At 33.1% G+C, this 144179-nt stretch overlaps 7 protein-coding genes and 2 long non-coding RNA genes across 22 annotated transcripts in view; 1 reads left to right on the forward strand and 8 right to left on the reverse strand.

Moving 5' to 3' along the window:
• Nucleotides 1–17626: 17626 nt before the first annotated feature.
• LOC148607790 (N-acetyllactosaminide beta-1,6-N-acetylglucosaminyl-transferase-like) lies at nt 17627–43591 on the reverse strand. Of its 3 annotated transcripts, none has more exons than XM_088543423.1 (2): nt 43436–43591; nt 17627–19525 (listed from the first exon to the last, which is right to left on the reverse strand). In XM_088543423.1, the coding sequence occupies exon 2, from the start codon at nt 19356–19358 to the stop codon at nt 17829–17831; it is 1530 nt and encodes a 509-aa protein (XP_088399549.1). In that variant the 5' UTR covers nt 19359–19525; nt 43436–43591; the 3' UTR covers nt 17627–17828. The 3 variants fall into 3 exon arrangements, with proteins under 3 accessions (XP_088399549.1, XP_088399547.1, XP_088399548.1); XM_088543421.1 differs by lacking the exon at nt 43436–43591 and adding an exon at nt 34105–34149; XM_088543422.1 differs by lacking the exon at nt 43436–43591 and adding an exon at nt 25769–26238.
• Nucleotides 43592–49121: 5530 nt separating this feature from the next.
• LOC148607791 (uncharacterized) lies at nt 49122–51499 on the reverse strand. The gene is made up of 3 exons (XR_015914858.1): nt 51437–51499; nt 49917–50080; nt 49122–49557 (listed from the first exon to the last, which is right to left on the reverse strand). It is a non-coding gene; the product is annotated as an uncharacterized LOC148607791 (long non-coding RNA).
• Nucleotides 51500–59708: 8209 nt separating this feature from the next.
• On the forward strand, nt 59709–62362 carry LOC148607792 (neuronal acetylcholine receptor subunit alpha-7-like). The gene has a single exon (XM_088546822.1). The coding sequence runs from the start codon at nt 59819–59821 to the stop codon at nt 61010–61012; it is 1194 nt and encodes a 397-aa protein (XP_088402948.1). The 5' UTR covers nt 59709–59818; the 3' UTR covers nt 61013–62362.
• Nucleotides 62363–67396: 5034 nt separating this feature from the next.
• LOC148607793 (uncharacterized) lies at nt 67397–70640 on the reverse strand. 2 transcript variants are annotated; one of them, XR_015915412.1, is made up of 3 exons: nt 70482–70640; nt 68030–68252; nt 67397–67595 (listed from the first exon to the last, which is right to left on the reverse strand). It is a non-coding gene; the product is annotated as an uncharacterized LOC148607793 (long non-coding RNA). The 2 variants fall into 2 exon arrangements; XR_015915411.1 differs by having other exon boundaries at nt 68026–68252.
• Nucleotides 70641–80851: 10211 nt separating this feature from the next.
• Nucleotides 80852–88337, reverse strand: LOC148607794 (uncharacterized). Of its 6 annotated transcripts, none has more exons than XM_088544920.1 (6): nt 88235–88337; nt 87828–87883; nt 86776–86887; nt 85886–86032; nt 84932–85019; nt 80852–83590 (listed from the first exon to the last, which is right to left on the reverse strand). In XM_088544920.1, the coding sequence occupies exons 2-6, from the start codon at nt 87879–87881 to the stop codon at nt 83536–83538; spliced, it is 456 nt and encodes a 151-aa protein (XP_088401046.1). In that variant the 5' UTR covers nt 87882–87883; nt 88235–88337; the 3' UTR covers nt 80852–83535. The 6 variants fall into 6 exon arrangements, with proteins under 6 accessions (XP_088401046.1, XP_088401044.1, XP_088401045.1 ...); XM_088544918.1 differs by having other exon boundaries at nt 87828–88096; nt 88235–88330; XM_088544919.1 differs by having other exon boundaries at nt 87828–88096; nt 88231–88300.
• A 2945-nt stretch (nt 88338–91282) lies between these two features.
• LOC148607795 (uncharacterized) lies at nt 91283–94539 on the reverse strand. The gene is made up of 2 exons (XM_088544915.1): nt 94004–94539; nt 91283–92170 (listed from the first exon to the last, which is right to left on the reverse strand). The coding sequence occupies exons 1-2, from the start codon at nt 94506–94508 to the stop codon at nt 91740–91742; spliced, it is 936 nt and encodes a 311-aa protein (XP_088401041.1). The 5' UTR covers nt 94509–94539; the 3' UTR covers nt 91283–91739.
• Nucleotides 94540–101098: 6559 nt separating this feature from the next.
• LOC148607796 (uncharacterized) lies at nt 101099–107526 on the reverse strand. Of its 2 annotated transcripts, none has more exons than XM_088546334.1 (4): nt 106813–107526; nt 103324–103464; nt 102931–103030; nt 101099–102357 (listed from the first exon to the last, which is right to left on the reverse strand). In XM_088546334.1, exons 2-4 carry the CDS (start codon nt 103379–103381, stop codon nt 102186–102188), a joined length of 330 nt encoding a protein of 109 aa, XP_088402460.1. In that variant the 5' UTR covers nt 103382–103464; nt 106813–107526; the 3' UTR covers nt 101099–102185. The 2 variants fall into 2 exon arrangements, with proteins under 2 accessions (XP_088402460.1, XP_088402459.1); XM_088546333.1 differs by having other exon boundaries at nt 103956–107526.
• Nucleotides 107527–121045: 13519 nt separating this feature from the next.
• Nucleotides 121046–144179, reverse strand: part of LOC148607797 (uncharacterized) — a 25020-nt gene continuing 1886 nt past the window's right edge. For 3 of the 5 annotated variants that reach the window (XM_088545718.1, XM_088545716.1, XM_088545717.1), the window contains exons 3-6: nt 140623–140740; nt 140186–140302; nt 139293–139374; nt 129914–135416 (exon numbers count right to left, since the gene is read on the reverse strand). In XM_088545718.1, the coding sequence (XP_088401844.1) occupies nt 135326–135416; nt 139293–139374; nt 140186–140302; nt 140623–140740 (408 nt within the window). In that variant the 3' untranslated portion in view covers nt 129914–135325. Of the gene's footprint in view, nt 121161–129913; nt 135417–139288; nt 139375–140185; nt 140303–140622; nt 140741–144179 lie in introns of those variants that run through there. The other 2 variants (XR_015915268.1, XM_088545719.1) reach the window with 2 other exon arrangements.
• Nucleotides 122724–124275, reverse strand: LOC148607798 (neuronal acetylcholine receptor subunit alpha-3-like). Its single transcript, XM_088544969.1, has one exon. The coding sequence runs from the start codon at nt 124247–124249 to the stop codon at nt 123056–123058; it is 1194 nt and encodes a 397-aa protein (XP_088401095.1). The 5' UTR covers nt 124250–124275; the 3' UTR covers nt 122724–123055.

A 144179-nucleotide genomic window follows, 5' to 3' on the forward strand; every position in this document is an offset into this window, starting at 1 on the left:
TGCACGTGGTTTGGTATAATTTAGTGAACTGTTGTTTTTTTCATCCAGTATGTGTTCATTTGAATGAGTAGTACAGAAGAATAATCAAGGCTGCGAGGAACTTTGGATCACTATGGTCTGCGGTAATATTTTTCCGTATAATGGCCTGAGGACACCAGCACATACACGTAGCATACCATAGGTACCCCATTCCACCACATACAATCCTAGCTCCTGAGCACTATTTAGTCGCCTTTTACGACAAGATTAGCGTGCTGCTACGGGCCTATTCTTTTGACACGCAGACCCGCACAGGACTACACTTATGCAAATACATGTAATATGACATACATCTATTGCGATAGACAGCCTTTTCACAAAGTTTCTCGTTTCAGAGGATTTTGATTTTGGGTAATGGTCCATTTTAAAATCGGACGAATACATTTTTTGCGTTTTTCGATCTTTCTTGTATTTGTTTCTACATATAAACATAATTTAAGTAAAAGCTCACATCACTATGATTTTGTTCTAACACATATTCTACAAGAGTCGAAGATGCTGTTTCTATTTTCATATTTTGTATGCTACAGTTTCGATTTTTAGCATGACCTATGGAACAGAACATTAGAATCTTTTCTCATGAGAAAGTTGAAGTCGGAGAATTCACGTAATAGATTGGAATAGACATTATCGTTTTCATTGCTCCCACAGAACCAAATTTTCTTAAATTTCTCATATTTATCAATAATTCATTCAAAAACACTTGACACATTATACACCTATTCCGATTAAGTTCGACTCTACTACTCTTAGGACTAGAGGGCGAAAGGATAATTTGACATGATAATCCGGATCTGAATTGCAACTTTTCCTGCAGCATTGTTCCGGATATTAGAAACCACTCTTTAAGTTACAATTTAAGCTGTATGTTACAAATTAAAAACATAAGTAATAATTGCACAAAGTATTGCATTAACAAAACAATACAAACAAGACTTAGTTCAAGTTTTATCTAAGCGTGCTAGTTATTGACTTCTACACGAAACGTTTTGTTCCCTGAACTTGAACTCATTATTCACGAATCAAAAATACTTCCAATGGTTACACAATACTGAAAGTTCCCTGGAAAGGTACTTTAGTGTGATGTCTACACATGCCGATTAACAGGCGCGAATTCATTCAATTTATGAAAATTGACCTATATTTAGCACCAAACTATTGGTCTTCTAAAATGTACATACGTATTCTGTTCGACATTACTTGGGGCTTATTTTTACCTCTCAGCAATCTGTAAGACAACTTGATATTTGATATACATGTTTTTACTATGAAGATGTACAAACCGTACATTTCAATGGCAAGTATTTATTAAGGGAAACAGGGTACCCTAACAAAACGCATTATTTGAAAGAATGTGATCGCAACAAGTTCGTACCGCAATTCAAATTGGAAAGAAGAAGAATTTTCCTGAAAAAAATGATACTAAATTTAGCCGTATTATATTTCCGTGCATTAAACTCCGTTATTTTCAACTCTGCGCTCCTACTTTATAGTAAACATGCAAAAGAGCACTAGTATGACCCACTGTACTATTTGATCGATCCTACATTTACTATTAAATTAGTAATGCCCCTTCACATACATGAATTTTTTTATGAATCCTTACAATTCTCATAAATTAATAAGATTCGTAAAACCAACATCGATCCCTGCGAATAAGTCATTTTTTTCATGTGATTTTCGAGTGGTTACCATTAGTTACGAGTATGAACGGTCACATCACAATTTACTTAGAGTGAGTTTTGTTTGTTTGTTGGGGTTTAACGCCCGAGCAGCAATATTTCAGCTATATTCAGGTGATGAACATGAAGTAGATGATAAAATGAACATGAAATGATGATGAAATGAAAAATTGGATGGGACACAAGGATAATGGGGTCGAGAAATTTTGATTGCCACTGGAAATAGGAAGAGGTGGATTGGGTCGGTCAATTTAGCCGCCTGTGGCGGAGCCCTGTGGTTCCTACTATTGGAGAATACCACAGTAGGTTTTTTAACGTGCGAGGAACTGCAATGCGTTAATCTTTACGATAAAAATATTCAGGATTCATTGTTTTTAAAAATACGAGCAATTTATGAAGATACGATCCGATAATGTTAAAAATAATTGCGAGTACATGCGAATTGTAAAGATTGGGTCCAAGCTTTAACTGCCAATTAACGAGTGGTTTACGAAATCCGAATGTTTGCGGTTTAGTTACGAGTTCTTTACGAAAGGTAAGAATTTTACAATCGGGTTGCATTTACTCATATAAATTTAAGTCATGCATTCTTAAACTGAACACTCCGGGAGATTTGGGATGTTTTACGAGAGAGCAATAAATTTAACATTATACCAACACTTCTTTCGACTTACCCCTCCTTCATTGTTACGACAATCTAAGCCCTCTTTGTCCTAGGCGAAGTATTTATATACAATATATATCAAAAACTATCGTAATTCATAAATAAATTGGAAACAGCCATTTAAAATTGCATACGTAAGAAAGATTCGTGTAAGAGAAGGGGGTTTAAACCATAATTAGAGGCAGATTGCCGTCTTTTACGAAATTTTATATCAAGTAGCATTGTTTGTAAGAATCATGCGAATTCTGTAAAATGTGATACACCTAAAAACACATGTAGATATATTTTGTTATTAAATTGCTTTAAAGGTATATATGATGAAATGTATAATTTTTCATTCTACTCTGACTGCTCTTAGGAGATGACCCACATTGAAAATCGAACAGAGTCTATTGTATTTTAGTGTCATTTACAGTTATCTCCCTTAATTTTGAATTCTACAGTGCATTCGATATTTTCTCTCCTATCAACAAGGTTATATGTAAAGCCACATGTTACTTTCGGTTTACTATAACATTTTAAACAAAATATCAAAAATAAAAATAAGTAGGCTTTCCAACTATGAATCACATTTTGCATGATTCTTAGCAGGAGTACTACTTGTAATTGGCAGCTTATAAGTAGTATAGATGTGGGATACGATTAGTATTTTTCAGGTAGTGCAAGATGGTGCACGACAATGCGCATGCGCGTGACGTTATATCCGGTGGTCAAGGACCGGAAGTGACCACTGACCATTCTGGACAATGACCACTGACCAATGACCATTCTGACCCTTTTGACCCCTGACCCTTCTGACCCTTATCACCCCACGCTTAAGTCCGACGCGGTTCAAAACGGGACCCGCCTCCTCATTAGCGTCGTCCTATGAGTGGGAATCCTCAATTACATAAAACCACTCCTTCATTAGCGTCGTCCTATAGATTTAAATGTGATAATTGCGACCAATGAAATTCAAACGCGTGAGATCCAATCGCGTGCGGTCGCGGGGAGGATAAACACTCCGAACATGTTCGAAATCGTCATTCTCTAGCGGACTTCCAGAGGAGAACCTACCTTTCAAAGGTAAGTCTTAATTATTTACAAGGCAAGTGCTTTGTTTTTTAAACGTAACGTCTGCCGAAATCTGTTTAGAAAATAAGTTCTATTTTGTTTTCCATTTTAATCCGCTTCATGTTTCTGTAATATTGAATCGGTTTTTTTTTTTTTTTTTGTTCTCTGTTGTAGAATGAATTCCCAAAACAGACTCAGCCTGACTAAAAACTACGCGAAGCTGGTGAAAGAAACGTGATACCGTATCGCATAGAAAGTGGCATCTTATCGGAAGAAATGAGCGAATACATCGTGAATCAACCGACCAGAGCGGCGAGGGCGAGAACCTTACAGGAACTCCTGCTCAGAAGAGGACCCAAGGCTTTTGACGTATTTTGCCAGACCTTAATGGAACAGAAAAGGGACGATCTGGTGAGCATCTTGTCCCACCCAGAGGAAGAAGACATGGAAATGTGTTATCCGCAGTATTCCCAATTCAATTTAGGTGGAGGCGTTGACCTCGAGGCGGACGGTGGAATCTTTCAACTAATCCAAAATCCGGTGACAATGAACTTTCCCGTCGGTCGGTGGAAGGTGTTGGAAAATAAAGTAGATGAAATTTCCAGTGTAGTGGAAAGTATAAAGAACAATCTTTTGGTTACATGAGCGAACATTTAGGGGCAAACGTCTACGTCACGACCGAAAACGATAGTGTGTGGATATCAGACGTTACTGGATATCACCCAACGACAACCTGAGACACCCCAGTGAGCTTGGAATCAGTTTAACATTCAAACAATACGATACATTGTTGGACGTGATGAAAGTCATTCCGGACCTAGTTCCGGGTTTAAAGGAGACACTTCCTTGTTATATGACACATCAAACCGTAGAAGATGCCGTGTGTTGTTTTGAATGTAATCCGGATGGATTATTGTAATGTTATGAATAAATGTATTATTTTCGTCTCGGGTTTTATGAATAACAACGCCATGATACATTTTCGATATTTTATTGACTAAATCGAAAACTATATCTGTAGATTCTTCGGGGTCACGTGTGTCATGGGTCGTCCTGCACATCTATGAATGAGGTAAAATATACAATGTTGTCCACACACGATGGAATCTTCTTGTACTCGTACTGCGTTGTACGTCCAACTACTGCAATGTTTGTTCAAAAAATTCAGGTAGGCCTGTTGAAAGGGTAGTCTTCCCGTCTGGTCGTAGTATTCTCTCGAATTGGCGTCTACGTATACGGCTACGGCTACCCAGTGTGTGCCGGGGAGATTATCCGAATCCGTGTTTCCCACTAAAGCAAAGGGAACGTTTATGTTTCTGGGTAATCTGTTCCTCACACACACCCCTTCAAATACGTGTCTGGTGACCGGGTGCCTTTTCAGTATGGCGTCAATCGTGCCTTTCTGGTGCAGGGTTTCGCTTTCTGTAAATAGGCGATATCTGTCGCGTGTTTTTGCGGGCGGGGTGACACCATGTTACTCCTTCCGTATCCGGTCGGAGAATGAAGTCCGGTCGCGGTAAAGTCGTCTTATATAATAGTAAATACGTCCTGATTCTCAGCCTGTTTCATGTCGATTAATAAATATCCGTGGGTTTGGCGGTGGCATACTCGTACGATTTCATAAAGTAATTTATCTTTTTGGGGAACATTTGTTGGGCCATGGTCATGGCCTGTGATATGTCTCTGAGATTTTTAAACAGAACCAAGTAATGGGCATTCTGATGGTTCTGTGATACTTGTTTTTGTTGAACAGATTCTGGACCAACAACATGACACTTATATTTTATGGTGAGAATATTTCTTGAAAAGATGCGAGATAGATTCGGTGACCGAATTCATCATATCATCTAGAATAAGCAAGTGTTTCTCTTTGGGATCCAAGATGTCAAGTTCGGGGAGTCCTTGTACAAAGTTGACATCTTCCATGGTTCCATAAATGGTCTGGTACACGTCGTAGCACCACGTTATTCGATCGGGTCTAGGCATCATCATGTGTTTCACGTTTTGTACGAATCGGCGTACAAACATCGTTTTTCCACTTCTGGTGTGTCCTGCTATGACGCTGGTAAAGAGATGGGCCCACGGCATGAAATGATCGTCCAAGTATCCTTTGGGTACGTTGAAAGCAAGGGGGTCGTCTGTTGGATGTATGAAATGTATTTCTATCTGCTGCTCGCGTGTTGGGGTATTCCAGCTGCTGGTCGCATTCGGGTCATTTTTCCTGCTGCTTCTATCCGCTGCTGCTCGCGTAAGGGAGTATTCCAGCTGCTGCTGGCCGCATTCGGGGTCAGTTTTCCTGCTGCTTCTATCTGTGTGGCTGTTGCTTCAAGTACGGAGGGGGAGGACGGAACGGTTGTTGTGTTGGTGCGACGGTTGGATTTTGGCGAGCGGCTGTTTGTTTTGTTCGACTTCTGATTTCCGACGGGCGACGAACGGGACTTCTGGATCTATCTCTAGCAGTTAGTTCTCCCATACGTCGCTCATGGTTGGTCATGTGTTGTTGAAAGTTGTCCTTTCGATTAAAAGTGTGCCCATAGAGCCGACATTCGTAGGAGGGTTTCTTGGTGGCGTTTGCTGACACCCGCCCGGTTGAATTCCTTTCCACACACATCGCAGGAATATGTTTGTCCTCTCCCGTGGATTTTCATGTGTCGGTTCAGACCTCTTTTCACCAAAACTCTTCCCACACACTTCGCAGACGAAAGTCATATCTAAAAAAAGAAAATTGGAGTGGTCTGCCTTTTGTTTACAAACACGAGTGTGCTTGGCAGGCGTCATCGTCGACCGATAATACTAAACGTAACTGTCTGAGATTTAAATCTAGTCACAACAATAGAAATTTAATAGCAGGTGTCAAATGTATCAATCGACGGACGGTTTAAAAGAAAGTGAATGTTAATGAAGTGATTATAATAATGGCTTTAAAGAAGAAACCATTATCTACTGAAATTAATAATATATAAATGCTCCTTTTTATTGTAAATGATTTTATGTAATAAACTAGTTTACAGAATGTTATTCGAAAGGATTTCGACAATTACAGAATAATGAACATATTTAAACTTACTTTTTGTATATATATAATTGGAATCTTTTGGTGGTCTGAAAAATAAAGTAAGAAAGGCGGAGAAAAACCGTTTAATTGGAAAAATGTTTAAAAAAAAGCCGGTGTTTTCTCCCGTAATGACTCATTAAAAATCATTTGGAAAACTCTGCGTAGAACAAAAACAATTTTGCCAGTATGAATAGCGGCTAACGTTCTCTTTTTGTAACTGTTTAAAATTGTGATAACAACTCTTGGAATATTTCTGATACTCTAGATACCTAAAAATATAGCGATTTTAAAATGATAACAAACAAATGTTGGGCTTGTTACTCATTCGAAAATCAATAATCGTAAAACAGATGTTTATGAACGTAGTGAAATATTCTTTTGAAAAATAGAGCTTACCTTCTTTGGAATAATATCCGATTCAACTTTGTGATAGCTGAAAAAGAAAATGAAGCGGTTTAGACACTTACTTTCTGAAAAATGAACGTTGAAAACATTGGACAGACGTTAACGATTAAAAATATTATAGATAGCTAAAAAAAATGAAGCGGTTTAGAATGGAAAACAAAATAGAACTTACTTCTAAACAAATTTCGGCAGACGTCAACGTTTAAAAAACAAAGCACTTGCCTTTTATATAATTAAGACTTACCTTTGTAAGGTAGGTTCTCCTCTGGAAGTCCGCAAGAGAATGACGATTTCGAACATGTCCGGAGTGTTTATTCTCCCCGCGACCGCACGCGATTGGATCTCACACGTTTGAATTCATTGGTCACAATTAACACATTTAAATCTATAGGGCGACGCTAATGAAGGAGTGGTTTTATGTAATTAACGATTCCCATCCATAGGACGACGCTAATGAGGAGGTGGGTCCCGTTTTGAACTCGTCCGCGTCGGACTAATACACTATAACGTCAGTAAGGTCAGAAGGGTCCGAATGGTCATTGGTCAGTTGTTATTGTCCAGAATGGTCGGTGGTCAGTGGTCAGAATGGTCAATGGTCACTTCTGGTCACACCCATGTGTCACTTCCGGTCCTTGACCAACGGATGTGACGTCATGCGCATGCGCATTGGGGTGCACCACCTGAAAAATACTAATGGTATCCCACATCTATATCTTTTATAACTTACATGCCCATTATGAATAATTATTCATGTAATTCATCCTAATATTCCATGCCACTGAGTTAATATTTAATGGTGTGTTTGATATGTATTAAAATATTTATCGTGCTTCTGGTTCGTCAGTTGTACCCATCATATGACTGGTTGATCGCCCAGAGCAGTTTTTTTTTACTTCAGCATGTACCACGAAGTAAAGTAAAATTTTACTTTCCCAGGAAACTTGTGCAAATCGACCATATCATCTATTTAGGTGGTCAATATAATATTCCTTTCGGTACATATACATGTACCACGATTGTAAACCTGCTGCATATTTAATAGAAATAAAATCTTAAAAAGATTGAATAAATTTGTATGTATGCTCATTGACAACATCTGCTGTCGCAGTAATATAAGATGAGGTGGTCTTAAAGAAAAATAGTCTTTTTTATTTCTACAATATTTATTCCAATCTCTCATACAGAGTTGTTGCAATGAGAAGGATTGTATTTATTCTTGTCTAAACTAAATCAAACTTGAAATTATATATGAATCTATTGTTTTATTACTAAACAAAGTTTTCGGTGTAGATTTATGTACACTACTACATTGTCATAAACCAAAATGAGAAGTTTCTAGCATTTTACCCAATATGGAGTCTACATATACAGTGAAAGATCCAATATGGGGCTTGGGCTACTGGGGGAACCCTTTATATTGGAAATTCTTGTTAATTTGGCACAAAATTTGAGCTGAGATAAGCAAATTATAGCCTGGAACCCCCTTTCCAAAATCTTTGGATCCGCCACTGGTTAATCCTAGTACACAGATAATAGAGGTAGAAGTGCATACTGGGCATATTTGTTTGATAGGGAAAATATTAATCAGTTTCTGTGATGTTAGATTTTACGAGTTTAAGATAGGACGGGGCCAGACATTTATTTTAAATGTGGGCAATCCAGAAAAGTTTATAAAGTGGGGTTTTAAGGCTACAGTTTGCTCATTTTGCTAAATATTTGAACACAAAATTAACAAAATTTTCAAACAAAAGTGTGGGTGGGTCCCCACTTAAAATGATTTCTGAAGTCAAAACATTTATATACATGTACTGTCATACCGTCCAGTGATATAAATGATCGTGAAAAAGTCGATAATGGGTATCTAGTTCGACAGCGAAAGTATATTTTTGCAGCTTGAATGTTAAAACACATTGTTTAACTTTGCAACTGTTTCAGGAAAACAGAAGATTTTGCCAACAAATCAAAAATGTTCGCCAAAAAGATTGCCATCTATAACAGATAAGGGGTAGTGCGTCTTTTATCCTGAAACCACCCCCCTATTTTTCAGAAAGTTTAACAAGCAATATTTTGTCTATACATGTTTACTTTAGCATGTAATTGAAAAAAAAATTACAGCCCGTAATGTTGACAAGCGAGAAAAATGAACATGAACAGATCTATAACAAACATTGTAAATCAATTACTACAACTGATCGTGAATGGTGAAGGTGCGTTAAGGATCGTGAACCACTAATTAGGATCTTTTCAGTTTTATTTTTTTTTATTTTTTCAACAACTACAGCAGAATTGCACTTTTTTCCAAAAAAGCAAGGGTAACTGTAGAAATGATCACCATTTACAAAAGAAATGAACTAATGATACATTGACTTTGATAAACAGTTTGTCAGAAAATGCAAAAAGCAACACTTCGGCCTAAGCATTTTATAATGGAATTGAACACACTTATTAAGATTTCTACAATTTCAATTTTGCAGGCAATTGAAAATAACACTGGGGCAAAATGTTGCATCTATATTATCAATTCACTTTTCGTTTTGTATTTTAATAAACTATAAAAGTGACCGAATGATACCTACAATGAACGAAAGGTGGGCGCGGGGGGGGGGTTAAGATTTTCTAAAAGTGAATCATTTACAACAATGGATGCATAACCTGCTGTGTAATTTAGTTTAACATATTTCATTCACGATAACAGCGCATATCGGTTCAAGCACAAGAAACGACACATTGCAAGTCCAGTCATGTCTGTAAATAAATTCAAACAAGAGAGTTGTTTAACAATTCTACTTTCATTTTTTTTCCTTTTAGGATTCCAAAGAACCAGTACGCAAAATGATTGAATTTGAAATCAATTGCTAATCTTTATTAGCCTAAACCTCTATACATGACTGTGTCAAAATTATTTAATTCTTCTCCTTCTTCTTTTTTTTCTTTTTTTCTTTTTTTTTCTTCTTTTTCTTTTTCTGTTTCTTCTTCTTCTTCTTCTTCTTCTTCTTCTTCTTCTTCTTCTTTTTCTTTCCTTTTTTCTTTTTCTTTTTCTTCCAATCTTGGCATTGAAATGGCACGTGTATAGATTCAAATTAAAGTATTTATATTTACAACTCATGGCAATTTGTAGATCATTTATACTGCTGATGGTTCAATGGTGTTTAGCGCCAAAGTGGTTATGATAGTCTGACCCGAATTAAATTTACCAAACTTTGTTGTACATTTTATCACGAAATTCAAAACCTCCTATATAAAACACTGATAAGCCTTCATACTCTGTGTTGCATAAGCTATAACCTCACTGGGCTAGATGTTGGCTTCTTATTTCGATTTTTTTTTTATAATATAAGCATTTTTTATTAAGATCTTTTGTTAAAATCTTATTAAGATTACTTGGTTTAAATTATGCTGACATGAGGTTAGTCGTTGAAACACGTGTGCATCATACCAAACTTTGCAATAATTGATGTAGTGAAGCACACAATCCTATGCTAAATCTCCACCACTAAACTACTGTGAGTCTCACAAAATATTGACACTTTATTCTATTCAAAAATAATGTGCGACTTCCTAATCATTGTCTCTACACTCCAGTTTATACATCTCACCTTTTGAAATGCATGTTACAAAATAATATTACTCATTCATTTCATTATACAAATATAAAATAAATACATATTTTACAACATGGATTATGTTTTCTTGTGATTACCTTCAAGTCTCTAGACAATGTTATCAGACTTCCCCCCATACAGCATGCGATCAAGCTTACACTTTTTGAAGAAAGACGAGCTTTACCGAAATAAGAAAGACACCATAAAACTCATTTTTTTGTCATTTCGTTATCATCATGTTCGGTGTCGAGGGTTTCACAAACCCGGAAGTCAGACTAATTTGACCACTCACTAAATCAATTAAATATAATTATTTGATACTGTTTTCTGAAATTTGCCGTGGCGCTGATTCGAAACCCCTTAAACACTGAGGGGTCATTACTTGTATTTAACATATGGCTACAATAATATTGCTCCTTTGACGTTCTATCGGCGTTGTAGCATCCTATTTCGATATTTTTTGTTTTGAGTATTTCTTGTATACAAATTAATTTTGAATAGAAATAATAAACTTCCTTAATACAACGATATGTTCTAATGCTGCTGACAAAATGTGGCTCTCTTAAACACGATTACAGCTTACCGAAACTTACCAATATATGTAGCTCGTATTGTTCCATTTTGTGAGCAAAAAAATGCAAAAAATATCGTTTTAACATAGAAAATAATGTGCAATTATACATGTATATAGAATTATTATGCAAGAAATTTAAATGAATTTTCCATACATTCTGCAGGGAGAAATCGTGCATCCCTTCATGGGATGGATGTTAATATTTATAATTTTTCAAAGGATCATAGGAGGCTTTTGATAAAAATTAGCATTCAATTTGGATATATTATTTATCAAATGACTGCATATAACAGAGATTTTCAATGTTCAATAAACAGAAATGTCGTTTTTTTTCTGTCATGGCATGAAATATAAGTTAGGACTACCAAACCTTCAATGTATAAATTGGACCTATAAGGACCAAATGTATAACAAAAAAATACAAGAGGAAAATAACAAATAGACTATCATCTCGGAACGACATATTCTCTTGAGGTATGGAATATATGCAAGGATTAACTTTAGCAAGTTTTGCTGGACATGGGAATACAGGTTAGTGTTTAGAAATGACTTGAAAGCCAATAGCCATACATTGAATAACATCACATTTATATTTGTCCCAGTTTAAAGCTAAGATATAATAGCTATGCCATATTACTCTGTTCAGTGGCGGATTTACCAGAGGGGCTAAGGGAACTTTAACTCCAACCCTGCGTGTCTTCGAAATAATAATCATCACCATAAAATAAATTACATGTTTAAGTGTCATATAACTTGCACAGTCAAATGTGCCACATACGATAATCATACGGTGCTCGATTCTTATGATAATCATTTTGGCTTGAAAACATATGACAATCATAGTAAAGCGAATTATATAATTGTCATATGGTACAAACCATATGATTCTCATTTGCCTGTGTATAGTCTTAATATTTCGTACAACTTTGGGTGAAACCAATTAACACCAAGTGTGTGTCAGCCCATCCCCTGGAATGTTTACGACTACTTAAGTGCGTGTTTCTATAAAAGTACATGTACCTCACAAACAGATAAATGTCCAATGTTAATGTACAATACTATGTATAAAAAATGACAATGGCCTAGAACAATATGTGAATTGGGAAATAAAGCCTCTTAATTTTTGTAACTTGGAAGCTTGCTTTGCGAGACCCAAGACTTGGGGATCTGCAAGACATTTTGAGTTTTGAGTCGACGTCGGGCACTTGATTTATAAATTTTAATTCACAACATTCAGTCAATCTCCTTTACTCTTGGACTTCCCCTCGCCAAAGCAGACACGAATATCAATCCGCCGTTCACATAATTTTAAAATTTATATTGAAAATTGCAACTAACAATGGAGTAAATCTTACTATATAGTAAATAGAATAATCAACTGGTTATCGTTAATAACCAAAAATATGATCACTCGTGCCAAAAACGCATTAGATTTAACTCGTGCGTGGAACAATTTTCGCACACTCGTTAAATCTAGGCGTTCTTCATCACTCGTGGTCATCTTTTGGTTATTCACTCCTTCACAGACAGTGCCGTGCTCGACTTCTTCTGAAACACGGTTATGATGATCATCATTATACCAAAGTTTTATGGTCGTCATCATGAACTCGTGGATCGTTATACTTATTATGTGCACCAAGAGAACCGATTTATTTACTGTGCCATAGTTTCCCGCTTTCGTCCACCCCGGACGTGCCATTGTTGCATGTTATGAACAAAATCGGTGAAAATTTATTGAAAAGCAGAAGACGCATGTTTTTTTAGCTTTCCCTAGAATCGGATAATTAAATTAAAACTGAGTGTCATACATGTAGCTTATCAAAAATAATTACTATTTGAATTGAATCTAAAAATTTTTTTTCTTCTTTCCTCCATGTGTGTGTGTGTGTGTGTGTGACATTACAAATGACGAGGGATTTAATGGGGATGAAAACCATATGAGATTATACATAATCAACAATCCTAGAAAGCATGAAGAGGAATACTTGGGATCAATTGGGAGAGCTATCCCTACATACTTCATGTAGATCAGGGGTGGTTCCAACCAAGAAATGTATTTTAAGAAAGGAGATTCCAGGCTATTTTGCACGAACTGTGAAATTATCAAAATGTTCCTATAAAAAGGGCTTGGCGCCCTAATACCAATAAGAAAAGATTGAATAGCAGTAAACAAAGTTGAAATATAAATAAAAAGACTGCATAATAAGAAAAAAAACTTGCATAATAAAAAAATCGGTTTAATCCTGGTTTGCATACATTTAATTACATGTTTAATTAAACAAAGATGAAATTGTTGTTTTAATCATTATAGTCTGTTCTTTATTGGTCACCTTAATTGCACCTGTATTTTATCTGAAGAATTGTACTTAAAATCTTAAGATATTGTTATGAGAATATCAAAATAAACTTGATGATGTTTTAAATGAAATATTTCATTATTTAATATTTTATTTTAGTACATGTTGTCAATATTGGGATTATAGTACAAAAATACAATTATTTACATAATAAATTATGAACTTAATGAAATAAAAATATTAAAACTGTAAAGTTAGTTTTATAGTTTATCCTTAATTAATGTCTGTTGAAATTTATTACATTCCTTAATGTTAAGCTTTCAAGCCAACTGTATTCCCATATGCAAACTAAACATGCTGAACAAGTATTCAGCATCATAGCTAATTATAATCATAATTATAATTAATTACAACCTTTAAACAATCAAAAGCTAGATTGTCATTAAGCCATGAGATGTACTCACAAGCTTCAAGCATTATAAATATTGAAGTTGTTTTAATTTCAATCATTCAAAAGTAAAAATGGCATTCGCACAACTACGAGCACTTGAATTTGTTAAAAACAAGTTTGGCAAAGACAGCTTAGTCTTAGATGGGTATCGCTACAGCATCAGAAGTCAACGCAACACACGCATATGTTGGCGATGTGTCATCAACACATGTCCTGCTACAGTCAACACGCATGATGGCCATCTGGTCAAACGTGGATACCAACACAACCACCCAAGCAACCAATCCAAAATTGATGTCATAATGGTAATACAGACAATGAAAGACCGATGTAAATCCGAGGTCACACCAGTACCAACAATCTACGAGGAGGAAGTAGTGAAACTACGCACACCAAAGTGGAACGACGGTACCAGGCAGATGGTAGAGCAGCTACCTACATATTACTCAATTAAAACTTCACTTTACCACCAGAGATCACTGACCAGACCCGCGTTACCAAAAACTACCATAGACATCAACCTCCAAAACAAATGGTGTACAACTACTGCTGGGGAACAATTTCTACTGCCTGATGACAACATTCACCCACGCATGCTTATATTTTCAACTACCAATAACCTGAGACACCTGGCTGCTGCTGATACTATATTCTGCGATGGCACCTTTTACACATGCCCTTCACTGTTTCATCAACTATACAATATCCATGCTATGATCGACGGTTCCATGTTTCCACTAGAATTTGGCTTACTACCAGGCAAAGACCAGACAACCTACATCAGATTCTACAGCCACATCAAAGAGATATCTCGCCAACTCAACATTGTACTTCAACCTCAGACTGTATTCATCGACTACAAGATTGCCACCAATAACGCCGCCACTACTGTATTTCCAGGTGTGACCATCAAAGGATGTTTCTTCCACTACACGCAATGCATCTGGCGCAAGACTCAAAAGTGTGAACTCCAGACCTACTATAAAGACAACGCCGACATCACTAAACTGGTAAGACGGGCTGCAGTACTACCACTCGTCCCCCAGCATGAAGTAGAAAACGTCTGGTTCAACGCACTACAAGACATCGACAACGCAGACAGATACTACTACATTTACCGACTACGTTACCGAACACTGGGTTGAGAACAACAGATTTTTATGGAACCACTACCAGACAGAAGGACCTCGCACTACAAACCATTTAGAGGGCTGGCACAACAAAATCAAGAAAAAAGTCCGACATGCTCACCCAAACATCTACGAGATAATTGACTTACTACAGACTACCCAGGCCATGACAGAAATTACAGTGATCCAGTACTCAGCAGGAGGAGCTCGTCCACCCAAAAGACCAGTTTACCGACGCATCAACACACAACTACAGCAACTAAAAGACAGATATCAGCAGCGGATTATGACTGTGACAGACTACGCAGATGCCGCTTCTCACTTACTGCATCTTAATTAGTGAACTTTTATACGATACAAACATTGTAATATATTTCATGCTTTGTCATTTCTGATAATTTAACCTGATTTTATATTTATTTTAATGCTGCAACTGATACAATGGGTCTTAAATGTTGTATATGTATTCTTAGTATATGCAAATTATTTATTTTATTTGTTGTGATTCAAGCTATCTGAAAATGAATTATCTTGTCCCTTATCTTGTGTTGTTGATTTTGTTATTAAAATATTTATTAAAAAATAATGTTTTACTTATTTTTTATAGGATTATTAGAAATGAAAGACAAATGTACACATTAAATAAAACACGCAATCAATACAAATCAAAACTCAACAGAATGCCAACATATATTTTCTGCAGGTAACAAAAAAATGTTATGCATTTCATTGTACATATTTAAAACAAACTATAGGTCTTCAAGGTGTTTGAACCCATTGTCTTTTTTGTTTATTTAACTATTTAATTAGTATGGTAATTAAATGTATGCAAACCAGGATGACACCAAAAAATCTTACACATACATGAGGGATTCTTGTTTTTCAATAATCAAATGTCGAAAAATTGTAACGTGATACTTTTGAAAGTATGCAACATGTTGAAATATCCATTTTTTTAATTTGCTCAACCTATTATTAAATTCAAGGCGCACTAAGATAATACATTGTATGCTCAAATCTTATACAGTACGGTGACATATCTCTTTCTATCTTAACAATTGTAATAAAATTATTTGAAAAAAGTTGGTGCATTTTCATGTAATGTTCCCGTTTTTCGTAAGATAGACTTGGTAGCAAAAACTTGAGTAGCATTCCAGATAAGAATAATGCAAAATGTGAATTATGGTTGGATAGCCTACATATTTTTATTTTTGATCTTTTGTTAGTAACCAGAAATTATTAAACGTGTGTAATTTATATAACCCTTGTTCATAGGAAATAAAAAATATATATAGAATGTTGTGTAGAATTCAACATTAAGGGAAATAACTAGGTAAATAACATTAAAATACATTAGAAACTTGGATTTTCAGTGTAGAATATCTCCAAAGACAAATAGATTGGAAAGAATAATTAAACATTTCATCATATAGACCTATAACTCAACTTAATGGCAAAAGTAAAAATGTGCAAGCTTTTTTCAAGTGTATCACATATTACCGAATTGCATGATTCTTACTAAGATTACCACTTAAAACTGTTGGGAAACAAAAAAGACAGTCATGCTTGATTTAATCATATATTTTTTTGTAGAGAAAATTATATATCGAATGACTGGGACTACGAATTCCGGCCAAGTGTCAAGCTTTTAAGAAAAAATGCCAATGCACAATTTAGATAAGAAAAAAAACAAAATTGAATTCTCTTATTACTTCTTTACAACCACCGGATAGTTGTATATTATTTGTAAAAGATATACAAATGTTTTTATTTTCTTTATTTGAAAGTGTCCGTCTCTATAAAAAATGGGCAGTGGTTGAAACATGGTATGACAAAACCCACTATTTTGATTTGACTATTTGTACTATCAGAATCAATGGTAAAGGTTAAGATTTGTCATATCATTTTGGTAATAGAGTTGTAGCAGTGCATTGCAGAGAAAATGAACATTTCAAGGGCAGATACATGTAACTCTCCCAAATCTCTTTTTTTTCAAATATTCTATTGTCAAAATTTCTGAACAAAGCCAGTGATGCAGAGGTCAAATAGTGGCATTTTCAAATTCTTTGCTAAAATGCATGTCCGAAATGTCTTTTGGTCATTATATCCGGCATTCATTGCCATGATACTATTTTAAACCTGAATGAAGATGTAAACCGGACATTGATACTTTTTTCCGGACATAGGTATAGTGAACTCTGATGATTTCATATCTGTATATTGTATTCTTCGCTTGTGATACATACTTTAGCTATTAAAAGTTTCTAAGATTCGTATTATTAGTGTTGGAACATTTATGAATATGGGGACAAGAGTAACTCATCTCTTGTTCTTTACTCCTCCTACATCACTGAATGGAATTTACTCTCACAGAATCTTTATCACATGTTCCCACTGTGCACCACCAAATTTAGATTTCGTTAAAAATTGATATGGAGGTCAAAAGGTGAATGTTATCATATGAGGGAGTGATGTATCAAATTAGTGAGCATTGCTCAGTTTTTTTGCTAGTTTCACTTTGATTTTGTTCTTTTACATGTTAGGTGTACATATATTCAAATTCAATAATTTATATTCAAACAATTATACTTTTTGTTAGGCTCTTAAAAAAGTCTTACTCATATTATGGAAAAGAATGCCTTCAAAAGAAGGTAAATATGATAAATAAAATACTTATATTATTCTGAAAATTTTATGATAATAGATAACGAAATTAGATATAAACATTTGTCATGAAAATGTTATTAGAAATTACGCAAATCTTTGGCACAGTATTTTACAAGGCAAATAAATAATAGGCGTTTAAGATGTTCGTTTCGTCAGTTCATTTCTGACAAATTTAAGTGTAATTTTTGCATTGATTCCGCTTTACTGATTCAGGTATTATCATACACTTGATACACATTCACAGAACTGCCAGCTAAGTCCATGCCGTCTGTCTTCTCTTTCTCTCTTTCAATCAGAGTAAAATTTTTCTGGTTTTGTTGATTTTGGAGCCAGACCTTTTTCTGTCTTGACAAATAATCTGGATCATTTTGCATTTCAGATATTGCCGAATAAAATTTGCTATGTGGCAAATGGCGGTAAAAATACCAGTCTTGAAGGTGAACAGCTGGGTGAGCAGTTTTGTTCCGGACCCAAGATTCTAAACAATCTAGCACTAATTTATCTTGATATTCGTCAAATTTGTTTGCAAATAATTGCTTCTGTCCAGCAAGCCACGGCAAGTCGTAGCGACTTAACACACAAACACCTCGAACATATTTGCCCTTGCATTGAATTCTGTCATTTTCCCAAATGATTGCTCTCGATAGAAATGTTCCATATCGGTGGCGCACCTCTGACATGTACCCTCCTGGTGCCCATGGCAGCGTATTTATAGTTGCCCAAATGTTTTCCTCTGGTGAATAAGTATCATTTAGCCAGCCAATGTAATCGTGAACAACATTATCATTTAGAATAAAATCAACAAAACCTCGGGTAAATGCACCGTAAGCACTCCCCTTACTCATTTGAAGATTAAATTTAAATTGTGGTTTCTTCTCTTTTGTGTCTACAAGTTTGTTTGATAAAATTCGATGAATTGTTTGATGACGCCATTGCAAAAATACTGGAAGTGAATACGATTCAATGTCGTTTGCACCATTTAAAGCTTGCAAAATCTTGACAATTTCTTGATTCGATTTCAATGGATATTCTTGTCCAGTTAAGTTAATATAATACTTCCACTTGACCTTAGATTTGGAGACGACCTTCATGCACTGTAGTTCGCTATGTATGTGAGCCGCACTAGCATATACAACATTTATTGGATTTCGGATTACGTGGACATTGTCAAGACATTTACTTATTTTTATCATGATTTCCAACAGAATCTTTGGTGCTTTTCCATCAACGTAAATGCAATACACATTATGCGATCTGTATATTGTCCTGAGTAATCTTTCTGCTTGTTCTGGGAGTCTATGAAACTTAATTGCGAATGCTAATGGAAACTGCTTCTCCTCTTCGGAAACTTTAAACGTTTCATATCCATGAACTTGTTTCAACAACGGACAATTGTTAGCTAAATTATGCAAGCGGCATTTTTTGGGTATCTTCTGTACAACTTTGAAGTTGTTCCTGCTTTCTCCCATAAATAACGAGGAACATGTATCTCCGATACCGTAGATTGGTAGACAACTGTCAGTCAATGGGTTAGGTTTATTTTCTGGGATATTTGAACACAATGGAGGTCTTTTCAGAGACAATTCTTTCACCGGAGATTCCGTGTATTGCTGTTTTGAAACCGGTTTGTCATTCACCGGATTGACGGGTTTTCCGGTATTTGTCCATAAACCAAGAAAGGTTACGAATGAAAATATTTGAATACAGCAAGTCGTGATGCACCAGTTTCGGAGCGGCATTGTTGCTATTCCGTATTCCCATCACAAACTTCTTCGTCAAACACAAATGTGGAAGTCCAACTAAATCCGTTATTTCGTTTACTCTTCGAAATATGTTTTGGTGTTTCCCAAACTACTCGCTTCATTTAGACTGTAGTAAAACGATCAGTTCATTTGCTTTTATGCCTCTAGAAAAGATTAAAATCACATGAAAATATTTACATTTTACGGGCTATAAAACATACAATTCAATTTTAACAACATAAAACTATCGTTTACTTTATTTTCCATTATGATTTTGTTTACTATATGATTTCATCCCGAGGGCGTTGTCAAAACAACAAAATAAGGGGGAAACTTGTTGATAAATCGAAACATCAAATGTGTATCGATTAGGTGTAACCAAGTACGGGAAAGCTATTATGTATAACATGAATGAAATCATTTTACGAACTGCTGAGAGTAAAATGAAATCATCAATGAAAAGTGTAACCAGTGCGATAGAAATTCGGTCAATGAAAATACGTACTGTAATCAATGTTCTTACAGCGCTTGGCTTTAATTTTATACCATTCAAAACTTTTTAAAAAATATTTTTTGAAATGATTGGAAAATTGGTACCAAAATAACGTTTATTTACTATGTGTATTCCAAAATGTTATTTTAATTGACTGTATACATGTAATATTATTAATGTTTGTTTTCTCTGTAACTGTTATAAAATAGTTTATGAGAATAAGTAAAGTCAAATCATTTTAATGTATTAATGCGCACGAGCTGTCATTACTGTCATTACGTCACAAAACATAACAAACAAAATGTTTTCACAAAAAACACAGTTGTCAACATGGATATGTCTGAAAACCAGAATTTATTGTCTGGGACTGTAATGTATACTTTACCTGCATGGTGGAAATGAAATGACAACGAGTTGAAATGCGAGACATTTTTTATAAGTTAGAAATTCACTGAGTAATGCAGTTAACCATTAAAAAATACTTAACGATGCTTCAATGTTATTTGTAAATAAATAAAAACTACCTATCACTCGCAGTATACTCGCCCTTTTCGTTGTTTTATAATTCCATAATTCTGAAACCGAAATCTGATGACAATAATTATTCTTAAGAATTAGTTCCAATCCATAAAGCGTTTTTTTTTTTTTTTTTGCGACGCATGAACGGGAACACCGATTGTCCAACGAACAACTGTTTAATTATTACATATTGGAATGTCTCAGTATTTCTGTTTTTAATTTTAAAAAATATGCGAATCTACGAGAATGCTGAAGCTGGCCAAATCAAAACTAAAGCACTAGTTCGCAGAAAACGTCCGCAAAAAGAAATCGATATGCATACATTTTTTTTTAAATTCACATGCTTGGAAAAGTATCGTACGTACCTATTTTAACCAAAGAAACCAACTAAATTGATAAGAAAAGCTATGACGTCTTAAATTACTAAACTAAAAGCAATTAAACTTGTCGTTGTGGAAAATTACAATAATTAAAAGTAAAGTTTCGTGTTCGTGAGACGGAAAAACACATCCGTTACAAGATATTGCTTCTCGTTTCTTTCATCAAAAACACGAACATCACTTGTAAACGTTCTATATAATTTTCCCTGTTTAAATCAGTCCATGTAAAACACAAGTTAATGTACGAAAGAATTTATTTGTACCTAGTTTGTCCTTCCACAGTGCATTTAATAAACACGTTTCTGGCAATCTACTGTTTTGTTTTGTTTTGTTTTTTTCTTTTTGGCTGTTGTTGCCATAATTGTTATATTTCCAAATCAAGCTTTTTCAATAACGTAATTTTAGGTCAACTAAAATACACGACATGCTTTGTTTGAAATCGCCCCTTCCCCCTGAACAAGTCCCCGAGACAGGCAGTTTAGCTTGAATCATGGGGCCACCAAAAGACCAACCTTAAGAATAAGAAGGATTTAATTACTTAATTCATATTGCCGGCTATTCAAGACAAACTATTTTAATTTCTGCAAATGAATAGGAATATTAACGTCAAATTGACATATCTATCTAAAAAGACAAGTAACTACAGCTATTTATCCCTAGTTTATGTGCAAAATATGTATTTATCATTAGATTAAATCAAATGTGTTGGTACGTTGTCATCTCTTTCATCTTAAATTCGCATTCGATTATAATGAAGTTCAAATCTGGGTCAAGGATACTTCCTTTTATTTCAGGCCTAGGGTTACATTTTGATTTGTTCGTATGATTAAGTTTTAAGTGTAGTCTTTTTGACAACGAAAATTAATTAGTATATTCTTATTTCCTATGTAGATCTTGTCAATACAATGTTTGATTTTATCTTCGATTTTACTAGCAATCAAAAGGGGGGATATTCCAAGGGAAATAATCTTGCGATCAGTATTCAAAGGATAGAAAAAAGAACGGATATGGTGAATAAAACAAATGCACCAGGGTATTACCTAGACGCAAAATTATAAATACTTTCACAGAACACCAATCAGCAACTTCAGCAAGTGTAACACACCTTTAAAGGAAGCTCTGAACTGAATGACCCCGACAACAAAAGTAATAAAATCCATGGTAACAGAACGATGACAATTCTTTAAAATCAAACTAAAATGTAATATGACGACACAAAGGCATGTGAATTACTAAGTTCTCCTAACTGTCAACAGGCAAATGAAATCTGCGGTGGAGTTAGCCATCAACCATCACCATTTTAATATTAATGTAAGGTCATTACAAATCTGTGGACTGGATTTTGAGTAGTATGCTTCAAGCACTAAAAAGACAGGATTTGAATAATTGCATTATTCAAAAATGACTTAATTAGTTTTAACATACAGGTGCAACTAGGGATCGAATATATGCATATCTATATAATACTACAAGGTGGCGCTTCAGGAATATCATGCAGTTTTGTTATGCTTATTTCATCTTTAAATGCCTAAAATCATGTCAATGCGAATAAACACTTTTTAGAACAGTCTCCTTATCTAAGCTATCAATTAAAGATGTACTCAGTGATGAGTTAATGTTAAAAAGACGTATTACTTTCAACAACCGAAACATAAATTCATCCCCATTACAAATGGAGCCGATGCTAAAGGTCACCAAATTATCGAAAAGGAAATAACGCATCTTCGGTCCAGTAAAGGCACAAAATGGTCCTGGTTACATTTTTGGGTTGTTTTGTTTTTACTTTTGTGTGCTTTTAACATGATCTGTAATGCTTGTAAATAGAGCCCCCATACATTGTGAAATAATAACATAGTCGCCAGCTCAGTCCCCCTATTACAATAACATACTAATAAATCAATGGTGGTTATAGTTGAAATAACGTTATCTTAAATCAAATCATGTCTAGAGGCAGTTCTTATAAACAGACCATCCTTAAATCTCCGTTCAATCCAATGATGACTCCTAAAATAGATGGAAAGATAGAGGAATACCCTTTGTTTTATGTCCAGTATCTGACGTATGACCTATCCGCCTCGCTAGTGGAGTGGAAATACATTCCCTATGGGTGCTGGGATTTAGGGTGAGATCCCAGGAAAGGTCATAACAACGACTTTATTAACAATGAAGCATGAAGTCACTGAAGTGTACATAAAGATGCCCCACTAAGAGCGCAGAGAGACATATGGGATGGGAAAGTTCATTATTATTTAACACGAGTCACGTTAAAGATTTAACAAATCGAATACATACATGTACATTTATAATACATTGTAGTTGGTCCACTAAACTGGAACCTTCTTGTCCTCTAAGGGATGAAATATCTGTAAATGAACGTTATGGGTGTGTATTGAAAGATGTTAAGTAGCTGTCTTTTTAAGAATCATGCAAAATCTGAAAAATGTGATACACTCCAAAAAAGACTCCATCTTTTTATTTTTGTAATTAAGTTGTTTTGTGGGTCTATATTACGAAATGTGTAATTATTCATTCAAATCTGCCTGCTCTTAGGAGATAATCAACATTGAAAATCCAATAGATTCTATTGTATTTGAGTGTCATTTACAGAGTTATCTCCCTTACTTTTGAATTCTAGAGTGCATTCTATATAATTTTTATCTCCTATGAGCACGGGTTATATGAAAAACCAAACGTTGATTTCCGTTTACTGAAGTATTTTAAACAAATATCAAAAATAAAAATACGTAGGCTTTCCAACCATGTATCACATTTTGCATGATCCTTAGCTGGAGTGCTACTTAATTTTATATAACATCGAGACCTCATGCAAATCCTATATTACGTTGTATATCCACGATTTGGTATCGGTCATCAATGTTATGATATTTTTATCAGGCCCAACCGCAGTTTATTAGTCAGGGACGAGTGAAACACGACTGAATTACGTTCGTAATTTCATTTACGCCCTTGTCAAATTCTTTTAAGTTTGTATCTTTATCTGTATATTTGTACTTTTCAGTCATAATCGTAGCTTAATCTCGACCACCCTATTGCGTTAGCAACATTCTTGTGAAATTACTCGGGTTATACTTCACACGTAGATGTACTCGATAAAAATGTTGTTGACCAAATGTGGGTCCAACTTAATTGGTAGTTTGAAATAAAAGGTCGGCGCAAATAGTGCCAATGAATTTGGTCTAGGTGAACTATTTAATGGGTTTTTGTCCAATCCATACACGTAGAGCCTTATAGGAACATGTACACAATGTTTTTTTGTTTTTTTTTATCACACAAAATATTTATGGTGTTACCATGTACAACATATATTATTTTGTCAGCACATCAAACATTGTATATTGTGGACACAGAAACAATCCCCTTCTTTCTGGCATCATAATGAATTGAAGTTTTATTAAAAACAAAACTATTGGTTGATTATTTTATTCTGAACGTATACCGTAAGATCCACCTGGTTTCTTCATATACAGTCCCTTAAATTTCGTGTTTGTTTCTACCAAAACTTAGAGGATACTCCCATACCCCTATCAGAGCACCTTATACGTAGACATTGTCATGTCCCTGATTGAGCTTTGTAGATTCTGTCTGCCTTGAAATACAATTGAGATCTGTTCAAACCTCTGAGGGGAACTGTCAGAAGAGCCGGCCCTAGGACAGTGGTTACAGTATCATAGAACAGTTCTAGAGCCAGCTCTTCTAACAGTTCTGCTACTTGAGCCAGCTCTTTTGACAGTTCTAGCAGAGCCGGCTCTACGAGAACAATTCTACTTGTAAATCCTGCTTTGCTGGAACTGTCAAGAGAACTGCCTCTAGAACTGTCCGAGAACTGATATAAATCTGTCATAGATATGTTTTTCTGACAGTTCTAGGACAGGTTTTTGAGAGGTAAGAAGTGGTCTCATCTCTATGGTGATATTCGGTTTGTATTCACATTATAATGTCTGTATGGAAGATATAAATGTATGTAAAGTATATTAATCATTTCAAGTCCGTTTCATTTCTTAAATATACAGTAAAACCTGCACAAACCGAGACACTTTCTGTTGAATGATTTGTTCGGCTTACACAGGTTTCAAACGTATTGAATATGACACGAAAGAAATCAGCCGATGTCTGGTTTACTGTTCAGTTCAGACAGGTTTCGCTGTGTAATTAAGAATATGTAATTAAATACTCAGTACTGTACTCTTGTCATAAATGCAAAATTGTAAGCATATGTTTAACTACATATAGTTTTGCTTGAGTCGAATAAAGTTTTTTTTATTTTCTTAATACAAACTGCAAAAACCAAACCTTTTTTTACTTTAAAATTGGTTTGATTTAAGAAGATAGACCTAGGATAAGGGGCACAATTCTTACAAATCATTGGAACGTTTGTATTCAGCATTTTACACCAATCTCATGTAAGCCCCAAAGTAACTTGAATTGATTTCATTCTGTTTCAAATGGAAGCTTGATAGGCTTTGGTGAAATGAATATGATATTGATTTCAAGAGTTAGGTCCCTTATCCTTGGTCTACCTCCTTAAACAGGAGTTCGATTTACCCAGGTTCAATATGATTTAAAGTGAAATAGAGAAACTTGAAAAAATGTCTTGGTTAAGATTTTCGGATTATTCAGGTTCGATTTAGACTGGTTTTACTGTAGTTTTCACGGTTGTTTGTTGCGATATACATGTACATGTATGAATTTCGTAAATAAATAAGAAAATAAATAACGAGTGCGAAAAAGGAGTTGTTCACACACGACTTCAATCACGACTTTTCTGGGAGGGACAAGCTAAACAAATGAACAAATTTGATTTGTCCAAAGGTTGGTGTAATAAGCACGACCTTGTACACGGTTCATTTAGAACTTAACATTACATCACTGCTGAGGGCACATAAAGAAAAAAATACATTAATTGACACATATCATGAAAATGAATGAGATTTGTTTTCTTGTTTTCGGGCTGTTTTTGGTCGACTTCATAAAAATATGAATAAGCATAAACATACCCTAACGAATGTAAATGATAACATCTTCAGATATTAAGAATCACAGGACAGATGTAAACGATTCTTTACCCAAATCGACTTGTATATAGATGTCTGTGGACACGGATTTTTAGCATATTCCCGGCTGGCAATTAGCTTCAATCACAAGACAGTGAGGGTCTCTTTCATGTTCCTTGGTGATGGAACCACACAGACATCAATATGGCTTACCAGCACATTACTGACACTAATCTATTCGAAGTAAAATATATCTTCTTGTTGTAAAATTAACAAATTCAAATTAAGCCACAAATGTATTTCTTATTTGATGTATTTCTACTAATCTTTTACTACTAGATGTCACAAGGCTAACTTTTACGTGCATCACAATGTTCAGCAAGGATGATTGTCATTGAACTTTGATATATCAATATTTAATTCGTACGTAAACTTCAATTTAGGCTATAGCCACAATGATTATCGTTTCTCCAAACACATCTCCTTAGTAACAAAATATGTGACTTGTGAAGAGCTGCAACACTTCGTTTACTTCATGGTGTGCAACTGAGAACACTTAAATTGAACTTTGATTCCATACATAAACTTAAATTTTAGCAAAATGTGCTTTGTTAATTACTGTTTATAAAAAATACTGTTTCATTGTTTCCGAGACACACAATTAACGCGTGTGTCAATGATGTTTTAAGTCACGCCTTTGAAAACTATTGTCTCTCAGCAACAGATAAATTTAAGACTCACTCGAAGATGGTTGTTATTGCTTGTGTCAAAGCGATTCCGATAGGGAGAGATGTCAAACCATACGTATTTTTTTATCATAAGCTTCAAAACCTGGGGCGATATAGAAATTGAAAAAAAAAAACAAAAACAAAAACATAAAAAAACATAAAAACAAAAACAAAAACAAAAAAACAAAAAAACAAAAAAACGGGAGGGTGTGTTGAACACTCCAACGATTTTCTTTCCATTCAACCATTTTTTCCATGAAAAACGATAGAGCGCTTGTGTCCGTCGCGCCATACCTAGATCCTCCTTTGAAAACTACACATATTCGGCTTTATTGTTTACGTAACAGTCAGCATTGAAGAGGCAAACAAATTACAAATGTACCTTTCAGTACATTCACATATTCACGGCAGTTGCATAACTTTTTTGGAAAGTGTATTTAAGAAAAAGTTTAGTGACTGTGGAAACTATTGTCAATGCAAAAACACGGAACTGCTTTGCGTTCTGGTGGTTTATTCCCAGTACTAGTTCTATCCTGTCCGTTTTAGATGTGATATTTCGTGACACACCGAAGGTCTGTGCAAGTCATAATTCATCTTCCTCAGTGTGTTTTCGTTTAAAACCAAAAACTGTTAACAATCTAGCTGAACATTGATAATGGTGGTTTTAAACAAAATTAAATACAATGTAATGTAAATCGTCATGCAATCATTTCATGTCATGTATAATGTTATTTTTCAGAATTCTGTTTAACTGATTGTAATTGCTTGTTTTGTGCGATTTTTGTTGATACAAAATTTCCTCCGTCCCCATTAACATCGAGTTACAACAAACTCCCATTAAACCTCTACATAAAAGATTCTCCGATGAAGTAAAGATTGATCACTTCAACAAGTGATGACGAGGGCTTGACCTATTTTAATCTTTCACTCTGTTGGATATAATAAACACACTGTCGAATCCGAACGAGACAAACTACTAGTAAATAAAAGGCCTTGTTGCAAAATGTTAAAGTTTGATTGCTAACAGTATCACAGTAGTTCGCTACGTACCAAATGAGGTACATGTACATAAGTGGCGATTCCAGAAATCCGAGAAGGGGTGGCAGATTGGCCTTAGTGGAGTCAGCTTCAGTACTCTTCAGTGATTTTCTATATAATTAACCAATAGTTCGTGTATAATCCTTTTGGATCCACCCAAAGCTGTCTTATAAAATGGGGCGTTTCCTAGATTACCATCATTAAATGGATCTGTCTTTCACTACTTGTAGAAATGAATTGATTTGAATTGATTTCTGAATTCCAAACTTTCCTTGTGCAAAAAGGTTGCAAGAGTAATAAAGGGAACCGAGGTTATAGCGGTAATCAAAAGAATGTAATCCAGGGACAAAGACCAGACATGGAAAACAGACATTCACAACAAAGAACATAAAGTAACTAAAATCATACATACAAAGTAACAAAAGTAAATGAGCAACTCGGACTCCACTAAAAACTGGGAGCATGGACCAGGTGCACCGGTAGGGTAAGCGCCCTCTGCTTTTCTAGAAACACCCGCCGAGTTGCTCGTAAAAAGTCAAGTCCGGGGTAGACAAACGAGGAAAGGAAAACTATGACCCGTTGAATAAATCAGTTTTCATGGTGCAGATGGATACACCATAACGATCCACGAGTTCATGATGACGACCATAAAACTTATGTAGTGATGACTTCAATATTGTAGCAACATAACCCTGTTCCAGAAGCCTATTTGTTAGAGTTCTAGCGCGATACAAAAAGTCCGCGTAGTTTCGGCAAGCTCTGGCATAACGTATGAGTTGTGATATGAATACTCCATACGCAGGAGCCGAAGGGATTTGCCACAGATGAAAGGAAAGTTACCAATTCTGAATGAAGTCATCACGTCTGTCGTATGGTCAATAGTTTTCCTTTACCATCGATTTCTAAGTGTAGGTCAAGATATGAGGCTGACTTCACAGTGTCTGTAGTGTCCTTTATCTCAAGGTCTTTTGGGTAGATGCGATGTATCAAATCCCCGAAATTAGGATTGTTTAAAGATAATACGTCATCTATATAGCGGAAACTGAGATTGAAGGATCTAGCCAAACGATATTCTTTCTTTCTGATCAGATCAGCTATAAAGTCAGCCTCATAAGAGTGAAGGAATAGGTCAGCAAGTAAAGGAGCACAATTTGTTCCCATTGGAATTCCGACCGATTGCTGAAAAACACGTCCACCACACTGGACAAATATGTTGTCGATTAAAAATTCCACCATTTTGTAAACATCTTCCTCTGTATATTTGGAAGATGATTTGGAATTATTTCTTACAAAGTATGAGGAATCTCTACCAAGAACTATATATTTGTATCTAGGTGTACCATCATTTTTGGAAAAACAACGATGTATAATGTTTTTAAGTCGGGATTTTAACTGAGTATGGGGAATAGAAGTATACAGTGTTGAAAAATCATAGGTTTTAATGCTATTATATTCAGATAATAGTCTAGAACTGATTGTCTCCAAAAAATCTTTCGAATTTTTCAGGATCCATATTGAATTAATACCACTACGGGAGTAACAAGTGTTGTGGTAGGACTGAAGACCCTCTTTGACCATTGTGAGTATAGAAGTTAAAAGTTTTGAAAGAGGTTTGGTGGTACATTTTGCAGATCCAGCTATGAAACGTTGTTTGTATTGATTCTTGTGAACTTAAGGAATCCAGTACATAGACGGTAAATCACAATCATCGTCCTTGGTAGAGAGACCAAAAGACAATAGCACAGATTTATGGTTTTCCACAATCTCTTCTTTGGAGAGAGTGGTAGCAGTGTAGGTCCTATCACTGCTATTATTTTCTACGTCTACCTCTGATAATAAACATTGGATATAAAACGTTTTGCAGACAAAAAACAATGTTGTTTTGGGCTTTGTCTGCTGGTACGACAACATACTTGTCATGTATAGTAGACAATGTTTTTGCTACATCGGGATCTTTGAAAACTGATGTAGCCTTGGCACTCATTGACCTACTTAAAACCATCATTCGTTTCAAAATTAAAGATCTCACGGCCTTTAACCACTCTGACAGAGAATCAATGTCTTCTTGTTCTCGTTTTATCCATTTTTCTGCTCGACGCCATCCACAAGAACTTTAAAGTTATAATTCCAATTTATGGAGCGTGGTTCACGGTACTTGGGACCTTTAGAAAGGATATTACGCAGAGATTCGTTTTCGATAATGGTTAAATCTCCCGTAACTACGTGACCAGAAGGACCATATTTGAATGGAGAGGTTTTACAAGAACAGTCAGGTGGTTTAGCCTTGAAGTCCCCAATCTCGAGGTTCTGCAATAGCCTTTTATAATTGAAAATTTTGGATGCGATGGGTGAAGTATAGGAATATGAAATAATTGGTATGGATTTGTCTTTGAAATATGGGGGAATTTTGTTGGTAACGTGTTTGTGATGGAGGATGTTAGCCAAATCAATTGCATCTATACCTTTGTTGACAAACGGTAGTGGAAGAAATGATCGTTTTTCTTCATCTTGACTTTTCACACAAACTGGTTTAAAGAGTCTGTGGAAACCAATATCCAAAATGATGGCAACAAGTCTGTATAATGATGACGTGGGGTCAGAAACAGGAGTGTCAAGACTTGTTTTGTAAAGGGAGTGTAGTAGAGTGAGAGGTATAGAATAAAGTTTGGTTCTAATGTGATGAAGTCCAAGAGGTTTTTGTATGAAAGGAAGGAGACCATCTATGGAGACATCATGTAACTTAGGTGACGTATAGTGGCGATGGCCATGACTCCTTTCCCGTCTTGGATTTTTGTCAAACAAATTTATGTTATTGTTATATTGGCTTGAAAGGTTTCCTATACTTTTGATGTTGTCATTGCGTCCATAAGGTATTGCGTATCCAGTACTCCTCTCTTTCCCTACGATAGTTTTTACTTAGAACGGGACTGTTCATAGGATGGTAATTTTTTTCTAAAATACGAACTTTTATGGAGAGGATTGAATGATCTTGTTGATTAAAGTGTTGATAAATTGTCGGGAATTTGGTGGTGTTAATTCGCGAACGATGACCGCACATTCTTTTATTTAATCGTTCTTGCGTTTCTCCGACATATATATTAAACCACATACGTTGCATTCTAATCCATATATTAAGTTGATTTGCAACTTAAGTCATCGTGACTTCTTGTATGGAAGGTTTTGTTGGTAAGGGAACTGGACAAGTAAGGGTCGGTTATAAGAATGTTGCATGTTTTGCAATTCTTAATACCACATTTTGATATGGTACAATGTGGTTCGTCATCGTTGTAGTCAAATATATCGTTTAAAGTGATGGAACATGGTTTGATAATTTTAAAATAATCAGAATTTTTGTACTGGAATAGATGGTCTGCAGACTGAACGTGTGATTGGGTACTTTTAGTGGAATCGGTCGGGGCACTTTCCATACCAGATGTCAGTGTGCTAAGATTCCCATCTGGGGACACCACATACTTACAAGACAACAGAGTGTCCGATCTGCTGTCAGGTTCGGACTTTTTTATACTGGGCGACGTCCGAGCCAGTTTTTCTTTCATTCCTCTTGTTAAAACCATTAATTTAAAAAAAAAAATGTGACATCATTTAGTGGACGCTATCATTTCATTTTTGGACAGATCTTCCAATCATAGGGATTCGCCGTTTAACCTTGACGGCGACGTAGTTCAAACAATAAAGCAGAATTAAGTATATATATTTTGCCAAGTCAGCGAATTTACATTGTCAAAATAACAGTGTTATTTTAATCTGGGGCGATGCGGGAACTAGGAAATGGCATAATGTTAGTCCGACCATTTGAATGTTTCGTTGAACCTCAAATATATCTCTTTGGCAGAAAAAAAAACGTATAATGCCAGCTTAGAAAGATATTGAACTTCAATTAGGTACGAGCCTTTAAGTTATACATATATACATATATATATATATACACACACAACGTCTCAGAATGTGACGACTCTATTCGCTACACTGCTCCATCGGATCAAATTGATACAGGCAAGATATGTAAACGTATAGAAAGGTCTGAAAAATTCCCAACGATGTTAGAACTGTCAAATTTGCGAAGCAAATATTTGGTCGTTCCTTCTGCGGGACTCTAACTTGTACCGCTGTGACATCTATGGCAACACCGCCTGCACAAAGTCCAGCGCCCTAGACCACTCGGCCAGTTAGGCTAGGATATATATATATATATATATATATATATATATATATATATATATATATATATATATATATATATATATATATATATATATATATATATATATATATATATATATACAACGTCTAGGACATAGCCAAGCTGGTATGCAGTACGTTGGCGAAACAGAACAACCTTTCAACAGGCGTATGAATGGTCATCGCAGTGACTACAAATGCAAACCAGACCTCCCTCTAAGTCGCCGTCTTAGATCTGCCGGACACACCCAGGAGGATCTCCATAGCATTGTTGTGACGATCATAGAACATAACAAAAACTGGTCAAAATGTAAAAGAGTATCTCGATAAAGCTTTTGGATGAAGAAATTGCAAACAACTTCCCCAGATGGAATTAACGAGAAAAAATAATTCATTTTAGGTCTTGGTCTAAGGCTGGTACAGCACTACTTGCTATACATCAATACGCCGTACTACTATATTTGGACTTTTTATTTTTTTAAATTGTTTTCCACAGTTAATTGTAACTTTGATAAAAATAAACCCTCTTTGTTATTTTCATTCAGGCTCCTCATCAGTTGCTTATGTGAGCCTTTGATAAAGGTACAATCATCCACAGCGTAGCGATTCAGCTTCTGAATCTGTTTTGATCTTGAACTTTGTGAGTTTTATGCTCGTTAAGTTTTGTGAGTTTTATGCTCATATAGTTTTATGAGTTTTATGCTGAGGAAGGATATCAGTTATCCGAAATATTCAATTTAAAATTTTACCATCTTCTGGTGTTGTTAAACATATTTAGACGTTCATTTAATTTATTGTTATGTTTCGCATCGTTTTTAACGATCCATCCCCCCGTAAGATTGTTGACTACTACTTAGACGATTATATATATATATATATATATATATATATATATATATATATATATATATATATATATATATATATATATATATATATATCCGTCTTGGACCGTCATAAAAAAGGACAGTACATGTTACCGACCAAATTTACGAGCTATGTAGTAAGGGGTAGTATTACATGTACATGTTGTCCATTGATGTATGCTGGTCATATGATAATAAAACATACACAGATACAAATGACTGTCAGTTGATGTGGTGTTGCCAGTCATTTTACCTATACTACATAATGTGTGAGGTCAAGGGGTAACACATTGCTAGTTAGTCTGTACAAAAAAAATCCAAAGGAGCCAAACCCATCCAAAATGCTGGACTGCTACAACATTATCTGCGAATTCCAGTAGATATATATGTATATATATAATGGTTGGTTAATACATCATAAATTTTGTTCAAATTCCAACAAGCGTTGTAAAAGAGATTTCGATTAAATTCATCAAAACAGACGTACGGACACATAATAGAGCCATGCCTATTTCTCGTGTTGTAGTCAAAGCAAAGTAGAGAACAAACAGTAATAAATAGATTAAACCCTAAATCGTATTCTTTTATCTTATCTTCTTCTCAAAATAATTCGTTTAAAAGGTTTTCCGTGTTGTCTGATGTTATTCAAACAATCAAGGAGATGGTAGATTTTTATATAAAAAAAAACATGCTCCAGTTAGATAAGCAAAGGTGGGAGAAGAGACCATGATAAATGTTTGTAACTTTGGTACTATATTTTTGTAAACAAAAACAGCTACCCAGAAATTCTATCTTTTTTATAATTTACGAAGCCTTTAAAGTCCGCTGAATTATGACTATTCATAAGCTGACATAGTTTATTAATATTCAGTCAGATATTGACGGCAGGTATTTATCAAGTTGATTATTCAAAGCCATAATCGGAGGCAAGCGTTTTTTGCATATTTTAATGAATTTAATTGTTATTATTTTTTTCAAAGTCTGTAATAAACCTCAAACCGCCCACGTAGAAGATTGAAAGATGGAAACTTATTTATGCGCAAAATCAATAATTTCTAATCTCGATTTGAACAACTGTACACCGTAATTTAGCTGCGAAACGTAGCTCTAACTATTTTTTTGTATTTTCTTAACGTCTAGATCGCAAAATCAAAAAAAATCAAAAAAAAAAAAAAGATCAAGAACTACCATTTCGCAGCTAACCGTAATTAAAACAAAAACGAAACTATTCAAGCTATAAATAGAAGATTTGCGCACCTTTATAAACTGATATTTGTTCATTAGAATATAAATGAAAAAAAAATAAGTGAGTTGTGTATTTATCAACCCAAGACGAATTCAACTTCATTTATAATTCAGATTGAAAAATGGGTCGTACTGCGAAAATATACATGTACTACTTTTTTAAATGAGAAAAGTAAGAAATTCTAACTTTAAATTATCAGGAGCACATGACTGACTAAATTCATGTTTCTATTTCCTTATAAAGGGAGAAAAAATAACATACCTTGACGTGAACGCTATAGCAATATTTTGCGTATATTGGTCAAATACTACAAATAAATATATATAAGTATGAGATGATTTATATATGCATATAAATAAACAAGTCACACCTGAATGCTCTCCAAATATAGATGGGATGAAAATGGCCGGCGGACAAGAGAAAAAATCATTCTTAAATTTTATACGACAAATGGGACAGAACAAATGTCATTTCACATCGTTAGGTAAACATGGCTCGTTGTCGAGGGCTGGGCTCCTATGAAATATTTATTACCACATCACAGTGTTAGTCAAGATTGTAGTATTAAGTAGCAATCTTTTTTTTTTAAATCGGACAGGGTGATTCATGCATTTAAAAACCTACAAAATTCCTTTTTATTTCCAATTCAGAAACAGTTACAAGCCATATAACCAGTCTTAGTTTGACATTTGGATGTTGAACTTTGCAAGAGTTATCGTTCTTGGTTTTGTTTGATTTGGTTGATTTAAGTGGGATGTAAATGCATGGTTTCTCAAAACACAGACCTAAATACAAAAAGGAATATAATTACCTTAAAATATAGCATGTGTAGACCGGAACGCATTGTTCGCTTATTTGGTGTTTTTCCCTATAGCATGAAGGCAGTGTCTAAATTTTATATGGACTGTAACTTAAGTCGTTATTGAAAATGTTGTAGAACACGTATTTTTCTAACCATTTATACTGGAAACATCATTACTTTTTACACCAATGTAAAGCTAAAGACTTTATATAATCGTTATAAAATTTAAATAAGAAATGACAAGGAATTTCAATTTCACAAGATTATCGATAAAAATATAACAAGACTTTTTTTTCTAAATCTCCTTTTACACATTGTCTAGTTTCTCGCAAATTAACGTGAGAATCTGGCAAATCGAAATTATTTCTGTTGACTATTTCATTTCTCTCTTTTGTATTATTTTGTTTTTGGACCAATTCATACATTTGACTCCTCAACACTAGATAGTCCTGCCTTTTTTACAAACTTGTAGATTGGTATCTGGTGCATGTACGACCTAACCACTATGAGGAACAGTTATAGATACATGTAATCTATGTAGTACATATCCACCCCACGTGTCGACATCGACCGTTTGACTTATGGCCATATATTAACCCTACGGCCCAGGCTATTAGTCCTAGATAAGTATCTGTCCGTATATGTTAATATTTTGTTTTGAAGAGAAATGTACTTTTTGATTGCCCAGCGACCTTCTTTAATCAAAGGTCAAGCCTGTGGTAGGTAAAAGGTAGATTTTTGTATCGATGTACTTTTTATACAAGGACACATCTAGAGTTATTTTACTTTGAAAATTCGACGATCGCGATTTGGAATATCGTATATTAATTTGCATACATATTTATTAAATGTAATATAGATATGTTATTCGTTCTTAAATTTTTTCAAAGAACTCATTAGCAAAGTTACTGCAACAATAATATAATAACAGTTTTAATGGAAACATACTTAAAAACCATCTACGATCCCGGATACTCCTGGGACTCTGGTGAAATAAACGCTTTGAAGGGCAACGTCAAATTGAATGCACAAAACATTCCATCTGTAAGCCATCATCCATGTTCTGCACTTGTTGTACCTTTAGGTATGACGATACTACTTTGCAGTATGTTCGTCACGAAAATTGCACAATAAATATTAAAGAGGAGTACAAAACCATTAATTTAGTTAAATTTGTTACATCATTATGTGATTAAGTGTCGGACTTATACTTTAATGACAGATCTTGTGCTCTTACGTCTGCGCGACCAAGCTCAATATTTGAAGTATTCAAAGTTCAAGGTCGGATAGGTTTTGATCACTATTTATTACACTAGGCGTAACGAATTTCGCGTTTAAAGTTTGCAACGGAATGCACCCCATTAATATGTGGCTTTATAGAAATTTGAATATAAAAGGAAGAATTAATTCCTCTGGTGATGCTTCTGTTTTCTTAACACCTGGACATAACATTTGCAACGCTATAAACAAAAGTTTTCATATACTTAGTATTAGAAAATGGGTTTTGTATTGAAATATATCACATATATATGAATAAAAACAAAAATAATACAAAACCGAGCCCAAGTCAGTTTTCAACTTTTAACTTAGAAAATGTCCAATAGAAGAACTTTAAGAGGAAGCATTTGAAATGAGGTATCAAAGCAGTGTTTTTGGGTGGAACTTTCTTTACAGAATAAGATTTATCACCAGTAGTCGCCAACTAAGTGGATTCATTCTACTGTGACGTAATGGATTTTTACATCCTCAAGAGGACCACATGACGTTTCCGACACGCCCTATATTTAGTCTGTTTCATTCCCCAGATCATTTATCAAAATGAAACAACAGCTCTAACTACTTACGTAAAGTACGTATCAAAATTGAATAAAAATAAAAATAATCCTCAGGCTAATGATACATTAACAATAAACAGCATTCACTACCGTATGGTTTCATTCACGATAGTACTAAAATCATTTCATGTGCGAAAACAAATTAATTTACGGTAATTGGTTGCATGACATATACCTAAAGATACACACGACGGCTTTAAAAAAGTGAGAAAAAAAACTTAAAAGCAAACACAGACGGTAGGGCACAGATGGAACTTATAACAGGACTGGTTAACGATATCCTTTTGGGTCAGTTTTCCGTGTATAGTACTCTCAAGATTGTGCTTACATGAGGTGATTTCAGCAAGCTCTGCTACGAACACCATGACACTGCTATATTAAGGAGGTAGACCTAGGGTAAGGAATATAACTCTTTAAATCAGTGATATGTTTATATCATATTCAATTTCATCAAAGCCTTTCATGCTTTCTTTAAAACAGAATGAAATCAGTCCAAGTTATTTTGATGTTTACATGAGATTGAAGTTATTTAAATATTTTGTTCGTGTGTGTATGTTTTTTTCACAAAAAAAAGTTTCATTTCGCCAAGACGCCAACGTTCTTGCACTATCTGAGCGTTTGCTTTTATTTAATCACAAATTGTAGTGATGAAATGTTGCTTCTAGGGAAATGAACTTCAGAAAATGGTAAAAACTCGTCAACAAATATTTGCTTGGTTTTGATCTTTTCCTGACTTTGATTTTTCAAAAATTACCATTTCTGAGTAAATATAATTATCTTGTTTTTTTTTCAAAACTTGAAAATGCATCTAGTGCTTATATCAATTCTTTAAACATTGGTATTAGGACAATAAGTTGGAATTAAAACATTGCATGAATAAAATATGTTAACAAATTACAAAAAAATGTGGTTATATCAATTTAAACCTTTGAACAAACATTGATATCAAAAGCCATATATTAGAAGATACTTAAAACAGAGTCATTACAAAAGACAGAAGTACTGTAAGAAGATTGAATGCAATTCTCTGTAGGAATCGGTGAATAAATCATGGTGGAAGTTTTTCCAAATCTTTTTCAAAAAGTTATATGAAATGCAGCACTGACATTTATTTATTTTTAAGTGTCAGTAATTCGAGGTATAAATTATATATTGCACTTTTATCATCAAAGGGATATAACTCACTTTCCCCCCAATCGTTTCATTGTAAATTTAAACTCGCTTTTTTCTTCCTCTGGCACTTCTAAGACAAACGAACTGTCGATTCATCTTCAGTAGACCATACACTATTTGCCCACATTGTCCTGTCGTGTATTTTCTGAGCATGATTCTTTTTTTTTTATTTTAGTTGATTCTGACAGATTCAAGCGCTCAAGCTTTCAGGATTCATCTGGCATAGTGTTTATCTCATCTTCTCAGCCAAAAGTTCCACAAATGAGAATTATATGACTATCACACGAATCGAGCATGATATAGTAACAAACGAGAATCATAGGACTTCTATGTGACAATTATCACATTGTCATATGATAATCATCTTTCAAGCGCCATACTGTAACTATATGTGGTACATTCGGTTGTCATTATCTAAGCAGAATGATACTATTGTGACTTTGAAATGGTAAAGTTTGAGAAGAAGAACAAACTGTATTAAACATACTATCGTGGATGTGCAGAATGACAACCAAACACATGCACAATGGTAATACCCTGGGTTACTCGTAGCGCGGACTAAAGCAACCCTGGAAATATACGATACCAATGAAATATTTTTTACAAGTCAACTGATCCGTACAAATATGAAACATAAGCAAATGGCTCTACTCTAAATAAACTAACTACTGAAGACAATGACATTATTGTATATTCAAGAAATGTTTGATCTTAAGTTAGTACAAACGAATTTTATCTTAGTATAAATGGCTACCATGTCTTCTGAAAGTTAGAGAGTAATCAAGGGAACCAAGGTTATAGCGGTAATCAAAAGAATGTAATCCAGGGACAAAGATCAGACATGGAAAACAAGACATACACAACAAAGAACATAAAGTAACTAAAATCATACATACAAAGTAACAAAAGCAAATGAGCAACCCTGACTCCACTAAAAACTGGGAGCATGGACCAGGTGCACCGATAGGGTTAGGAAATCAACACATCTTATCCGCATACAACGCTAAATAAAAATAACCATTTATAGAATTCGAAACAAAATTATAATATAATCAAGAATTTATCAAAGACAGACTTCAGTGAATATTACTTGTAGACCCGCTGTGCTACTCTGAATTGCAAAATAAAGTTGTATAGTAGTGCTACATGTATATGTGTGTTTATATGAGAAGAGGAGCTTTTGGTTATAGACCACCAATTCAACCAATGAGCATTCGGAACGTACGCAAAAATAGTCCTACGCAAAAATTACCCCTGTTCCTCATAGTGCTGTGAAAAAAGTTCTCATCTTATTTAAAAAATTTAAACAGTTTCTGAAAGGAAAAACATTTCTGTACATTTTATAGGTGCATTTTGCTTCTTGTGATGTGAAGCCTAATCTCCATAATGATTTTTAAATATACCCCTATCTTGTGAAAACACTGGGATTTCCCATGCTATTTATAGACCCTTCACTTCCGGTGACCAGTACTGCACTGCAAGTCTGCTAACCCCACATGCCATTCTGAGGATTGTGAGCTGACATATGTAGAATCGTGCTGATATATAGTCCTCTGCAGGTTAAAGTTAAGGTAAAGTCCAGAGAAGCCATTGAATATTGTGAAATTAGCATAGAAGCCTATGGAAAGTGGAATTAGTGGTTTTTAGCCTTAAGATGAAGCCATGGCAAAATGAAAAGTTTCTTGAAATAGCTTTAAACTACTTGAAGATCTTGTTAACTTTGCCATGAGAGGAATACACTACAAAAATCCTTCAAAATATGCATTTTTTTAAGTTATAGGTCCAAATTATGGAAAATTGGTCTTTTTGGCTGATTTTTATGTCCTATCTTGTAAAAAGTGTAGAAAATTTAGTAAAAATATCAAATATTAAACTTTGAGGGCTATATTGACCTAAATATGGTGGTAATAAGCACTTGAAATCAAGTTTTGTGTAGATTTGAGCAAAAATTAGGTTAGAAATGAGGAAAAACTCACTTTCATTACTGCGGTTAAGGTCATATCAGCATTCCCCTATGGCAACATGGAAAATCCATTATTGAGTACTTTTTTTGCTTTAGGTGCCCTTTACTGGTCATGTTTTAATGTGAAAACACTGTATTTACAAATTTAAAGCCAAATATATCACCTTTTGTGAAAATTTAAAGATTTAGGATTTTTGACATGTGATCAAGAAAAAGGGGGAGGCATGTCAGAAATAATTTTTTAAAAATAGACCAATTTCTCAGAAAATGATTACTTTTAAAACTATTTCTTCATTAGTATTGTTAAAAAACAAGTTGTGATTGATATTTTTTATTTGAAAAGTCAGAAAAAGTTCTTTGCAAATATTTAATGCATTTAAGTATGGTAGAATATTGTCACTTTTTTGCTCGCACAACTTGATTACCCTATATTTAAAAATCAAATATTTAAAAAAGTGCTTGTCACATTTCACTGAAACTTTGCAAATGCATTCAGTATGTGTGTAGGAAGATACCTGTATAGTTATTTATTTTTTCTAAGACAAAAAGTGACTCTTTAGGTTATAGACCACCAATTCAACCAATGAGCATTCGGAACGTACGCAAAAATAGTCCTACGCAAAAATTACCCCTGTTCCTCATAGTGCTGTGAAAAAAGTTCTCATCTTATTTAAAAAATTTAAACAGTTTCTGAAAGGAAAAACATTTCTGTACATTTTATAGGTGCATTTTGCTTCTTGTGATGTGAAGCCTAATCTCCATAATGATTTTTAAATATACCCCTATCTTGTGAAAACACTGGGATTTCCCATGCTATTTATAGACCCTTCACTTCCGGTGACCAGTACTGCACTGCAAGTCTGCTAACCCCACATGCCATTCTGAGGATTGTGAGCTGACATATGTAGAATCGTGCTGATATATAGTCCTCTGCAGGTTAAAGTTAAGGTAAAGTCCAGCGAAGCCATTGAATATTGTGAAATTAGCATAGAAGCCTATGGAAAGTGGAATTAGTGGTTTTTAGCCTTTTCGACTATTGAATCTTGATGTGTGTTAATGCAATTAGTATGACTTACATATTCAAAACCTCTAACCTCGGTTGAAGTATTTGTATATACTAGTAGATTTTCAAATACTTTTGTCGAACATATTTCAGTAAAAGTCGAAATTCAGAAAAAAAATAATTCAAGCTATTTAGGTGTAGCTTTAAATTATTTTTGTGACTCAATATCATCTCCAAACAATCGCGGTTATAAGTCTGCTGAGGAGATTGATCTGGAAAACCTGTGGTATGAGAATGACTGAAATGAGGTTTTGGCTAATACACTAGAACCAAATGTAAAATGTGAAAAGGTCCGATCCTTCAAATACGGCATACAATAGACTTTAATGGGATTGAAGTTGTATGACAACCCACTTACAAAGCCATTGCAATTAAAAGGCTAAATATAATAAATTTCAGGTATTCTTGAATATCATAAATGATATAAAGAAACTTCAGATGATTGAATAATCCTTGTTATAAAGCTGACCAATAGTTACAATTGGGCTAAGTTGTACGACAGCACATTTTAAGAGGATGTTTGTCATTGCAAGATAAAAACGATTATCTTGAAGGCTTTAGCATAACAACATGACAACTAGAACATACCTTAGTATATATAAACACATTTCTTTTTCAAGGATTAACTTTGGAGGCATGATGTTAAGAAATGTCTATTTTTGACCTGTTTGCTCAAGTAATATTATCACCAGATTTGTAATTTCTCTGGGGGAGCGATTCAGGCTCTTTATTGTGTCTCTTGTTTTTCTTTCTTTCAAATATATGTACTGCAATAAATATCCAAGATCCATATTTATCATATTTAGAAAATCCAATCAGTAAACACAGGATCGAGAATTTGAATTAACGTATTTAGCTCATTATCGGTAGTAAACGTTGAGTAAACATTTTTAGTATGCTCTGCTTTGATTATGTTGTTACATTTCTAATATCATTATGAAAATCAATGGTCATCAATTTCAATCTTTTGAAATGGTACTTAGAAAGAAGACACGTTAAAATTAGTTTCGTAATGGTGTCAATATCGTTAAACCTATCTCGATTAAGTTTTAATATTAGTAAATTTGAGTATATTTGTAAGGAACTCGAATAATATCACTTGTTTCAAAATTAAAAATCCTCTTGATTATTTGAGATGGACATAAATCGGGGTATTTTGATCTATATGTTTCATTATAGGAGCCCCGTGCAGGTCCGGGTGTAAAAAGAATAGACCCCCAGCAGCGTTAAGCTTGGCGTAAAAGGCGACTCAGTAGTGCTCAGAACCTTGCCGGCGGCTAGGGCGCTTTGCCCCACAGAGCAACTGGATTGTGTGCCCCAGGTGGTGGAATGGGGTACCCCTGGGGTATTTTATGCCGGGGTTGTCAGACTATAACACGAAAAACCTGACCACAAACCATAGTGGTGCACCATGTTGAGAAAGATGCCACATTCCTCGCACCTTATAAAACCTTCTGTGGTAGTCTCCCAGAGTAGAAACCATAGGGCTCCGCCACAGGAGGCTAAATTGCCCGCCTCTACCCACCTATCTCTATTTCCAGTGGCAATCGAAATGTGTCGACCCCTTGGCCTTGTGTCCCATCCCATTTTTTATTACATCATCATTTCTGTTCATCGCCTGAATATAGCTGAAATATTGCTGCTCAGGCGTTAAACCCAAATAATCAATCACTATAGGAAATGAAAAATAGAATAAAAATACAATTTTTGATCAAAGTACGACTAATTACAAATATACGTACTCTTCAAACGTGGAAAATTAATCGGCACCTATGGACAAAATTTTTTTTTGTTTCATATAATGCAAATTGTATTTTGTGAATTAGAGAGAGGAAATTAAACACGTCTTTTCAACCATTACACTACATGTGGTTTGCGCATTTTGTGGTTTCAGAAAATATACATATTCTATCCATAAATATGATTGATAAGGACATTAATGGCCAAATTTAACTTTTTAGCTCAATAAAACACATCAATAGTAAACTGTTACAATATGCGAGAGTAATTAACTCTCTGCGGGACAAATTTGCCATTCCAGAAACGGCAAATTTGACATGCTGAGAGAAAAGTGTAGTAGGATTTTTTTTGGCTGATCTTGTAGTACTTGCAAAGAGATGAAAAAACTATTACCATAAAAGTTATTGAAGATTTAAGTCAGATTTCCCATGGGAAAATTACTTTTCCCCTAGAAAATTCTGAAGTTCCTATTGGAAAATCACACATTTCATATGGGAGCATTCACTTTTTCCATAGGAACTTTTGTTCCCATGGGAAGTGTGGACTCTTCCCATGGGAAATCTGATAAGCTATATTAATCATTCTAAAAACCCATTTTTTCTATAATTTCAAAATTACAAATAACATTTGATTTCTTTAGATAAATTTGTTTTGACCAAGTGAGGCAATATTTTGTTGCATCAAGCAAAGGGGAGATAATTTCAATGAAATATTATACATCTTTTTTTTTTTAAATATCACAGCTTCATTGTATCTTTAATACTTGTACTGTTTTAAAAAAAAATCCATTAAACCATATCATAAGTTTTGAAATAAAATTAACTTGCTGTAATAGTTTTGCCTGACTTTTATGCGTTTATCATCCATACAAATTGTACATGTGAAATTCAGTATGCTTACAGTGAAAAAGCAATACTTCAGACAACAAAATATCAAATCATTAAATAGAACAACTATTTAGACAAACAAGTCGGAGATGAATGGAAAGTACTGAGTTTTACAGTTAAATTTCTTACCCATGTTGAACATACCGGTACTACTATTATGGCAAACCTGGCTGCATATTCTCGGGCATCAGCTTAATAATACATCAGATTTCAAGCTGATTTTCAAGTCTTTTTCATTTCAGTTTTTATTATGTGGAAAACATAGGGAACTACTTTAAATCCATGTTATACACCTAAATAAGAAAAAAAGGAGAAAAATGGAAAATTACCAATACATGTGTAACATTACAGTAAATATAAAGCATACCTTTAAAAGGAAGAAAAATATATAAATACAAAAAACACATCTACATTATATACTGAATATGTCAAAATCTGTATCACATATGGTACCAATCCTCAGCAAATGTCACTCCTTTGGCTGGTGGTACTTGGGGTGATACAGGAGTCTCTGGTTGATACTGCATGCCATACATATTTTGACATGTCATTTTCATTATAATCAGCATATATATTTTTTTTTTAATTTGGGGGCTATCAACTAGTTCGTATATGGCTCTCAGCATCATATCATGAACAATTTGCTAAACTGTATACATGTTTAAACGTAACAATATTAGCCATAGATCAAATGACAGGCATGTCTCGCATATACCTCCTGCCATGGGGGTGGAATTGGTCAAATAGAAAAACTTTAAGAGGAAGCATTTGAAATGAGGTATCAAAGCACTGTTTTTGGGTGGAACTTACTTTACAGAATAAGATTTATCACCAGTAGTCGCCAACTAAGTGGATTCATTCTACTGTGACGTAATGGATTTTTACATCCTCAAGAGGACCACATGACGTTTCCGACACGCCCTATATTTAGTCTGTTTCATTCCCCAGATCATTTATCAAAATGAAACAACAGCTCAAACTACTTACGTAAAGTACATATCAAAATTGAATAAAAATAAAAATAATCCTCAGGCTGATGATACATTAACAATAAACAGCATTCACTACCGTATGGTTTCATTCACGATAGTACTAAAATCATTTCATGTGCGAAAACAAATTAATTTACGGTAATTGGTTGCATGACATATATCTAAAGATACACACGACGGCTTTAAAAAAGTGAGAAAAAAACTTAAAAGCAAACACAGACGGTAGGGCACAGATGGAACTTATAACAGGACTGGTTAACGATATCCTTTTGGGTCAGTTTTCCGTGTATAGTACTCTCAAGATGGTGCTTACATGAGGTGATTTCGATACACGGGGACTCGATTTCAACAAGGTCTGCTACGGACACCATGATGCTGCTATATTAAGGAGGTAGACCTAGGGTAAGGAATATAACTCTTTAAATCAGTGATATGTTTATATCATATTCAATTTCACCAAAGCCTTTCATGCTTTCTTTAAAACAGAATGAAATCAGTCCAAGTTATTTTGATGCATACATGAGATTTATGTAAAATGGTGAATATAAACGTCCCAATGATTTGTAATAGTTGTGTCCCTTACCCTAGGTCTTCCTCCTTAAGTTATTTAAATATTTTGTTCGTGTGGTTTTTTTGTTCACAAAAAAAGTTACATTTCGCCAAGACGCCAACGTTCTTGCACTATCTGAGCATTTGCTTTTATTTAATCACAAATTGTAGTGATGAAATGTTGCTTCTAGGGAAATGAACTTCAGAAAATGGTAAAAACTCGTCAACAAATATTTGCTTGGTTTTGATCTTTTACTTACTTTGATTTTTCAAAAATTACCATGTTTTAGTAAATATAATTATCTTGTTTTTTTTTCAAAACTTGAAAATGCATCTAGTGCTTATATCAATTCTTTAAACATTGGTATTAGGACAATAAGTTGGAATTAAAACATTGCATGAATAAAAGATGTTAACAAATTACAAAAAAAATGTGGTTATATCAATTTAAACCTTTGAACAAACATTGATATCAAAAGCCATATATTAGAAGATACTTAAAACAGAGTCATTACAAAAGACAGAAGTACTGTAAGAAGATTGAATGCAATTCTCTGTAGGAATCGGTGAATAAATCATGGTGGAAGTTTTTCCAAATCAATTTCAAAAAGTTATATGAAATGCAGCAATGACATTTATTTATTTTTAAGTGTCAGTAATTCGAGGTATAAATTATATATTGCACTTTTATCATCAAAGAGATATAAGTCACTTTCCCCCCAATCGTTTCATTGTAAATTTAAACTCGCTTTTTTCTTCCTCTGGCACTTCTAAGACAAACGAACTGTCGATTCATCTTCAATAGACCATAAACTATTTGCCCACATTGTCCTGTCGTGTGTTTTCTGAGCATGATTCTTTTTTTTTTTTTAATTTAGTTGATTCTGACAGATTCAAGCGCTCAAGCTTTCAGGATTCATCTGGTGTAGTGTTTATCTCATCTTCACAGCCAAAAGTTCCACAAATGAGAATTATATGACTATAAAGTTTGAGAAGAAGAAAAAACTGTATTAAACATACTATCATGGATGTGCAGAATGACAACCAAACACATGCACAATGTTAATACCCTGGGTTACTCGTAGCGCGGACTAAAGCAACCCTGGAACTATACGATACCAATGAAATATTTTTTACAAGTCAACTGATCCGTACAAATATGAAACATAAGCAAATGGCTCTACTCTAAATAAACTAACTACTGAAGACAATGACATTATTGTATATTCAAGAAATGTTTGATCTTAAGTTAGTACAAACGAATTTTATCTTAGTATAAATGGCTACCATGTCTTTTGAAAGTTAGAGAGTAATCAAGGGAACCAAGGTTATAGCGGTAATCAAAAGAATGTAATCCAGGGACAAAGATCAGACATGGAAAACAAGACATACACAACAAAGAACATAAAGTAACTAAAATCATACATACAAAGTAACAAAAGCAAATGAGCAACCCTGACTCCACTAAAAACTGGGAGCATGGACCAGGTGCACCGATAGGGTTAGGAAATCAACACATCTTATCCGCTTACAACGCTAAATAAAAATAACCATTTATAGAATTCGAAGCTGCAGGATAGCTTCTTATTACAGTTATTGCACAAGAAAAGCAAAACAAAATTATAATATAATCAAGAATTTATCAAAGACAGACTTCAGTGAATATTACTTGTAGACCCGCTGTGCTACTCTGACTTGCAAAATAAAGTTGTATAGTAGTGCTACATGTATATGTGTTTTTATGCTTTCCCAATGAGAAGCGGAGCTTTTCGACTATTGAATCTTGATGTGTGTTAATGCAATTAGTATGATTTGCATATTCAAAACCTCTAACCTCGGTTGAAGTATTTGTATATACTAGTAGATTTTCAAATACTTTTGTCGAACATATTTCAGTAAAAGTCGAAATTCAGAAAAAAAAAATTCAAGCTATTTAGGTGTAGCTTTAAATTATTTTTGTGACTCAATATCATCCCCAAACAATCGCGGTTATAAGTCTGCTGAGGGGATTGATCTGGAAAAGCTGCGGTATGAGAATGACTGAAATGAGGTTTTGGCTAATACACTAGAACCAAATGTAAAATGTGAAAAAGGTCCGATCCTTCAAATACGGCATACGATAGACTTTAATGGGATTGAAGTTGTATGACAACCCACTTTCAAAGCCATTGCAATTAAAAGGCTAAATATAATAAATTTCAGGTATTCTTGAATATCATAAATGATATAAAGAAACTTCAGATGATTGAATAATCCTTGTTATAAAGCTGACCAATAGTTACAATTGGGCTAAGTTGTACGACAGCACATTTTAAGAGGATGTTTGTCATTGCAAGATAAAAACGATTATCTTGAAGGCTTCAGCATAACAACATGACAACTAGAACATACCTTATAAATATAAAATATAAATATATAAAACACATTTCTTTTTCAAGGATTAACTTTGGAGGCATGGTGTTAGAAAATGGCTATTTTTGACCTGTTTGCTCAAGTAATATTATCACCAGATTTGTAATTTCTCTGGGGGAGCGATTCAGGCTCTTTATTGTGTCTCTTGTTTTTTTTTCTTTCAAATATCTGTACTGCAATAAATACCCAAGATCCATATTTATCATATTCAGAAAATCCAATCAGTAAACACAGGATCGAGAATTTGAATTAACATATTTAGCTCATTATCGGTAGTAAACGTTGAGTAAACATTTTTAGTATGCTCTGCTTTGATTATGTTGTTACATTTCTAATATCATTATGAAAATCAATGGTTATCCATTTCAATCTTTTGAAATGGTACTTAGAAAGAAGAAACTTTAAAATTAGTTTCGTAATGATGTCAATATCGTTAAACCTATCTCGATTAAGTTTTAATATTAGTAAATTTGAGTATATTTGTAAGGAACTCGAATAATATCACTTGTTTCAAAATTAAAAATCCTCTTGATTATTTGAGATGGACATAAATCGGGGTATTTTGATCTATGTGTTTCACTATAGGAGCCCCGTGCAGGTCCGGGTGTAAAAAGAATAGACCCCCAGCAGCGCTAAGCTTGGCGTAAAAGGCGACTCAATAGTGCTCAGAACCCTTGCCGGGGGCTAGGGCGCTTTGCCCCACAGAGCAACTGGATTGTGTGCCCCAGGTGGTGGAATGGGGTACGCCTGGGGTATTTTATGCCGGGGTTGTCAGACTATAACACGGAAAACCTGACCACAAACCATAGTGGTGCACCATGTTGGGAAAGATGCCACATTCCTCGCACCTTATAGAAACCTTCTGCGGTAGTCTCCCAGAGTAGAAACCATAGGGCTCCGCTACAGGAGGCTAAATTGCCCGCCTTTACCCACCTATCTCTATTTCCAGTGGCAATCGAAATGTGTCGACCCCTTAGCCTTGTGTCCCATCCCATTTTTTATTACATCATCATTTCATGTTCATCGCCTGAATATAGCTGAAATATTGCTGCTCAGGCGTTAAACCCAAATAATCAATCACTTTAGGAAATGAGAAATAGAAAAAAAATACAATTTTTGATCAAAGTACGACTAATTACAAATATACGTACTGTTCAAACGTGGAAAATTAATCGGCGCCTATGGACAAAAATTTTTTTTTGTTTCATATAATGCAAATTGTATTTTGTGAATTAGATAGAGGAAATTAAACACGTCTTTTCAACCATTACACTACATGTGGTTTGCGCATTTTGTGGTTTCAGAAAATATACATATTCTTTCCATAAATATGATTGATAAGGACATTCATGGCAAAATTTAACTTTTTAGCTCAATAAAACACATCAATAGTAAACTGTTTGTTACAATATACGAGAGTAATTAACTCTCTGCGGGACAAATTTGCCATTCCAGAAACGGCAAATTTGACATGCTTAGAGAAAAGTGTAGTAGGATTTTTTTTTGGCTGATCTTGTAGTACTTGCAAAGAGATGAAAAAACTATTACCATAAAAGTTATTGAAGATTTATGTCAGATTTCCCATGGGAAAATAACTTTTCCCCTAGAAAATTCTGGAGTTCCCATGGGAAAATCACACATTTCATATGGGAAATCTACATTTTCCAATGGGAGCATTCACTTTTCCCATAGGAACTTTTGTTTCCATGGGAAGTGTGGACTCTTCCCATGGGAAATCTGATAAGCTATATTAATCTCTTTTTTAAATATCACAGCTTCATTGTATCTTTAATACTTGTACTGTTTTAAAAAAAAATCCATTAAACCATATCATAAGTTTTGAAATAAAATTAACAATTAAAAGAACATTTTACAAGAAATTGAAACAAAATTTGTTTTATGTGTATTATTTTTTCGAACAGAAGTATTACTGTTTATGTAAAACCTACAACAAAACAATTTGAATAGCATATCAAAAGGTATAACAATCACCACACTTACAAGTCTTTTTTTTTCTCTCTCTTTTACAAAGTGTATGAACCACCAATAACAACTGAAATTTACTAGTGTATCTTTAAACAAGTCATGTCTTGTAACATAATCTGGTCGGAAAAGATCACCAAAAGCTGCATAGCATATTCTTTGCATCTAGATCTCCATGTAATTTATAGGAGGTGTTTACTGCATATTCTTTTCCTGCCAAAAATTTTTTCTCCTTTATCACACATGTAAGTATAGTATAAGATAGTATGTTGACTAAATAACAAAGAAATAGGGAATCCACACTAATACAGCTCTCTGTACAAATAATAATAAAATCACAAGGCTAATTATCATTCGATTAAAAACAGAGAAATAACATGACACACTGTATTATATATTACATTTACAAGGCTAATCTATAACATTCCAACAAACATATTTTCTAGTATCAACACTAAGACTGGTTACGAAACAAAAAAGCTTGCTGTAATAGTTTTGCCTCACTTTTATGCATTTATCATCCATACAAATTGTACATGTGAAATTCAGTATGCTTACAGTGAAAAAGCAATACTTCAGACAACAAAATATCAAATCATTAAATAGAACAACTATTTAGGCAAACAAGTCAGAGATGAATGGAAAGTACTGAGTTTTACAGTTAATTATCTTACCCATGTTGAACATACCGGTACTACTATTATGGCAAAACTGGCTGCATATTCTCGGGCATCAGCTTAATAATACATCAGATTTCAAGCTGATTTTCAAGTCTTTTTCATTTCAGTTTTTATTATGTGGAAAACATAGGGAACTACTTTAAATCCATGTTATACACCTAAATAAGAAAAAAAGGAGAAAAATGGAAAATTACCAATACATGTGTAACATTACAGTAAATATAAAGCATACTTTTAAAAGGAAGAAAAATATATAAAAACAAAAAACACATATACATTATATACTGAATATGTCAAAATCTGTATCACGTATGGTACCAATCCTCAGCATATGTCACTCCTTTGGCTGGTGGCACAGGAGTCTCTGGTTGATACTGCATGCCATACATATTTTGACATGTCATTTTCATTATAATCAGCATATATATTTTTTTAATTTGGGGCTATTAACTAGTTTGTATATGGCTCTCAGCATCATGAACAATTTGCTAAACTGTATACATGTTTAAACGTAACAATATCAGGCATAGATCAAATGACAGGCATGTCTCGCATTTACCTCCTGCCATGGGGGTGGAATTGTGAAAGAAATCATAATTTTTCACAAATTGTACCACACTTTAATCTGCATTTAGTTCTATAAACACCCCCATCCCTTCTCCCCTTCTAAAATCCTAGATCTACCCCTGAATATATAACTATTTTCTTACAAGTATACCGTAAATTAAAAAATTATCATGATGTTTTATCATTTAAAAAAATATGACCGACATAAAATGGAAATAATAAAGACTTGCATTATGTTTGTTATCTAGGTCAGCATAATTAGCACAATTTTCAATGGAGATTTATTCCATATTGGATGAAATCAGGGTTTCAATTCTACCATATATACTCAAAAGCTACTGTTCAAGTGCTTCCATACACAAATGATCATGTGCAGATTTTTTATAGAAATAAATTATTTCAGAGACATGCTTTTTTATCATTCAGTACACATAAAATAACCTCACTTTTGTTACAGTGCATAAAAAAAATAAGATGAAAACAACAAAAAGCCTAGATCAATGTTCTATTAACATCAGACATAATGGAAAAACATTTTCCTGGGAAAAGTGCAAAAAATCCAAGGTTGAGTCAAGTTAATGATGGATTTTTATGCAATTTGGGATTGTTTTTCCAAACCTGAGAGTTAATCTAATGCTTGAACATACACCTTTCCTTGGGCATGTTTTCTTTCAAGGCTAGAAATAATCAGGGATACACCAGCAAAGGCAGATGCAAAGGTGGACCCCAGGTGTGCCCCACCTCCTATTCGCAATTTCTGAATCTCACACTTCCCAGTAATACACAGAAAGAAAGTAAGTTCAAACATGCAATGAAATGGCTGGTGACATAACTTTGTCCAATATAGAAAGCATAGGCTGGGATCAAGCTTATAAAAAAATAGTTCCATGACAGTTCATGCCAACAGATGACCGAAAGTTACTTTATACCGCTATTAGCTAACTCACTTGATGATTATGTTCACCATTAATTGCATGCCTGGAGCGGGAGCGGGGATAACGGTTGCAAGGGAGTGAAACGGATAAACAAATTATCACAAATCCATTAGTCGGACCAAGCGTGCAATGTATATAAATTGCAAGGCTGATCGAGAAATTTTGAAAATGATGAGGTTCTGGCTATTATTTGACCATTTAGCACAAAATCAAAAATCACAACAGGAGTTTTCAGCCCAGAACCCTTTTTTGAGTTGTGCCACTGAATTGTCTGGATTTAATTCATTACAGGCCTAATAAGACCAAGTTGGTAACTATATCATTGGGATTTTAATAGCATTCACACAAGGTAGCTTTCATTTTTATTATACTTTTAGAATATCTAAAATTTAATGCAACTTTTGTGCAGATTTCAGCAGGCGCCTTGTAGAAAATCAGAGAATGTGACGAACGAGTGAATTATCCGGCATATGTGGTGTGGCACCCATAAAAATTGAAACTGACAGATACGAAGGTTTATCAATCGAAGATAGAATATGTTTTTATGATGAATGTGTTATGATCAATTTTATAGAAAACGAAAACACGTTTTACTTGTATGCCCTTTATATACCAAATTACGCAATGAGTTATTTAATAGAGCTTGTGATATTTGTCTGACATTACACAAGACATTACCTTCATACATTTTGTACCTTCTTTGATAAACTAATTACAATGTATAAGTATAAATTAAAAGGTGATTTGAAGGGTTGCAATTTTCTCAATCGGCACCTGCGAAAACAAACAAGTGCACACAAGTGATGATTAGGATGTATGGCGTAAGGAAAAGAACGTAGGACAGAAAGACACAGTCTTGGTTTAAGTGAAAATTGGGACAAAAAGTCTTACATAATTATATTTTTGGGAATTATCCACAAAATTAGGTTATTTTATTGAATTTTATTCAATATTTTTTTCTGTCTTGAATGCTTATAAACAGATGGTCGAAACAAATGATTATATTCATTTAACGGGGAAAGTTCTGTTAAAAAGGTTACGTGTTTAGCATGATTTTTAATAGATCTGGGTAATGATCCCGGGGACACCCTCTGGTTCGGCCACTGTGTTATTAAAATTAATCAAAGGTATGGTATTACAGTACACGATCGAATGACACGTCCGTTAATTAGAATTTAATAAACAGGAAATATGTACCGACCTGTACCCGAGACTCTAATTAACAAATTTAAACACGTGTGCACGTATTACAATGAAAATTCTAGCATTCATGTGAAAAGGGTGTTTTTAAAATCATGATATATAAGAGTGATAAAAAAAATTAGTATATGCATATATGAGATTGGACATGGTCAGCTTCTTGCACATGGTTTTCAGATTAATTAATTACAAATACCATATCAACATATTCGGATATCAAACATATAATACATCCCATCGGAGTATAGTTTATTTACCAGGCCAGATCCATAGAATTTGGAAATAGGTTCCAAAATATATGCCATTATCCACTCACTTTTGCCAAACTTTTGCATGGTTTATTAAAATTTTCGAACCAGAACGGAATTTTGAAAAGACAAGCAGTCAAAATTTACATGCATTTTTGCTTTATTCATAAACTTTGGGCATGGAACCAAACTTTTCATACTTTTTTCTATACCTATAAATTTGAATTTCGCTTTGCTTGTGATATACCATAATATAAAATACTCCCATTTAACTCCCATCCACACCTATACACATTTTGACTATCTAACTTACTTCCAATTCTGAGTCCTTGATACTACTATCTCACATATAGCATTTGTCTCCTGACTTCTCCAAATATTCCTCCTTGCTCATACTCACATTTTCATCATTCTATCAATTTATAAATGAATTGTATTCATTTATAAATTAATAAAACTAATTACAGGTTTATGATACATTGTAGTCGCTGTTTTATTTTATAAAATGTTAAAATAGTTCAAAAACTAAAAAAAAAAACCAAACAAACAAAAAAGGAACTGACCAAAAACTATCAACGTAAAATCAAGATTCATGATTCGGGTATGTACAGCCTCTTTGAAAACTTGTCAAACGGTCGATACTCGCGAGTCGCGGAAGGGCCTTCACTATTCATAAAGAATAATTTATTTTTTCGCGATGCTCCATTCCCCTTTCTTACATCCCGTTCTCGTTTCTTGCATGATAACTAGAGGAAAAAGGCAATTTATTTGGTAAGGATATTGACAATTGAGAAAAGCTTTTTGCGTAAATGGTTTATGTAACCTTGCAACCATATTAATCTAGACAAAAATGTATTAATTTGGAGGTCAAAAGAAAATAAGCACTCTCATTACTGATTATAATAGCCAATGGCAATGCATTTTCTCGCTTCCAAGTCGGTCTAAATGTTGAAATACCAAATACGATTTAGATTTTATTTGAAGTAAAATGCTCAAGGGTTTTGGTAATTATTTTACGAGGAGTAGGCATTACATCTAAATGTGATTATTCTGGTTGGTGAACTCCAGAGGGAGATAATTGGATTGACAGACATTTTGACCTTACAGTCTATAGGCCGATATTTTATAGGTAACTTTAGTTTTATTTGCTATTCTTTGCAGATAAAATTTATTCAGTATTTGGTTTTTAATTTAGATTTCAAATAATGCAAACTTATTACTCACTTTAAAACGGCACACAATTTTACTTTAGAGCATACTTACATTAGAAATTTAAAACAATATGACTGGTAGATGAAGGATTCGTAACACTCTAAGTGTCTCAAAACTTGATTGAAGATATAAATTGTGTTTTTTTTTAAGTTTAAAAAAGAAATGATTTATTTCAATTCTTTCGTGGAAAATTACTAGATAATGAGTAATAAATGGTTTCAGTTATTGAGTAGTTACAGTGCATATCTACTGTCATGTTTGGACTGTACTTATTATTACACTTCATTGTCAGTTTAATCAAACAATACCTCAACCCTGGCCATTATTTTATTTTAAATAATAAAAAAACACGTCTACTCTATATCATCAAAAGAGAGAAATAAATATACTTTGGCTGAAACATCCACCTTTTCATAATTTCCTGTTCAAAACATCTAAGGCCTAAATTTCCTAGGCCGAAAAATCCACTGGCCGAAATGTCCTACATTCAATAATAGAACTGAACGGTTTTTAAAAAAATAATTTAGTACCATTAGACGTGAAGTTCATGGTTCTTGAATGTAAGCTGACATTCTAGTTTTTACTTGATAAATCATATTTTGTTGAAATTTCTGCTAATTTTCATGCGATAGAAATCAGCAAACATAATCTAGGTAGCTTTCTTTAAAGTTTTGTACTGCACGGGCTTTTTGCATTTCTGGTGACAGTTTTATGGGTAAATATAAGATAATTATTTCTATTCATAATTATAAATCTCTGTTAGCCAGTTATAAACATGTATCATGCATATGATTTCTCAATGAAGTAGATTTATATAAGGTTAAAATTCACTTGAATATTTTAATGTTTTGTGAATTCTAATAATTCAGCATTATGGAGCAATATTGTCCATTTCATATAATCTAACTTGGTATTTTAGCCAGCCCCCTTAACTATGAAACTACATCAATGAGGTATCCCAATACACTTAAAGCATGCATGTAAATTACAAATGGTGCAATTCATTGACAGTTGACAGTTGACAGCACTTATTGACCCCCGTATAAAGAAAAATATGGATTTTATATCATACAAACAATATACAGTGATTTTTTCTTGTTTTCTGGTGCTTTTGATTTAAAATATAAGATCTAATTTCAATTGTCAGTTAAATTAAGGGATATAATCAACTTTGGGTCGGTTTACACTGCAACATAAACCGCTTCATGGTTTGTTTAGAGTAAACCAACCCGAAGTCTTGTATGACCCATAATCTAACCAGCAATTGAAAACAGTCCGTAAGTAAAGATTTTACAATTTTTGATGGCATGCTAAATACACATTTCGGTCATGATCTAACTTATATTAAATATATTCGACTAGGTAGAAGTGCTTCAACAACAACAACAATCAAGTCATATGATCAATATCTTTAGGGACTTGTCTTTACATAAAGTTAAATCGTTAGGCTATGTTACATAGTTGCAAAATATTGCCTTTCCCATATGTATGAATTGATAATCAAAGACTGTTTAGACTTTCAGATACCTGTTATCCTGAATTTTAGCTCTGTTGTACATAGAGCAGTTACAAAAACCTGTCTATTCAATTCTATTTTTCCATCCTTGCTCTTCTATACATGTTCTTCTTGTAATTATCACTTTCTAGAAATTTGGTAGCTAAATGCATAACCTGTCAAATCCCATTATACAGGAATATTTACCTGTAATGGTTTACCTGTGTAATTGCAAGTAATTACCACACCTAGCATACCAGAAGGTGAAAGTTAACCAGATGCATTTGAAATTTTAAGTTTGTGGAAGTAGTTTTACCATCAACAAATGGGTGGTATTATATAGGAGAGTTCTCCGTGATGTCAAATTGGTTGGCAAAAAATCCATTGAATGGCATGTTTAAATAAGTTACCAAACATAAGCAAGTAAAACCCTTTTGTAAGATTTTCTCCCACACACTGCAAGTGCCATTGACATTCACACAGATTGCCTACAATTTGAGGTATTTTAAATAAAAATGCATGTAAGGCTTCTGAAACAAGTATATTATATGCTGTAAATCTGTAAGTCATATTTTAGCTGGTATTACAATTTATGATGATTTTGTTCTTCTTATGTCTACGAGAATATTTACCAATACCTGTAAAATATCTCTCTTCTCTAAACAGGGTCTCATAGATTCACAGGTTTTTGTGACTATAGCCTTTTCTTTTCATGCTCCATCTGTCTAGGGAAAGTAGAAACCTGTACCATATAGGTATGTCGTTCGGAAATATTACCATATTTCTAAACTTTCAGATGGAAATAATTTAAAAATATAGCTATGAATGTTTTTTTTTTCGTTTTCACTCTATCATTTTTATATTAATGAGAAGCATAGCCAATTTGTACAAGGAGGACAATTGTAAGGACCCAATGGGACCTTTTTTTTTTAGTTTTTTTATTAGAACATACCATTTTTTTTAAGGTAAATGAAAGTTGGTGATATTTTTAAAAAAAAGATGTGTATTATTTCATCAAAATTATCTCCCCTTTGCTGAATGCAGCAAAATTACTTCCCTTGGTTAAAGCTAGTTTATCTGAAGAAATGAAATGTTGTTTGTAATTATGAAATTATCGAAAAAGTGGATTTTTAGAATGATTAATATAGCTTATCAGATTTCCGATGGGAAGAGTGGACTCTTCCCATGGGAACAAAAGTTCCTATGGGAAAATTAAATAGGAACTTTACACTTCGCATGGGGAAAATATTTGATTTTCCCATAGGAACTCCAGATTTTTCTATGGGAAAAATAATTTCCTATAGGAAATCTTACTTAAATCCTCCATAACCTTTTCTTGATACTGTTTTCATCTCTTTGCATGTCAGGTATGCTTAAGCTACTATAATACTACATGAACAGCAAACAAAATCTTCCTACACATTTCTTTAAGCATGTCAAATTTGCCGTTTCCGGAATTATCATGATGAATTGTATACATGTACATGTATGTAATTTAGGGAAGATTGTAACTACATATATTGTCATATTTTCCATTAAGGTTTAAACAAATGGATGAGTTTGGATTTGACGTCACACAGATACAGGATGTGAAGTGGCACGCTGGTCAATAACATTTTTGGATTATTGAAATAAATTGCTATAACTTCTACTATAAAGGATAGCAAACTTGAATGCAAGTGAGACTAAATATCCATATATAACTGAATTTTTAAAAAGATAACAAAGCACAGAAGTATTTATATGCCGTCTTTTAATTAAAATACTCAGTCGTGTACCAATGTCTACTATATATATTAATATTACACAATAAATTTATTCTTAAATATCAAAACATTCAAAAAATATATAGCTGTATGCAAAATGCCAGGAAGATACATACCAGTAGAAATGGGATAACTTGTCAAGGTGTTGTTGATTGTTCCAAGCATTCATTTTTTACATTCAGTTTATGAAGATTTTTAATGGATATTACCACTGTGATTCATGAATGAAAAATGTAAACTTTAATATTTAGAAGTCATATCTCAATTAATATAACTGATACTCTGATTAGACCAGAGAAAGGGTTAAATTGAAATTCACTAAAACAACATAGATATATCAGTAATGAACTTATATTGGGTTGCTTGTTCTTAAAAATGTCTTGTTTTTGAAGCTTGACAAAGCATCGAACAATCTTCAACTGTTACTATGTTAAAAGTACATATACACTATAACTATGGTAAAAGTACATACAAACTTCTGAACAGTTTTGAATAAATCCATGATATACCTCAATAAACTCCAATTATCGACATAATTATGTAATTTGTTTTCAGGGTTACCGAACGCAAGCCTTAGCTACATGAAGATCAAGATACCAATCATATACAAGATTATTTATTCAAAGATTTGATTGTTTTTTTGGACTACTTATGTAAAAGAAGGCCAGGCCAGATACCAAGTGATATGCTTTAGTTCAAGACCTTGTGTGAGATTCATCAGTGGATAGTTATTCTACCTAATCACGGATATTTCTAAAACTTTTATGTAGAGTCTAGTATATCTTTTGATAGTACTAGTACTAACAGGACAGATTTATTTCATTGTGAAAATTGTTTATTCTTTAATACAAGAAAAGGCCTGTTTGAAGACACACCAATAGAATGCAGTTGTGACTTATCACTGAGAAAGAAAATGCTTTAATGTGTGGTGATTGTTATACCTTTTGATATCATTCTATTCAAAGTATTTTGTTGTAGATATTACATAGACAGTAATACTACTGTTCGAAGAAATAATACATATTAAACAAAAATTGTTTGTTTAAATTTCTTTCAAAATGTTCTTGTAATTGTTAATTTTTCAAAACCCGTAATAAGGTTTATTGGATTTCTTATTAAAACAGTATAAGAATTGAAGATAATATCAAGTGGTGATATTTTTAAAAAAAGATGTGTATTATTTCATCAAAATTATCTCCCCTTTGCTGAATGCAGCAAAATTACCTCCCTTGGTTAAAGCTAGTTTATCTGAAGAAATGAAATGTTGTTTGTAATTATGAAATTATCGAAAAAGTGGATTTTTAGAATGATTAATATAGCTTATCAGATTTCCGATGGACTCTTCCCATGGGAACAAAAGTTCCGATGGGAAAATTAAATAGGAACTTTACACTTCGCATGGGGAAAATATTTGATTTTCCCATAGGAACTCCAGATTTTTCTATGGGAAAATAATTTCCTATAGGAAATCTTACTTAAATCCTCCATAACCTTTTCTTGATACTGTTTTCATCTCTTTGCATGTCAGGTATGCTTAAGCTACTATAATACTACATGAACAGCAAACAAAATCTTCCTACACTTTTCTTTAAGCATGTCAAATTTGCCGTTTCCGGAATGGCAAATTTGTCCCGCAGAGAGTTAATTGCTTTTCAAATATAATTGTTTTATTGTTAGAATGTTAACAAATAGTTGTCAATATGATATTTGCATGTAAATTATTTCTAAACAATTAGATGGAGAAGACCCAGTGACGTTTTTGATAACACCTGACACCAGTGATTCCACATTTGTAAGAAATCAAATAAAAATGTTTAATACACAAAGTTGTTCAATAATTATAAGCAAGGTCTCAAAATACGGAGTAGCTATCATTTTTCATAATAACGTTTTTGTTTTGTTTTGTCTTTTCTTCACTTGTTTGTTTTTGCTGCACCCGTTACAAGTATAACATACATTTGTGTGAAATTTAGCAAGCAGGTCAATATACGATATCAAAGTTGATCTTTCTGTTTAAAGCACTCGCACTTCTCTTCAGCAAATTGCATTTCCCTTTTTGGACTTAAATGTAAATAACACATTGCTAGTTATTTATTCTTGCAAAACAATCAGTTTTAACTATCTTCCTTGGTTGTAAAATTAAAAAGATAAACTAAATTTTACTATTTTTGCCTGTTAAATTACACACAGGCATTTCCCAATCAAATTAATACATGGATAGTAAATATTCAAGATTACAAAACATCGGACTTCAATTGAAACAAATTAGAATTACTTTTAATTGGATACTAAACAAACAAACGCTTTTTACTTTTATTCTATGTAGAATCAGCTATGATGCAAAGAGTCACGTGATGTATAACCAGCGATCATTTGAATGTGGTAAACGAAGCTGAAAGGATTGCAGAAAGAAATCTCTACAGAAGAACGAAATCAAATTGTCAATATTTGGAAAATCTTTTCTGAGGAGAAAATGAAAAGTTCCTCTTTACCTGGTTTTTCTTTTTTAACATTTATGTTCGTCATACAGTCATGTTGTGCAATGAACTATCAGTTCTCAAGAAAACTTTACGACACAGTACTGGGGAATTACTCAAGGCATGTGAAGCCGAGATACTCAAGTGTAGACCAAGTGAATGTAACAGTGACTCTCTGCATTAAAGCGGTGTTAGATTTTGATGAAAAATCCGGAGCATTTACGTTTCAGGGATTTTTTAATTTGAAATGGTGGGACGAATTGATCATGTGGAATAAAACCACTCATGGAAACATTGATATGGTACAGCTATCTATTCACGATGTTTGGGTCCCAAAGGTCGTTTTAGGCAACAGCATTTCATACAAGTCGGTGTACAAATTTGATAATTACTTTGATAGTAAAATGACTTCTGTCACTTACGATGATCATGGATCAGCCAGTATAACAAGTTCCGGTATATGGGAGACAAGTTGCAATGCCGATGTTTCTAAATTTCCGTTTGATGTACACGCTTGCAAAATTGAGATCTTTGCCATGGAACCTCTCCGCGATTTGCTACTCATTCCGCCTACATCAAGAGTAGACATTCAGGACACCGAAATGCATTCAGAATTCAAGGTTCAAGAAGCGTCTGTTGCGGATGCACTTAATGGCGACACGATAAAGTGGTCGACTCTGGAATACACTATCAAACTTGCACGTAAGCCACTTTTCATGATGATGAACCTTGTAGTCCCTGTATACATTATAAGTTTGACAAACCTTTTGGTATTCCTTCTTCCTCTCGATTCATCAGACAGAGTTGCTTTTTCTGTAACGATGCTACTGACCTTCACTGTATTCATGACCATGGTTACCGATAAACTTCCGGCGACTGATTCCTTGTCACATTTTAACACATTCCTATTGCTACAAATGGTTTTCAGTACACTGATTACCATTTGTGTGTTAATATTGCATTATGTCTTTGCCAAGAAATCGCAAGAACCTCCAAAGTGGGTTGATTGGATTACCACGTGGAAGAACAAGACAAACAACTCAGTAGAGTCAATCGAAAAGAAATTTAACATAGAAGAGACTGAAAAATGGAAGAAATTTGCGAGACAACTTAACAAATGCCTCTTCTGGCTATTCACCATTGTAATTCTCATTGAGTTTGCTTATTTTTACCGTGTGACGGGTTCATAATGTATTTCCTGCAAAATTAAGAAAGATGTGTTTTTAATTAGCACTTTTGGTTTAATATATATGTAAATCTATTAAAGTTTAATTTCATTTTTGTTTTCGTTATTCTCAGTTAGATGTATTGTTGTATATATATATAAGGAGGGTTCACTTTTCCCATATGAACTTTGTTTCCATGGGAAGAGTGGACTCTTCCCATCGGAAATCTGATGAGCTATATTCATCATTCTAAAAATCCATTTTTTCTAAAATTTCAAAATTACAAATAACATTTGATTTCTTTAGATAAATTTGTTTTAACCAAGGGAGGTAATTTTGTTGTATTCAGCAAAGGGGAGATAATTTTGATAAAATATTATACAACTTTTTTTTAAATATCACAACTAGATATTATCTTCAATTCTTATACTGTTTTAATAAGAAATCCAATAAACCTTATCACGAGTTTTGAAAAATTAACAATTACAAGAACATTTTGAAAGAAATTTAAACAAACAATTTTTGTTTAATGTGTATTATTTCTTCGAACAGTAGTATTACTGTCTATGTAATATCTACAACAAAATACTTTGAATAGAATGATATCAAAAGGTATAACAATCACCACACATAAAAGCATTTTCTTTCTCAGTGATACGTTACAACTGCATTCCATTGGTGTGTCTTCAAACAGGCCTTTTCTTGTATTAAAGAATGAACAATTTTCACAATGAAATAAATCTGTCCTGTTAGTACTAGTACAATTAAAATATATACAAGACTCCACATAAAAGTTTTAGAAATATCTGTGATTAGGTAGAATAACTGATGAATCTCACACAAGGTCTTGAACTAAAGTATATCACATGGTATCAGGTCTGCACAATTCTTTTGCATAATTAGTTAAAAAAAACAATCAAATCTTTGAATAAATAATCTTGTATATGACTGGTATCTTGATCTTCATGTAACAAAGGCTTGGTTTACATTTTTTTTTCATTCCATGATGTCTTAAATCAGAACGCTATATTTCTATATGAATATATTAGAAAAGCACATGAATAAGTTAAATATAATATTGTCAGTTTTTATTTATCATTGCTCATCTATGTTGACAATGAATGATATAAGACGTCTTAATATCCTTGTTAAAGACTCCGAATACAAACTCAATATTATGTCTTTATAATAATGCACCAATTACTTACAAAACACATTATGTGCAGGTTTTTGTAGTGTGGAATGTAAAGTTATAAGTAATTTTTTTTTGGTTGAAAAGAGAAACAATCTTTATGTATTTCATTGAATAAATATTGTATGCTTACGTCAATAAATGAAAATTCTTTCATAAAATTTATCGCAACTTACATGACTAACGTGTACTAACATTCCATCACCATTTCACTCCGATTCTTTGTCATTTGAAATAAAAATTAAGTTGTAGTTTCGTTTTTTTTAATCCTAGATCAGTGAGAACCCAAGTCGAATTGTGTGTCTATTAATATTTCAAATGTGATAGGAATGTCAAATTTGGTATCACGTGGGAGTTGCCGATTTTCGTCAATCTAGAAATCCCGGAAATCTTCGTTGGTTCCATTGTTCCTTCGCAAATGACTGCGATAAATACGTGTATACGCCTTCTTTTATATTTTTGTTTTATTCTTTATTCTTGTTTCATGGAAACATACACGAATCTATAATGTATGAATATCAGTTATTATCTACTTCATCAACTTACAACTGGTCAATGGCCTTCTACCATGAAAACTGATTTGTTCAACGTCTCATATTTTTCCTTTCCTTTTTTGTCTACCCCGGACTTAACTTATTTTTATCAACTCAGCGGGTGTTCCTAGAAAGGCAAAGGACGCTTACCATATCGTTGAACTTGATCCATATTCCTAGTTCTTAGTGGAATACGGGTTGCTCATTTACTTTTGTTACTTTGTATGTATTATGTTAGTTACTTTATGTTCTTTGTTGTGTTTGTCTGTTTTCCATTCTGTCTGGATTACATTCGTTTGATTTCCGCTAGAATCATACTTCCCTTGATTACTCTTTGAAATAGAAGCAGGAGAATACACCGTAAACTAATTACATACTTTTTTATTTACCCAATGTACTTTTAATTTGTTTAAAAATATGACATTTCAAACTATAATAATAATTTATTTATATACGATGTTAGAAGCGACATACTATAAACAAGTGATACCTTCAGTTGTAATACTGCCTTGTGATTAAGGGAAACGCTGAAAGGGATCTCATTTTTCAGCATTCTGAACAGATAGACGAAAAACAATTTAATACATTAATCAAAATATTTCCTCTCATTCACGACCAATACATAGGATTTTCATATTGACGAGTGTCTTACGTCAGTCCTCTTGGCCATGATAGCTATTATTATACTACTGATTTAATTACTGTGTGCGACACTTTTGAAATTATCTGCTCCTAAATCTATGTCATGAATTTTAACCCTCTATTGTTTATAAAATATTATATGGTCATTTAGATATAGTATACAAAATGTAATTGTAGGAGTAAGTCTTCATGGTAACAAAATTGTATAGTTTTTCCGTCCAGTTTCGTCTTCATCGGACTTGTCTTTTCATGAACAATTCTTCGGATATTAAAAAAACACAGTACGTTTACTTAAGTGGTACACCTGGTCCATTCTCCCATTTTTTTATTGGAGTCCGAGTTGCACATTTTTTTATTGCTTTGTACGTATCATTTTGGTTATTTTTTGTCCTTTATTGTGTGTGTCTGTTTCCCCTCTCTTGTTTTTGTCTCGTGGATTGTATTCTTTTGACTTCCGCTAGAATCTTGGTTCTCTTGATTATTCGTTGAAAAGAGTGATGGATTGATTAATGTATTTGCCTTACCATTTAGCAAACTCTATTTCCTAAATTGGTATTTTTTTTATTTGAGATGGATAATAAAAGAACAGTTGCGTTAATTTTTTACTACGTAAAATGTTTTGTATATAATTGATCTGTTTTTATGTTTTACTTACGAAATTATACCGTTAAATAGATACGAAATATATTAATTTCATTTTGACAGACTATCTAATTGCACTCATAATATGATTCCATTTACACTATTTAATTCTAATTTTTGATAACTTTACTTACATGTTTCGAGTTTGGAGTTGATCCATGTCACATACAAACGTATCTGGTAACTAGGTGCCAAAGTTGATACAATATCCTCCATTCCTCGAACAGTCTGCATCGACACATCCACCTAATTCAATCCCTACACATTGTCCCTCTGTAACATGGCCACCCATGACTAAGCAGCAGTAGTCCAAAATAAAAACTATCAGAAGGAACCTAACATTTGCCATCCATTTCAAATAACCAAACATTCTTTAGTTTTTTTTATTACATTTTCAATTCAATGCGATCTGATTGGTCGAAATTTTGAGTTCAGAAGGATTTGAGGGAAATCTAAATTTGATCTCTTTTTTTAATGAAAAAATCAACAACTTTGGCAAGACGGTTATACAAAATAAAAATTACTTGAGAAGCAGTTATAGATAAGGAAAGCTGTAATTCCTTTTTATCATTCTTAGCTATAAAAGCCACCATTTCTGTATCAGGGATAATATTGGTACTGGCGTATATATGGTCGCAATGTATTGCTTAGTAATTCAGAAGAGTCTTTAAAAACAAATCAGACAGGGGGTGATTCATGTCTGTCAAAACTCCATCGAACTAACTAATATTTCTCAGAAACATTTGTAGACCATGTAATCAGTCTTCGTTTGTCGCTCGGTTGTACACTTCCGAGATAAAAATTATATAGATTGAGTAGCAATGTAGCTCTTTACAAGGGTTATCGTTCTTGATTTGGATTGATTTAATTGATTTTAGAGGGAGATAAAATATATTATTCCTATAAAAAACAGATATGAATACATGAAAAAGACTCTTGTGAAGTGAAAATTCAGCATATGTAGACCGAGAAAGCATGATTTGTTCAATTGGTTTTTCTTCACCAAGAATCGCGTCTGTCAAAGGCATTGTCAGAATTTTGTATTGACCGGTACTTAAAATAACATCATTGCTACACTACACCTTAACTAGTGATCCATTACAGTTGTGATTTCATTATCTCTTAAATAATTTACTTTGGTTGGAACCTAATTGTATTTACTCTCCATATTTTTGACAATGGAATTAAAACAACACATTTTTAGATCTACGTTTGATGTAATATGATATGTAAATAAATAAATTGTATTTTTAATTGAAATTGAAAGGCTTTTTAATTTTGTTTTTAGTCTAATTAAATTTACAAAAACATAGTATAAGAATTAAAAGGAATTTCAATATGTAAATACCAACCTTAAACCTTGTCTAGAAGTTAATGTTACAGATACTAATGATGATTTCTGTTGTGGTTTTGTTAACATTGCTTCATTTATACCGTGGGTACTTTATTACTTATTAAAATAGATTTCCGAGTCAAAATTGTAACAATAAGATAATTAAGGAAATGGAAACGTTTTGTTTGCAGACATAGGGAAAGCATTTTAAAGAGATATCCAATCATTGTGTTATAATTCACTTAAAGGAAGGATGGTGCTACTGTGTAACTAATTATCTATTTTTGACTTGAAAATAAGTGCAAGAAGCACAAGAATTTAAAGGACAGAAAATACTTTCATATGTATCTCATTTACATCGAGACTTCAGCTAACCGATTTTATAGTTTTTTTTCTGAATCAGGAGTGAGTTGAGAGAGTGTAAATACTGTTGTGAAGCAGATAGTCTTTAAATAATAAATCAAATACTTAGCAAATTATATCAAAATATACTCAAATAGGAATTTATCACTACAAACTGTACTCCGATTATCTGTATTGTCAACTAAAATGACAATGTGCCAAGGCAGAATGGAATATTGCTTGTTTTTACTTGGAGAAAACATGTTGAAGATTCCCTTAAGGTTTATGTAATTGAATTTATTTTAAAATTTGATAAAAAGGGATAAAAATTATTAACAATTCAGGTTTCAAAGGGTCATCTCATATCATCAGTATTAGAACCAAATACATAGGAAGATTTAAATCCAAATATTATGTATAGACAAGTAGTACTCAAAATTAGGAAGCCAAATACAGCATCGAGATATTTTACTGACTTTAATAAAGGGAGAAAATCCCTAGTGTTTGTATGATAAATAAGTTTTCGGTAAATATCATATAATATTAGTTGGGTCACACAAAATATTAACTATAACTCGGTCCCATCGAGATATCACAATTCCAAATAGAGAAGTGAATAAGCATTTGATATCTCGAGTATCATACCATTTGTCTATATAATTGAAAACCAAATTTACCTTGACTTTGATGTAATTATTTACGTTACTGTCATACATTTCAGTTGTGTATACCGACAAAATCAAGGGTTACACACAAAATCAAAATGGTGTCGACACTTGCAAAACATATTCATAAAATTCATTTTGTTCATTAAATGTTGCAAAACGAATATAAATTGTGAAATATATATTCCATATGTTATATATAATATTGCTCATTGACGTTTTTCACCCTACCGGTGCACCTGGTCCATGCTCCCAGTTTTTAGTGGAGTCCGAGTTGCTCATTACTTTTGTTACTTTGTATGTATGATTTTAGTTACTTTATGTTCTTTGTTGTGTATGTCTGTTTTCCATGTCTGGTCTTTGTCCCTGGATTACATTCTTTTGATTACCGCTATAACTTCGGTAACCTTGATTACTCTTCCAGCATTAACATAAGCATTCATGTGTATTGTTTTCATGATGTTTTTTTATAATTACTTAAATTATAAAATTAAACTTTATAATTACATTTATTATATGTGTGTTTTTTACGAACGAAGTTAGATTTCAGTAGGGAAACTATTTACATGTGTATTAAACACAAGCATATTGAAATACCATGTTTCTTTCGCAGTTTGATTTGAATTCAAAACTCAATTTCAAGAAGAAGAAATGGTTACATGCATGAGTGGTACTAAACAAGTTACGTTTAACTCAGTTAAAACACTTCGTCATCCTAACATGCTCATGTCATGAAAGGGAGATGCTATTGACAACTGAACACAATATTATGTGTTTGTGTTGTGATCTTATTGGGTATTGACAATATTGTAGCAATTTCCTCGTCAACTTAGTTTCAATTCATGTTGAAAATCTGTCCCCCTTTTCTGATCAATAGAAAAACCGTCAAACGTAGTTCTGATGAGTGTGTGTTAATCCTCTCTTCTATATAGTTTTGTTTCCGGTTTCTGACGTTTCATGAAGGCAAACATGATTATCAGCTGTGGGATCAACTAAATGAACATACAACTCCTGGATGTTCGCCTCTTTCTTGCTTGAAACAGGAGAACACAAAGTAAATTAATTTGATACACTTTATTCATATGATGCACTGTTAATGGGCTTAAAATATAGATTTATATGAATCAACAATTATAGACATAAACAAATAATTGTCATATATACGCTGAAGGAAGCAACACATTATAAACAATACATCAGTCGCAGTTATGCTTTATGCTTGATGGAAACGTTGAAGGTGGTCATACTTTTCAGTAGTCTGAAAGATAATACGATAAAACAATTCATTTATTAATATATCATCTCTCATTAAACATGTTATAAAATGTTTGAGATAATTGTGTTGATCTTTTCTGTACCTTATGTCAGTCCTCTTATGCGCACTTATGCGTCATTGTTCAATATACTTCAATCCTGGTCTATTTTATCAAATAAAGCCCTTTGTTCTTAGACAAAATAAAGAGTATTAATGTATGCATTGCTTACTTGTAAGAATCAGTCTTCATAGTAATGTTGACTTTTGTAAACATTTATAAAGGTCATTTAAAAAATATTGGCAAATAAATGTTTTTGAAAGATTAGTAGTTATTGTTGAAACTAATCAAGTTTTAAAAATTATGCAAAGATTAAATGAACAATATTCCTTTAAATGTCGTTTTCCAGTTGAGACTAGGTGCTCTTGTTTTTACCTACAGTTCTTTTTAAATTATCCACGCCCTATACAACGGCATCGGTTCCTAGGTCGTCTGCCAAAATTAACACAGTACCCTCCATTCCTGGAACAGCCAGCATCGGCACATCCCCCCCATCCGATACTCATGCATTGGGCTTCTGTAACATGGTTCCCCATTTGACCGAGGAACATTATTCCCAGAAACAGCACCACTACAGCCTTCATCGTATTTATTGGTAACACCTGGAAAACAAATTTAAGTCGACCTAAAACTTGCCATCAATTTCGTATATCATACAGAATTCGAATTTTTTGTAGCAGTTATAGGTAAGGAAAGCCGCAATGTTTCCCTTTTAAGTCTTATAATAGTCATCTTTACCTTTCTGTAGGAACAGATTGTATATCTGTATTAGTACGTGGGGTGGGATAACCCCCCGTGCACCCCCAACTCATCAACCAATATATGATTTTCAGGTACCATTATATCTCCCATTTACGAATCGTTTTGTCATCAAAAAAATAAACTGAAGAATTTTTGTATTTTTTGGTTAATTTTTATACCTCTTTGAGGCAAAATTTTATTTTTATAGTTTTTTTATTCTACGAACTTCTTCTTTCTACAGAACGAAGTAAACTGACAAATGTATATATCAACATGTAACCAAATGTCTCAGCTTTACAATAGTACCAAGAAAGTTGCTGTAACACTTAGAGTTTTGCGGAAAAATGAAAAAAATATACCCCTACCCCGCCGAAAAATCGCTTAAATTGACATATTTCTCAATGTCAAAACCCCTAGAGTATTTAAGCTCCAGTAAAAATGTCTTATTTGGTATTTTATTATTATCCCATTTTTACTTCTGGGATTCTTTTGATGAATTTTGGGCGATTTACGTAATAAGAATTTACCGAATAATGCAAAAAAATGTGATTTTCGATTTTTCGGTCAAAAATCACAAAAATTCGACTCTACAAGTTATTACTCGAATAAAACGTCTCAAACTTGGTATCATTCGATAGATAATTCAATTTCCTACATAGATAAATCACGAAAAACTAATTTTCCTTGAATGAAGTTTTAAAAAATGTTAAAATTACTACCCCTACCCCTAGAAAACTGGTCTCGGTAACAAACAGAATTCTTATTCACAGCATACTGACACCGTAGAACTCATATTTTAGGCATTCATAATTAAGTTAATGATGTACCTAAAATATCTGGTCAATTCAGATGCTTAGAGTTTCTTTTTGGGGTGACAATTACTATAATTCGGAAAAAGAGGAATTTTCAGAATTTCAGAATTTCGTCTATATCACCCGTTATTTCGCATTTTTCCAGAATACCGTTCAATCAAGCTTTTGGGTGATTTAGTACAATAATATGATGTCTTAGTTTCAAAAGGAGCCCAAGTATTAAATATTTGAACTTTTCCAAGTCTAGTTACGTGAAAAATTGCCAACCCTACCCATGATAAAAAATGCATCAACATGAACCAAAATGTTAATAAGTAATATATAAACAGTGTACAATAGACATGTTGGGTACTATTGTTTTATTTCGGGTACAATTGTTTTATTCATCGATTTATCCAACATATTTTCTCATTTCAGGGGCGTATTTTTCAGTTTCAGTGTGACAATACTGAGTTTTTCATAAAAAGATGAATTTCAGAATTTAATATTTCCTTCCATTTCACCTATGATTGTCATTTTTTCAAATACCGTACTTCAAATAAGCTTTTGTATATTCATATACAATTATATAATGTCTTAATGTCTTAGCTTCGTAATGAGCACAAGCAATAAATATTTGAACTTTTCCAAGTCCAATTAGGGGAAAGATTGCCACCCCTACCCATGATAAAAATGCCTAAAAAATTTGACAATTTATGCGATTTTTCAGCGGGGTAGTGGTACATTATTTCACCACAAAACCCTAAGTGTTACGGCAACTTTCTTGGTACATTGTAAAGCTTAGATATTGGGCTTTACGATGATACCTCAGTTTATGTAGTTGTTGCACACGTTATCCCAGGAAGGCTAAGACGCTCAAACAATTAAGTCACAAAAGTTTTGGCTTTTAGACCCAGTAAGGTACAACAAATATAGGCTTATAAAGGCAAAAAAAGAATCCGAGAATATTCTTTGGCGACAAATTGATTCCGTAATGGGAGGTATAAAGGTATCTAAAATCACCATGGAGTTGATGAGTGGGGTTGCACGGTGGATCCTCCCAACCCATGGACTATATCTCTGACTGTAACTATTGATTTTATCTTTACTTCAACCAATCTTCATGGCACAGCTTTTGAAAGGATATGTATACATGTTTTCTGAATATGCCTTGCAAAATAGTAAAATAATAGTTAAATTTAAATCATATTTGTTTGCGGATATTTTTTCATAGTGTTATTTAGTAGAATATTTATAGCACACAAAACAATTCAATATAAATCAAATATATATACTAACCTTATACCTTACTAAGCCCTATGTACTACAAAAAACAATGGTATTTAGTATGATGTATCCTTGCTAGCACGACTTTATTTATACTACGGGTCAATACCTCGATCCGTTAATACGACGTAAGTAGTTTTCCGAAAGTCAAAATTTCAACTATCAACACACTAAGGAAGTGGAGATTTGTTGAGGGACAAAAGAAAGGGAAGCACTTAAAAGAGACATCCAATCATCGCTTTATTGTGCACTTAAAATGAAGGATGGTGTTATTGTGATACTAAGAACTTACCTTAATGTGAAATAGCATGCAGTAAGAGAAAAATAACGATCTTTTCATTCTTACGTATCTTATTTAGAGCGAGACGCCAGGTAATTAACTTTTTTTTTAGGAATGGCTCAAGATAATGTTAATACTATTGTCCGCCAGTAAGTTCTTCCTACGAGAAAACAATATACTGGATCAAAATACACCCCAATGGGGATTTATTACCAACAAAAACCAGTTATGAGCAGCAAAAATATATTTGTTTGTATATATTTGTGTTATGTAAAAATTTGTATTTTTTTATCGAATACTTTTAATTTCTACTTTCCTACAAATAATTGGTATTGAATAAACAGATTCATTAAAAAAGAACGATATAAAACTATATTAATTGCAACGAATGCGCTACTTCTACATATCTTTTGAAGTTGTAAACGCAGGAAAATACAACACACAACTGTAAAAACATATTTATTGTAATATCATTGTTATCCATCGCGTTCATTTTAACTCTTACGACATACATTTTTTTCTACTCAGGCAACTGTATCTCGTTTTTTTTTCAATTGTATTTGACAATTTGCCAATTCGGAATAGAAACAATTCAAAGAAAGATTCACTGTTCATTTGCAATTGTGCAAATTTGTGAAAATATAATATATAATATTTCACGACATTATCCACGTTTGATTTGAATACCGAAAGGCCTGTTTGTAGAAGTTAGTTAGAGAAGAAACTAATTTTGAATGGAACAAACAGTGTATTTTTCCCTGATTACGAAGTTTTCGAATCTGGTCTTTGTATAAGTACTGGTACAATATACACAAAATGATAATTTATTCAAAAACTTAATTTTAGAAAGTTATTTTTCAATTTGATACAAATTATTGCTTTAGCTATTGACAAAAACTGATTTCGTCAGAAAAAATACAAAAATCAAGAGGAAAAAAATCAAAGATAGATCATTCAAAAATTAGTTTATTCACTTTTAAGCCAAAAAAAATACTGAAACAGCCAAAATGCTCTGAACATACACTGAATTTACCGGACAAACATATGTTCAGTATTATTCAGTGATTCAGTACAAATTCACTGCGTTTTACTCAAGTCGTGTTTATTGTTTTCCGTAAAGCGTTCAGTTTATTCAGTAGACCATTTAAAAGTCAGTTCAGTGTGTTCAGCAGCCGTTCAGAAATTTTCAGTAAATGAAAATTACTTGTGTTAAGTAGCAAACAAGAGATTGTTAAGTATCTTTCAGTATAAAGATATATTAATTTAGTTATCTCCATTTTACCTCCAATTGAATTTTACATACATGTATGAATACAAGGAATCGTACACTTTGTAAAAGTCTTTCATGATGAATATGATAATATTCACCTTGCAGTTTTAAATATTATTCATGTGTTAATTATATTACTTTATCTTATTAATATTGTATTCTAGTTTTTTTTCTTCTTTTTTTCTCTTCTTTTTTATTATGGTTGTTTTTTTTTCGGCAGGGTGTCAAAAGCCGTGTAATTTTAATTTGACGTGTATTCATAGGACCGTGTTATAAAATACAGGTGCATACTTACGTTCTACAATGATAAGAAAATAGGAAATTGGAGTTTGCCATCTCATTTTTCGGTATCCTGAAAAATTTTGAAAAACAAAACATAATGTTATGGTCTTGCAATGAAAGTTTTTTTTTATAGGTTTTCTCTGCTAAATTATTTCAGGGTCAGATCAAGACACTACGAAAATAAGGGTTGCCAGCCGAGGTTGCTCAGAAAAAAGGGGTGCAAGGACACATTACATGTATTTTTTTGTCAATTTAACACATGAAAATGTCAAATTTTTCAACAAAAAGGGAGTTGCTACCCCCTCCCCCTTCATTAATAGCTGATCTGATCCGAAAGAAAGAACATCGTTTCGCTAGATCCTTTCATCTCAGTTTCCGCTATATAGATGACGTACTATCGCTAAACAATCCTAGTTTCGGGGACCTGATACATCGTATCTACTCCAAAGAACTTGAGATAAAGGATACTACAGACGCTGTGAAGTAAGCCACATATCTTGACCTACACTTAGATATTGGTAAAGGAAAACTATTTACCAATCTTTACGACACACCTGATGACTTTTCATTCAGAATTTTAAAGTTTCCTTTCATCTCTCAGCACCTGCGTATGGAGAGTTCATATCACAACTCATACTTTGTGCTAGAGCTTGCCCTAAGTACGCAGCCTTTTTGTATCGCGCTAGGTCTTTTACATTTAGACTTCTGGAACAGGGTTATGTTGCTACAAGATATTAAAGTCATCACTACAGAAGTTTTATGGTCGTCATCATGAACTCGTGGATCGTTATGATGTATCCATCAGCATCATGAAAACTGATTTATTCAACGGGTCATAGTTTTCCTTTCCTCGTTTGTCTACCCCGGACTTGACTTTTTATGAGCAACTCGGCGGGTGTTTTGAGAAAAGCAGAGGACGATTACCCTACCGATGCACCTGGTCCATGCTCCCATGATTTAATGGAGTCCGAGTTGCTCTTGTTACTTTGTATGTATTATTTTACTTACTTAATGTTCTTTGTTGTGTGTGTCGGTTTTCCATGTTTGGTCTTTGTCTCTGGATTAAATTCATTTTATTTCCACTAGTACCTCGGTTCCCTTGATTACCCCTTCCCGTCTAGATCCGTCTCTGATTTTTACCGAATATCCCGGAAAGATTCTTCCTTCGTACAATCAACATCTCCTGTTGACATTCGCCAATTTGTACTTAAGGCACGTGCACATGTATTTATGCAAGGTCCTGTCATATATTTTTTTTTTTGTGCATTTTTTTGTTTTAATTTCAATAACATAAAATATATATTCATGTTGCACATTATGAAGTCCTACTTGTATACCTGTTTATCAATCGCAAGGTGTAATCTCACTTGTCCTGCATTTAATTACAGGTAAAACGTAGATGAAAATTTGTATGACAACTGGGGTAGATCAAAGGAGAAAATCTGCACTCTGTTTTTATTTGTGTTAAAGGTAGCTATATTCAAAATGTAAAGGCCACATAATTAAATTCATATAAAAAAAAACAGAAAAATATTTAACTTTTACTTATGAATTGTATGCTTTTCCTTTACTGTTTTTATTTACAAGAACCATACATTTTATTTATTTTAAGTTGTACACACTTTAAGTTGTCACGAATATATTTTTATTGATTTGTTGCTGTTGTGCTGCTGTATGTGTAATGTTTTCCCATATCCATTTTTCTATGAAACATTTTTAGCTTGTGTACATGCATCAAGATAACCACATTCAAAATGTAAATTGTACAAAATCTATTAATAAAAGTGAAAAATGAATTAACTTTTACTTATTTATGTTGTACTTTTCTTTCACATTTTGCTTGTAGTAACCAGATGCTTTTTTTCGTGTAATCTTTAATTTATTTCATACATAAATATAAGGATTGAATGTAACAAAAGGTATTGATATTGAATTATTGTGTGATGGAAGACCTCCAGCAGCGATCTGTATGATAATAACTTTATTCACGGCTTGAATCTGCTTTATGTGGTTGATGAAGGTGAACATGTTTGGGTGAGCCTTTCGAATCTGTTTCTTTATCTTTGGATGCCAGCCCTCAAGGTGATTTGTTGTTCTCGGCCCCTCATGGTCAAAGTGATTCCAGAGATGACGATCTCACTACCCATTGTGTTGTCACGTGATCGGTAAACGGCACTGTATTGGTGTTCACGTCAGCATTCTCAAATTAAAGCGTCAAACCACACATCTTCTACTTTATTTTTGGGTATTAACGGTAATGCTAGTGCTCTTCTTAATAATAATGTAATAATAATGTAATAATAATGTAACGGCTTCAATCTCTTTATACGCAATCTGCAGACCTGTCTTTTGAATTGAGATTTCCTTTAGATGCATTGTGTAAAGTGGAAAAAACATCCTTACAGTCTGGCACCAGAAATACTGTCTTAGCGGCATTGATGGTTGCTGTCTCAAAATCGACCATTACTGTTGCTGGTTGAAGCTCAGAATCAATACATTTTGCATTGATACGGTTGAAAAATCTAGTGTAGATCTGTTCACTTTTCCCTGGTTACAAACAATATACGAGCGGATACATCTGACTATTTATTGTACCATGGATGGAATAGACAGTGTGTAAATAGTGTCGGGCATGTGTAGAAATTTCCATCTCCATATGCATTACATTTGTAGTGTTGTTGGTTAGGTGCTTTAAGTTCTTATGAGTGGCGAAGATTAGAGTCCTTGGTCCATTAATGTCATCGTAGAGTAGAAATTACTCCCCAGTTGCTGTCTATACACATTTATCTTGCAAATCGAGTTAATTGGTTGTTGCTGACAAGTTTGGTAGGAGTTTATCTATATAAAATACTTCTAGCGGATTGAAATGTAGGAAGCGTCTCAACCATCTACTCAGTGTTGTCATCCCATTCTGGTGTTCTTAACTTGGCTATTTCTTTCATGATATATCTTTTCGAGATAGTATTCATAACTTTGCTTGCTTGTAGCTTGATCAGATGCATGGTTATGCTGAAGATTGAAACCAATTGGAATTTTATCAAGAGTTATCATAGTTGCTGGGCAGGTTCTAACGGCATTAATATACTCTCTCATGTCGACGTAATTTTATCTGGAAGTCATTGTAGACAAAACCGTGTCAATATTGTCTCTTCTCTATGAATTCGAAGTGAATCTGATAAGCTAATAATCAGTTTTCATTTTTATTTTTATTTAATTTATTTAATTTATTTAAAAATAATATGAAATATAAAATAAAAGATAATTTAATGCCCATAATATTCTGCCGTCCGTGCGAGAACCGAAAAAGATAGTCAAGGGCGTTAATAAAACCATTTATTACTATACTTTAAACTATACTTATAAATAATTTTAATTTAAGGGATGTAAATCTGATTTAATGTCAAATTCTAGTATAAATAAATTGTAAGACTGTTAAAAATTTGTCTACTTAACAATACTGGACTTATTCTTGTTTTCCCTGGACTGAAATTATTGAACACTCTTAACGCATTCTTAACACTCATGAATTGATGTTGAGTGAAGCTACTGATTTTACTGAAATTCCTCTTGACAACTCTTGATGACGGGTACTGAATTTGCACTGAATCGCCACTGAAAAGCACTGAAACTTAAATAAAATTACTGAAAATAAATATGTTAAGAGTTTTCAGTAGATGTTTAGTAGAAAATGGCCAATTCAGTAAAAAAAAAATCGACTACTAGTGATTGTTTTGAGCCTGATATCTTGCTTTTAAATTGGGTTAAATCTGAAGATTAGTTCATTACCGCCACTCACCATGAACGTAGGTTTACATAAATCATGAGTACATATCTTATTGCAGTTACCCATGTCCGTGTTACACCGTACATGACGTGAATAACTCGTTGGGGGGGGGGGGGGGCACGTGTGAACTGAACAATGCATACCAGTAACTGTAAGATAATATTATAAGTTATCTACGTTAGTATCCGTAGATATGGAGATTTAAATCCCTGAAGTACGTTCGTACATCCTGAGGCGTAGCCGAAGGATGTAAGGTAGTACTGAAGAGTTTCAAATCTCCATATCTACGGATACAAACGTAGATGACGATATTATCCCCTGTTTCAAGCTTAAACTGGCGTTTTGCTAGGGATTTTCAACACAACATGTAACCAAATGTCATGTTTTTGCAAATATATTTTAAAAATATAGTAAAATATGCAAATTTCGAGTGTTTTTTTTCATCGGATGTAGGGTACTACTTTTGGTAGAACCCTACAGGTACCCAAATATAAGGTGTTTTTATTGAAATAACAATGGAAATCGACGATGTTGTTTTTGCCGGTCAACATCTCGAACGTTACAGCACAGACGTAAAAGGTTCATGAGTCATAGATGTGACGTCGAAACTAAACTAGGTCAGAAATTCCATTGTTGATGATGACGACGAGGCAAAGTCATGTGCGTAAAAAATCTGAAAATTGGACAAATTAATGGCATCAAAGGAATAATTCGTTTAAAAGAGGAATTTCAAGTAATTCTACAAAAAACTTAATTCAATCACTATAATTTTGCGCTAAAATCGGAGTTCATGTTCATTTGTTTAAGTTGATGTTGATAGATCCAATGTAACATCCATAAAATACCGGCATTTACGGAACAGAATCAAAATGGCTGAGCAAGTCATTTAAGTTAACTTCGGATTTCTTAATTCAGTCATTTGTGTATTCATTGAGGACGGAAATACTGTCAGCAGTGCGCGTGACGGTCCCCGGTGAAATGTCTAGCAACACCCGAGGACATGGCTTAGCAACGTCCGGGGATATGGGATTTTGAGCGACGTGTAGCTAACCAATCAAATTTCAGTACTGATGCCCAGCCGGGAATAACACGTTTTGAAGTTATAAATAACACACCTGCGACTTTAATAACTACCAACAAAAAATTGAATATAAAAGAAAATAACAGCACGGACAAAATATCACAAAATGATGTAAGTCATGTCAATAGAGTGCATTATTTTACTAGACTCAAACTAATTGCAACAGAAAATGATTTTAATGTAATTGTCTAGAATACATCAAATAAAATTCACAAAAAATCGGAATCAATATAAACAGTCTTTGAAAAAAAAAAAACATTTTAACAGTGGAAATTGAAAGATATTAACACAATTTAAAACATTTTATATGACGATACAGACAGGCCTGAAATATTTGCAAGCAGTCAACTTTAACATGATATAATTAAACGAACACAGGAATGTGTATAAATGTGTCAAATAAAGGTTTGAATACTTGAAAAGTCAAATGGAATCAAAAGATGAAAAAACTAAAAAACTCATCTTTTTTGTAAAAAATTGGAATTGATTCTCAGTGAAACTCATTAAAAGAATCTTGTATAATCCATAGGTATAAATGTTATTTTTTATTTAGCATGTGAAAGTTGTTTACTTCCCCTATTATTTACTTTACCAAAGGTTGATCTTTATATAGAAAATGCTCGTCAATTAATTTGTATACTTTTTCAGAGTAATAAACAATTGATGACCTTGCCACATAAACGAAACATGCATAATATAATAGTGGAGAAAATATAAAGCCGACAATTGTACAATTGACCTGCAAATTTCTTCTATCTTCATTTCTCCTCTTGTCAGGCGGTTATACTGATTTTACGGCCTAGTTTTTCCACAATCTAGTCAATCCATTTCGGAGCATTTTGTGTTTTCGTGACAAAGTGATAGTGTAGAAGTAATGCTCGGATGGTAATCAGAATGCTGAACACCATTTGAAGCAATAGAAAGGAGTGTAATGTGACAAGTGGTCAGTCGCCGGAAGTGTATCGGTAACTATGGTCATGTATACGGTGAAGTCAGTAGCATCGTCACAGAAAACGCAACTCGACCGGACGAATCGAGTGGAAGAATGAAGGGTAAAAGGTTTGCCACATAGATAATGTATACTGGGACTACAGTGTTCATTATCATGAATAGTGGAATACGGGTCAGTTTTATAGTGTACACTAGATTGACTTCTTCATGTCGTCACAGATAATTTGTTCCTACACTAAACCTTCCTTGATCTTGAATTCTGAATGCATTTCCGTGTCTTGGATAACTATTCCTGTTTTTGATAAGTTACAATAAACGTAATGGTTCCAATGCGACGATTTCAATTTTACACCCGGGGGTATCAAACGGAGATTTGGACACATCGTCATAGTAACTTGTCTTTCAGATGCCGAAGCTAGACATCTTACAAATCATTTGTTACTAGTGACATACATAAGTCATTTCACATTTTAAAATGGTTATCAAACTTGTACACTTAGAGATAAATAACACTATTGCCCAAAATACCTTTTTGAACCAGACATTGTGAATAAATAGTACTGTGTCGTAAAGCCTCCAAGAGAACTCATTGTACAACATAATCGTATTGTCAACATCATGGTTATTAAAGAAAAGCCCTTAAAGAATGGAACTGCATGTTTGTCACTGTGAATTATTAAAGGTTCTCCCTTAATTTTTCTGTGCCTTGGTCGATTGAATATATAATACAGAGATGGCTATTATTACTTCATTAAAAATAACATTCAAAACTGTAGCTTGTTTAGATGGTGATTAGGTTTAATTGCAATTTACGTTAATTGAATGTCTTTAATTGCTTAATTGTCATGTTTGCAAAGGGAAATGGCTGGACATTATTGAACACCTCATTTAGTTGTATTCCCATTGTTTGTATAAGGAACTCAATGTGGTAGTAATTATATTTTTTCATTAAAACACGAGAGAGAAAAAAATAATTCAGGTAATTCCGCTGAGTACTTGATATAAACTTTTTATATTCAATTGTATGAAAAGAGACAAATTATTGAGATTGGATATTTTCCTGATAGTCTGCTTTACTCACTCGAATTGATCATCTGGAGATCGTGTATATGTATAAGTTGTATATAAAACTGATCGCATGAACACAATTTTATTTCGCCACTGCTAGCACTGTATAATAAATTATAACGCAAATATTACGTTAAACTATAATTACTATTATGATCATTGTTATCGATACTTGAGTGTCGTAATTTGGGTGTCCCAATTTTTTATTATACCCTCACTAATAGGAGTGAGGGCTATATTGCAATAACGTTTTCCATCCGTCAGTTACACATTTAGGAACAGATTTCTCTGCTTCTACCGGAAGCTTATAAATGCTTATATATTTGGTATATTGCTTTCTTGACCTGCACTAAGAGATCTATGGTAAAGAAAACTATTGACCAAATTTAACGAAAATCGCGATGACTTTTAATTCCGTATTGCCAACTTTCCTTTCATCTGTGGCAACATCCCTTCAGCACCTGCGTATGGAGTTTTCATATCACAAGTCATACATTATGCTATAGCTTGCCGTAACTATGCAGACTTTTTGTATCGCGTTGGACTTACAATTAGTCTTGTGGAACAGGGTTTTGTTGCTATACTTTGAAGTCATCATTGCAGAAGTGGTGCACCTGGTCCATGCTCCTAGTTTTTAGTGGAATCGGAGTTGCCTTCATTACTTTGTATGTATGCTTTTTGTTACTTTATGTTCTTTGTTATGTATGTCTGTTTTCCATGTCTGGTCTTTGTCCCTGGATTACATTTTGTTTTATTACCGCTATCACCTTGGTTCTCTTGATTACTCTTTTATGGTCGTCATCATGAACTCGTGGACCGTTACGGTGTATCAATCTGCACCATGAAAACTGATTTGTTCAACATGTCATAGTTTTCCTTTCCTCTTACATCTACCATGTACTTTTTGTGAGAAAATCGGCGGGTGTTTTAAGAAAAGCAGGTGACACTTACCCTACCGGTGCACTTGGTCCTTGCACCCAGTTTTTAGTGGAGTCTAACATGCTCATTGACTTTTGTTACTTTACATGTATTATATTAGTTATTTTATGCTCGTTTTTGTGTGTGTTTGTTTTCAATATCTGGTCTATGTCCATGGATTACAGTCTTTTCATTTCCGCTAGAATCTTGGTTCTTTTGATTACTCTTTCTCGTGATAACTTGTATTTTGTATCCCTTGTTCAGGTTCGTGGCACTTCCTGTCTACCGATTGATTCTCAGCTTCTTATGCAGGGAATGATTAGGTACTTAGTGTATTGCTTTTTCATGATGGCCTGTACTGTATCTCCCCCTTTCAGGTTTGTCTCTCATCAACTTCCTGTTTACCGATCGTCTTTGTAGGTTTTTAAGTTTTAATGAAAATTGTCGTAATAGATTTCTCAGAGATTCCCCTGGAGGGAATGCTTAGGACTTTGGTGTAGTGCTTATTCATGATGACCTGTACTGTGTCTCCCCAATTCAGATTTGTCGCCCGTCTACTTCCTGTTTACCGATCTACTGTGTAGTATTTTAAGTGCTGCATAATGGAAATTTTTTAAACCGGTTTCCCAGCATCTATTACTAGGAATGCTTAAATATTTGGTATATTGCCTTGGCATGATGACTTGTACTGTGAACCACTTTCACAGCTTTGACTGATATGGTTGAGTGGGGTATTCTTGGCACGACGTAGAGTGCAACATCCTTTATTGAAGAACTTTTAATACATACTCTATAAGATACACATGCAACAAGCTTATTTAGCGAACAAAAGTAGAGTTCCATCCATCATTTTTACCTATCGGTCGTAAAAATCATGTACCAAGTAAGAAAAAAAAATATAATATGCAATTCCGCATGAACTAGAGATGGACATGAAATGCTTTTGGGGAAGTTAATATAATGATACATAGTAAGTTATTTCAAGGATGACCATTATGTAAGCAATATCAAGATTCATCAGCGAAGGTTGAAATTCAGAAAACTAGACAAAAATAATATTTATGGTGAATCAAAAAAATGCACCAGCGTATGACTTAAACCTAAGTAATAAATACCTTCAGTAATCACCATAATGTCTTTAAATTGAAACAAAAAACATAGAAGATGGGGTATGAATGTCGAGATGAGACAGTCATCCACCAAATGGCAAGCAACACACAATTAAACTTCTAAAGGTCGTTTCTATAAGGCTTAACCTTCCCCTTTGATACGATGTCAAATAATTAACTAAATCAACAAACACACACAACATAACATTTATTAAATAGTACATTCGAACCTTCCATGGAATACCTCACCAAACAACATATAGACAGGAATGAATATTCAGTAAAGAAAATCTAGGTCCGAACATATCAAAGTATGAAAAAAACATCAAAACTTCAAGCATTAAAATACATGTTATCCGCAGTAACAATAACAGCGGACTTGGTTTGGGGTTGCAACGTCCAGCGGTAAATATGCAGAATCTCTCAAAAATGACTTAATTTTCGTGGTCGAGTATCTTTACTTGTGAAAACAAGGCTCAAAGATATAAAATAAAGTGAATCTTTTGAAATTGTTCCATTTTATTTCTTAATGATAACACCTTGGCTTATTAATCTTCCGCCCCGTGCAGGTCTGGGTGTCAAAAGATCGTTGCAGCTCTAACCTTGTCGGTTAAGGCGACTAAAAATCGCTCAGAATTCTGGCCGGAGGCTAGGATGCCCAGCCCACAGAGCAACTGGGTTGTGTGCCATAGGTAATGGAATGGGATTCACCTAGTATGCTTCATACTGGGATACGGAACACCTTGCTGCAAACCATAGTGGTGCAACGCGTTGGGAAAAATGCAACGTTCCTGTCACGTTAAAGAACCCAGCTTTGGTGTTCGACAAATGACGAAGCCTATGCTTCGCAACAGGAGGCTAAATCCCAATTTCGAGTGGCAATTGAAACTCGTCGACTCTATTATCTATTATCGTGTCCCATTCCCTTTTTATGAACATCTAAACAAAAATCGACTGAAAATGTATATTTTTTCTGAATAAATAGTGTCTAGCACTAAGATCGCAGTATGTGTATATCAGTCTCTATATCAAAAGCACTCCAGGTGCTAATATGAACAAAAAGCTGGCAATGAGACCGCTCGACAATTGAATAGCAGCGGTTTTAGGGCGACGAACATGAAATGGATGATAAAATGAACATGAAATGATGATGAAATATTAAACGTTGCTGTTATGACTATAAAAGTCGAAGTTAGCGCTTGTTTTTAATGTTTAATTAGTATAAATTAATTTCCAAGTGAAGTAAATTTAAATTAACTAAACAGCTGAATGATATAATTGTTTAAAGTTTGAAACCCAATTCATCGGTAACTAATTCTTTTGTTATAAGAAACCCAAAGTTTTGATAATTGTGCTGAATCTGTAAAATGTTAAAAGGTAAAAGGTAAGAAAGGACTCATTATTGATTTTTTTTTACTGATATTTTGATTACTTCTCTCCAAATTCAAATATGAAAAAAATCAAAGTAATACTTCCCTTAAAGTGAATGTAAAACCACAAATACCAACACCTAATAGTAATAAATTACGTAGTAATAGTAATTCAGTCAGGAATTCTCTAAAGACACGAACCACAGAAAATGAAGTTATTTGAATTCTCAAGAGATATTGAGCCTTGCATTGTCTTATGTGATATTGTGCTCAAATTGAATAATGGATTAAGTATTGATAGAATAAATTAATCATACCTTACTTGTTTTTCTACGATATCTTCAACATGTTCAAACCTACCAAATATTGAAATATGCGTGCTCCCTTCAGAGGCAAAGTATCTACATTAACGTCAATTTTTTAAACTTTTTTAAAATACTTATTTTACTCAACAACGCATTGAAAAGACTATGCATCCTTGACATGAATAAGGCGATGCTCCCCTCTATTCATAAATCCGAAAAATTCCCTGAAGACAGCATCTAATGTGATTAAAAACGGTCATCTTATAACTAAAAAACGCCAATTTATGGACGAATGCATCTTTGAATGAGGCAAATTGTAATGAAAAATGATGATACATGTTTACATACACAGTACATACACATCATTTAAGCATAAAAACATGTAGATGTCAAAAACATAAATATAAAAGATAAGAAACATTGAAGAAACCATGTACTATTGTAAACATAGTAACGCTTAACAAAAACTAATTACTATTACGGTTAGTAACTTGCATCTATTGGCGAAAACGGTCAAGCTGTCCATCAACTCTCTTCTTAACCGCTTGGTCAACTATTCGTTTGTTCAAAAATGTTTTGATAGTTTTTAATTCCAAACAGATTAACATACGAAGTTTAAATATTTGTATACAAAGCTCATTCTTTGACTTACTGGCTAGTTGTTGCAGCCGGTGGAATATTATTGCCCTGTGGTTGTGCTTTTCTAAAATCCAAATTGAAATGACAGAAATCAATAACATTGACTAATCGACAAAAAATTACACTGACCACTATTTATTTACAGATTATTTATAATTTCTGCAATGAAAAAGACATAACAAACACTCTCGAGTTGCTAAGATCATAAATAATTTGTTTAAAGCTGATAAGTTTTGATAAGGAAATGTAGCTAATTCAAATCTTTAAGTCAACCTTATCTCAGTTTAATGTGTTGACGTTTTTGGATGACTTTCTTTTTAGTACTAGTATCTATCATACATAAAAAGGCAATCGAAATTTATGGACATGGAGAGACAGTCACTTGAATCATATTAGTTATATATTTCTTAATATATTAGTACTTGTAACTACATATTTGGTATTGAACATGTAGATAGTACTGTATGTTGGACACTTAACATCACTACCCTAGCATGAGTAGTTCATATAACATTTATATAGCGAAGCGGTGTGGGCTCTACCATTACTACGTGCACTATCTAACAATTCTAAATTCCCTTAAGGTTCCCCAATATACTAACGAAAAAACGTCATGTCCCGGAAGTAACAAAAAGTGAATTTTTCTTATTGTTAGGTTGATACATGTTTTCAACTATTTTGAAAGTTTTTTTTCCAATAATGAAAGGTATTTCTGTTTTATTTGTGTTCTTTTAATCTTTGGTCGCTCAGACAATGATTTGTTGTTTATATAATAAGTTGTTCTGATTCTTTTTGACATTAGAAACATTATTGATAGCGCAGTTTAAATACCTAAAATTATACAATTAGGACTATTTTTATATCAAATATAAGACCGAATTATTTACCTACTCAAAGCAATGGTAAAGGAGGAAAGAGAAAACTGAACCACCTCCCGCACTTTTATGGTTTAGAATGAAAGTGGCAGCCATTTCGTGCACGAAATTATGCTTTGACTTGACAACCAATAAATGTGATGTATTTTTGTCACAATATTGTAAAATGACCTAAGGTTGGAACTGGATTTATGTCTTAACTATACTCAAACTGTGTAAACGTCTTTCTAGTCACTATTAGTGTCACACCTGATGTGTTTTCACAGATATTATTTACAGTTTATGTAACAGCACGAGGTATTTGTAATATACCTCGGCATTGCTTTTTTCTCGGGGGAGTGGTAATGATTTATTTTTCTTTTATATACACGTTTTTACTTTTTTACGTGACTATTATTTTGCTTTCAAGTGTACATAGACATTTTCAAAGTGAGAAAGACTAAAACAGCAATTTTACACTTTGGAAACTAAATAAATGTTGACGTTCCCTTGCAAAGAGTCTTACCTATTTGTAAATGTGTATACTCTACCTTATGAATTTCGAATACACAATATATATTGCTCCGGCTACTAAAAGAAGAAATATCACTCCACCGATAACACTTCCAATAATAATACCTGAAAAAAATTCAAACATCAATGTTTTCCTTTTTATGATATCTTTGTCGAAAAAAATTCTTTTAAAAATATAATACTGTTAAAATTTAAATGTAATAGACCATAATAATTGAATTACCCCTATACTTTAATGTATAGCTTAGGTTAGTGATGCTTTGGAATTAATAAACTAGAAGAGAATCTACAACAATGACTGATCGTGAGCAGCAACCATCCCTAAAAACAACAACGGCATGTACTCAGACTAATAGCAAATTATGAAAATTGGAATATGATTTTAGGTTATGCCTATGATGGACAAAACTCAATGTCGTATTTAAGACAAAATAGCGTCTCCACACTTGCGCAATCATCTATTTCCGTGTTTACTAATTTCGTCACTTCCGTCAGAATATTTGTCGGTCATTCATAGTTATGGTATTACATTCTAAGTCCATCTTAAAGAATTATTTTTGTGCATTTGGTTTAAAATACATCATTCTTCACACACCCCTACACACACACACACACCACATGGTTGACGTATATTGTTCCTTTGTTTAAGACTACCACGAAAAACGTGTGTTTCAGGGTTACTAGTTAGTGCCTGAAAAACAAATCAATACAAATTAAATTGTTCTTATTCCAATAGAAAGTTTTGGTACGAATTTTAAATAATAAGACGTTTTCGTGTGTTTTAAATCCACAAAGACACAAGCTCCATGAACGGTCCAAAATAAGTGTTTCCCTTTATGCATTCAAATTTGCTTTGGCCATTGCTTCGAAAACATACGAATGATGAAAAAAAATATTATTTATTTAAAACATTTTTAAATCATACCAGTTTTATTTATTTATTTATTTTTATTTTATTTCTTTTTTGTTACCAATACTTGATTTATTTGCTTTGTCGGGATCTATAGTATCATCAACTTTTGAACCTATACCGGACGCTGTACAGTTGACAGTGGGAGCAACACAAGGTCCGCTATTGTAGCATCTTTTTTCTTGTTCGGGACAAGCAGTAAAATTACCTAAAACAATGAAATAAGATTCATATCAATTAAATTTTATTTATCTTTGTTTTAGTAGTTATACCATACTTCCCTTTTATGTACTAGTAACTGATTGGCCTTGAATTGTTATTTTACAAAATACAATAATGTTTGGTATTTGATTGCTGATTTATCATCTTATATTAATTGATCCACGAATTGTTCCATGAATAAGTTTTACTTATTACGAGCTAATATTTTTGACGGCATAACACAAAATGTTTTCAGATTTAATGGTTGACAAGACACCTATATCTGTGTTTGTGCAAAAAAGATGAATTTGAGAGATAATATCAAACATTAATTAAATGTAAACTTTATTTGTGAAGTATCCCGCGTTTGACGAAGGGTGGTAACACATTTACCGAACTGATTAGTTATATGCAATACTATAAAGGAATATTCACAATTAAAGTCCGAAAAAATGATCTAGGTAAAACCGGATAAGTACGGTGACAGGAATATATACCAAACCGACGCTTGCCGTCTAAAGCCCATTTCCTAACTATGTAATGGCTGCCTATAGGGAACCTAACGTTTCGGGGCTTATCTATTATTTACATTTGAATATTTGAATGGCTTATTATTTGATTATTTGTTTGTATCCGCGAATTTGTTAATGTTATTGATGTTGTATTAACTAGAGTGTATGTTTCGTTATTTGACAATCAAACTGAATGTTAAAGAGTTGCCTATGCTTTGTCGATGTCACAATCACATACATGACTTTTCGTCTGATTTGTCTTTGCATTCAAAAGAGTTATCACACCATTTCTCGGGTGGTACACACCCACCATCTGCACAAGTCAAATTGACTCCACAAAGGCTACATATCTTTAAAATAGAATGCGTATTATCATTTTTCTTTGACTGATAAATGGACATAACAATACTATAAAGGTTTAACATGTTTGCGACTGCATCTCTTGTGTCGTTTTCACCTTTAATTTGTTTTATGTTACTTGAGTATATACGGGCAATTATCTTGCTGTACCTGTGTATAATGAAGTTTTGGGGCCAGCTACAGTCTGCCTTGTGGTGTAAAAGTTTCATCGTCGTTCATTGAAGACACAATTGGTGACTTTGGGCTGCCATTTTCATCCAGGTAGTATATTCGTCTTTTTTTGACATATTCACCATACTTTTTTCTCGTTATATTTAGTTTTTGCTTGTTTTGTGTGACAGAAAAGAGCAAGAAAGTAGTATCCGTGAAATCGATTTTAACACTATAAAACGCTGATCATCTTTAACAGATGCCAACGAATATGTGCACGAACTAGCAACCGCAAAAATATTAAACGTATACAGCAATGATTGAAGATTTAAAAATCGTAGTAACATGATAATACCCATTGTGTAATATGAGTTCCTTTAACAGGGTATCTTAATGCCATAGAAAAGAATTCAAAAAAAATATTTCTTCAACATATTGTTTTCTGAGTCATCTTATTGCAAATTCTATAATTATTTTTTTTATCATAATTGGCAAGGAAGTCAACATATTAACCAATTCACAACCGTTTTTCAATGGTAGTGTTATTTTAATAGTTAATAATAGTAATAATAATGATAATGATGATAATAATAATAATGATATTAATAATTATTATTAATATTAATAGAATCCACTTTCTAGTGAATTTCAAAATATTTCTGGCTTGTGCTAGTTTTACATTAGAAGCTACCATGGAAAATACCATATTTTTATTTTTCCTCAATTTTCTGAAGTAAAGTACATTTAATGCTGACTAAGATAAGCAAGTTATAAACTTACCTCTCTGAGCGTCAACATAAACACCAGTCCAGTGAAGATTAGTTGTAATTGCATGGCTGGTTGTAAACGTTTAAAACATATAGATAAATACCTAGGAAGTGAGTTATAATTCAATCTTTGTAATCGATCTTGTACTTCTTTTTATTATGAAAGAGCAGTGTTATGAAATTTTGGACCGATTCTCAAGATGTTTCGAATTATTATTTAAACGCATTTGTCTCAACTAACAACAACAGCTGTATATTGCCATTATACCTGAACCCCTGAAACTGAAGAGAAAAGACAACATCAATTTATTCATATGCTTGAATATCTAGATAGTTGACAATGAAGTGTGGTTGTGCAGTGAAAGAAAATATTGTTTAATATAAAGTTTTTTTAGTATTATAATGAACACACGTACTTACTTAGTATTACTGAAGGTACTCTTCACAAAACTAATGACTTATGTCATTCCTGAATAAGTTGTAATTTCCTACATCCTCGTGTGTATATATATATATTATGAAATTGGAACTTACAAGGAAGTTCCTAATCTCTAAACATAAGATAACAGTGATAGCAACAGCATGTATATTATGTAAGTAATATTGATTCGAAGATTTATCATAGTCCAACTCTCTACTTAAAACATTGAATTAAATGTTTTGTGGTATATTATGTCATTGATTTAATGTGTATGTATTAATGTTAATCATTTATATGCCTGGGATTAAAGTTAAAACAAAATTGCAGCTGTTTAACTATTTATTTAATTTTGACGAGATTTTAATTTTTGGCCTAGCGTTTGTATGTAAGAATAATCAAGAACAAGATGAAAATCAAAAGAATGTAATCCAGGGACAAAGACCAGACATGGAAAACAGACATACACAACAAAGAACATCAGGTAACCAAAACAACACATAGATAGAAACAAAAGCAAATGAGTAACTCGGACTCCACTAAAAACATGGGCGCATGGACTAGGTCACCAGTAGGGTAACGTATATTTTTTCACTTATAATCTAAAGTTAATATGGTACATTATTCATTTTTTCAATGTTTATATCCTCCTTTTGTCATTGATTTTAAAGCTTGCTTATTCTTCATTTGTCATTTTATTTGCATAGGTACTCTCGAGTCCTCCCTTTTCATCGTTATGGAGAATACGTTATAGAAAATATTTGGTAACCCACTGAACAAAAAGACCAATGTATATTCAATGCAAAAAAGAACCGCTGTACCCATATTCACGCCGCAATAGAAAAGGAGGTTTAACGTGCTGTGAAACCTGGATTTAATCCATCGTCTCATTTGAAATGCCTGTATCGTCAACGTAATTGCGGTACCTGCTGCTCCGTACGTGTTATGTTATCTATTTTGTCATGTTTGACTTCATCAATTCATGTTCGATTATTTTGTTGTTACCCTTATTTTGTATTGAAACCGACATGTTGATTACGGTAAAATTTCTGGAATGACGTCCTTAATTATTGTGTAAATAAGACTTGTTCTTGTAGTATAACCGTGAGCTACTGACTGTTATAGAAAGTGGATATCACGGTCGCAATCCACAGAATAGCAAACGAATTGTGAAACCAACACCCACACGCTAGAGTTGCTGAAAGCATGTATGTCGTTTTGGAAAACAATACCCTCACGTTTTTCACAGGTTAAGTGAAAAGATTTCCTCTCTTTTTTTTCAACAAACGGTTGGCATTCCAATGGAAACAAATTGTGCTGCTCTACTTGCTAACCTATTCCTGCACTCTTATGAGGATGACTTTATAGCTGATATGATCCAAAAGAATATGGCTATGCAAGATCCTTTAATCTTAGTTTCTGGGATTTGATACATCGCACCTACCCTAAAGAATATGGCTATGCAAGATCCTTTAATCTTAGTTTCGGGGATTTGATACATCGCATCTACCCCAAAGAACTTGAGATAAAGGATACTAAAGGCACTGTAAAGTCAGCCTCATATCTTGACACACACATAGAGATCGATGGTAAAGGAAAACTATTGATCAAATTTTATGACAAACGTGATGACTTTTCACGTAATGCCAGCTTGCTGTAACTGCGCACACTTTCCTTATTCTTTCTAAAGGTCTCATGTGCCGTGAACCACGTTCGTTCCATAAACTGGTTTATGACTTTAAAGTTCTTATGGGTGTCGTGGAGGCCTACGCAAGAAAATGGATAAAACGAGAACAAGAAGACGTGGATTCTCTTATCCACTAACATACTCAACCAAAAGGGAGACATACGCCAGCGCTTCCCGAAACTACGCAGACTTTTTGTATCGCACTAGACTTCTTCCAATTATGCTTCTGGAACAGGGTTATGTTGCTACAAGATAGAAGTAATCACTACAAAAGTTTTATGGTCGTCATCATGAATCGTTATGGTTTATCCATCTGCACAATGAAAACTAATTTGTGCAACGTATCATAGTTTTCCTTTCCTCTTTCGTTTACCCCGAACTTAACTTTTTGTGAGCAACCCGATGGGTTCTTTTTCTAGAAAAACAGAGGACGCTTACCCTACCAGAGCACGTGGTCTATGCTCCCAGCTTTTATTTCGTGATGCTCATTTACTTTTGTTACTTTGTATATATCATTTTAGTTACATTATGTTCTTTATTGTGTTTGTCTGCTGTTTTCCATCTCTGGTCTTTGTCACTGGATTACATTTATATTTGTATTTCCGCTAGAATCGTGATTCTCTTGTCGTGTCAGTTTTGGGTACAAGGTCACGATTAGAAGCTAAAAGCATAGTGTTTAATGTTTGTATCTTTATGTTCAAGCTCCATTAGGAAGATGAGATGATAATATATGTATAAAATCTAAAACGTTTTACTGAAAATTTGGCCTCAGATAAATCGAATCATGCTTCACACTTTTACTCACGCCAGAATTTGGCTAAACATAACGGTTTGGAGATATATGCGAAAAACTACAGTCTTACGACTATGTTTTTTAGTAATGGCGGCCATGCTTTTTTGGGATAAAAATCTAAACATCTCTTTTGTGCAAGATACCCCAAGAAACATTCATACCAAGTTTGATTCCAATTGGTCAAGTATGGTCAGAGGAGAAAGTTTTTGAAATAAATAACAATAAAATAGCAAAAAAGTAAACGGGCAATAACTCCAAAAAGGCTTGACATATTAAAATACAAATTTGACCACATATAGATATCATAATGCTGAACACTTATATATGGCTCAATCTAACGGTTTTGGAGATATATGCGAAAAACTACTGTCTGATCCCATGTTCTATTTTTAGAAATGGCAGCCATGTTTTTTGACAGATCAAAAATCTAAACACAATTTTGTGCAAAATACCCTAAGGAATAACTGTGCAATGTTTCATATGATTCCGCTTAGTAGTTTCAGAGGAGAAGACTTTTGAAAAATTGTAAACGGACGACGACGACGGACGCAAGCAAATTATCTTTTCAGGTGTATTAAGCTATTTGCCACTTAAAACTTTAAGATTTTAAAAATTGGAATTAATGGGATACTAAATACAAAAAAAAAACAATCAATTACATTGCTATATTTCGATATGCCTTACATGTACTAAATGACCTGCAAATAGACTTATTTAAACAATTACGTCCACGAAATATCTATATAGTCAATTATCTTTTTCATGAAGAAGACATCATACATCTCATTTGACTATCATAGAGTCTAAGATTCAAATCTCATTTGCAAAAGAGTAATCAAGGGAACCAAGGTTATAGCGGTATTCAAAAGAATGTAATCCAGGGACAAAGACCAGACATGGAAAACAGACATACACAACAAAGAACATAGAGTAACTAAAATCATACATACAAAGTAACAAAAGCAAATGAGCAACTCGGGACTCATGACGAAAGTTTAAACCGTCAGCGATCAATAAAGAGAGATATTTATCTGATGATAAAGCCAGAGAATGTCGAAATTGCATATTTCTCATTCAACATTTTTCCATAATGAAATCTGATTTTTATCCATACGTCTGTTCCAACATTGTTAGCTTGTTTAGTAACAAATGCAGTTGAGCAAGAGTGATCGTTTGTACCATCCGAATCGGCATGCAATGCTCCGATTGTAGTAGACCCGTACATTAATTCGGTGGACACTCCGCCGTAGCCAGGAATATCATATAATGACGAAACACAAATAGTCCATGTAAATGCGTACAATCCCTTTGATTTTATCGTAAACTTGCCTGTACTAGAATTATATCCACCATTCACATTAGTGATAGTTTTATCGAAAATTACTGTTGAATTAAGTGTCAAATTGTTGTATTTGTCTACACAAGTTTGAGACATATAGGCGGAAAAACCAACTGGAACTGAAATTTAATCAACGTATGCAGTGAATAAAAATTTACATTTTATAGGATCAAATCCATCACAAAATACTGTACTTGCTTACACCAGGCTTGGGGTAATGTTAATGTCTAATTGTAATGCGTTGAAATAACATATTGTTTTCATGTAATGGAGAATAATGTGTAATAGACGATTTCTGCATTACAATTACGTGTAATGAGCTGATTTTGTTGGTCAAAATGGAATGTAATAGATGCATTATTTTACATTACATTCTATTTTAATTTTTCTAATGGCAAAATATTGTAAAAAATTTAAGACAAAAGTGACGAGTTAACATCAATAAATCTACTGTATTCATAAAAAAAATGTACATACCAAAGAGATGTCGTCTTGGTGACAATACATTTGAAACACTTATGATGATAAAATGCAATGGGGAATATGTATATTGTATTATATGTACCTGTTTCTTTTCAAATATGTTTTTTTTAAATGGTTTATTTATATTTTTGATAACATTACTGTGTAATGTTATTCATTACGTCAGGCAAATAAAGTAATTGTAATTGTAATTGTAATGCATTAGATGGCAATGTCATTGACTCCAAGCCTGCTTATCACATTCTAACATTAACTGTATGATTTCAGAAATCGAGTATTACTTATTTCACCTTAATCGTCTTACTAATAGAAGCCAAATTTAATAAACAATGTATCGAATAAGAACTGCATATTCTTATTAATTATTCGTTGCTTAAATTCCCAATACTATGTTATCTTTTCAGAAAGACATTTAGTTGCGTGTTCTTTTCTTTGGAAAATGTTTCGATACGTTAAATTGATGTATCTTTCAACGAATAACAAAAATGCAAAAAGATGTGGAACGCGTTAATTGTCTTATGAGGTTCACATGTATGCTGTAAAACGTTAAAACGTTAAATGTACTTTATTTTTAATCATACTTGTCACATTTTTTACGTTATTTGCCAATTTTTCTTTTCCATGGTGGTTTTATCATGGAGGTGTTTTATGTATGTGCTCTGTAGAAAACTCCTTATGCTTTATTACTTTGGGTTATTCTGAACCAAGATAAATATGACTTTAATAGAAAACGAAATTTTTTTTTTAATCTAAAGTAATTCTTCTGGTATTTTAAACTCCAAATTCGCCGAATCTTATATGTATGTCATCGGAAAAATCTAAGAAAAAAACATGAAAATGTCAAACATTTCCGGCAGTCACTGACGTCATAATTGTTGCAAAAAACTTTGTATCTTTCTGAATACATACTTAAAAAAACGGATGATCAAAATATTCAAGAGGTCTAAAACTGAAAATGGAGATTTTTTATGTATTTTCATAAATAATTTAATTACCAGAAATCACCGCCTTGACACAAAAGGCCGAAATAGCATTTTAATAAATTCATCCACATATTTAAAAAAAACTGTAAGAAGAAATCATTTTGTGTATTCTCATAAATATTTCAATTCCAAGAAAACTGACACAATATAAACTAATAGTATATCTATGAGGCAAGAAGCATCAAGGTAGGCTTGGTCTATTTTCGAAAAGAATGACATTCTGCTCCGCGTAGTTTAAAGAGATAAGTCATTGTAGTTTGTATTAATGCATTTTAAAATATTCAAAACAACCATATTTACGCTATTTGTACATATTTCTTTTATTCATTTCTTTGAAAATAATACTCCCTTCTCAATCAATACATGTACCACCAGCATAAAATGTGTACCTTATAAATAAAAAAAAATGTGATTTATATACAATATAATGTTAAATTGCGATGCAATTGTGTCGTTAAACTAATTAGACAAGTGTTCTGTGCTTACCGTTTTGTAAAAGCTGGTTTTCTTTAAACATTGTTTCATTCTTCAAATTATTGAATTGATTCAATAAAGCAATGAAGTCATCCTTTCGCGTATGTACTTCTCTTTGAATAGAAAAAATAATGTTTTTCGTATCTTCCAAATCCAATTGCAGATGTCGAGTGTTGTTTGGTAATGAAACTAGTTCTTCAAGTAAAGAGAGATTAGTTATTTTTTCTACTCCGTTAAGGTTTGATCCATAAAGGCGGTTGTTAAGCTGTAGACTGGTGCAGTTTTGTTTCAGAGAAATATAATTACGTTGAATAGATTCAAGTTGCGTCGCTAATTTCCCCTCCAACTGACGACGAGCGGCTCTTTCCTCCATTACTAAGTCCATAACCAACTGATAATGTTTATCCGTAATATTGGATTGTGGTTGTTTTGAATTTGAAGCAGTTCCATACAACAGGAAAGCATTATTGGTAGAAATACATTGAAGGACAAGAATAAATGTTCTCATCTTTTCCATTGTTTTGTTTAGTGGTTCAGAAATCTCGTTTATTCGTAAGTGCAATAAGTAATGGGTAGTGTTTATTTTAAATGGAGAGATAAACGGGATCGGCACTTTAAAACGTTAAAACTTTATACAAATATATAAATTCCATTAAATCTCATATTTTCAACACATAAACTTACGATATTCACTGCACGCTCCTTTATTTACAATATCAGAACGATTTGACTCACTTATTAAGTACAAGAATAAAATTACACTGAAAGGAGCTATAATAAAAAAATATCGAGTACTCTTTTTACTTGAACCCATTTTTAAAAAGATATATTTAATTTTTTTTTAAATGGAACAACTAAATACTTTTTCTCCCTCAACGAAATATTCCCATTTTTTATTTAGGGATGGTTCATCTTCCACTTGAATAAAAATTGACATAATTTGATCAACTCGATGAGTGTTTCAAGAAAAGCAGAGGACAGTTACCATACCGGTGGACTCACAGGTGTTATTGGAATTCAGATTGGTCATTCATTCTTACGTTTTTATGCATATTACTTTTTAAGAAGTATTATTTCTTGTGTTTATTTGTTTTCTAGGAAACTTTATCTTTTACCAGGATCATAAACATCTATTGTTTGTTCAATTCGTGTTCTCTTGCATTTACCACCATGATACCACACGCTTACTATTCTATATAGTAGTTTTAACAATGTGGTAGGATTATTTTCCCTTTGACAAATGCCCCTTTTCCACTATCGTCTCCTATGTACGGGAGACCTCTGTTAAAGACAATTGTACTTGATTACTTATCAACTTGACTAAAGTTTTATAATTTTGGCAAATATACGATAAGATTTCTTTGTCTATCTTATATCTAGCAACCGCCTTGTCATACATTACTAGTGTGTTAAGTGATACGCATGAATTCCATATAAATCGACGTTTCAGTTTTCTTACAATGTTTCTTGATTTAAATGTGATAACCATGCTATTTATTAGTTGTGAGCAACCAGTTTTAATATTTGATAAATGGTTGAATTTTACATTTGCGCGACTATCGAAGAGGGCTTTTTGTAAGTTTAATCTGGTCTGCAGCTGGCATGTCAGTTAACTCTAATAATCCTTTGTTTGTACATTTGTGTAATTTATATTCAGTTTCTTTCAAATGTATGTTATTTCACAGTGACCAGTTTTAAAAGGGGTTTTTAATCACACAAATCTACAAAATTACTTTGACCCCTCACCCGTTTTTTTTTTTTTTGTTTTTTTTTGTTTTTGTTTTGTTTTTTTTTTTTTGGTTTTTTTTTTTAGCATATGTCCCAAGTCAGGAATTACTAGCCTCTGTATGTTTTGTTTCGTTTTCATTTTCAGTTTACGTTATGTTGCTAAAGTATATATATACAATTATTTCGCTGTACCTGGGTATAACGTTGTTTCGGGACCATCTGCAGCCTGAAGACAAATGAGTGGCCTTTAATTTACATTTTTCATCCCGGTGTGGTTGTTGTCTCTTTGACGTATTCCCCATGTCCCTATTCCTTATATCCAATTATCGAAAAGCAGAAAACCCCTTTTGGACATTACAATGTGTTAAACAGGTGTTTAGTTTAAAGAAGTGTTAGGTTTATTTAGATTCAAAATACATTTACACGGATATGAAGGGACTTTAAATAGTGTTTTTCTTGTTCGGTTTAGAAGACTACCGTATATCGCGCAACTGTATGCCATCTTGAATTATTTCTACTAAACTGTACTTTTCCTGTATAATTTCATTTGATATCCACAAATAAAATGCATAAAATACATAAAATGGGTGTCAATATATGTATTGTCTTGCAAGACAAAAAATCGACCTAGATGAATTCGTATGCATGTGACTTCTGTTGACTTCAATCCGTGCATGTGCTGTAAGGGTTGCTTCTTTAATAACAAATAAACTTCGAATATAACGCAAGGATCCTTTTGAAATTTACGTATTGTGGTATAATGTGGCTTAAATATGGTCATTATTTATTTGAAAACTAACCAAGAAATAGATTAAATGAAATGAAAAGAAAAAGAAGACACGTGTTTACCTGTGGAGCCGTTATTGTTATTTTTTTACCAAGGTTAAAGTATTTTTAACCGAGGTGAATGTTCTGGAAATCTTCGGAAGTAATGGCGAAAAATAATTAGATCAGAGCTATCGATCTTCTCTGAATTAAAAAACTTTGTATGTATGATTTTAGTTACTCCATGTTCTTTGTTGTATGTGTCTGATTTCCGTGTCTTTGTCCTTGGATTACATTATTTTGATTACCACTATAACTTTGGTTCCCATGGTTACTCTTCAACAATTCTGTTATTTGCATTAATATGGAATGAATTATACAGAGAAGATGATAGAAACATATAGGTTCAGAGGATTCAAGGTTAAATGGAGAGTAATAACAAAATAACCAAACTGATAATCTCTTGGCAATAGTCAAAAAGAGCATTCAAAAGGAAAGTCCGTATAACAAATAGCAATATCAGGGTAAAAACCGGAAAGTTGGAAATTACCGCAATGGTCCTGACATGGTACAGACTTTTCCTATGAAAATGGAAGTTTACGATCTTATTTACTGGTAAACAAAACAAATATTTTAAGTAGTGTCAGATTAACTTGTGTGCTCATAGGTTTTTATGATGTATTACTTCACAGCTGTTAAAACTTAATTTATAATTTTGTATCATAAAAGCACCAATTGCATTCCATCCATAAGGCATTTCCGATTCCTGTCTCAGTTTGGGCGAAAATAAAATATAAACGTATAATTTCACTGCAAATTTTATCTAGTCAAATGTTTGTCATTTCTGTTCTGAATCCTATGTAAAGAACCAGTATAAAGTATATGCATAATAAAATGAGTTCAGATGGAAGGTTTGTAAGTAATTGACTTTAAAGCCAGAAAACGTCGGAAATGCGTTTGAACTACCACTGTCCACGTGCCCGTCTATTTAGTTGAGTATTACTCAAACATCTCATCCAATGAAGTTACAGTTTTGTACAACGAAACCAGTGGCACAATCTCCATCACTCCTGGATTCCGTATCAACATGTAGACTACCTATTATGTAAACCCTTACATCAAGTCTGTCACAAATTCGCCCAAAGCTCCATTAACATTAAGAGGCCACGAATCGACGCAAATTGTCCAAGTAAATGCGTGCAGCCATTTCATCTTTATTGTATACTTTCCAGTGCTGGAGTTATAACCATGGCCAAGATTAGTCAAGATTTCGTTAAATATTACAGCTGAACCTTATTCAAAACTTTTTAATTTGCCTTCAGACATATATGCATGAAAACAAACAGGACCTAAACCGAAAGAAATAAAAAATTGTCAACCTGCTGCAAACAAATCCTGATATTAATTATTTTGCCGTAATACAAAAACAAAGCGAGGTTTAAAACTTATTTACTGTAAATATGATAATGTTCGCCTTTTCTTAAAACTAGTCCATTTTATGTTTATCTTAAATTATGGAAACGTGTCTGGATCTGAGTAAACTCTTTTGGGGATTTTATACTACCAAGGGAAGAGAGAAAGACCCATTACACCAAATATTTTGTGTGTCGTTCCGTGCCAAAAAGACTATACACATAATGTACCATTTTACAAAACCATTCAAGTTTACTCCAGTTATCGTTAGTATATTATGTACATGTATCGTAATAAATGGCTATTTTATCCTACCGTTGTTTGACATGAAATTTTCTATTATTGTGGTTCTATTCTGTAAGGAATAAAACTGGCTAAGATAAGCAAGAAAATCGTATTTTCTGGCGTTCACGTCAATTTGGACGGAGGATAAAGTCTGCATGGTGTCCTTTAAACCCATTTGCAAATGATGAGCATTGTTTGATAATGTAGCCACTTTTTCAAGCTTTTGAAATGTTGATAGATGCTTGAGTGATTCAATATTGTTTTCCATCCCGCTTAGCTTAGACTCGCAAATACTGCTATTCAGTTCAAGAATAGAACAACTTTGTCTGAGCGAAACATAATCACGACGAATGGATTCTAGCTGCACCGCCATCTTTCCCTCCAGCCGACGACGAGTGAGTCGTTCCTCCATCATCAAGTCAATCACCACCTGATAATGTGTATCGATCATATTGGTAGTAGATTGCATAGAACTTGTAGCCGTCCCATCCGACAAAAAAAACATGCACAATTAGGCTACATAAACGGACAGAGACACCCAACCTTACCATGTTCACCATTTTTTTTGCGAAAGACATATCAAGTCGTGATTTATTAAATTTATATTAATAAAATCAAATAATTCTAGAAAGTGGTGTATAAAAAGACAACAATTGAAAATTATAGGTAAAGCAAAAATCAACAAGGAAAATGTTCCAAAACAATTTACGATAGTGACATTTATTAAACACAAGCATATAAATCTCTTGGTAGCCAATTTAAATAACAGTAGGGGTTTTTGTCAGGATAAATGGCGTCAATAATGAATTAAAATATTAATGATTCTGTCATTATATATTCACGCGTATCCGAGACATTGTCAAAGTTATGAAAATAAATATGAGCTTAAACTCGTTACTAAGTAATATTAATTTATTTTTTACTTTAAAGGGACGGCAATATAATTCTGGTTTTGTTTTGGTTGGAAAAGAATTTGCTTTTTAATTGCGAATCAGCGCTATACGGCTAGATTATTTATTTTTGATCAAACTGTACAGTAGACTCTTGTGGCCTGAAGTTGTTTTTTTATTTAAGTTTAGAATTTTCTAAGAATTTTAAGATAAGCATAGCAGTTCGCCATGTAAGTAGCATGAAGTAGAAGAATATAGGCATTGTTAGTTCCAATGCCAATTTTTTTAAAAACTGTCATTTTGGTATATGTACATTTCTACTTCCCGTATTGACTCTAAAATAAGTATTTATGTTGTTCAATAAATGAGATTATAACGGTGTTTTTTTTAATGTTTTTTGTTTGGTTTTATTTTTGTTTTGATTATATTCAAATTTCACTCAAACATTAACACACCTTTTGTTTAAGTCAAAATTCGAAAATTTGCACAACTTATATATCACTGGCCTGAACATGATTGCTCAATTTATTACAATCTCTTTTAACAACTGTAAAAGGTCAACCAGAATTATAAAAACAGCCTTGTAAACTTTAAAGTAGATCTAATTTATCAAATTATTATAAACCTACGCTCTGTTTACTGACATTCTGTTTTGCTTTCTTTTTGTAGCTCATTTGACCGTAAGCCATGTGATTTATTATCATCACGAGCCGTCCGTCTTCGTCGTTAACAATTTTTCAACAAACGATGCCTTAGAAACAACTGAATGAATTTAGTTGAAACTTAGCATGTTTGTTCCTTAAGGTATCCTGCACAAACTCAATGCTTCAATTTTTAATCCGTCGAAAAACATTGCCGTCATTACTAAAAGAGAACATAAAGCTCAAACAACATTTTTTTTGTCACAAATATCTCAAAAACACTCAAATACGACCAGATGAAAGTGTACAGGATGATGGGAGCTACTCTTTACTTTTGTAAAAATCTGTCAACTGATGTTTGAGTTATTGCATTTTTTTTTTTGACATTCTTTATGTTATTATCTTAAAAATCTTCTTCTCTGAAACTACTATTCAGAATCAAATGAAACTTTGTAAGATTGATTCTTACGGTGGCCGTTCTTACTATCTTACTAAAAATAGAACATAGCGGTCAAAATGCCGTTTATTTGATATTTTGTCCTGAGTTATAGAAAGAAATTGAAAGTAAAAGCTTCTTTCAAGGTAAACATGGTATCCCAAGTTACATGTAAATGATGATGACGAAAATTTGTTTTGGACTGCCATTTTAAAATAGCTGGCATCCTCCCAATGTTTACACTTGCTCTTATTTCAGCAATATTTTGTTTTTATAGTAAAAATGGTGCATATGTCCTGAGTTGAATGCTAATGATTAAAATCTTGTATAATCATGATGAAACTGCATACTGTTTTTTTTACAAGGCCATGTGACTTTTTGCCAACACATGACGTCCGTCGTCGTCGTTTTTAACAATTAACAATTATGTTATTCTAATTTTGCATATGCATACATTAGGGATATTGTGTCGGCATCCGAGTTATCGTATTATGTTCTGACTTGCATTTAACATCACAGACAGGTTCATGCCCTCACCACTACTATTCATGGTAGGATAATTTTTATTAATATATATGCATGTATTTATATGGATTGTACATTACAATCCAGACCAAATTAGGTCATTTTGACCATTATTTTCAACTGGAATAACTATGGGTGTGTCAAAATATCTGATTAATTTTAGTATTCATGTGCTTCAGGAGAGACATATCATCGTGATCACAAGTAGACCTGCATTTTCTATGCCCCTGAGTCGATGGGTTCATCAAGCGTAGATATAACGCGTGACCATTTCTTTCAGAGGTTCTTGAAGGGCTTTTATATGTATTTCCAGCATTTTGCATGACATTTAGTACTCATCAACTTATTTGTATTTTTTGTGTTTTTAATATTTTGTAATAACTAACAATATATTTACACTACAAACATCGTACAAGCATATTTATGTGTTATTGTAACCAAAGAGATATATATCGGAGGAAAGTTTGTAAGGATAGCATTTGTTTCACACATTTTGTTTGATACGTATTAAACATGTTTCATATACAAACAAGAGGCTCTCAGGAGCCTGAATCGCTCACCTGGCAAACAATACTCTGTTGACTTAATTAAGACACTAATGTTTTTTGAAAATTCAAGTTAACAGGGTATTGTATAGATTGGAAACTTGTAAACATAGGTTTAACTACATGTTTTTTTTTCGCTATAAGTCAACAAAGTTTTGAATTTCTATATACAGACAAACCGGCATAGACGAAATTTCTTTTAATAATAAAGACTATACATGGAAAACAGACATACACAACAAGGAACACGAAATAACCAAATTAACACGCACAAAGAAACAAACGAAAATGAGTAATATGAACTCCACTGAAATTGAAGGATGGACCAGGTGCTACTTCTGCCTTGCTAGTAACACCCGCCAATTTGTTTATAAAACATCGAGCCCAATATAAACGGAAGATGGAATAAAAATACTGACACGGTGAAAAAGTTCACAAAGTCATGAATGACACTAGGTCGATTTAGTTTTGTTTCAAATTAATATGTACACCATACATTTCCTCATATTTTAATGTCAGATGTAGATAGAATTTACGTGTATTCAATTGACGATATCATTTGATACCGTTTTTAATGTTACATGTTACTTCATTTTATATGATGTGTACAAACAAACTAGAAAAAAGAGACATAATTGCGTTAGTTTAAATATTAATGGCAATAACAACAACATTTTACAGTACAAATAAATCAAATAGAACAATTCGGGAGACAGAAATCAGGAGTTGGCATCGGGATATTAAGTAAAACAAGCTAACACACTGATGCTTGATATGCATTACATGGTTGCTATTTGGTTACAGCATTATTACCTGTGTTATTAGAACCATTTGTAAATTAAAAGCAAAGCGCTTTACAATCCATTGGCATGAAAAATGTGGCGAATCGAAACTAAATGAAAATACTCTAGCCCTTAAAAACCATTATTGAATATTTCATTGTATTGGAGATATATATTAACTTGTTCATGTCATATCCTCATATCTCATTTGAATTTGTTTTACTAATTTCTTTTTAACCCTCGAAACCTGACATTTTATTGCTTGATTGTTTCTGTGAAATTGCTGTCTCTCTGTGTGGATGACGGTGTTACACCATTCGAACATTTCGCTTCCTTCATAGGCAATTCTGAATTCACTATTTGTGAAAGATTTTTATTTATATCAAAGAACCACACATCGACATCCAATTAGTCACACCAAACTATAGATGGAGTGGTGTCGTGAACTTAATGATTTTGTGGCACCATCGTGTTAATATTCTCTTTTAAACGAGAGGCCATTAATTATTGCAGATGTTTATTAACCTTTCTGTTGTTCTAAGATATTTCAAACAAAGAACTTAGTGTTGCAAAGAGAGATAAGTAAGAGATATGTAGAAAGAAGCACTAGTTACGATACCAAAGTAGGTTATTAGACCAATATATATTACATAGTTTTTTCCAATCATTTTATAAGACTATTTCAACAAGCAAATCAAATTACAAGTTGGAAATCACCACTTTTTGCCTCATGCACTTACCCGAATATTTTTGTTTGATGTGTATATGTGAACTGTTATTAAATCACGAACAACATGAGCACAAAGAGGGTGCGTTCAGCAAATGCTTTTTAATCCAAAAAAAATATATTGAATTCGCAGTTTATTTGGACAATTCTTTAAATTTTCAATTTTTATAGCTTGTAGATATATTATTTGTATATACTATACCGGTTATTATCCTTTTTAACAAGGTAACAAGTGACACATGCAAATACAGTTGATGCTACTAGTAATAGGCTCAAAACAATGGCGACGATAACACCTTCACCTGTAAAAGTATAAAGAATAAGGTCTGCTGGCGATTTGACACACACATTTTGTCATAAACGCTTCTGCATAGACTACTGTGATTTCCATGTTGCCATGCGTCCTTAAATCATAGGTACATTATTAGAAACAATGAATCAAAAACTGAAATTTATATCAATTAATAAATATTTTTTTGTACTGGAAGTATTGAAGTAGAGTGCCAAAATGATGCAATGCACTAATAACAGACACAGAGGTAAGTTACAAATAAAGTTTGTAATTTTATATTTCTAACCAAAAACAAAATCATACCAATATGTTTGTGCTTAGATTCTAGATCGTTGACAACAGCGGAATTTTTCCCTTCCATGGAACAGTCAACAGAGGGAGCTACACAAGGTCCGTGCTTGTAACAATTCTTTTGATGCTTAGGGCAGCCATTAGTGATTGTGCCTATCGAACAAATAAAGATCGCAGTATTATTTATACTTCATAAGTTTACACTAAACGAATATCAGTCTACTTTAATGTCAGATGTAGTATGGATGTACTTTAATAACATTTACAAGCTTAATGAAAATAGCTGAATGCAAAGATGGCTGTTTATTTATTTGTTTAGTTACGTTATGAGAAGAGTAACTCATATTTTCACTAGACACACTATACAAAGGCAAAACCATTAGGTACGTTTACATTTTTTATAGTGCTTGTTGTATTAAATATATTCCTATGTATGCATTGTTTACATAAAATAGTAACTTCATAGGGACCTGTTTGTCCATTGTCAACAAATTTCAGGGATATGTATGAATGGTTTAGTTGTTACATGATATTGGTTATAATTTATCAAGGTTTGATCGAAAGTTGTACACCATAAATTGATAAAAATGTCCAACAGTTTTGCCTCATCAGACCAATCTGCACAATCAAAACTATTGTCACACCACTGATTGTTTGGAATACATTGTGAACCAGTAGCACATGCGGTTGCATTCAATTGACATCCCCAGCATACCTAGGGTAATAAAAAATATTTACGAATGGAGATTGATTTATTTCAAATATTGAGTTTTCGTAAATGGAGTAGATTTAAATTATTTTGGTTGTGGTTATGATTTGGATCAAAATGCTTTGTGACTTGTAAAATATCAGGTCATGCCATATAAAAGAATCTAAAACATTTTAATGTTAAAACGAACAATCGTCCGTCTACCACTAGTAGTAGGATATCAGGCTATCGATTTGTGAGAATATAATACGGCTAGATTATATATCGATGAAAAGCTTATTTTTTAAACTCTATCGAAATATTGATGTCGTACGCCCCGATTGTTGTCACGTCTCTAACAAAATGGGGTCAAAAGTTAATCATGATTTTTTAAGAAAAAAATGCTGTATCATTTTTGTATCACTTACTTCCCTTTGCTGGTGTGAAAAATTCCAAACCTTTTCCATCAGATGAGCTCCATCTCATACCAGAATCAATAGTTATATTAAAAAAACTAGCAAATAGTGCCGTCCGCAGCAGTTTTTAGTAAACGTGTCAAAAACTTTCATTTTTTTACAGTCTGTAATGAAAGGCCGACCTTGACCTTTGAGGCATCGAAATGTAAAATTAGAAAGTAAATATTTAAAAAGAAAACACATTCCGAAATTATTTTTCAATATTTAATATTTGCAGTCAAATATCGAATTTTTTATTAAAATAGCAGCTTCGAATATGTCATATCTCCATTATTTCAAATGTAAGTTCCATTTTGTTAATATTTTGTATATTTGCAGAGATAATCATGCAATACTAAAGATGACTGTTATGCCTAAATTTTATATATCCATCTCAGTATTTGACAACATGTTTGACAAACATGGAATATAATCAACTCAAATGAATACCACAGAACCGGTCTATAATGTCATCTTGCCCTGGCTGCAACGAAAACTGTAAATTTGTTGAGGAACAGAAAATATATATTAATTTTAAAAAAGACAATCCTGATAATGCTATTCAAAGAAATAGCAGGAACAAGACTCGTTACTATACTCGGCGTCACATAAATAACATACTGTTAAAATTTGAATAAAAATATTTTCTACGACTTTATTGACACCAACCGTCGTTTAAATTGTCTTAAATGACTTGCTCATTCGTTTAGCCAAACAGCTTCTCAAAAACAAGTCGCTTATTAGCTTAAATCATGCGTAACAAATCCTTACGGGAAAATCCCATACTAATATCCGCCATGTTGGTTTTTACGGGACGATTTGTTTACAAACGAAGTTCGTAAGTTCCCGTCGAACTCCGGTGACAATCGTCTGCTTGATCAACTTCTCGGTATTGTACGTTGTTCGCGTAAAATAAATCCGAGATATCCGAAATAACGCCGAAGTGCATTCTGGGTTCTTCGGTTTTTGGACAAACCATTTAAACGTAAACAACATCTCCTAGCAACCCGATCACTGTAAACATGGCCGACTTTTTACAATGTAAATATTGGCACCTAGAATTAAAATCTGACCGGAATTTAACGATTCAATGTTTAGGGAGAAGCTGTTTGGCTAAACGAATGAGCAAGTCATTTAAGACAATTTAAACGACGGTAGGTGTCAATAAAGTCGTAGAAAATATTTTTATTCAAATTTTAACAGTATGTTATTTATGTGACGCCGACTATAGCCATTGTTGATTTTATTGCACGTAAAGAAACAGTGCATTATAGTATCCTAATTTATTTTGTCTTAGTTATTTATTTATTTTTTTTTTTTGTGTGTTTTGGCTCCGTATCGCCAATATTCGTCTTAAACATGCCAGTACAAGCCAATAGAAAGAAACAAAAAGACGTTCAATTTATTGTATAGTAGTAAGTTTTTGAAAGGTCATGGAATGCGACAAAAACTGCACCTCCAAGACATTTTTCCTGGCCAGTTTGATTATTTGTATCAAGTTTTTTCGGTTTGAAAAGCTTATTAGCCATTGACTCAGAACACTTTCTTAAGTAAACATAACTGTTAAGTACCCAGCTGTCGAAAGGAAATGTTGTTAACGAGGTTAAACTGTCATAAATTAAAAGCGAGTAAAGGCAATTAACATTCTGCCAGATAAACCGCTATCTGCACACAGACCTGTTATGAATAAATAGTTTGTGATTGGATACTGGGATAGCTTTTGATTTAAAACCTGTCTGGTTATGAGAATATCTTCTCGGAAAAAAGAGGATATTTCAATATCACTGCACCGGCCTCTATGCCGGTATAACATTGACGATAGTGATTTGTTCTACCCCAACTTATACCAACATGAAATATTTCATATTGGAATAGTTTTTTTTAACCTTACAGGTTGTTTTAAATTTTCCATTTCAAATGAACTAAAACAAAGCAGAGTACTTCGGAGAAGCTTGGGTGTTTGTGAAGACATCCAAACAGAAGTAATATACATGTATGTATGAATACTGGTTAGTTTGGCTCTGTGTGTTCAATTTATGCTCCCTATGAGTCTAATGGTAAAGGAAAATGCCGATGGCTACATGTAGGATTAAGTGAAATAAACAATATTATAGTTTCAGCCTGAATTATGTCTGAAATCATTGGTAGGGTTTTTGATTGCTTTGTAAAGTGTTCGTTCGTTTAGGTATATCACAATCGGTTACTGTATGTATGAGCGGCAGAGAAATTTTGAATTTCCAAGACTCCCTGTTTCCTTGTTTATATATTTTATAATGAGATTGCATTCGGAATAACGGTTAATATAATAAAATAAAAATCTGCAATACATAATATCACTTTAGTCCTAATTTTATATACCTGGAGTTTCTGTTCTTCATGAGATACACAAAATGTATTTTTGCGAAAGGAGGGTTCCCCAGAGAAACAATAAACAGAAAATTAGAAAAAGCATATATTTTCTTCTTAGACCACCAACATAGTACCTTCATCAATCAGAATTTCTTGAGTCAGATATTCCGAGCTCCACATATATTTGTGAATTCCTCGTTTTATGGATTTAAAGGAAATGTTAGGGTCCAAGCCGAAATGTTTTATCGGATCTCTACAATTAATGAAATCAAAATCTTTCAGTGTGCCTTCTTATAGGTAAGAAAGAAACATTCATATTTGTTAATCATATGTGTTTTGGCACTCATATAATTTCTCCTTTAGCTAAACAAATCCCCAATTTTATATGCATAACTCCAATTAAAATCATCTCTCAAATCTATAAGTCATAGTAGTTTGAAGAACTAGGACATTGATTATTGTAATCCGGAATTAAAACGTATCATACTCAGATTTGATCCCAGTCTTATAGATATCACCTGAATCAAAGTTATATAATATCCAAATAACAACACAAAATACCAAACTCTATCGAAGATTTCTTGCAAATTAAAGAAAACAAACCATGCAGAATAAATAGTACATATCATATCATTTGCTAAACCCAACAACACAAGAGTGGCACAATAAGCGGTAGATTATACACAGAGCATGTGATATTCCGCAATTATGACATAGCTTGTAACACCTATATTGACTTTTTGTTTACCAAATATAAATACTTCTTATCGTTACACAAAACGGAGAGTTCATTCAGTACCTAGTTACGAAATATATTAATTTAAACCCACTGTTGTCGATAAACATGCACGAGTTTTATGTAATTGAAGAAAGTTTGCTTAAAATTAACACAACAATTTAGTGTGCAATACTTTTTTTTTCATGACAATATCTTATTAAAAATTGCTGATTCATGTATTCCTTAGGTCATGACGCATTTCCTTATGTTGTCATAATCAAATTCGACTTTTTAGCAGCCTGTATTTGTGGAGCAAAAACAAGGCACCCTCACAAAACGCAATGTTTTACAAATTGGAACCACAATACGTGTGTAAAACAATTCTTATTTGAAAGTAGAATGAATTTCCTTGAAATGATTCCAAATATACCGTATTATATTTCGGTGCATTAAACTTCGTTTTTAAGCCTGTGCTAATATAGTTTTCCTATTCTTTTTTTCCCTTTCATTTCTTCTTTTTTTAAGTTATATAGTACAAGTTTTGAATTCGATAATATGAACTATTGTTAAAGACAAGGTAGATTTTTTTAAAATCAAATTAAGGGATTTCAAAAAGAAACAAAAATATAGTATTTAAAATAGTATAAAATTTCCATTATATTTCTACAGAACATTTTCCCGCAAAACATGTCCACTTTGAAAGAGTCATCCAGCCAATTATCTCCCTTTGAAAGATTACTTTAAAAAAATATTCTCAATAATTACTTTCGAATATTTTAGACATATTATCTGCGTATCATTTCAAATATATCTGGAATTGAAAATACTACGTTTGAATAATTTTGCATTACGACGGAAAAGAATGATCCGTGTAATAGGTATGATGTACCTTTTGTAACACTTACTTCTAATTCAAGGATAACAACTGCAACTCCGGCGTATTTGATCCATTTATGCATAGTTATACCTATTAAAAAAATAAAGAAAGAGGAAAACAAAAATAAACAAGATATAATTGCTTAACCATCAGAAAAGAAATTCCCAATGCCCAATTTCCACAGGGGGACTGAAATATCTCATTTACGCCTACGTGATTATATTTCCAATTAAAAAAAAAAAAAAAAAAACTTTTCACCGGTGGCCATCTTGAAATGAATGTAATAAAAAAAAATTGATATGGCCGGTCGGAAGCCCTAGCGGTCACCTACTTCTTAATTTAAGTTGGAACTTTTTTACGATATTTTGTTTCTTTTTTGCGATTTCTTTTCAATTAACATCGGCCATTGGTTGAAATTAACACACACACACACACACACATGTATTTCTTCGATGCCAACTTGGATTTAAATACATCCAGCCAATTTAGAGAAGTTCCGCGGACTGAATGGAGGTTAGACAAAGGAAAAATATAAGTAACAAAGAAAAATGGTATTTTCCCCAGTTCGTCGGGGATCAAAATAAACTAATTAACGGACAAAGAGTAAAATAAAATTTAGATCGTACGGAAATTCGTTTTTATCTTTTCTGCATACCATTATATCACACGTTTTAAAGACAGAGAACTATGTTTATTTTGTTTATCTGTTCCTTGTTTGTAAAATGAATTAATAGATACTGCTGAACTTGTAACGTATAGGAGGTCACTATTCTCAACTAATGGAAGAATAAAAAAACAAAATACTTCAAATATAAAATGAACCTAGCAACAGATAAATTTTGGGTTTATCAGCAATATCATTGTGTAAACTTATTCGTCTATCGCACACAAATACAAACCAAAACTATTTCATTTTCATTTAACTTATAACAAAAGTATTACAAAGAGTAACAGCCTTTTTGACCACATGTTTTCATTGCAATTTAAATAAACATTACTGAATTCAATGATATACATGTACAATGTGAAAACTAACCTAATTTCTCTTCAAGAAGGTACATATGGGTAAACTCGGATTGTTTCATTTTTTTAAAAAAGGAAAATGTATTGGAAATTTCTAAAGATAGTGCCAAGGGAGTTCGGTTCAAACACAAAAACAACACTGTTATAAATAAGTTACACATTTTGTGCGTACGTTTATAGACCCTGAGTTATTTACAATGTAATATATACCAAATCTAATAAATATCAGAATACTAGCCAATCGAATTGTGTAATATTCAATACTATCTATATTGATTTAGAACTCGTATGAATAACAAATCTGAATAAGCTTTACGTGATTAAAAGTTCTAAAAGTTTCTTTTAAAACATTTTATTGTATACTCATATCTACTGTTTAAATTGAACAAAACTGATTTTTTACCTTGTCATTTATATTAACACCTATTATGAAAACAATACAAGAACAATGTATTGAATAAAGTATAGCACTAATATGACCTATACCGCTACCAAACTGTCTAAAACCAGTCTATCCTCGTTTGGTCTCTCTACAAAATATATCATAAAGTACCGAATATCGGGTTCCAAAAACAACGCTTCATACCTAAACTACCAAGCCTCTTTCGAATCCTTTACTTTTCATGCTTATACCTGTCAATAATGGTGTTCAGTCTTACCACGACACTTGTTACTGCAATAGAGGTATCATTTCAACAGGGATCCTGAAAAATTCGAATGATCTTTTGTAAACCCTCAATACTAGATCTATATCAGAATATGATAGCATCAAACCCCGTGATTCTTCAAATCTTTTTAGCCCCGTTCTGGTCCGGGTGTTAAAAGAATAGGCCTGTAGCAGCGCTACGCTTGTCGTAAAAGGCGACTAAATAGTGCCCAGAAACCTAGCCGGGGTCTAGGCGCTCTGCCCACAGAGCAACTGGGATGTGTGCCTCAGGTGGTGGAATGGGGTACATCTGGCGTGTTAGATGCTGGGGTTGTCAGGCTATAATATGGAAAACCTGACCGCAAACCATAGTGGTGCATCGTGTTGGGAAAGATGCCACGTTCCTTGCACGTTAAAGAACCCTGCTGTGGCATTCGATAGGAGTAGGAACCTTTGTGCTCCGCCACAGGAGGCTAAATTGCCCGACCTTACCCACCCCTCCCTTTTTCTAGTGGCAATCTAAATTTGTCGACCCTATTATCCTTGTGTCCCATCCCTTTTTTTCATTTCATCATCATTCATGTTCATTTTATCATCCATTTCATCTTCATTGTCTGAATATAGCTGAAATATTGCTGCTCGGACAATAAACCCCAACAATCAATCAATCAATCAAATCTAGATGAAAATACTTTGTACTCGATAGAGATTCTCCATAACTTGTAAACAAAACAACACCAAATAATATTCTAAATTTACCAAAGAAAATGTTATCAAAATGATGGACATTTTCTTTGACAACCTATTTGTCCAGTGTGGTGGACGTGGTGGACGTGAGGTCTTTAATTTTGAAACTAATGAAAGTTTTAAGTAGGTCAATGAGTGCCAAGGCTACATCAGTTTTCAAAGACCCCGGTTTAGCAAAAACATTGTCTACTATACATGACAAATATGTCGTACCAGCTGACAAAGCCCACAACAACATTGTTTTTGTCTGAAAAAACGTTCTACATCCAATGTTTATTACCAGAGGTAGACGTAGAAAATAATAGCAGTGATAAAACCTATACTGCTACCACTCTCTCCAAAGAAGACATTGTGGAAAACCATAAATCTGTGCTATCCTTTTTTGGTCTCTCTACCAAGGACGATGATTGTGATTTACCGTCTATGTACTGGATTCCTAAACTCCACTAGAATCCATACAAACAACGTTTCATAGCTGGATCTGCAAAATATACCACCAAACCTCTTTCAAAACTTTTAACTTCTATACTTACAACTGTCAATGGGGGTCTGCAGTCCTACCACAACACTTGTACCCGAAGTGGTATCAATTCAATGTGGATCCTAACAAAATCGAAAAATCTTTTGGAGACAATCAGTTCAAGACTATTATCAGAATATAATAGCATTAAAACCTATGATTTTTCAACACTGTATACTTCTATTCCTCATACGCAGTTAAAATCCCGACCTAAAAACATTATACATCGTTGTTTTTCCAAAAAAAGATGGTACACCTAGAGATACAAATATATAGTTCTTGGTAGAGATTCTTTATACTTTGTAAGAAATAATTCCCAATCAACTTCCAAATATACAGAGAAAGATGTTTACAAAATGCTGGAATTTTTAATTGACAACATATTTGTCCAGTATGGTGGACGCGTTTTTCAACAAACGGTCGGCATTCCAATGGGAACAAATTGTGCTCCTTTACTTGCTGACCTATTGCTTCACTCATATGAGGCTGACTTTATAGCTGATCTGATCAGAAAAAAGAATATACATTATATACAACTCATACGTTATGCTAGAGCTTGCCGAAACTACGCAGACTTTTTGTATCGCGCTAGAACTCTAACAAATAGGCTTCTGGAACAGGGTTATGTTGCTAAAAGATTGAAGTCATCACTACAGAAGTTTTATGGTCGTCATCATGAACTCGTGGATCGTTATGGGATATCCATCTGCACCATGAAAACTGATTTATTCAACGGGTCATAGTTTTCCTTTCCTCGCTGGTTTACCCCGGACTTGACTTTTTATGAACAACTCGGCTGGTGTTTCTAGAAAAGCAGAGGACATTACCCTACCGGTGTACCTGGTCCCTGCCCCCAGGTTTTAGTGGAGTCGAAGTTGCTAATTTGCTTTTGTTACTTTGTATGTATGATTTTAGTTACTTTATGTTCTTTGTTGTGTATGTCTGTTTTCCACGTCTGGTCTTTGTCCCTGGATTACATTCTTTTGATTACCGCTATAACCTTGGTTCCCTTGATTACTCTTCCAATAGACGGTCGGCGTATCAATGAAAACAAATAGTGCTATTTTACTTTCTGACATATTCTGTAGTACTTGTGATGCGTAAAATAGATCTAGAGACAAGATTTTAGGCAAATGGTCTAGTTATGTAGCCAGGAAATGAAATGTCAAAACTGTATTTCTCACAATGTGTCCTTGTCCTGATTAAAACGTCGGTTCCGATGTACCTCGCCCATTTACTAACGAATTCAGATGACAAGTGCGATTTCCTTTTACTTGGACATGTTTTACTTTTTTCTTAATGTTATAAAAATGGGCCTGTATTTTTGTACTAAGATGACCATAGTACTATAAATTCTGATTGTGAATTTTCACACGCTCTTTTATCATTTTTTTAATAAATATAATGAAACCCTAATAGAGTAAAGACCATGACATCAAGTAACGTATCATATGAATTGTCTTGATTTCCTATCACTCTAGAAATGTCTTAAACGTCAATGAAAGGGCATTTGATTATGGGAACAAAATATATAAAACGGGGTTGTGTTTTTTTCCAGATGAGTGACATCATCCTAAGCGCATATTTCTAACGTTGTTTGTTAGTTCTCTTTTTACCAAAGTTTTGTCAAACTCACTTGATTCAATATAAAATGCTACTAAGTTATGATATTGTACTATTACGGATATATTAATTTGTTTCCCTTGAAACTTTTGTCGATGGAAATTTTTATTATAGATATTCGATACACGTACAAATTCAAAATAGCGATAAATATATCTTATGTGTTGCAGCTATATGCTTATACACAAGTGTAAATTTCATCTGAATTTTGGAAACATAATTAAAAGTCACCAAAGTATGGAGCAGCAATCCAAGTTTGAATTACCTTTCAAGTTAATCACGAGAGAAATGTAAGTACAGAAAAAATTGCATCAAACCGTATTGCCCCTGAACCTGATCTGGGAACATAAAATACTAGCTGATCCAAAGGTTTTAGGGATTGGACATCCGTGAATTGTGTGCAAAATTAGATATAAATGAGCAACTGAGGGTCTGTTTCCCCTTAAAAACATTTAATATAGATATGAAGTGTATGCTCTGGTATTCTTTAACTTTAACATATAATCATATTTTATCGCTATTTTGTTTAAAATCCCTTTGATCTTGCTATACCATAATTTTCAATCTCATGCCAGTCGAGTGAGAATGAAAATTATCATTAGTTTCTCTAATCACGCGTGACATACATGCAATAGCGTAGAAATATTTGACGACCCAAATAACTGTCTGTTTGTTTACTGCGTATGAAATAATGGCTAATTTGTGGCAATATTTTCTAGTCTAAATGGGAAATGATAAAATACAGTAACTTACCCAATTAGAATGAATAAATTCCAAAATTAATCCACAAATTTTAAACGTGACTGTCATAGTTAACCATTTTTTATATTTTTTTCGAATGATTTGAACCACAGCTGCACAACATACGTGACGTCACGTAGTACGTCGCCGAAAAAAAAAGTCCCGAAAGGAAATTTTGCAGCGCTTATGAAACTTATATATTTAGGTCAGGAAAACTGAAAATAAAAGAAAACTAAAGCAAAGCCGCTCGACGAGATAAGCAAGAGTAACTCCCTCTCGTTGAAAAAATATTAATTAATATAATACTGTATGATTCTAAAAGCATACTATTTTCTTAATGTAAAACTTCATTTACTTCAAGTCAATCATGTTCTATTTGATGAATCTAAGAATAACAGAATTGTTTGTTATTTTCAAGAAGAATTGTGTCGTTTGTACCACATCTGATTATTTCCGTCCTACAATAAAATTTCGGTTCTGACATAAATAATCCGCCAAATAATTTTACTTAATTAACTTAAGGTTAGAATTAATTGTGAATATTTGTTCTTGATATACTTTATCTTTAGACCTTAGTATATAACTTCTTGAAAAGGAAGGAAAGAAAGTGATTGGAATCGCTGAGCAAATTTTGAATACGAACATTGTGGTATAAACCAATGCACAATTTTCGTTTTGTTGTGGTTGTTTTTGTTTCCTCTTGCTTTAAATATGTATGTATTTAAAATCAAATATGTTTTTGTTTCGAATCATAGTGTCGATACAAAATCATTCAACCGTTCAATACACATTTTTATGTATATGATTCTTTTTTAAATATTTTGAATATATTATTTTTACATCATTTAAACACTAGTAGTTCGTTGTAAATAAATACGTAATATTTTGCAAGATGACAGAAAAGAAGGCTCTGTGTAATAGGTATTATCTACCTTAAGAAAACAACTTTTCCAATTTATTACTATTTTGATTTTTATAGAAAAGCTAATAACCTGACCTATATTTTCTCTTTTATAATTATTTCAATTTTCATTTTCTCTTTTTCAATATTTTTCACTTAAAGGGAAAGATCAATGGAAAGGAACACAACTCTAGGTCTTTAGATCAATGATATGTTGCGTTCATCAAAGATTGGCAAGCATTTATTTGAAACAAAATTAAAAGTAACCAAATTGTTTTTTTTTCTAAGATTCTTGTAAAATAGTTTACAAAACCTTATCAATGATTATACCCTTAACGTATGTCTTCTTCCTAAAGTTTTGAACAATATCTGATTTTAAAGTGGCTTTCTTTCTGTGATTGATAGTTTAGTTTATTTACAGTACATACTCGGGAGTCTTCTACTCAACAATATGTTAACAGTCTTCGTATGAATAAAGTATCAATACAATTTAATACCGGTAATATATTGTCTCAAAATGTGACGACTGTATTCGCTACACTGCTCCATCGGATCAAATTGATACATGGAAGATAAAGTAAACGTATAGAAAGGTCTGAAAAATTTCCAACGATGTTAGAACTGTCAAATTTGCGATGCAAATTTTTGGTCGATCCCTCTGCGGGACTCGAACTCATACCACTGTGACATCTATGGCAACACCGCCTGCACTAAGTCCAGCGCCCTAGACCAGTCGGCCAGCTAGGCTATATAAAAAATATAGCTTTCGCTGGCCGGGTCATTCCTCCTCGTAGGATTAATCAAGGGCTGTAACTTAGAACACGATGTATGGTAGTACGGGACAATTCATCTAGCTGTTATTATTTAGGATAGAGGATCAAATTAATGATGCGATGGAGCAGTGTAGCGAATAGAATCGTCACATTCTGAGACGTTGTATAAAATTGATTTGTTGTGACATGCATCATTAATTTGGTCCTCTATCCTCTCTATATATATAAAACAAGTAAAAGATTGATTGTTAGCAATTTGAAAGCATATAAGATTATGTTCATTATCAAGGTTTCGTCTATTGCATGGTTCAATACGAAATATTACATCGGTATCACGAATCGTATCATCCTTTTCGGATCGATACTTTGCCATCATTTTGTCGAGGTAAATGTTACGATTGCACATACAACGGTACTACTGTATGACCTCCAAACAATCCACGTAACATGTTTTATGAAAAACAAATTATTTTTTAAATTATTGGATCAAAAGGGACATTAAATAGAGGCCAACAAGATGTTACGAAAACAAAATACATGAAACAATTGAAAAAAATGAATCTCAATCATGAATAGAATGAAGTGTACTGAAAGGATAAAAACTCGGAAAGCAAACAAAAACGTCTGTTGTGGAATAAGGATTAATCGATAGTTGGGGTCCGTTTCGTTAAATGACATTGATACATTTTGATATTCAATAGCCAATATTTCATACGTCATCCAGCAAAGTTGGAAAGCCTGTATTTTCATAATATATGGTTTAGCTAGGACATTTCCACTTACCGGTCAGGCAAGATTTATTGAGTTTAAATGTCTTCACCAAAAACACTCGAAGAAGCGCAGAGATAAAATTGTACTAATAAAATATTATATACAACATTTTACTCTAAACCTTCCTTGATCTTGAATTCTGAATGCATTTCCGTGTCTTGGATATCTATTCCTCTTTTTGATGGAATAAGTTACAAGTCACTTAGTGATTCCATGGCAACGATTTTAATTTTGCACCCGTGCGTATCATAGGGAAGTTTGGACACATCGTCTTGTCTTCCTGATGCCAAAACTCGAAATCTTATAGATCCATTGTTATTATTTGTGCCATATATAAGTCATTTCACATTGCAAATAGTTTTTAAATTTGTACACTGAGTGATTAATAAATTTATTGCGTAATGGCTTTTGGAACCCAAACATTGTGAAAAGACAATTGGACCATATCAAGAATTCCATGACAAACTGTATTTGTCATGATCATTTTGTTCTGCTATTTCAAGTTGACATATACCAGGAATGTAACTGCACCTGGTTTTTCATTGTTATTTATCATCGCCTTGACTCACTGTTACATTCACATTGTCAGTGCTTAAGAATCTAGTGTTGTATGCCTTGAAACGTTCGTTGAAAACGTGTCGTAAAGTAAAGACTCCAAAAGTATTGATGATTTATTGCATTACATGATCGTATTAGCGTTATCAAAGAAAAGCCCTTAAAGGGTGGAAACTGTATATGCGTAACTGTAAATTATTTGCAGGTCCTCCCGTAATCTGATTTTTTCTGCAAGTTAGAATCAGAACAATTGTCGATTAAATATTACAATTTAGTGGACGTCATTACTTCATACAAAGAATATTACTCTGCGCTGTTGCTTGTTTAGAAGGTGATTAATTGCAATTACGTTAATTGGAGTTTTTAATTGCTTATTTAATATGTTTACTCTTTATATAGTAAAGGGAGATAACTGGACATTATTGAACACAGCATTTAGTTCATTGTTCGTATCTGGAACTCAATGTTTTAGTAATTACTTTTTTCCATTAAATAAATAATTGAGAAAAAATGAGATCAGATAAATCCGTTCTTTATATAATATAACATTTTTATATTCAATTGCATTGAAAAAGACAAATTATTGAGATTGGAATGCTATTGATAGCTTACTTTACCCAAACGAACTAATCAACTCGAGATCGGGTTAAAAACATTTTTAAAGTATCTATAATATACATGTACAATCTTTGATGTTGTTTACAAACTGATTGCACGAACACCAGTTTATTTCGTCACTGGGTGTAAGGTACATAAATTATAAAGAAAATATTATTTCTTAATGTTATTAATGATAATGTTAGGGAATTGTTATTTCGGCGTCTTGTTTCTAATTTCTTATTATTATAGCACTTCCAAACATACTCTATAAGATACAACTGGGTAACCAGTTAATTAAGCCAACACAAAAGTAGAGTTCTATCCTTCACTTAAATCTATCCGTCGTCAACATCTTGTACCCAAGAAGAAAATATCTATTATTATATTTCATATTTTAAAGTGTCCATGCAAACAATATATTTCTGACACACTCGTATTTTGTGATATTGCACGCTGGATGTGTTGGTTACAAGTGATATTGCATGACTGTCGTCAACTGGAGAATCCTTAAAATTTCTACAGAGAGAAGTAATAAAACAATTATGTCAGCATGGTACATGCAATATTATGTTTTATGAAACACTTATCAGTCATTCGCCTCGGTCTTTGTCTCTTTTACGTGTTCCATAAAACATGATATCGCATGCACTAAGCTGCTATTATTTTATAATATGTAATTTCTCATAGCTGGTGATGGACATAATATATCTTTGTGGAAGTAAATTCAATACACACTGTAAGGATGACCATTTTTAAGTAATAGTAAGACTTATAAGTGAAGAACGAATTCAAGAAAACTAAGAAAGAAAATAACAGATATACAGATATGGTGAGTCAAAACAAATGTATTAGCGTACCTGTAAGACTTAAAGTAGTTAATACTTTCAGTGGTCTTCAACAAGTGTATACACACTTTACAGAACGCTCTGAAATAATACCACGGTAACAGATCAGTGGCAATTCCGAATAATCAAACATAATCAGTATAAAAAGTAATATAACACATATAAAATATAAAGTCACATTAATGACCGACATCTCCTGACGGCGCATGACTTCTGTGGGATGAAGGGGGATTAAACTATCGAAAATTGGAGATGTGGCATAAATGTCAAGGTGAAACAGTCATCCACTAAATGCCAAGCAACGAACAATTAAACTTCTGCAGGTCTGTGGACAGACGCGAGATTTTGAAGAAAAAGGGCGGGGGCGATAAACTACTTTTATAAGGCCTAACCTTCCCCTTTGCTACAATGTCAACTAATTAATTGTTTCAAATCATAACATTCATTCAATGGTACATTCGAGCCCTTCCGTGGAATACCTAAACATACATCATATAGACAAAAATAGATGTGCAGTAAAGAAAAGATAGCTCAGCACATATTGAAAAAATATATCTCAACTTCAAGCATTAAAATACATATAATCGGTAACTAAATTAACAGCGGACTTCGTTTGGAGTTGCAACGTCAAACGGAGAATATGTATGATTTGAAGTATCTAAAAAATTATCAATTTTTCTTGGTCGAATATCTTTATTTGTGCAAACAGGGTCCAAAGAATAAATAAATAAAATAAAATAAATCTTAAGACATTGTTCTTTTGTATTTCTAAATGATAACACATTGACTTATATATTTTCAATCCCGTGCAGATCTGTGGTTATAAGAATAACTCTTCCCTAGCGCCAAGCTTGTCGTAAAATGCGACTGAATAGCGCTCAGAATTCCCATTGGGCCAGGGCGCACTGGCCACAGAGCAACAGGGTTGTATGCCCCTGGCATGCTACATGCTGGAGTTATCAGGCCAATATATGGAAAATTTACGTCTGCTGCTATTCAAAACCTGTACCACATGCTGTATCAACTCCCAATCTATATCACAACGCGGGTCGGCGACCCTTGGGTGATAGAGGAGTCTCGGGTTGATACTGCATATGATACAGATTTTGACGTGTAATATTCATTCTATATCATTTGTATTTAACAGATACAAGCTTTTGTTGTATATATATGTACCCCAGCATTGGTTCTGTTTTTGAGGAATGGGCTAGTGATTTATTTTCTTTTATATACGATTTTTTTTTTAAAGTAACTATCATTTCAAGTACACATACATTTTTTATGAGAAGGGTTAAAGCATAAATTTTAAAATGTAGAAGTTTAACAAAGAATGATTTTCTTTGCAACAAGCCTATCTATTTGTAAAAAACTGTGAACCTGTAAGTGCCTTTAAAGGGTCTTTAACTACATATGAAATTTAATTTTGATAAATGCTCACTTATTGATTTGTCCCACACAATGGGAATTCATAAAGAAAGCTCAATGCTCAATATGAGGACATTTAAGTAGGTATTTTTTTAACAATCATGAAAAATCTGAAAAAAATGTGATACACCCCAAAAAAAACTATATTTATTTTTTATTTGTGTTATTAAGTTGTTTTATGGGTCTATACTATGAAATGTGTAATTATTCATTCAAATCTGCCTACTCTTACGAGATAATCAACATTGACAATCCAATAGAGTCTACTACATTTGAATGTATGTTACAGAATTATATCCCATAATTTTGAAATTTACAGTGCATACTATATAATTTTTACTCCTAAGAACAGGGGTTACATAAAAACTGAATGTTAATTTCTGTTTACTGTGGCAATTCAAACAAAATATAAAAAATAAAAAATATGTAGGCTTTTTCCCCATGAATAACATTTTCCATGATTCTTAGCTGGAGTGCTACTTAATAGTTAGTCATTGAAAGCCCATAAAATGATAAATAATTTGATACTTTAAAAAAAGAATCAAATCAGTTTGTTCAAAACAAATGTAATTTTGGCTAACACCAGCAAATTTCATTTTATACCATCTGGACAGAAAGTTCGGACATAGACCCAACAAGTGTCGTGCAAAATTCAAGGGTAGATGTAACCAGAGAATGGTTGTAAATTTCTTGAGTATAGTCACTAAATATTAGCTGAAATACGATTTCAATATCATGTAGGTTGATAGGTAGGCAGTGCTATGTTCTTAAACGATTATGTCATTTTATGCCGAAAAGCGCATTTCGTGTTTTCTACGAGGTAAACAACCAAATATATTAAAAATAACTAGAAAGAGCAAAGCCGCTTACATATCTGTCACATTTTAGGAATGCCACTGGACACCTTCAACACTTAAACACTTATTACTAACTAATCAATCTTGTGAGTAAAAAAATCTAATTACTTTTTCAGTTGCAGTACAGTGCACAATTAGGGGTAATCCCTTTCGGGTAAAAACTCTTTCTTTTAAAGTAGGTATTTATACAGCCTCTGTATTACGGAATATATTATCTGTTCGTTTCGGGACTGCTTACCTCAGAAGTAAATCAGAATGTAGATACATTGAATGCAAGTAGTGTCTTATTTTTTTTCTTTGTACTACATTTTGTTCCCATACATGTTCGGGGATAAGAACGAAGACCAGAACAAATAATCAGAGCGGCCCTTGCCTCCTTACGTTTTTCCCTGTTTTCCCTGTACTGCTATAGTCTATTTTACCTTTTGTTTCCCGTTCAGACTTATTGCATTTGTTTCAATACTGTTAATTCCTAACTATTTTATTTATCGTTAATTATATGTATGTGCAGGTGTATATGTTTTAATGTTAATGATGTGTAATTCATTTTCAGTTATATCTCTCTCGAGCTTGTGCATTAAGGATGTTCAGATCATGCCGAATCGAAGTTTCCTATGCGTATGTCTATGTCAGAAACGCATACACGAAGCCTTGTCTGGCAAATCGGAACAGGTTTTGGAGGCGTCTTACAATTGATCGTTTGGTACACACTTTCCGTTCGCTTATAAACCATACCTTTAAAAATAAAATATTTATATTCATTTTCTTTGACTGACATACCAATACTGTAAACGAACTACTTTTTTTTATTATTTTTGCGGCAGACAGAAAAGCACGAAAATGTTACTTGCGAAATTGATTTACATAGCATTCGTAATTCGTTAACCGACAAAATTAATACCTGAAATTATATGTACTTGATATAATCCGCGAAAATTAATACTTATACAGTAATTAATTATAGACTTAAGATCATTTTATCACATTTTACAAGGAGTATAATATATCTGCCTCTACATAATTATAATAGAAGTGAATAATAATATATATAATATATGGGATAATAAATGGGTTATCATGAATAACCAAAATATGATCACTCATACCAAGAACGCATTAAGATTGAATTCGTGTGTGGAACAATTTCTTGTTTTATTATGATATTAAAAACTTACATTTTAAATATCATAACCAAATAAGAACATACTTGGTATTCGTGAAGGTAACGGTTGTGCTATTCCTAAATAAAGATAATATATAAGAAATTGGGAATTCCTATATGTTCATATAATGTATTAAATGATAATTATCGAGGAAAACAAACCTCAAACCAGATGAAAACAGGGATATCGTTCCTAAGTATCATATCTTGATCTATTTTTAATGATAGAGGTAAAGGAAAAACTCATGACAAATCCATACAACAAACGCAATGACTTCTTATTCACTGGAGTCAATTTTACTTTCATCTGTGTAAACATCTCTTCGAAAAGTAATCTTTGGAACCAATGCTTGCATTAGAAGTATTAATGTCTCAACTCATACGTTATGATTGAGCTTACTGAAACCACACGGACATGCTCCCATTTTCAGTGAAGTCCTGGTTGCTCATTTACTTTTGTTTCGTTGTACGTACTACATGTAATTTGGCTACTTCATAATCTTTGTTGTGTGCTTCGCATTTTATCACATATACCCTCTTCCATCTTTTAGCAGTAACATGATATCGGAAAGGTATTTTAGCATTAATTGACAGCTTATTTATTTTAAGAGCTTACTCAATAGTGTGTTTACACTTGTTGGTGATCTAATTTGTGAAAGTATGTACTTTTTTGGATTGGGCTTTTACGCAATTTGTTTCAATGTAGTTCTTTTTTTAATTCTTTGAATAAATATTCTATTACACGGTGGCACGTTCTTCACATTGGTATCGAAGTACGCGGGAACTGGCTAAGGCATGTTAGCAGTCGCCATAAAATAGAATAATATAAAGAAGGAGTCCATATACAATTAAGACACTGGTGGGTGTGATTCATATTGTAGAAACCCCCTCTGAAATATGATGTGTTTTCGGTCTACGTACGCTGTGTTTTAATGCCAGGATAATCCTTTCAGTCCACATATCTTTTTATAGAAAATATACATTGATCTCCCGCTAAAATCATTCATATGAAACCAAATTAAGGTAACTCTTACCAATAGCAAATTGCATACACAATTAATATACTTATCTTTTGCAACAGCCGATTTACTAACTTATGGGTCTGTAAATGTTTCGGAATTAGAAATAGCAATGAGTGTGGTGGGATTTTTTTATTGCCTGAACCAATTACAACTCTTATCTGACTTTTTTTTTATAAAAACTACTACTTAAAATTATAAACATTATAAAACCTCTGCGACTTTTATAACGACGTAACAACTTATAAGAATTCAAAAGACAAGAAAATATCCAATTTAAAAAAAAAACTCATAGTAAAACATCATTTCAGTGATTTTTGTTAGAGTCAAAATATATCAAAAATTGGTGATTTTTTAACACGTTGTATTACCTACCTCTATGTTTATCAACTTTACCAAATGTAGATCTTTATCTAAATTTGTATCTTTTTTTCAGATTAATTTACGCTTTACGACCCTGTCACACAATAGAAATATGCTAACTCAGAAATTATAGTAATGGAGAAAATCACAAGCAGACATTTGTTCAGTTGACCTGCAAATTTCTTCCATTTTTCAATTTCATCTTCTTTTATTGTCTTGTCAATCGGTTCTACAGCATTGGCGGTCTTGTTTTTCCACGTAACAACCCAGTCGACCCATTTCGGTGCCTGTTGTGTCTTCTTGACATAGAGATAATGAAGAAGTAATATACAGATGGTGATCAAAGTACTAAATACCATTTGTAACAATAGAAATGTGTTAAAATGTGACAAGGAGTCAGTCGCCGGAAGTTTATCGGTAACCATAGTCATGAATACAGTGAAGGTCAGTAGCATCGTAACAGAAAACGCAATTCTGTCTGAAGAATCGAGTGGTAGAAAAAATACTAGGAGGTTTGCCACACTAATAATGTATACTGGGACTACAAGGTTCATTACCATGAATAGTGGAATACGAGCAAGTTTGATAGTGTACAATATACTTGACTTCTTCATGTCACCACAAATAACTTGTTCCGACACTGATCCTTTCTTGATCTTGAATTCTGAATGCATTTCCGTGTCTTGGATATCTATTCCTGTATTGGATGGAATGAGTAGCAAATCACTTAGCGGTTCCACAGCGACGATTTCAATTTTGCATCCGTGGATATCAAACGGAAACTTGGAAACATCGACATTGCAACTTGTCTCCCAGATACCCGAGCTGGTAATGCTTGCAGATCCTTTGTTATTATAAGTGACATAAGTCATTTCACTGTCAAAATAGTTATCAAATTTGTACATTGAGTGGTAATTAATACTGTTGCCCAAAACAACCTTTGGAACCCAAACATCGTGGATAGACAGCTGGATCATGTCAAGGTCACCATGATCGGTTTTATTCCACATGATCATTTCGTCTTCCCAATTCAAGTTGAAGTATGCCAGAAATGTAAATACTCCCGACTTTTCATTGAAATCTATCACCGCTTTGATGCAAAAACTGATTGTTACATTCACTTGATCTGTGCTTGAGAATCTTGGCTTTACATGCCTTGAATAGTTCGACAGAACTGTGTCGTATAGCCTTCTTGAGCACTGATAATTCATTGCACCACATAATTGTATGGTCAACATCAGCATTATCAAAGAAAAAACGGAACACTTCATCTTTGTCATTGAGAATAACTTACAGGTCCTCTGTAATCCGTATTGTTCTGTGAGTTCGACTAAGAACGATCTCCAATTAAATACTACATTGGACGTCATAACTTCACACAAAGAAAACCATTCAGAGTTGTTGTTGGTTTAGATGGTGATTAAGGGTAATTGTAATTACTTAAATTGGAAATTCTATAATTGCTTCTTTCATATTTTTGTTATTTATATATGCATTGTAAAGGTAAAAAGCTGGACATTATTGAACACATCATTTATTTTGTTGCTTGTATTTGAAACTCAATGCGATAGTAATTACTTTTTTCCATTACAAAGAAATTGAGTTATGTTCAGATAATTCCGCAGTTCTATTAAAAGAGACAAATAATTCAGAATGAATTTTTTCCTGATCGTCCACTTTACCGACTCATCGCCTTGAGATCGTGATAAAAACTTGTTGACTAAGTGTAATAATCTCCAATGTACTATCTTTGAAGATAAATATTAAACTGATCCACGAATACCTCTCTGGGCTTCACATGCCTTAAATAGTTGTGTCAAAAATCCTCCTAAAGTACTGATAATTGTGAGAACCGGATGCATTACAAAATGAATTGTGTGGTGTGGTTTGTTTGTTGTTTTGTGCATTTGCGACTACAAAGGAGGGTAGTAAATGCCTAAAAGAACTAAGAAAAAGACTATTTTACTCAACTGCAGATTTCATGTGCCTTACTACAGTCCGGAGATGTTGTTCATTAATGTGTCTTTGTGTCGTTATATTACTTTTAAGTTTGATTTTGAAGAGCTTCCTGAGCTTACTTGAAGGTGTGTCTGAAGGTGTGTCTACACTAAAGAAAGACCTTTTGGTAATCCCTGAAAGTATTTACTATGTTGTATTTAAGTAAATCACTTGTATTTTTTTTCCGCTTCACCACACCTTTCAGCTTGATTTTGAAGAATTCTCGTGGTCCTGTTACCCTAGATTTTATTACTTTTGATTGCTTTACATTACAAAAGTCAGTCAGTATTTCCGTCCGTTTATGTTATTGTTCAGTGCCGAGTTTCATAAAAATCTCAAACGAGATTTTCTTCAAATTCTTGAGTTTTTTCTTGAATCTCCAAATAAAAGTTCTTTCATTAGTCCAATTTCGAGAATTGTCGTACAAATGTATTGTGTCACAGTTCAAAATTTTGGGTGTTGTGAGTGTACTCTTCTTTTTCATGTAGAAAATATTGACAAGATATTCATCAATAGTATGAAACGCATGCATTGGGTTTAAATATAAAGATTTGTACCCAGATACCTTCTAAATGAACTCTCAATTTTGTGTAATGATAAGAAGTATTTTAATTAGTAAAATGTCAAGATCGGTGGTATAAACTACGCTATAAATGCAGAATTTCACGTTCTCCGTATATAATCTAACGCATATTGTGGCCAGTCAATTACTAGTAGACTTACGTAAAAATGACCCTCTTGAGTTGTTGCTAAGTATGATTGATATGACTCAGACCAATTCTGGTACGTTTTAATTCCGGATTATAATAGTCAATGCGCATAGTCTGTCAAGCTTTCGACATCTTGCATCAAGACTAGTAGATTTGAGAGATGATTTAACGGGGGTTATAACAAATTTTAGTTAACAAAACATTAAGGCATGTAAAAAGAGAGGATTTGATTTGTGGTTTAGCTAAAGAATAAATTATAAGTTTGCCAAAACTTTGAAAAGGACTACAAATGCTTAACAAATGGTAATGTTTGTTTCTTATATACAAGAAGGCACACTGAAGGATTGCGATTGCATTAATTGTATAGATCCGATGAAAATGTTGGTTTTGAACCACAACATTTCCTTTCTATCAACAAAATGAGGAGTTCATAAATAGTGTGTCAAGTTTTATGCGGAGATCCAATTCATTTGGAATATCTGACTCAAAAGGTCGATACATTATGGTACTATATTGATGGTTTAAGAAGAAAATTGATGTTATTCTTAAAATTCTCTGGTTATCAGTTTCTCTGGGAACCCCCGCCTTTTGCTGCTTTAATATACATAAGTAAAATCTAACGACACAGAAGTTATAGTTCTTTTTACTGTTTCAATTCATTTAAACGATATGTATGAACGATGGTTTCAAATAAGACCAAGTACCAAAAAATGTTGATCGTTGCATTACTCCAGAGCAAGATATAATGTGTAAAACAAGGAGTCTTGGCTATTGAAAACAAAGCAAGCAAGAACTATACCAATGATTTTCAAACCTATGTAAGGCCGATATTGTAATACTATTGTTTCACTTGATGCTACATGTAGCAAACAGCATTTTGCTTTACCATTAGACTCAACGGGAACATAAACTGAACACACAAAGCTTGAAGTTAGATTGACAACATTAAAATATTCATGTTTATCATAAGCATGTTAACTCACATCCAAGCAACAAGTATTTGCATCGATACATATTACTTATGTTTAGATGTCTTCACAAATATTCAAGCCTCTGCGAAGTCCCTTGTTTTAGTTCATTTGAAACAGAAAACATTAAACAACCGACAAGGTTACAAAAAACTATTCCAATATGAAACATGTCATGTTGGTTGGTATACGAAGGGGAACAAAAAAACATTATCGGCAATACTATCCCGTCAAGTGGCCGGTGAAATGAAATTGAAATACCCTTTTTCTGCCAAGATTTTCTCTTAACCTGACAGGCTTAAAATCAATTAAGTCACAAACAGTATATTCATAACAGGTCTGTGTGAAGGATACGGTATTACCTGCCAGAACGTTCAATACTTATACTCGCCCCAAATTTACTACAGCTTAACTGTTCTTTCGACATTTATGTACTTTTAGTAACAATTTTGTTTCTTTTGAGAGAAAGTGTTCTCAGTTAATAGCTAATAGGCTTTTCAAGCCGACAAAAGTGTTGCTGATACAAATAATCAAACGTGTCTTTGCGGTGCAGCTTTTCCCCCATTTCAGGACATTTCCTGGTTCTTTTTTACAATAAAATGAAATTATTTTTGTTTCTTTTGGCTTGCACTGGCATTTTTAGGACGAATATCGGAGTGAAAAAAAATATAAAGCCAAATGAATTAGGATGCAATAATAATCCACTTTTCATAATGTGCAATACAATCAACTTTGATGAAATAATTAAGTGTTGTTTCTGCAATTTCTTTTATTTGCATTGATTGCATTATTGATATTGTCTTTTTTTTCAAAATCAATACATGCTTTCCGTTTCTCAAAAAGGTGATAGTTTATGTTGTAGCCAAGCAACATGAAATTATAGACAGGTTCAGTGATGCTCTTTTGAGATAGTAATATTCCATGTTTATTACAAATTTTGTCAAGAACTGGTTATATAAAACTTAGGCGTACCCCCAAAGAACTTGAGATAAAGGATACTACAGACACTGTGGAGTCTGCCTCATATCTTGACCTACACTTAGAAATAGATGATAAAGGAAAACTATTGACCACTACAGAAGTTTTATGGTAGTCATCATGAACTCGTGGATCGTTATGGTGTATCCATCTGCACCATGAAAACTGATTTATTCAACGGGTCATAGTTTTCCTTTCCTCGTTTGTCTACCCCGGATTTGACTTTTTATTAAAAACGGCGAGTGTTTCTAGAAAAGCAGAGAATGCTTTTAGTGGAGTCCGAGTTGCTCATTTGATTTTGTTACTTTGTATGTATGATTCTAATTACTTTATGTTCTTTGTTGTGTATGTCTGTTTTCCATGTCTGGATTACTTTCTTTTGATTACCGCTATAACCTTGGTTCCTTTGATTACTCTTCCATGTCTGGTCTTTGTCCCTGGATTACATTCTTTTGATTACTGCTATAACCTTGTTTCCCTTGATTACTCTTTCAAAATGTGTTTTTTTTAATATTTATTTTATAATTTCGCATATTGATACCTCAAAGGTCAACGTCGGCCCTTCATTTTGAACTGCTAAAATTTGAAAGTTATTGGCATGTTTACCAAAAACTACTGTGGACGGCACTATTTGCTAGTTTTTCTTCAATATACCGATTGACTCTTGAATGAGACTAAAATTGAGCTCATCTGGGGTATAAAGGATTTTTCTTACCAGCAAAGGGAAGTAATTCATACAAAACTGATAAAACATTTTTTGTTAAAAATGTTGATTGACATTTGACCCCATTGTGTCAGAGACATGACCAAAATCGATGCGCGCGACATCGATATTTCGATAGGGCTTGAAATAAGCTTTCCATTGATATATAATTTTCCGTATTATATTCTGGTGTATTAAATTTTCAAAAATCGATAGCCTACTATCCTACTAAAATCCATTTAACTACCGAATCAATTAATTGAATATTTTGTTTTAGGTCAAGTTAATCAGTCGTGGTACAATGTACATACGTCATGAAAATATTGGGATTAAGCTTGGTGCTGATTTGTTTAATACCCGGTGGAAATTTGGATAGGTGTAAAATGGCATCATGTGTTAAAGGGTAATTGAAAGTTTCATCAAACTCCATAATCGGCTTAAAGAAAGCTATTGAGTGAGAGATGCGCCCATGGACGAAAAATGAAAAATTCCATGTTTTGCACCAGAAACTCCAAAACTCGATCCAATAAAACACTAAGTGGCAAATGCAAATTGGATCCAAGCGATGACGAATTTGCGAAAATTTAATTTTTCTGGAATTTCCGATATTCTATTCACCAGTTTTAGGTTCAGATCTTTGTCCCTTTCAATATACAAATGAAAACTCAATGTTCTGAATCATGACGCCTTAAAGTCATATGAATTCAAAAGAAAAAACACAAAGAGCAAAGAAGTGCAAATTGGCATACTGGTATAGAAAGTGCAATACCAATTCGTTATTACACAAAAACCTTTATTACCAAAGACTCGTTCGACCAATGTTCGATAGCTTTTTGCGAAACTTTTATGACGCTTTAAGTAGCACTTTTTATGATATTTTGTTTAAATTGTCATAGTAATCAGAAATAAATACTAGGTTTTTCATAAACCCGTGTTCTTAGGAGATAAATAATATACAGAATGCAGTGCAAATTTCAAAATTAAGGAAGATAACTCTGTAAATGATACTCCAATACAATGGCATCTATTGAATTATCAATGTTCATTATCACCCTAGAGCAGACAGAATGGAATGAATTACACATTTCTCAATATATACCCATAAAACAAACTAATTACAAATATAAAAATATATGAATATATAGCCTTTTTTGGGGTGTATCACATTTTTTTCCATTTTGTATGATTCTTACTAAGACAACTACTTAAATATCGCCGATAACAATACTCAGCAACTCGACCCTGTCTAGCACTTCTGAATACGATCAATTAACAAGCCTGAACTTGACATTAGGTACCAATGAAAAGCCATATGAACTGTCCAAAAATACGAACGTGGTTTCATGAACTGTCGTAAGTTGTGAATTTCATCAAATTATTTAATATATATAAATGATTTGGTAGATAAAATAACCATATGCTCGCACAATCAACACAACATACATCCAAACAGGTTGAAAAACGAAACTACGAAAGCAAATAGAAATGAAAACAGCTTTTATTTTGTTTATTAGTTCTTTTTTTCAATGTTTTTTCAATGTTTTTTTTTGTTTTTTTTGTTTTTTTTTTTTTTGTTTGTTTTTTTTTTTTTGGGGGGGGGGTGATATTAATGGGTAATTTCTAAATATTGATATTTGGAAGGCGTCCATTTTTTATTACTTCGGTATGAATACTCAAAAGCTAAACATGGGCAACCAGTCACGTAACATGGGTAACAGTTGAAGGTTGGTCAAGTCTTTGGTTATTACAAGGCACGTAATGGCTGCTCCAAATAGGCACACCTTCACAACAGAAAAGGAAAAGAAGAAAGAAATGTTATAGTTTACTTAGAGGCGAACGGAACTTAAACAAACAGAACTGTCTCGTGTTTATATGTATACAGGTAATTTCAGTGAAAAAAAAACTAAGAAACATGTTACGGAGATATACAAGATATTGCAATTTACATCATTTACCGTTTCAAGCTTTTCTCTGTGAAATATATCTTCTCATGTACAGAAGACACAAACCTTTTTGTTAGTTTGATCAAGATGATAAAATCTTCGTTAAATGTCGCCAAATATGTTTGTCAAAACAATAATTTTATATTTCAAAGGTTTCTAAAAATACCATCGTCAATTTTGTTGAGGTGCATCATAAGTACTTCTTAGTTAAATCCTAATGTTATGAATCGTGATATTTGGCAATGTGTTTTCCCTTGTTGCAAAAAGGCAGATAAAGCTTAGAGACGATTAGTTGTTTTGGAAAGCTGTATCTTGTGGAAGTTTAAAACATAATCTTTAAAATATGAGCACAATGATTTATTTAGCAATACAATTCATTCAGTCAATCCACTATCAGCAACACTCGTTCAGAACAAATAGAGAGCGAAACATTGCCGTGTTATAACAACTTCCACCCAAAAATGCTTCGGTACTAAATTTTATTGTTTCATGGAAAATTATTGGATTGACGAATTCCTTGAACGCTGACAACATGATAAAAAGGAAATAATTAAATAAATAGATAAGCCATAGGTGCATAACGATAATTGTGCGTTTGTTTGTAATTAGTGATAATCTGTACTTAGTATTTTAAAAAAAAAATTGCTGAAAATTAAATCATTAGAAATATTTTTAAAAAATGCTACTATGTTGGATCCCAGTCTACTTTTATTTTGTGCAACCACGTATGTCATCTACACAATTCATCATTATGACGTCAAATAGCTCATCTGATAGCCCAACTGATCATATGATTCAGAATAAGGCATGGAGAGAAGAATCTAAACCCATCAAATGAAATAGCTAAAAAAAATAAGCGATCAGTAGAAACAGACAAAAACATAAATTACTTTCTATTTCGTTATTTAGTGCCTTTTGTAAAAGTCAGAAATGCAATGATTGATTAACATATTGATTAAGTAACAGTACAAACAAAGTAGTACTCATCCTTGTAATTCTGATCAAATTCCTACTTTCAACTTTGAGTACTACTTGAATGCATTGTTGTGGCAAAAATTATAGTTATGGAAAAATTGACATCCAAAAACGTTATTTATCCTGTAAGTATTTATCGATAATTTGATGAGTTTCCATTATTCAATAAAGGTGAATAGACCTCATTTTGAAGAGAAAATAATTTAAGTTTCCAAGAAAAATGTTTCTATTCACCTATTGAGCCGGTTAACAAGTTTGTGTGTTTGTAGGTTATGTTCTTTAACTATAAATATTGAAAAAGGCTTTTTTTTGTTCGATTATACACAACGTGATATTCGGATGACTGGAATTGATTTTGTTAGGTACAAATGCTACAGATTTCGGCTTTGACATTTTCAAGGAATTTAACCTGAAAATCATACGAATTTTAATTCAACGTTTTATATATGAACGAAATAACAATTAGACGTTTTTACAAAATATCAAAGTTTTAAAAAGTAATACCGGTGTTTTTAAACACAGTATGCACGTTCTCATATAAAATATTGGTGTTGTATATTTATATTAATCTTCGTATTATATTCGAGAACAGCAAAACTGTTAAAGACTAAAGTCTGCAATAGTTATGCACTAAGACTGCAGCGATAACTATCAATGGGTTATTTGCGCCCATCAAATCGAGATTTATGACAGACGATCTTCAAATAAAACACAGTTCTTCCTTTCTAATACAACTATCTTATCAATTCGTGACAATTAGCAATTCTATGTATTTTATCTTTTTCACATGCTTAAGGAATTTCGCTTTAATGGATGTACGTATCTAAAATTTATAATTATAATGCTGTCAAAACATTTTAAAAGGTAATTACGGTTATATGGCCACATATTTTACAGACTAGGGGCTTGTGGTTTCTTTGTTATGAATCAACGAAACGTCATTGTATCTCTATCACATAAACATAGATAAACAATAAAATTCCAAACCATATATTTGACATATTTTTGTGGCAATACAAAGCTAAAACAATGTACATTAAATAAATAAACGATTACAGATATCAAACCGAAGAATGAATTTGAAATATCCTGTACTTGTTACAAAAATAACATATAATAGATTAAATACCTATCTAGAACATAATTATTGTAACGTTTCCGAGCGGTCGAGACATGGTTTTTGTGGTGGTGTTACAAGGCTTATTTATATTCTTTCTTTCTATCTCTTTGTTGGGTTTTATGATTTGGCACCCTCTGGTATGGTTTTGGATACAATGACGGAAAATGGTGGGGGTGTTGAGATTATTTCTCAAATAAGAGTCGAGTCGAGGTTTTAACGTTCGATTTGATAAATTAATGTAACGACATAACAAAATATTGAGTTAGGAATAAATAACACAAACGTATATATATATATATATATATATATATATATATATATATATATGCGCTTGACTGTATTATCGACACTAAAATGGAAGTAGAAACTATTTCAAACGGACCTGAATCCTGACATCTTGCAATAGGGTCGTCTAACGCTGTACTTTGTACTGGTGGTGAACTCTGTAGTACTACCAAATCGCCAGTTACGTCATTGGACCTTTTACCTATTTTACCAATATCGGAAGTGATAGTGCCTATAATTCGGAAACAAGTGTACTTTACTTTATGTGCTTAGAAAACAATAGAGAGTTCCGAAAGTTAAAAGAATTAAACAAAAGTCCTGATGCTTTTTCACTATCATCCCACTTATTAATAGCTGCTTCAAGCTTAAATTGTACGAAATAATATTCCCAGTTACTTTCTCCATCATATACTACGGGCATTTCTATTTTATTGTTTGATTTATTGGCAATTGGAACATTTGATTGGTCTAACTGAAAGTGTGTGGTCGATCCTGCTAACCCCAATTCTGATAACAAATGATTGTAATTTCCAACCGTCGGCTGTCGAAGGAATTGCTGTTTCGTTGTCCCCATACTGACACGTTCTGAACTCTTAGTTTGGAGTTCTCCCGGTTCGGTTCGATATTCTGGGTATAAAACCGTCCGATCTTCTATCAGACATAGACGCCATGGCTCGTCTATTCAACTCTAGTCTCCCTGAGTCTCATATATCGCATCATAAGAAACTGTCTGACCACTACCATACAAATGGCTGTCACTACTTGTAACGTTTTTCGAGCCGTTAAGGCATTGTTTTAGTGGTGGTTACACGGCTTATGTATACTCATTCTTTCTATCCCTTTGTTGGGTTTCATGGTTTGGAAATCTTTGGTATGGTTTTGGATACAATGACGGAAAATGGGGGGGTGGGGGCCGGGGTGTTGAGATTACTTCTCAAAGTTTAACGTTTTAAACTTTTATCTAGAGCTTTATTCTTGATTTAATCAATTAATGTAACGACAAAACAATCGAAAATATTAAGTTAAGAATAAATAACACACACACACACACACACACACACACACACACACACACATATATATATAATAACTAAAATCTATCTATAGCATACGAGGATGGATAGCGATTAAAGAAATGATGGTAATTTGAAAACCCTTTTCTAAATATATGCGTTTGGCTGTATTATCAACACTAAAATGGAAGTGTACTTTACTGTATGTGCTTAGAAAACAATAGAGAGTTCCAAAAGTTGAAAGAATTAAACAAAAGTTGCACATGGCGGAGGGTTTAAAGTAAATGTAGTTCACTACAAAATAATATGAACAGAGAAATCAATAACCATCCTCGCCCTAAATTACAATGTAATACACACTAAGGTATTATTGTAATATAGACATCAGTTGAATATGTGCAATAAGTCACACATGTTAAAATATATTGCATTATTACATGGATATGTTCCCAGTGTAATAAATTTCGATAATTCACACTGTGAAATAAATTCGGTAATTTCACTCTAACACTTTCTCCCGCCAAAATGTCACTATGATATCAATCCGCCAATCACAGAATTTAAAATTCATGTTGAAAGTATCGATAAATTATGAAGTAAATTCTATATAATAAATAGGATAATCAATTGGTGAATAACCTAAATATGATCACTCGTGCCAAGAACCTTGAGGATTTAACTCCATACATACCAACCTTCCGCTTTAGGCGGTAGTCTATCAATTTTCTGGTGTTTCGACAGCCTACCGACTTCAGAAACTTTTCTACAGATTGCAAAAATGATTACCGATTTTTTTTCATCTTTATTTCATTCAACTCTATGTTATGGTCGAGTCCATAATGTGACAACTTGCCATTACTGGGGGAGTTTAATAAAGGGTGGTGAAACGCATGTCCGACATAGTATATACACCAACCTTTTCACTGGCTATTTTATATGCACCAACTAAAACGTTTATTGGCCCGCTAGATTTTAAACTTGGGAAAATCTCTGATACAATACAAAGATGGGGGATGAAGCCCCAGAAATGGAAGTCCAAGTTATGAAGCATTATGACAATACATTCTAGTTCTCATGGACCGATAAATTCTCCTTCATAAAGGTCTCACGTAAAGGAAACATGTATGCCTTTTGTGAATATTGTCGGAAAGACTTAACCAGAAACCAGCATTTTTCTTCATCGTAAAAAAAATCGGGGAAGTGGGCAAATATTATGAACAAAATGGTAAGTTTTCACTCCCCTTATCAGGTTCTTTTATCCTCCAAAATGTGCCCAGGATACCCCCCCCCCTCCTCCGACCCCCTACCACTTTTGGTTCCAAAAAGGTTGGCATGTATGTAACTCGTGCGCGGAACAAGTTCCACACTCTCGTTAAATCCAGGCGTTCTTCGGCACTTGCGATTGTATTTTAGTTATTCACTCTTTCAAATAAATTATCCTATTAATATATGTATAAATTGCCAGGTTTAAAAATTATATCAATGCATATTTTTATACAGGTAAATAAACAATTCGTATTTCATAACCGACATAGCAGCTATCATAATACTTAGAAACTCAACTCACAGGTTTTTTTGTTGATAGAAGTAGTTGATATCAAACGCATATGGTTGTGAAATCTGTTTTTATATATATTATTTCAACAATTACATAGCGAATCAACTAAGCCTTTCGAGTTATTTGTGTATTATTAGCAGCAGGTGGAATGCCATTAGCCTTGTCGTTTGCATCCATTTCTTCATTTTCTTGTACCCTAAAATGAAAAAAACAACTTAGCGATGCAACAAACAGATATTTACAATATGTCATCTTTACACTAGTTTAAATCATATACAAGAAGAACTCAGAATTAATGAATATCGAAAAAGAAAGCGATCCAAAACAGCACTGAGAAGTTCTCAGTTTTACAAAATACGGAATAGAGCCTCAGTGTTTCAGGGTTTTGCAAATATGGTTTACAAGTTGTTTCTTTTATTTATTGCGAACAATAAATAAACAGTATATATTCTGAAACATCCATTGGGTGGCACATACAAATTTTGTTTTAAAAATGCTTTCAAAAATTCCATATCGCAGGTGTATCTTTTCTCAAACATGAATGTTGGTATTTGATTGACTACAACGGTTAAAGGAAATAAATTACAAACAGCATTGTAATTCATTAAAAAAAAAGGAGATTACTCTGTATTTTATGCATAATTTGATTTGTTTGTTAGGGATCTTTAAAATCGTTTTTTTTTTTAGTCATTCATTATTGATTAAAATTAATCTTCATACAATTTGACGTACACATGATATAAACCTTACATTGGAACAAAAAACGAAACAAATCAGTGAGATAGAATTAACCATTTGCCGCCAATATCATAGAAGCTGCCTGGTTTCTACCTATACAGTCTCTTAAAATATCAATGAACAAAAGATTACTGAATTGTGTTGACCTATCCATCCCACAATTTGGCAAAGGAGGCATGACGAAAACTGGGAATGAGAATTAAATACAGCTGATATTTTTTTTTTCAAAAAGGACATACATTAATGTATTAAAGTAGGTATTTATGATTTGGTTGCATTTTGGATCATATAAACAAGCTTTGAATTATTATTAAATTCCATTTGTTATTCTGGCAAGGATAAGAAAAAATAGTTTTATTTAAAGTGCCAGACATTCCCATTGGTAAGTGATTCATGGTGTAGCAAGTCCCTCGAACAATTTTTTGCTAAACGTTTACATAATGATAGTCCTTTGTCTATTCAGATTTTTTTTTTGTTTGGAAAAAAAATACATTTATCTCCACTGAATTAAGCACATCAAACCAAAACAAAAACGATAACCGTTGCAGAGTGTCTTTTTTATGTACGATCTATATACCTTCTTTTTTCAGAAGCACAACAACTAAAACAAAAAAAAAGTGACTTCGGTTGATTTTTGACATTAATGTATCACTGCTATAACGACTGCTATTTAATAGACTTACTTTGCAACATACATGTTTTGAATAGAGGAATAAAAGTGTAACTATCGCTTAAGTTATATCAATTGTAATGGGACAGTTCATCCGAGTCTGGGTGAAAGTAAAATTTGCTTTGCATCATATTAAGTACTTTCATGGCGCAACCAAAATCGTAGTAATTTTAATGTATAAGATTTATTTTAGATTGTGATGACTACTCTTCCTTTGTAAAACAATTATTGAGTTAAACCGACATGCACAGGTGGCATCATAATCCATAATATAAATTAATAGGTACTTAGATTGTTATATTGTGAATATAAAATCAATAGTAATAACTTGTAATCTGTTAAAAAGTTAATTCAATTATTCCATTTTAATCACGTCAATTCGCATTTAGGTTTTGGACAATTTCTTTTGCGCATGAAATCTAGTAGTGCGACTATAAACTTTTGGTATGTGACGTCACTTTCACTCACAACTCTTAAGAAGATCAGGTGGCGTCACAATTAATACCAATCTTTTGAAGAATATTTTGTCATGTGATAGTTATTTATCAATACGCTAAATAATAAAAAGTACAAATAACCGATGTACAATCTCAACACACAAAATACAGAAAACGTAATTAAAACTTCAATTTGACGAGCATGAACAAAGTTAAAGGTTAAAATCAGGCACTCTTCAGAAAAACCCAAAATGTTTTCTTAAATATTCGAGGCTTATAGAGGAGATTGATGGCAGCGCATTTCTACTTATATATCATTATTGGTTATGCATACGTTTCTCGTAATCGTATGCATTTTGATATTTTTAGAAAAGGTGGTTAATAAGAAATCTGTAAACCAACTAATAAATTCAAAGAGTTATTAAATGAAACTTTACACGTGCCCGTTATAAATGCCTAATTGTATATACATGTATTTGTGTAATAAAAAAATGATTAAACCCAAACACAAAGGAATTACAATCTGTTACTTGTGTCAAAATGACCTCACGAGGTCCCTATGAAGTTTTCTAAAATTCCGCCTGAAATTAAGAGGTTGGCAGGTTTTTATAAGAGATACATGCTTCGACAAACTATATATTTTGTCAAAAATAGTGTTGGTTCAATATATTGTTTTGATTGGAATATTTAAGTTGATGTAACATGTTGCCAAAATCTTCAACAAAAATTTTGATGAAGTCAAGTGTTTTCCACAATCAAACAAATTTTGATGTTTAAAGATAATACATTGAAAAGTTTTGTTCAAGTTTAACATGTGTATACCTCTGAGAATCAGTTCAGTTGTGACAACGACCCGACATGGAAAACAGATATACACAACAAAGAACATACAGTAACTAAAATCATACATACAAAGTAACAAAAACAAATGAGCAACTCGGACTCCACTAAAAACTGGGAGCATGGACCAGGTTCACCGGTAGGGTAAGCGTCCTCTGCTTTTCTAGAAACCCCCGCCGAGTTGCAATAACAATTCGTTTAAAAACTATATTCTACGAAATGGCATTGAGGCGTACCTTTCGGCCCTGGTTTCGATGACAACGCTGCACTGGTGTTTATTATTTTATTTGTTTATTTATTTATTTATGAACTTAATTTATTATTAAACAGTTGGATTTAGGTTTCTTATGTAAATATCTACCAACTATACAGGTCTACAAAATACATCTTGTCAGTTCAAAATGAAAACGAATCTACGGAGAGAAATAAACTAATCAACTTGCAATCCCTCAGTTAAAATAATTGACATTTTAATCTGTCAAAAATGGCAACTATACATATCAAACTTTTCATGTTAAACCAGAAATCCCTATTTCGCACGGGAAAACCCTAATGCTGGACAGCAAATGTCAATCTTTGTTTGTCGGCAATGACGAGGATTTAAAAATAAGAATTTTCAATTCAATACAAAATGTTTACTTTGAAGTTATCTCTTATACATATCAAGAGTATTTTTTATCTAAAGATAATGTTATACACTACACGCAATACGATTTCATAATCGGTACAAAAGAAATTATATGTGAAAATACGATATTCCTAGACAAATTGCCAAATTGACTGACTTTTCTTCTCTTTATAGTTTTCATTCTTGAATTATAGAAATATCGATTTGATAGCGTGAAGCAAAATCTGATAGGCGGTTTTAAAGGCTCTTTTTTAAAGCAAATCACATATTTCATTTCGGATGTCTGAATAATACAGTATTACTAGTATTCAGACAAAAAAGTCTTCTGACAGATCTTTTATGAGTACAATGATAACAAAAAGAGATCAATTATTTTTTGGTATCGCACTCTCAGTACTAAAGTACTGATGTTGTTTTGGAGAAAAGAGAGAAAAAAGATTAATTGTCATCATCATTTATGAACCCAGAAAAAAATGCAGATGGCATTCATTCTTGCAAATGGTGATTCGAGGGTAATTATTAAGCTTCATTTTGCTTTTGTAAAAGGGTATTTTATGTATTTGTATTTGTATTTTTAAGTTATTTTTATTTATTTATTTATTTTTCTTGACCGTTTGTTTGTTACTTGATTTGGTATAGTTATATTTAATTTTCTTACAATAAAAAAAGTAATAATAAAGATGATTAACGGGTAGACTGACACCTTTAGAAACGTGCACGTTGTACCTAGAAGAGTAGTTATCGTGTATATTTACCTACTTCTTAATGATTAAACAATACACCAATAATCCAATAATAACAAGCAATGAAACTGCACCGACTACAATTCCGACAATCATACCTGCAAAAGATATTAATCTTAATAAATTTTAGTTGTCCTTTATTGTTACGAACATAGTAATAAAGAGCATTTTCTTTGTGCAGTTTAGTACAAAGACGTTGTTTAATAGCTTATTGGTATTTTGTTTTTAGGGAACTTGGGCGTGTCCACTTTATCAATGTAGCAGATCTTCTTGCACCAAGGTCAAATATCATCTTAAAAGCAATAAAATTTTAAAAAAGACATGTTTACACTTTACCTATATAAAGTTTGTCCCTAAAAAGTGTTAACGGCATTTTTTTACTGGAAAACAGCGATGAAGTGAATAGTAGTTAGCAGATCAACGAAATTATATGCATTTTGTAATAGCCGTAAGTTTTTCACAATTCTACTAGTGAATACTTAAGGAATTACTGTAATATTTTTTCGGTCTATGCACCAAATTTTGTAATGTGACTATGAAGTCATAAACTTTATAATTTTGTCGGTCTATTTGAAATAACCTAAATGGCCGCTGTGCACACTTGAAAATAACTTGCTACGCATGTTATTCAGTGTGCCCCACGTAATTGAGGTTATTTCAAATAGACCAAAAATATAACAGTCATTCCCTATCAAAATCCAACAAGTAAATTATTACAAAAAAGTTGATGCCGTAATAGTCACATTACAAAATTTTGTCTATGAGAGATCACGGACAAAATGTTTCATCCAATCAGCGCAAAAAGCGTGTTACTAATGAAATTACATTCTCTCTATTTAGATATTATGTCAAGACCATTAGAATAATGATTGAGTTTGGGATTGTATGTTTCTATTTTTAGCAAAATACCTATATCTGGTTCCTCTGAATCACCACCAGAAGTAGTACATTTAAAGTTAGGAGCCACACAGGGTCCGCCGATGGTGCATATCTTTTGATGTTCAGGACAGACGGTAGAATTCGGACCTACAATATATATATACAAGCTGACAATATCAAAGCTTAAAAAATTAACTTTTACTTTTCCTTTTTTGAAATCTCGCCTCTTTTAATTTCACCGGTACATGAAGAGCCTTCTTCTGGATTTGATCTGTGAATACTACAAGACACTCTTAATTTTACATTGTGAAGATCATTCAATAGGTTGCCATTCCCAAAATAAACTGTTACTCTAAGCAAAAGACTTTAACAACTTTCTTTATATTTAAAGACTGGCAAAACACTAAAAGTAGTATTAAATTTCAATGTTAAAATTTTAATTCGTGATCGAAGTAAGAGGCACATACATTTAGTTTCGTCCGAAGTATCGTTGCAATCAATAGAAGTTTTGTCACACCAATATTTATTTGGTATACATTGTCCATTTTTACAAGCCGCCTCATTTGCTAGACAAGCTCCACATACCTTTAAAATAAAACGCGCATATACATTAAGTGTATGATTGATGATATAACAGTTGTCTTATGATGCCTATTGTTGAACACTAGGCCTTTGTTGGAATTACTTTATACCCAATCATGACTATGCATCTTTCATTTCATTTGAATTACAATACATAACTAAATTTTGTACTTTATAAACGTTTACCCTACCGGTGCGCCTGGTCCATGCTTCCAGTTTTTAGTGGAGTCCGAGTTGCTCATTTGCTTTTGTTACTTTGTATGTATTATTTTAGTTACTTTATGTTCTTTGTTGTGTATGTCTGTTTTCCATGTCTGGTATTTGTCCCTGGATTACATTCTTTTGATTACCGCAATAACCTTGGTTCCCTTGATTACTCTCTCATAAACAAGAAAGACAACACTCTCTTGAATCTATAATAGGAATGCTATTAATGTTTTCATTATCATTGTATTATTTTGTCTGCATCTTTTAATTGTTTTTATCGCGCTAGACGTCTTACAATTAGGCTTCTGGAACAGGGTTATAATGTACAAGATTGAAGGCATCACTACAGAAGTTTTATGATCGTCATTATGAACTCTTGGGTCGTTACGGTGTATTCATCTGCATGATCAAAACTGATTTGTTCAACGTGTCATGGTTACCTTTCCTCTTTCGTCTACCCCGGACTTGAGCAACTTGGCAGGTGTTTCTATAAAATCATAGGACGATTACCCTACTGGTGCACCTGTATGTATTATGTAATTACTTTATGTTCTTTGTTGTGTTTGTCTGTTTTCCATGTCTGGTCTTTGTCCCTGGATTACATTCTTTTAATTTCCGCTAGAATCTTGGTTCCTTTGATTACTCCTCCACTATTGTTACCCTAAAACGTAAACACTTTCAAATATGTGGTAAAGTAGTTCATTACAAAGTGGCAACCCCATTACACAAAAAGTTGTGTTCATCTTTTGGATCTCGTCCGTCTGTTTGACGTGTTAGAAAGCAGAAAACAATTTCTTCTAAAAGACAGACACTCTCAAGCACTTAAGAAAGTGTAAATCATTCCCATTCCATACACATATAATCATACCAGAAAGCCTATTCCTACTTTTTACGAAAGAGTCAATTTGGCCATAACAAAAGTATTGTTGGCTTTAAGATCAGCCATAAACAAAGACTACTATTACTCTATAAGATGTTTCTGTATCTACTACAAATCAGACCAGGGAAGAACTTGTGCTATCACTGACACATTGTTGATTCTGTTAAGTAAAATTGCAAATATATGTAATATATGAGACAGGTGTAACCTGTAAGATCACGAAGTAGAATATATTGATTTAAAAGGAAATGCATTCCTTTTACACTTTTACATCATCTTCAATTTATTTTCTTCGCAATTTGATAAAACTTTAAGATGTTAGCTGAAATCGTATCAGTCGGAATACTTAGCTGCGATCATGCACCACTGAAGTTGCTCATTCATTATTTTTTATATATTTACAAGTTGCAACCATTCAAATCACTAAACATAAAAAATGGTGGTGGCTATAATTTGCAGCAATTGGGGCGTCTTGCTCACTGGAGGTGCAAAGGTCAATGACATACTGTCCACTGAAACGTATATTTCGTATCCCATTCTAATGCTACTGCGTACCATTACGAAGACTTCATCCTCTATAAATTATAGTTAAAGTATTATTTTCAAACTTTTCTATAGCAAATTATATTTTACATGGTCACGCCTTGGTGGGCTACAAATCATAACATTAAAAGCACAGGTTCCATTACCACACAGAGTGGTAGTACTTAGTGCTCTGTCTGAAATTGGGACTTGTATAATCAAGGCATACTGAAATTAATTTCTAACTTTTCATATTCACCTGTCAATACATATGTCCATTTCTAAAAATAGCTTATCAATACAATATGGATTAAAACAGTTTCTCCTGTATTTCATGCTAAATAGTAGTATTCAATTAAGACTGCGATATGTTTTTTTTTTTTTTTTTTTTTTTTTTTTTTTTTGTTTTTTTTTTTTTTTGTTCATTTTGGTTGTTAACAAGTGAACTTATTTGCATAGATTATTGTTTTGGTCTCAATATTTCAGGTTTTAAAAGAACCATGTGAAAATCAGCTATGAAGTGCACATCTTATTTAAGTGAGATGTTTCACTGAAAATGGAGGTTAAATTGCTCAGAACCTAGCTGTAGTTTCCTCTTATAAAACAAACTGATGGCGGAAAATTGTTTTCACCAAGGAGAAACTAGCACTACAAATGTTGCAGTGTAGTTATTGGCAAGTACTGTGTGCAGACTTGATAATCTATAACCAGTCAATGTATCAAAACATCAATCTAATAAGAGTAATTACAACTCACAGGAAAGAAAAAAAACAAACTGGATGGACCCTTATCAGACAAAGATTTTTATACTGTTGTTAAAAAGTGTGTGATATATATGTACATGTATTTGAGAAAAGAGAAAACTCTAGCAGTAAGCATATTCTGTGAAAGTTTTATTACAAATTATATATGGCTGTAATTATTGTAGGAGGCATACAAATGATTGGATTTCTATGCAAAATTGAGAAGCTTAATGCCATATAAAAATTATGAAAACCAAGGAAAAACCAGGCAGTATTACGGACAATGAAGGTCTGTTAAATTATACCCCTGTGAAAAGCATGAGTTTACATGTATATTGTTCATGCGGTAGTATGGTTTGTAATGCATGTACTAGGAATATGATTTTACATTAACTAAAAAATGTAAATAACTTTCATAATGAATCTTTCTCTACTATGAATGAGAAAAACATCATTTCAACTGAGAAAACTTTTTTACTGGTGCAGACCATATACAATGCATGCACAATATGTATATGTATGGGATAATAGGTTATTTAAGAAAAGAACCAATCATACAATTACGTTCCATGAATTAAGATACAAATTGTGTATGTATTTACAGTTGCTGTTTTTAAACATGCAGTGTTTGTTTACCGATACAACTTTTTGAAGATGCGGACTACATGTACATGTACATTTACTAGTAATTTGACAAATATTGCGTATTAAACTTAGTCATCTCTCAGCAGTATATGCTATCCTTAGTTCATATTTTAAGTAATGTGTTACCCACATGGTAGTTTGTTTTAGTATTTATATACATATACAATATTTGTATGTGCTGAAATATTAATGATAGTAACGAATCTCCAGACATGTCATGATCATGTTTGTATTCAGTATGTGCAGTCATTAATATGATAAATACACTGTGTGCTAGATTTCAGTCACATTCTTTACGGAATTAGATGTTACTGTTTTATGTGTTTTAGGCTGAGAGATTTCTTAATTTCATGAAAAGTAGTTTTACATTAAAATATTATATATGTGCAAACTTATGTTTACAGCATAATTTATTAAATTGTCCCCCCCCTTTAAAACGAGTGAA

Source organism: Perna viridis, chromosome 9 (assembly GCF_037379345.1).
Source record: "Perna viridis isolate PV_CMFRI_1.1 ecotype Kerala chromosome 9, ASM3737934v1, whole genome shotgun sequence".
In the NCBI taxonomy this organism is placed as follows: domain Eukaryota; kingdom Metazoa; phylum Mollusca; class Bivalvia; order Mytilida; family Mytilidae; genus Perna; species Perna viridis.

Excerpts from the sequence above, each read along its gene's own strand:
- LOC148607790 (XM_088543423.1), bottom strand. The coding sequence starts at position 19,358 with ATGCCGCTCCGAAACTGGTGCATCACGACTTGCTGTATTCAAATATTT.
- LOC148607792 (XM_088546822.1), top strand. The coding sequence starts at position 59,819 with ATGAAAAGTTCCTCTTTACCTGGTTTTTCTTTTTTAACATTTATGTTC.
- LOC148607794 (XM_088544916.1), bottom strand. The coding sequence starts at position 87,106 with ATGAAACTTTTACACCACAAGGCAGACTGTAGCTGGCCCCAAAACTTC. Across the intron at positions 85,020-85,885 it reads AGCAAATAAATCAAGTATTG|GTATTATTATTGGAAGTGTT; the intron begins GTAACAAAAAAG and ends AATTTTTTTCAG. Across the intron at positions 83,591-84,931 it reads GTGTATTCGAAATTCATAAG|AAAAGCACAACCACAGGGCA; the intron begins GTAGAGTATACA and ends TTTGGATTTTAG.
- LOC148607795 (XM_088544915.1), bottom strand. The coding sequence starts at position 94,508 with ATGGAAAAGATGAGAACATTTATTCTTGTCCTTCAATGTATTTCTACC. Across the intron at positions 92,171-94,003 it reads AAACCAGCTTTTACAAAACG|TTCCAGTTGGTTTTTCCGCC; the intron begins GTAAGCACAGAA and ends ATTAAATTTCAG.
- LOC148607796 (XM_088546333.1), bottom strand. The coding sequence starts at position 104,004 with ATGCAACCGCATGTGCTACTGGTTCACAATGTATTCCAAACAATCAGT. Across the intron at positions 103,465-103,955 it reads TGTATTCCAAACAATCAGTG|GCACAATCACTAATGGCTGC; the intron begins GTGTGACAATAG and ends TTTGTTCGATAG. Across the intron at positions 102,358-102,930 it reads GTTAAAAAGGATAATAACCG|TGAATTCAGAATTGCCTATG; the intron begins GTATAGTATATA and ends TTTCACAAATAG.
- LOC148607798 (XM_088544969.1), bottom strand. The coding sequence starts at position 124,249 with ATGACAAAGATGAAGTGTTCCGTTTTTTCTTTGATAATGCTGATGTTG.